General features: G+C 53.8%; 3 protein-coding genes across 3 annotated transcripts; 2 read left to right on the top strand and 1 right to left on the bottom strand.

Annotated features, from left to right (window-relative positions):
• The first annotated feature begins 86,934 nt into the window (after positions 1-86,934).
• FOXQ1 (forkhead box Q1) lies at positions 86,935-89,439 on the top strand. The gene has a single exon (XM_043908681.1). The coding sequence runs from the start codon at positions 87,506-87,508 to the stop codon at positions 88,640-88,642; it is 1,137 nt and encodes a 378-aa protein (XP_043764616.1). The 5' UTR covers positions 86,935-87,505; the 3' UTR covers positions 88,643-89,439.
• A 6,087-nt stretch (positions 89,440-95,526) lies between these two features.
• On the bottom strand, positions 95,527-135,373 carry LOC122696847 (protein transport protein sec31-like). The gene is made up of 5 exons (XM_043906966.1): positions 135,350-135,373; positions 134,982-135,248; positions 105,873-106,020; positions 104,598-104,689; positions 95,527-96,883 (listed from the first exon to the last, which is right to left on the bottom strand). The coding sequence occupies exons 1-5, from the start codon at positions 135,371-135,373 to the stop codon at positions 96,740-96,742; spliced, it is 675 nt and encodes a 224-aa protein (XP_043762901.1). The 3' UTR covers positions 95,527-96,739.
• Positions 135,160-140,637, top strand: FOXF2 (forkhead box F2). The gene is made up of 2 exons (XM_043908680.1): positions 135,160-137,068; positions 139,807-140,637. Exons 1-2 carry the CDS (start codon positions 135,916-135,918, stop codon positions 139,971-139,973), a joined length of 1,320 nt encoding a protein of 439 aa, XP_043764615.1. The 5' UTR covers positions 135,160-135,915; the 3' UTR covers positions 139,974-140,637.
• The last annotated feature ends 1,863 nt before the right edge of the window (positions 140,638-142,500 follow it).

Raw genomic sequence — 142,500 nt, 5'->3', positions numbered from 1 at the left:
CTACCCACCAAGGAAACCCCCTGAACCCCAAATATATACCTGCTTTAGCAGTTAGACATTCACCCCTCAGGTTTAAACATTAAAGTCCCATCACATCATGGCAAATAGATGGGGAAACAGTGAGAGACTTTATTTTTGGCGGCTCCAGAATCACTGCAGATGGTGACTACAGCCATGAAATTAAAACACGCTTGCTCCTTGGAAGAAAAGTCATGACAAACCTAGACAGCTTATTAAAAAGCAGAGGCATTATTTTGCCAACAAAGGTCCATTTAGTCAAAGCTATGGTTTTTCCAGTAGTCATGTATGGATGTGAGAGTTGGACTATAAAAAAAGCTGAGCACCAAAGAATTGATGGTTTTGAACTGTGGTGTTGGAGAAGACTCTTGAGAGTCCCTTGGACTGCAAGGAGATCCAACCAGTCCATCCTAAAGGAAATCAGTTCTGCATGTTCATTGGAAGGACTGATGCTGAAGCTGAAACTCCAGTACTTAGGGCACCTGATTTGAAGAACTGGCTCTTTGGAAAAGACCCTGATGCTGGGAAAGATTGAAGGAGGGAGGAGAAGGGGACGACAGAGGATGAGGTGGTTGGATGGCATCGCTGACTCAGTGGACATGAGTTTGGATTAACTCTGGGAGTTGGTGATGGACAGGGAGGCCTGGCGTGCTGCAGTCCATGGGGTCTCAAAGAGTTGGACACAACTGAGCAACTGAACTGAACTGAAGGTGAGTAGTGTGAGGGGAGATGACTTCTATTAAATGTGAATATTCTTGTCTGTTTAATCAGTTTCTTTTTCAGGATACAAGTGGCCCGTTGATATTCCATGGAGAAATTCAGACGGTCCAGCCGTACCTGTGAGTGAGGAAGCTGATCCCTGAAGGGTGTGAGTGTCTGCGGTCGGCACATTTGGAGGGAAGCAGCTCCCTGGCACCAAGCTGGTGTTTGCCATCCAACCTGGGCATCTGCTCGTTAGGGCACATTTATTGGAGTGTAGTTGCTTTGCACTGTTGTGTTGGTCTCTGCTATGCAGCAGAGTATATGCTTACATATACCCTCAGATCCCAGCTTCCAGTGTGTGTGTACATACACCCCTCAGATCCCAGCTTCCAGTGTGTGTACATACACCCCTCAGATCCCAGCTTACACTGTGTGCACATACACCCCTCAGATCCCAGCTTACACTGTGTGTACATACACCCCTCAGATCCCAGCTTCCAGTGTGTGTACATACCCCCCTCAGATCCCAGCTTCCAGTGTGTGTACATACACCCCTCAGATCCCAGCTTACACTGTGTGTACATACACCTCAGATCCCAGCTTACACTGTGTGTACATACACCCCTCAGATCCCAGCTTACACTGTGTGTACATACACCCCTCAGATCCCAGCTTCCAGTGTGTGTACATACCCCCTCAGATCCCAGCTTCCAGTGTGTGTACATACACCCCTCAGATCCCAGCTTCCAGTGTGTGTACATACACCCCTCAGATCCCAGCTTCCAGTGTGTGTACATACACCCCTCAGATCCCAGCTTCCAGTGTGTGTACATACCCCCCTCAGATCCCAGCTTACACTGTGTGCACATACACCCCTCAGATCCCAGCTTACACTGTGTGTACATACCCCCCTCAGATCCCAGCTTACACTGTGTGTACATACCCCCCTCAGATCCCAGCTTACACTGTGTGTACATACACACCTCAGATCCCAGCTTACACTGTGTGTACATACCCCCCTCAGATCCCAGCTTACACTGTGTGTACATACACCCCTCAGATCCCAGCTTCCAGTGTGTGTACATACACCCCTCAGATCCCAGCTTACAGTGTGTGTACATACACCCCTCAGATCCCAGCTTCCAGTGTGTGTACATACCCCCCTCAGATCCCAGCTTACACTGTGTGCACATACACCCCTCAGATCCCAGCTTCCAGTGTGTGTACATACACCCCTCAGATCCCAGCTTACACTGTGTGTACATACACCCCTCAGATCCCAGCTTACACTGTGTGTACATACACCCCTCAGATCCCAGCTTCCAGTGTGTGTACATACCCCCTCAGATCCCAGCTTACACTGTGTGCACATACCCCCCTCAGATCCCAGCTTCCAGTGTGTGTACATATACACCTCAGATCCCAGCTTCCAGTGTGTGTACATACCCCCTCAGATCCCAGCTTACACTGTGTGTACATACCCCCTCAGATCCCAGCTTACACTGTGTGTGTACATACACCCCTCAGATCCCAGCTTACACTGTGTGTACATACACCCCTCAGATCCCAGCTTACACTGTGTGTACATACCCCCTCAGATCCCAGCTTACACTGTGTGTGTACATACACCCCTCAGATCCCAGCTTACACTGTGTGTACATACACCCCTCAGATCCCAGCTTACACTGTGTGTACATACACCCCTCAGATCCCAGCTTCCAGTGTGTGTACATATACCCCCCTCAGATCCCAGCTTACACTGTGTGCACATACACCCCTCAGATCCCAGCTTCCAGTGTGTGTACATATACCCCCCTCAGATCCCAGGTTGCAGTGTGTGTACATACCCCCTCAGATCCCAGCTTACACTGTGTGCACATACACCCCTCAGATCCCAGCTTCCACTGTGTGTACATATACCCCCCTCAGATCCCAGGTTGCAGTGTGTGTGTACATACCCCCCTCAGATCCCAGCTTACACTGTGTGTACATACACCCCTCAGATCCCAGCTTCCAGTGTGTGTACATACACCCCTCAGATCCCAGCTTACACTGTGTGCACATACACCCCTCAGATCCCAGCTTACACTGTGTGTACATACACCCCTCAGATCCCAGCTTCCAGTGTGTGCACATACACCCCTCAGATCCCAGCTTACACTGTGTGTACATACACCCCTCAGATCCCAGCTTCTAGTGTGTGTACATACCCCCTCAGATCCCAGCTTACACTGTGTGTACATACCCCCCTCAGATCCCAGGTTGCAGTGTGTGTACATACACCCCTCAGATCCCAGCTTACACTGTGTGTACATACACCCCTCAGATCCCAGCTTCCAGTGTGTGTACATACACCCCTCAGATCCCAGCTTACACTGTGTGCACATACACCCCTCAGATCCCAGCTTACACTGTGTGTACATACACCCCTCAGATCACAGCTTCCAGTGTGTGCACATACACCCCTCAGATCCCAGCTTACACTGTGTGTACATACCCCCTCAGATCCCAGCTTACACTGTGTGTACATACACCCCTCAGATCCCAGCTTCCAGTGTGTGTACATACCCCCCTCAGATCCCAGCTTCCAGTGTGTGCACATACACCCCTCAGATCCCAGCTTACACTGTGTGTACATACACCTCAGATCCCAGCTTACACTGTGTGTACATACCCCCCTCAGATCCCAGCTTACACTGTGTGTACATACACCCCTCAGATCCCAGCTTACACTGTGTGTACATACCCCCCTCAGATCCCAGCTTCCAGTGTGTGTACATACACCCCTCAGATCCCAGCTTCCAGTGTGTGTACATACACCTCAGATCCCAGCTTACACTGTGTGTACATATACCCCCCTCAGATCCCAGCTTACACTGTGTGTACATACACCCCTCAGATCCCAGCTTACACTGTGTGTACATACCCCCCTCAGATCCCAGCTTACACTGTGTGTACATACACCCCTCAGATCCCAGCTTCCAGTGTGTGTACATATACACCTCAGATCCCAGCTTCCAGTGTGTGTACATACACCTCAGATCCCAGCTTACACTGTGTGTACATACCCCCTCAGATCCCAGCTTCCAGTGTGTGTACATACACCCCCTCAGATCCCAGCTTCCAGTGTGTGTGTACATACACCCCTCAGATCCCAGCTTACACTGTGTGTACATACACCCCTCAGATCCCAGCTTCCAGTGTGTGTACATACACCTCAGATCCCAGCTTCCAGTGTGTGTACATACCCCCCTCAGATCCCAGCTTCCAGTGTGTGTACATACACACCTCAGATCCCAGCTTACAGTGTGTGTACATACACCCCTCAGATCCCAGCTTACACTGTGTGTACATACACCCCTCAGATCCCAGCTTACACTGTGTGTACATACCCCCCTCAGATCCCAGCTTACACTGTGTGTACATACCCCCCTCAGATCCCAGCTTCCAGTGTGTGTACATACACCCCTCAGATCCCAGCTTACACTGTGTGTACATACACCCCTCAGATCCCAGCTTACACTGTGTGTACATATACACCTCAGATCCCAGCTTCCAGTGTGTGTACATACCCCCCTCAGATCCCAGGTTGCAGTGTGTGTACATACCCCCTCAGATCCCAGCTTACACTGTGTGCACATACACCCCTCAGATCCCAGCTTCCAGTGTGTGTACATACACCCCTCAGATCCCAGCTTACACTGTGTGTACATATACACCTCAGATCCCAGCTTACACTGTGTGTACATACCCCCCTCAGATCCCAGCTTACACTGTGTGTACATACCCCCTCAGATCCCAGCTTACACTGTGTGTACATATACACCTCAGATCCCAGCTTACACTGTGTGTACATACCCCCCTCAGATCCCAGCTTCCAGTGTGTGTACATACACCCCTCAGATCCCAGCTTACACTGTGTGTACATACCCCCCTCAGATCCCGGCTTCCAGTGTGTGTACATATACCCCCCTCAGATCCCAGCTTACACTGTGTGTACATACACCCCTCAGATCCCAGCTTCCAGTGTGTGTACATATACCCCCCTCAGATCCCAGGTTGCAGTGTGTGTACATACCCCCTCAGATCCCAGCTTACACTGTGTGCACATACACCCCTCAGATCCCAGCTTCCAGTGTGTGTACATACACCCCTCAGATCCCAGCTTACACTGTGTGTACATATACACCTCAGATCCCAGCTTACACTGTGTGTACACCCCCCTCAGATCCCAGCTTACACTGTGTGTACATACCCCCTCAGATCCCAGCTTACACTGTGTGTACATACACCCCTCAGATCCCAGCTTCTAGTGTGTGTACATACACCCCTCAGATCCCAGCTTCCAGTGTGTGTACATACACCCCCCTCAGATCCCAGCTTACACTGTGTGTACATACACCCCTCAGATCCCAGCTTCTAGTGTGTGTACATACACCCCTCAGATCCCAGCTTACACTGTGTGTACATACACCCCTCAGATCCCAGCTTACACTGTGTGTACATACCCCCCTCAGATCCCAGCTTACACTGTGTGTACATACCCCCCTCAGATCCCAGCTTCCAGTGTGTGTACATACACCCCTCAGATCCCAGCTTACACTGTGTGTACATACCCCCCTCAGATCCCAGCTTACACTGTGTGTACATATACACCTCAGATCCCAGCTTCCAGTGTGTGTACATACCCCCCTCAGATCCCAGCTTACACTGTGTGTACATACCCCCCTCAGATCCCAGCTTCCAGTGTGTGTACATACACCCCTCAGATCCCAGCTTACACTGTGTGTACATACACCCCTCAGATCCCAGCTTCCAGTGTGTGTACATACACCCCTCAGATCCCAGCTTACACTGTGTGTACATACACCCCCCTCAGATCCCAGCTTCCAGTGTGTGTACATACACCCCTCAGATCCCAGCTTACACTGTGTGTACATACCCCCCTCAGATCCCAGCTTCCAGTGTGTGTACATACACACCTCAGATCCCAGCTTACACTGTGTGTGTACATACACCCCTCAGATCCCAGCTTACACTGTGTGTACATACACCCCCCTCAGATCCCAGCTTCCAGTGTGTGTACATACACCCCTCAGATCCCAGCTTACACTGTGTGTACATACACCCCCCTCAGATCCCAGCTTCCAGTGTGTGTACATACACCCCTCAGATCCCAGCTTACACTGTGTGTACATACCCCCCTCAGATCCCAGCTTACACTGTGTGTACATACCCCCCTCAGATCCCAGCTTCCAGTGTGTGTACATATACACCTCAGATCCCAGCTTACACTGTGTGTACATACACCCCTCAGATCCCAGCTTACACTGTGTGTACATATACACCTCAGATCCCAGCTTCCAGTGTGTGTACATACCCCCCTCAGATCCCAGCTTACACTGTGTGTACATACACCCCTCAGATCCCAGCTTACACTGTGTGTACATACACCCCTCAGATCCCAGCTTCTAGTGTGTGTACATACACCCCTCAGATCCCAGCTTACACTGTGTGTACATACCCCCTCAGATCCCAGCTTACACTGTGTGTACATATACACCTCAGATCCCAGCTTCCAGTGTGTGTACATACACCCCTCAGATCCCAGCTTACACTGTGTGTACATATACACCTCAGATCCCAGCTTACACTGTGTGTACATACACCCCTCAGATCCCAGCTTCCAGTGTGTGTACATACACCCCTCAGATCCCAGCTTACACTGTGTGTACATACCCCCCTCAGATCCCAGCTTCCAGTGTGTGTACATACACACCTCAGATCCCAGCTTACACTGTGTGTGTACATACACCCCTCAGATCCCAGCTTACACTGTGTGTACATACACCCCCCTCAGATCCCAGCTTCCAGTGTGTGTACATACACCCCTCAGATCCCAGCTTACACTGTGTGTACATACCCCCCTCAGATCCCAGCTTCCAGTGTGTGTACATACACCCCTCAGATCCCAGCTTACACTGTGTGTACATACACCCCCCTCAGATCCCAGCTTCCAGTGTGTGTACATACACCCCTCAGATCCCAGCTTACACTGTGTGTACATACCCCCCTCAGATCCCAGCTTCCAGTGTGTGTACATACACCCCTCAGATCCCAGCTTACACTGTGTGTACATACACCCCTCAGATCCCAGCTTCCAGTGTGTGTACATACACCCCTCAGATCCCAGCTTACACTGTGTGTACATACACCCCTCAGATCCCAGCTTCCAGTGTGTGTACATACACCCCTCAGATCCCAGCTTACACTGTGTGTACATATACCCCCCTCAGATCCCAGCTTACACTGTGTGTACATACACCCCTCAGATCCCAGCTTACACTGTGTGTACATACACCCCTCAGATCCCAGCTTACACTGTGTGTACATACACCCTTCAGATCCCAGCTTCCAGTGTGTGTACATACCCCCCTCAGATCCCAGCTTACACTGTGTGTACATACACCCCTCAGATCCCAGCTTACACTGTGTGCACATACACCCCTCAGATCCCAGCTTACACTGTGTGTACATACACCCCTCAGATCCCAGCTTACACTGTGTGTACATACACACCTCAGATCCCAGCTTCCAGTGTGTGTACATACCCCCTCAGATCCCAGCTTACACTGTGTGTACATACACACCTCAGATCCCAGCTTACACTGTGTGTACATACACCCCTCAGATCCCAGCTTCCAGTGTGTGTACATACACCCCTCAGATCCCAGCTTCCAGTGTGTGTACATACACCCCTCAGATCCCAGCTTACACTGTGTGTACATACCCCCCTCAGATCCCAGCTTCCAGTGTGTGTACATACACCCCTCAGATCCCAGCTTACACTGTGTGTACATACACCCCTCAGATCCCAGCTTCCAGTGTGTGTACATACACCCCTCAGATCCCAGCTTACACTGTGTGCACATACACCCCTCAGATCCCAGCTTACACTGTGTGTACATACACCCCTCAGATCCCAGCTTACACTGTGTGTACATACACACCTCAGATCCCAGCTTCCAGTGTGTGTACATACACCCCTCAGATCCCAGCTTACACTGTGTGTACATACACCCCTCAGATCCCAGCTTACACTGTGTGTACATACACACCTCAGATCCCAGCTTCCAGTGTGTGTACATACCCCCTCAGATCCCAGCTTACACTGTGTGTACATACACCCCTCAGATCCCAGCTTCCAGTGTGTGTACATACACCCCTCAGATCCCAGCTTACACTGTGTGTACATACACCCCTCAGATCCCAGCTTCCAGTGTGTGTACATATACCCCCCTCAGATCCCAGGTTGCAGTGTGTGTACATACCCCCTCAGATCCCAGCTTACACTGTGTGTACATACACCCCTCAGATCCCAGCTTACACTGTGTGTACATACACACCTCAGATCCCAGCTTCCAGTGTGTGTACATACACCCCTCAGATCCCAGCTTCCAGTGTGTGTACATACCCCCCTCAGATCCCAGCTTACACTGTGTGTACATACCCCCCTCAGATCCCAGCTTCCAGTGTGTGTACATACACCCCTCAGATCCCAGCTTCCAGTGTGTGTACATACACCCCTCAGATCCCAGCTTACACTGTGTGTACATACACCCCTCAGATCCCAGCTTACACTGTGTGTACATACACCCCTCAGATCCCAGCTTCCAGTGTGTGTACATATACCCCCCTCAGATCCCAGGTTGCAGTGTGTGTACATACCCCCTCAGATCCCAGCTTCCAGTGTGTGTACATACCCCCCTCAGATCCCAGGTTGCAGTGTGTGTACATACACACCTCAGATCCCAGATTGCAGTGTGTGTGTACATACCCCCCTCAGATCCCAGCTTACACTGTGTGTACATACCCCCTCAGATCCCAGCTTCCACTGTGTGTACATACCCGCCTCAGATCCCAGCTTCCAGTGTGTGTACATACAACCCCCTCAGATCCCAGGTTGCAGTGTGTGTGTACATATACCCCCCTCAGATCCCAGCTTCCAGTGTGTGTACATACACCCCTCAGATCCCATCTTACAGTATGTGAGAAGCACACTTCTGTTTCCTTCAAGAGCAGGCAGACCTATTCCTGTCCCTTCATCTACTCCTGTAGCAACCTGCGCCATCACCTGATGGGAACCCCAGGTTTCTTCCCTCCTCAAACACCATGACCATGAGTTCCTCCCGTGACCCGTCTGAGGCCCACTTGACAGGAGCACATGGCCTTCACTCCCACGCCCGCTGCCAGTTCCGCCGCGCGCGACACACAGGGAGGAAATGTCAGTGGAGGCCTCCAAAGTGCCCTTTGAGTGCTTCTAACTTTTCCATTTTGTGGCATTTACCCAGAATTCTTTGAGCCCAACAGCCAAAGGCATCTTTACTTACGTTGAATATTATTGTACCCTCACCAAGTCCATTAGGAAACTTCTGAGGAAAGAAAAGAAAAACTCTTGCCAACTGCAAAAACCAGTACCTGAGGGCACTAGAGAGACACCAAAGGCAGCTGAGGTGTGGAGGAGCCCAGTCTGGGGAAAGGAAGTGCTCTAGGGGACTGTGTCTAGAGTTTCAGTCAGCCCAACTCTGTGTTCAAATAAAAACCCACCAGTCTCAAGAGGAACACACTGCAGTTCAGAGCCTTTGCAGCAAATCAACCGCGATTCCCAAAAAAGGATAAAAAAATCAGGCATTTGGAGAAACTCAAGAGTTTCACAGGAGGTGGACCCAGGACGACCCGGCTGCTGCAATTAGCAGGTAAAAAGCTCTTACATTTTGCTCTAGGACATAAAGGAAATCACTAGCAAAGCTCATTAGAGAAACAGACATTTGTTAAAAATCAAATAGACATTCTGGAGTTAAAAAATAGAATATCAAAAAGGAAAAACCTACTAGGCAAGGGTAACAGGACAGTGGAGATGACAAAAGGTTCAGTAAATGTAAACACTGACCTAAAGAAATCAATGCACATGAAGAACAGAGAACAAAAAGATGGGGAAAAGTGAGCAAGGTCTAAGAGGAACTGAAATACACGCAGTTAGCATAATTAGGGGGCTTCCCTGGTGGCTCAGATGGTAAGGGGTCTGCCTGCAATGCAGGAGACCTGGGTTCAATCCCTGAGTTGGGAAGATCCCCTGGAGAAGGGAATGGCAACCCACTCCAGTATTCTCGCTTGGGAAATCCCATGGATAGAGGGGTCTGGCGGGCTCCAGTCCATGGGGTTGCAAAGAGTTGGCTGTGACTGAAGTCACACCCACGCACACACACACAGTGTAATTAGAGCCTAGAAGGAAAAGACAGAGGGGGGATGGCACAGAATGTTTGCCAAAAATGTTTCCAAATTTGATGAAAGACATAAATGTACATATTCGAGAAGTTCAGGGATTTCTTTGGTGGTCCAGTGGCTAAGACATCACACTCCTGATGCAGGAGGCCCAGGTTCTATCCCTGGTCAGGGAACTAAATCCCTCATGCCACAACTAAGACCCAATGCAGCCAAATGAATAAATAAATATTAAACAAAAAAACAAAGATCAAAAGAGTCCAAAGACTTTAGAGTGATAGATAGTATATAGAACATCTCTACTCAAATACTTAGCAACACTCTCTCTTGCTTTGTGTATCATTAGAACAGACCACCCTGTGACTGGTGAAATGTCTTTTTGCTTCTGATGACCTTGAGATTGTCCTGGAAACTTTCTCTTACATCTTCATCCTTGTTTTGATAGAATATGATCAGAATACTTCCTCCTTTTAGGATTTAGCTGTTCCTAAATTATTTTAATATAACATATAAGAATTTTTTCACTCTAAAATAAACAGTTGAATTTGAAATACAACTGAAATTAAGAAACACAGCTTCGAAGGAAATAGGGGTTTTAGACGGTATCACAGCCATCTCTTGCTCTCTTAGTTTTCAGTTTATCCTGAAAGGTAACAGAATGAACCTGAAACGTTGGCGGATCCTCCTTCCAGAAGAAGGCTTTCATTTCGCAGCAGCTGGAGTGGGATCGTTGCATATTTGTGGGCTGTTTCTCCATGGCCCTAACGTAACAGGAAGGGGTGATCTGTGCTGTCTCCACCCTACCCTCCTCGCTCTGCTGGGAGCACATGTCCCCTGGATCAGCTGACCAGGCCCAGGGCATGTCCCGGTCGGTCACCAGAGGCTGTGCAATTGCACAATCAGGTAAGTGCTCTGCACAGTATTCCTTGGAAGAAGTCAGGCAAGGTACTAAACAAACAGAAACAGAACCAGCTCTCCAGACACTTCTCCAGAACAAAGAGACTCCATTCCCACTGCTCAGTCCCTCCCAACAGACCAGAAATCAGCCTTGCAGCTCAGACCAGCGCCTGGAGGTGGACTGTGGCCCCGTGTGGAGTCTGTCCACACTGACGGAGACCCTCAGCATCTGGCGCCCACGCTGTCTCCTCCTCCCCCAGCAGGCTCCATAAGAGCCCGTGGAGGCAGTCTCCCCCTCTCACTGGGTCTCTGCACTACTATCCTCACTACGTGGGGGCATCTGGATGGCAGGCTGTGCTCTGCAGAGAGGGCCGCTCACGCGGGGCTGCGTGCAGCCTGGAGGTGACTCAGCGGCTCCGGCTGCTCCCTGGCTGGCGTTGGCGGCGGGTCTGTTTCTGCAGGCAACCTGGACATGTGATCCTTCCTAGCATCACTGCTCCTGCCAACGCCTCGTAAGTCGGCCGTCTGACTTATTAATAGTGATGAATCCATTAGCGCTGACAGGCACCTGGATCAGCTGCGAGCAGCCTCGGTCCTGTTGGTGACCAGGCGCACATGGGGTGGTGGGACTTCCTCCGGCCCCCGGCTGTCACTCAAAGGACTCCAGGAACCAGACCAAGACACACACGGTGATGGGGGGCAAGGATCTCAGCTAAAATTAGAAATATTTACGGCTTGGCTCAAAACCTTAAATTGCTGTAAAAACAGGACATTAAACACACACACACCTCTCAGCGGCATAACTGGACTCTCCCTCCTTGCTTCAACCTCTCTTCCTTAATGGCACGTAACAATCCAGAAGCAATGCCAGAATCCCACCCAGGGCTCCTGTTGGCAGAGTGCCCACCTGCCTTGACATCTAGGTTGCTGAAATCATTGCACAAATTCTTGAAGGATTTGGAAAAGTGATTAATGTGTTTCAACCCACATGCGTGCACTGAAGGAAGACAGTGCCTGCCACATCCATGGGGGGGAAACGCGCCTCGCGGTGGGCGTGAGCGGGTCTGTGCAGACATGTACAAGTGAGCGTCTGGGCAGAGGCTCCAAAGGCACTTCTGTGGGGTAAACACAGAGTGGCTAGAACCGGGCTGAGCTGGACAGAAGTTCTGATTATCTTAAATAATGTGGCTTGCTTTATATACAGTGGATGGAATGTTCTAAAATAGCCTCCTGCTTTGTAAGATCAAGTGAATTGCAAAAATCCCTCTGAGAGATGTTACCCCATTGTGGCTTCAAGAATTCCACGGATGCCTGGCTGGTCTATTTTAAATCCTGGTATCACTTGCCCTGGGTATACTCAGAAATTTGTAACACAGGAGAGCAATTCATTGCAAATAATCCTAAGCTGGAAATTTTAGCAGTTTTACCTTGTGGGGCTGTGTGTGAACTTCAGATAACTTTAGTGAGTCAAGTGTGCTATTGATATTTCAGTTCCATACTATGGAGTGACAGAGACATCTGGTAGAGGAGGCCGTGTGAGGGAGCAAGTGTGAGGGATGCCAGACGTCCTGTGACCAGGGACTCAGTCTGTTCCCAGACTTGAAGAAATCAGTAAAGGGCTGTTTAGAGTCAGGAAAGATGTTTGCCAAAGCACTAAACAGCTATGATCCATTGAGTTGAGCTATAAAACCCAACACTGCTACACCAACCTTGTAATACCAGAGAGAGGGTCGTAGCCTAAAGACCAAATTTGATTGGTTCACTTCCATGGCTCGAATACACACCTTGTCGTTGTTGCTCAGCTGCTCAGTCATGTCTAACTCTTTGCAACCCCATGGACTGCAGCATGCCAGGCCTCCCTGTCTGTCACTATGGCCTGGAGTTTGCTCAAGCTCATGTCCATTGAGTTGATGATGCCATGCAAATACCGCATCCTCTGTTGCCCCCTTCTCCTCCCGCTCTCAACCTTTCCCAGCATCAGGCTCTTGTCCATTGAGTCAGTTCTTCACATCAGGTGTCCAAAGGATTGGAGCTTCAGCTTCAGCAACAGTCCTTCCAATGAATATTCAGGACTGATTTCCTTTCAATATTCAGGATTGACTGGTTTGATCTCTTTGCAGTCCAAGGGACTCAAGTGTCTTCTCCAACACCACAGTTTGAAAGCATTAATTCTTCAGCACCCAGCCTTCTTTATGGTCCAACTCTCACATCCATACATGACTAGTGGAAAAATCATAGCTTTGACCAGACGGACCTTTGCCAGCAAAGAGACGTCCCTGCTTTTTAATACGCTGTCTAGGTTGGTCATAGCTTTTCCTCCAAGAAACAAGCATCTTTAAATTTCACACGCCTCCCCGTGCTGCCAACCTGTTGCCTCCTGACCCAGGGTCTCGCTCTGCCCGCTGGTGCCCACTGTGCTCTGCCTTCCCGGGGCTCCTCTTGGGCAGGCATGCATGTGCAGTGTCGACTGGCTTGTGAGGAGGTGAATGGAGTCTCCTAAAGACAGGAGCCGGCAGAGTTTAATAGATACTTTCAGCTCCAGTTTGGGCTGGTGAGTCCTGAGGCTTATGAATGAGCCATATTCCTTTTTCCCGTTTTCTGAGTTTCTGACCCCAACTCCAGCTTGCTCTAAGCTATATGACTTCTAATAGAAACAAAATCCTCCTGGGACTGATAAGGGTCAAACTGATTTTTGATGTATAAATACAGTCAACCTAGATCCTAAAATTTGAAAATAAAGCAAACTACCAATTTCTGGATATGATCTGTGCTGTGTGTAGAGTTTCTGATAATTTTAAATGAATTAATTTTCCTTCTTGACAAACTGATTTAACTCTCTGATTATTGACAGATTATATGAATGAGCCAAACACCAGCCTCTGTGGATCACCCCCTGTATTATTTCTTCACTGTACAATAAGACGCATTAACTCAAAAGCCTGCTTACACCAAACTCAACTTTTTGCATATCCAGTTATTTTAAAAATATCCCAAACAAGCAGATTTTTGGCCATTTAGAGTCTGTTTTCTTCACATCCATAGGAAGTATCACCTGATGGTAAGAAGAGAAAGGATGGAAACAGATATACTAATGTCTGTCAAGAGAAGCTGTGATGATGACTTCAATATCAAACAAGAACAATTTCAAAACAAAGGATGTTCCCAGAGCAGGCAGGTCATTGTGCAGTGATACAGGAGTGGATGTAGCAATCCTGCAGTGCGTTCCCTCAATAACAGGGCTCCAGCAGCAAAAAATAATAAAACTCCCAAGGCTGGGGATACCAGAAACTTCTTCTCTGAAGTGGTTAAACAAATAGATGGAAATCAGCAAAAATATAGAAGACTTGAGCAAAAATATCAACCAACCTGACTTAGTTGACACTGACAGAACATTCGTCCCGTCCAAGTACACTTACCGAGACTATTTTCTGGGCCACAGAACATGTATATGTTTCTATATGAACACAGATGCAAATATTCTAAACAAAGTGTCAGCAAATCAAATACTACACACACACACACACACACAAGACTAAGTGAGGCTTAACCCAGGGATGCAAGGTTGGTTTAACATTCAAACATCAATCAACATGTTATACCATATTAAGAAACTAAAAGAGAAAAAAATCGCCTGATGATCTCAATGGACACAGGAGTATTTGACAAAATCCGGCTTCACAGTAAGCTGGAAATAGGAGGGAAATTTCCTTACTGTATAAGGTGCACCTGAGGGTGAAATGCTGATGGCTTTGCTCCTAAGATCAAGAACAAGACAAGGTTGTGGCTTTCACTGCTTCTACTCACTGTTGTGCCAGGCAGCTGAGAGTCCATTCAGGCAAGGAAAGGAAATCAAATGCACCCAGATAAGGAAGGAAGAACTAAACCTGTTTTATTTACAGACCACATAATCAGCTATGCAGAAAATCTAATGGACTCTACCTAAAATGATGCAAGAATTAACAAGTTAGAGTATCAAGAGTGCAGGGCACAAAATCAATATGAAAAATCGAATGCATTTCTTTACAGAGTCAGCCCTTTGTATCCGTATGTTCTGCATCCTCAGATTCAACCACAGATCAAAAATATTTTTTTAATTCCAAAAATTTTCAAAAAGCAAAACTTGAATTTCCCATGTGCTGGGAACTATATGTATAGCATTGCATTTACCAAAATCTGTATAACATGTACTCTGTATCCAGTATTGCAGCAATCCAGAGATGACTTCAAGCTTATGGGAGAATGTGTGTAGGTTATTTTATAGAGGAACTTGAGTCTCCTTGGATTTGGGCACCTCAGGGGCCCTGGAACCCATCCTCCGTGAACACAAGGAAATGAGTACAAGGCAGTGAATGAGGAACAACTGGGGATTTTAACTAAAAACAGACCACCGTCTGCTATGGCATCAAACATGTGACTAACTCCGACACAGGAGCGTAAGACCCGTGCAACTCTGCAACGAGGACTCACATCCTGAGCTAGTGGAGAGACACAACTTGTCCCTTGGAAGATGCAACATTGTCCAGATGTCAGTTCTCCTCAGTTGATCTGCAGATTTCAAGTGACCCCGGTTGAAATCTCAGCCAGCCTTGTACAGCCTCAGTTCACAAGCAGGTTCCATCCAGCCTTCACCAGCATCAAAGTGAAACCCAAACCCCAAACCCCAAACCCCAAAGCAAGCAAGCTTGATCATGGACATGAGACTCAGTCAGTCCTATCTTTGGTCAGACTTTCTTCTTTCTTGTGTGATGGATTAGATTTGTGGGTTTTTTTTTAAATTTGTATTTTGATGAATCTATTTGTGGGAGACAGAAAGGAAAAGATGTTTGTTACAGGAAGACGCTGAACCTCTCTAGAGGAAGAAGGGAAGCCAAACTTGAGACCGGCCAGGTGGGGATGGACTTGGTCTGTCAAGGGCCTGATACTTCAGCGGACAGCTCTGCAGAGCTCAGGCCGGGAGGGCAGCCTGGGGTGATGCCCGCGTCCTTGGCTTGGGAGCTGGCAGCCCTGGCGCCCCCGTCCCAACAGCAGCCACCTGTCTGCAAGGCCCCACGTCTCCCGCCTCCTGGGGGCAAGCGCATTTGTGGTGTCACGGGCCACGCTCTCCACGTGCGTCCACTGACACAGTGGCCACCAAACTTCTGCATTCTCTACCCCTCCTCCTGAAAAATCTTTGAATATCTCTACCCTGAAGGTGTATAGTTACCTATTTATGAATTATGTATAAGCGTATATTCGATCGTATCAATACAGTACATGATTATAAAAAGCTGCAGAAACGACTCTAAAATGAGACAAAAACAAACACACATGCTCACTTTGGAGCAGGTTCCAGGTGGGGCCTCATGATCTACCATCTCTGTTGGAGAGGACAGAGGGACCGCTGAGCGGAGGCCCCTGAGGCCCGGCCGCCCGCAAGCCCCCCTGCTAGGGTCTGCCTCACTTCAGAGGACCAGTGCAGCAGGAAGCTGAAAACCATCAACGAGACATTCTCTCCACCCTCCTTGTCACCGGAGCAGTGGTCTTCCTCCTTCCTCCCCACCGCATAGAGTACGATCACCCTCCCTGACCGGAGATGCCTACTAACCTTCCAGGACCTTTGTTATTTATCCACAGGACCAGCCTGGGTCTTCACACCCAGAGTGGGTCACAGAGGAGCCAGGCAGAGGACCGTTCCCATGAAAGAGATCAGAGAGAAGGTTTTTTTAAACAGCTAAATATAGCAGAGTAAGCGAGGGCCACTGTATAAACTGCTCCTTTTCATATCAGAATTATCTGAAGGAAAACACCCGAGGACACTCCCCGCTCAGATCTGACACTGCCCGTGTGCACGGCGCCCACGCACGGGTTCCTGGGACCCGGTCACCCCCACGGGGCCCCGGCCTCCCGCCATGGCCTTGTTACACAGCCCAGGCACAAGAGGAGGGATGCGCGTGTCCCCCCTCGAGGACGGGGTGGCCTGCACCCCCCACCAGAAGGCAGGGGTGTGGAGAGCACCTTCGGGGCTTCTGTTCCCAGCTCCCAGAGGAGAGTCAAGACGCACCAGGACACACTCCTGACTGTGACTCAGCCCCTGCCCTGAGCTCCCTCTGAGTCAGTCTTCCCTCCAGGCCGTCTGGGGAGAAGGCGAGAGCTTTTCTCCTGCACCGGGTGGCGGGCCTCCTCAGATCTGGCAAGGGCCCCACTCTCTCGGGGCTCCACTCTGCCCCTCACCCAGAGGCCGGGCTCCTCTACCCCCGGAGCCTTCCTGGAGCTTCTGCTGCCCACGAGGGCTGGGAGGTGGGTGAGTGGTGGTGTGGGCCGGGGCGCGTGAATCCCCGTCATAAAGCGCACCGACTGGGCACCAGCCCAGCATGCTCACCCCATCAGCGTGGTCAAGAATTGCAGGCTTTGTGCCAGGCCTCCTCATCCCTGCCTGCAAGCGCTGAGCTCCGGCAGCGGCCACAGGCCTAGGCCCTGCCGACGCGGGAACCAGGCCGCCAGCAGGTCAGTCCTATAAACCCGCAGCCCCGCCTTCTGGGAGCAGGGGGGCTCGACAGGCGAGAGCGCCTGCTGAAGACAGAGCCTCATCTTTCCCGCCAGGAACCCTCGGTCCACAGAGGACGGGGCGGGAATTCCCATAGACACGCGTGTGTGAAACGGCCCCTGGCAGCTCGCCAGGCCCAGGAACGAGCTCACCGGGCCCTGGAGTGGGACTCCTCCTCCAGCAAGTGTGGGATGTGCTGAGTCCTTTATGAGCGTCCAGCAGGCCGCCCTCACCCTAACCCTAACCCCAATGAGAGGAGGGCCCATTGGGCTCTGGGTCCAAGGCTGGATGCCCTTCCAGACACTCCCTCCCGCCCCTTGGGCCCCAGGGACCACAGCACAGCCTGGAACAGCAGACGGGTCCTCAGACTCACACTATGGCACATTTTACAAAACAAGCGTCTCTTTGGAAGACCGCCAACTGCACAGAAAATGGCAAGAGAACCTGGAAAATGGCTCAAGGTCAGGACGTGAGCATCGACAGTATCCAGTCTGCTTCTCATGCGAGGGGCCCAGTGACCCGGGCACCTCTCAGCACACCCCACATTCTTGTCTCTCTTGACCCTACAAAGTCCACTTGGGGGGCTGTTTGGACAATGAATAAGCATCAGCAGAGCCTGGAACATTAGGGGAGAAGCTGACAGCAGGTGTAAACTGTGGGGTGAGGCCCAGGCTTGCGGACCATGGCGGATGGCCTCTAAGCCCTCCAAACCTTTGCTAGTCCATGCAGATGGGAAAGCCGTCCACGGTGTGAATATCAACACTTGAAAACTCTAAATGAGGAGCTCATTTATGTCTCCGCTGTGAGAGAATCTGTCCCCAGGCAGCCTCCTCACCCCTCCCTGGTCCGCTCATGCACTTCTTTGGGGCCCCCGGAGGTGAAACAGCAGCCCCTTGTGAGGACCATGGGCTGGGGAAGGTGGTTTGAGGAATTCGGGACACACCATAAGGATTATTTTGGGGGCATAATGATTCATAACTTACGATCGCACATATATCAGGCTTATCTGTGAACAACAGATGCAGCACACGGGTGCGGATCGAGTGTGTGATGACAAGGCTGACCTCCTCGTGTCGCCCCTTCCAGCGGTGACCTCAGCTAACGGTGTGCAACAGGGTCCCCCAGGCGTCTTCTGGGCCAGACGGTACATGTGTGGTCTGTGTGGCCGCCCCCTCACCGCGGCGTGTCCGAGCCATGCCTTTCCAGCCCGAGAGCCTCTGTAAAGTGCAGACGGGAGCAGCAGGGACACGGCCATGCCTGGTGACCCATCTTCAGAAACTCCCCTCCTCAGTCACCCTGGCTGCTGAGCTAAGACCAGGAAATTAGATGAGAAAACGAAAGCCTCTGGGCATCAGAAGGTGTCTGCGGTGCGTGATCTCAGACTCCCCACTCGGCGACTCCAGCAGCCGCCCGCCCTGTGCTCCCCACTGACTTCTGTTTTCTAAAACATCTCATCGTCTCGTGGGTGGTCAGCTGGCTTCCGGAGCTTTCTAGGTGCACAGCCGCACCCCTGTCTATGCTGCCCCGGGCCAGCCTCCTCGGAACCAGCTTTATGAAGCCTGAAGTGGCTGCCATTGGCCTTTCAGAGGAAAGGTTTGCCAAACCCAGCTTTGCTCACACCCGAGGACCGGACTTGAGATCCAGGGCCTGGCATATGGCTGTTGGTCATTTCTGTCCCTCAACACAATAAAGGGCGGTTATCTGTGTTTGTAAGCACGAAGGCCCAGAAGGGAACAAACATGAGTGATAATTAAAATGCGGTTCATTAAGGCAGCTCAAGTAGGTGACATCAGTAGTTACATCTTACACAAATATTTGTGCGACATGTTGACCCTGAGTCTCCTCAAATGCCAATTCCAGCTTTATCACTAAGTAGGACAATTATTATATTTGCTTGGGTAATAGCTCCTCTTTATCTCCCCCCAAGTAAGTTAAATGCATATGCAAATACACATCAAATGCCAAGATGATTTTCACCCTCTGACCTTTGAAAACTTATCTGAGCCTTTGTAAGGGCGGGGGTCCTCGGGAGGAGCAGCAAAGGCCAGGTCACTGTGAACCGAACCCCCAAACCCCACAAGAGAGATGAGCAGATAACAGTTAAGGGGTCAGCCTCAGGCCGCCACATGAAGGCAGCAGCTGGAGGGTGGAATAAAATGCAGGTATAAGCAGGCATCGAGTGCAATCATAAAATGTGAGGACGTGTGGAAACCAAGAAGCAAATCCACTGGGTTCTGAGGCTGGGACGTAACAGCTCAGTGTTCACTGCACTGACACTCAGCCTGACCGGGGCTTCTTGCAGCCGCCATGGATAAAAGAGCTGAAAAGTGGCAAATTCTCAAAAGGTAGGAGTGGATCATTGTTCACAGAATTTCCAGGAGCATGAGTTTGGAGACCTCACAATGCGGTCCCTCCCCGGGCCCTCATCTCCTGCCCTGTCCTCCTCTCCTCTGTCCCCTCTCCTCGTCCTGCTTTCCTTCCTTTTCCTGTATCCTCTCGCACCTGCCGAACCGCGCCTTGCCTGTGGTTGGAGCAGGGAGCCGGCCCCTCAGGCACGAGTAGGATGGGGTGGGGTGGGGGACCAGCTCTCCCTTCACCAACATCATGGAGAAGATGCCGCCTCGATCATGAGCTTCCCCCAGGATCAGATGTGCCCTGGTTCCCAAAGAGTGTCCTTGCAGGCAACGAAACACACCCACTCTGCCTTTGGTGCTGTCGGGCTGATAGGGGCTCAGCTGTACTCTCTGTCTCTGGTCTCATCAGAGTCGTCTGCACCCTCATCTAAGTCCTCCTCCCCGTCCTCCCAGGAGCTCACAGTCTAACTGAAGAGACGAGATGAAGGCGCACACCTTAGGAGAGGGAGCCTTTCAGGAGCTCCTGTTAAGCATGAGCCCCTCTCAGGAGAAAATTCTGGAAAATCCTGGGCTGCCAGCCTGGAGTCCAGGTACCCTCAGCAGGACCCCCGCCCTCTGACTGTCTTACAGCATGTGTGCCCGGCGACCTCCAAGGAGTCCGGCTTCCCACCAGTTCCCGCAAGTGCTATGTCCGTGATCCTTGTGACAGGATCCCTATTTTTTGTGGAACATGACACAGTCCTGGGGAATGTCAAGATGCTCACCAGCAGCGTGAGCCCACGGTACCTTATTTCCAGATCCTTCTCTTGAACCTCTTCCACATGCTCAGTTCTAGCATCAGAGTCTAAGTGCTGGGAAGGAAGGGCAGTTACACTGGAGCGGTGACCATGGGGGCTGGCTGGGCTCCAGACGCCTGGCGGTTCGGCGCCCGGGAACACGGTGTGAATCGCAGTTGGGTGAGAACGAATGACGATTAAGGTCCGAGAGTCACAGCAGTCCCTGAAGTGATTTTAATATCAGAACCTCTACAGCTGGAGGAACACTTTCTTCTCTTGGATTAATTTAGTTAAAATTAAAGAAAATCATTTAATGCTTTGAAAAGTAGTTGCGTGTGTCTCTTTTCTGGTTCAAAGATAAGAAAGACCAGGACGGGGAAGAGAAGTTGCCGACATAATTCATCACCTTCTGTTTCCACGTCAACTGGGAAGGAAGCCCATTTGAGTTTTATTTTAAAGAGTCGCATGCAACATTTAGAAACGTGAAGCAGATTAAAAATCCATCTGCTGCTTTTACAAAAATAAACACGGGGAAAACACACAGAATACATGAGCCTGCTACTCTGAGTTGAGCAAAACAAGTTCAATGTGTCTGATTTAATGGTGACAGTGTCCGTTCTCCTAATAAGCACAGGGTGGAGAAATATCCCCCCCAAAACCATGATTAATACGTTTAATTAGAGATGTTTCATCTTGTAATGACTTGACAAGTATCCACTTCAATTAGTAATGGTTCACACACAACCAAACTAATATCGTGCTTTCTCATTTAATGGCAAAATTAACCTGGAAAAAGTAATTAAATAAGCACTATTTTTAAATGAACAGCATGCCTCATTTTTCTTTTCTCCCCCCTTGCCCAGCCTCCTCCTCCTCCTTCCTAAATGAAATTGGATTTACAGAATCAAAAGGCTTTAAATCAAATCTGCTTAAGATCACTCATGAGTAAAAATAAACTAGTTTCTAAACCTTGGCAATAAACCACTTAGAGAAACATTCACACTGGTTCCTAGGGGAGCCTGGGGGACGAGATGGGAGCTTTCATGCTCAGAGGCAGAATGGTGACCCAGATGAACCCCGGGTGTCCAGAGCGCATGCCTCTGGGCCCCCATCAGCAAGAGGATGTCCTCAGGTCTTTGGGTGAACTTGACGTGTGGACTCCAGAAGCACTCACTTTGAAACTAAAAACATAAGGAGGTTCTGTTCATTGTTTCAGTTCACTTCATTTCAGTCGCTCTGTCTTGTCTGATCCTTTGCAACCTCATGGACGGCAGCACGTCAGGCCTCCCTGTCCATCACCAACTCCCAGAGCTTGCTCAAACACATGTCCATTGAGTCAGTGATGCCATCCAACCATCTCATCCTCTGTTGTCCCATTCTCCCCCTGCCTTCAATCTTATCTAGCATCAGGGTCTTTTCCAGTGAGTCAGTTCTTTGCATCAGGTGGCCAAAGTATTGGAGTTTCAGCTTCAAGATCAGTCCTTCCAATGAATATTTAGGACTGATTTCCTTTAGGATGGACGGGTTGGATCTCCTTGCAGTCCAAGGGCCTCTCAAGAGTCTTCTCCAATACCACAGTTCAAAAGCATCAATTCTTTGGCACTCAGCTCCCTTTATGGTTCAACTCTCACATCCATACATGACTACTGGAAAAACCATAGTTTTGACTAGATGGAACTTTGTCGGCAAAGTAATGCCTCTGCTTTTAACTATGCTGTCTAGGTTTGTCATAGCTTTTCTTCCAAGGTGCAAGCATCTTTTAATTTCATGACTACAGTCACCATCTGCAGTGATTTTGGAGCCCAAAAAAATAAAGTCTCTCACTGTTTCCATTGTTTCCCCATCTATTTGCCATGAAGTGATGGACCAGATGCCATGATCTTCATTTTTTTGAATGTTAAATTTTAAGCCACTTTTTCACTCTCCTCTTTCACTTTCATCAAGAGCCTCTTTAGTTCTCCATTTTCTGCCTTAAGGGTGGTGTCATCTGCATATCTGAGGTTATTGATATTTCTCCTGGCAGTCTTAACTCCATCTTGTGCTTCATCCAGCCAAACATTTCTCAAGATGTACTCTGCATATAAGTTAAATAAGCAAGGTGACAATATACAGCCTTAACATACTCCTTTCCCAATTTAGAACCAGATCGTTGTTCCATGTCTAGTTCTAACTGTTGCTTCTTGACCTGCATACAGACTTCTCAGGAGGCAGGTAAGGTGGCCTGGTATTCCCATCTCTTTGAGAATTTTCCAGTTTGTTGTAATCCACACAAAGTCTATAGTGTAGTCAATGAAGCAGAAGTAGATTTTTTTTCTGAAATTCTCTCGCTTTTTCTATGATCCAACAGATGTTGGCAATTTGATCTCTGTTTCCTCTGCCTCTTCTAAATCCAGGTTGAACATCTGGAAGTTCTCGGTTCACACACCACATAGGCACAGTAACAACTGTTACCACTGGGCCCTTCAACCCAGGCGCTGTTGCTTTGCTTTGATTTCTCTGCAAGGTAAGAGGAGTAAGCAAAGATGTGCTGGTAAATATGTAATCACTGGTTCTATGGAAACACAAAATCCCTGATTCATAGCATCTGCCAGTTTCTCTGGCAGAAACGCTGCCAATTACGGCTGACTCCAAGCTGCTGCGTGACGTCACCAGACAGCGAGGGGACGAGCCTGGCGCTGGCTCTTGCTCTGTTTTGCTGATGGAGACACAGAGGCACTAAAAGTCCCAGACTTTCCAAACCAGTGTTCCTTGCCTGGAAAAGCCGAGCGGGCACCTTCCAACTGCAGCAGGTCCACTGTGGGTGTGAAGGTCCCCGGGAGAGGCAACTGCCCAGGACCGTAGGGGGTGAGGCCACTACATCAGCGGGGATGGAGGCTCCTGGGGCCCAGGTGTGTGTTCTCAGCTCAGCCAGTGTCAGTCACATGACAGGAGAGAATTCGAAGAAAGTGAAAGCTGTAATGCTGGGGCCTAAGGGAACATCAAACTCCACCAGATGGCAAAGTGCGTGTCACATTTTAGAGTCCAGCCTCCCATCTTCCAGCCACCAGAGGAAGAAAAAGAGCTAGGAACCTCATCCCATCCCTATCAAGACCTTTAAAACTTTCCTCAACAGTCATTCTAAGCTTACTGGCGTCAGGGCACCTTTACATGCTTACAATTTATGGAGGGGCCCCTGAAGGGCTTTCATAAATGTGTGTTCGCCACTCAGTCATGTCCGACTCTTTGCAACCACATGGACTGCAGCATGCCAGGCCTCCCTGTCCTTCACCACCTCCCAGAGCTTGCTCAAACTCATGTCCATCGAGTTGGTGATGCCATCCAACCATCTTATCCTCTGTCGTCCCCTTCTCCTCCTGCCTTCAATCTTTCCCAGCATCAGGGTCTTTTCCAATGAGTCGGTTCTTCCCATCAAGTGGCCAAAGAATTGGAGCTTCATCTTCAGCATCAGTCCTTCCAATGAATCTTCAGGACTGATTTCCTTTAGGATTGATTGATTTGATCACCTTGCTTATAGTGGTAGACAAAAGTTTTCCAAAATTCTAGTTTTCCCTTCAAAACTCAGTTTATTATTGGCTCATAAACACCATCAGCTCTCTTCCTTAAAGAAACAGCCTCTTTCCTGCATTCTGGAGACGGCGTCTGTCACTGCATCTAGAGGACCGCAGTTTTCTGTGCTCTGTTCCGGCAGGTGCGAGTGTTGTCTCCCAGAGCGTAGCCAGTCCAGCAGCCCCCAGCCCGGGCCTCCCCTGGGGGCGGCTGCACTCGGGCGAGCCTGGTGGGGCCCCACTCCCTCTCCCAGGCCAGCTCAGGACCTGTCCCCCAGGCCCCAGCCAGACGCCGGCACTCAGCTGCTTGCTCTTCACAGGGGGCTGGGGCGGGGTGTGCAGACACACCAGTGGCCAGTGTCAGCGCCCCACCCGCTGCAGCATTGGCTCCCTCACAGCGACAGGGAAAGGGGCCCGTTGCCCAGGACCCTGTGAGGGCCTTGGCCACCGGGACCAGGAGTGGTTTTGGGGGGAAAGCTCAGTCCCTAGGACCACCTGCGCTGAGAGGAGTCAGGGGGTGGGCACTGAGCGTGGTGGCTTCTTACCCCAAACAGGCCTCCTCTGGCTCAGGGCTCCGTCTCCTCCTTCAAGTGGAGGAGATCGGGAAAAGGAGTTCCGCAGGTCGTGACCTTTTGTTCCACCTTTCCGAAGTCGAGTCCCTCCATCACTGACGCGTGTTCACGCCCTGAGACAAAGCCCCTCGAAAACCCAGAAGGGTGAGATCTGGACCTTGGTCCTTGTCTCCCTGGAGACGTTGCAGCCCAGGACACAGACCTGGCACTCCAACACCTCAGAGCCTCTTTCTTCTCATCTGTCAGTGGAGAAAATAACAGTACCACTCCCTGCCCCTGCCCCAGGGGTTCTTAGGACGATTGAAAGGGTGATGCGTGGAGGAGGCTGGCCCCTGGCCGCCCCCTTTTACAGCCAGGGGCAGCTGCTTGCTGTCCAAAGCGTTTCGAACAGAAGGAAAATTCCCCTGGAGGACGTGAGCAGCGTAATTGGGCTGGTGGCGCCCAGTGCAAACTGCCGACTGCGGGTTATGTAAACTCTGCTAATTTATTAGCGAGGGAGTGGCAGGCGGAGGATCAGGGTTGATTTGTTCACGTCTGGGACAAGGAAAAGTCATGATTTTCAAGTCTGACCATGTCAGTCTGACAGGTAAATGGGCAGCCCTCACGCTAATCCCTCTGAGAGCAGGCAGGCGGGGGAGGGCGCGGCCCAGAGGGAAGTGGACTGGAGGTGAGCCCCCTGGAGGTGAGCCCCCTGGAGGTGAGCCCCCCTGGAGGTGAGCCTGTCCTGGAAGTGAGTCCCCTGGAGGTGAGCCTCTCCTGGAGGTGAGTCCCCCTGGAGGTGAGCCCCCCCCGGAGGTGAGTCCCCCTGGAGGTGAGCCTGTCCTGGAGGTGAGTCCCCCCCTGGAGGTGAGTCCCCCTGGAGGTGAGCCCCCTGGAGGTGAGCCTGTCCTGGAGGTGAGCCCCCTGGAGGTGAGTGCCCCTGAAGGTGAGTCCCCTGGAGGTGAGCCTGTCCTGGAGGTGAGTCCCCCCCTGGAGGTGAGTCCCCCTGGAGGTGAGCCCCCTGGAGGTGAGCCTGTCCTGGAGGTGAGCCCCCTGGAGGTGAGTGCCCCTGAAGGTGAGTCCCCTGGAGGTGAGCCTGTCCTGGAGGTGAGTCCCCCTGGAGGTGAGTCCCCTTGGAGGTGAGCCCCCCCGGAGGTGAGTCCCCCTGGAGGTGAGTCCTCCTGGAGGTGAGCCCCCTGGAGGTGAGTCCCCCCCGCGGAGGTGAGTCCCCCTGGAAGTGAGTCCCCCCCCCCCCGGAGGTGAGTCCCCCTGGAGGTGAGTCCCCCCGGAGGTGAGCCCCCTGGAGGTGAGCCCCCTGGAGGTGAGTCCCCCTGGAGGTGAGTCCTCTTGGAGGTGAGCCCCCTGGAGGTGAGTCCCCCCAGAGGTGAGTCCTCTTGGAGGTGAGCCCCCCCGGAGGTGAGTCCTCTTGGAGGTGAGCCCCCTGGAGGTGAGCCCTCGTGGAGGTGAGTCCCCCTGGAGGTGAGCCCCCTGGAGGTGAGTCCCCCCCCTTGGAGGTGAGTCCCCCTGGAGGTGAGCCTCTCCTGGAGGTGAGCACCCCCTGTGGGCCACACCCCCCATCCCCCGCGGGTCTGGACCCCCTGTAGGCTTGAGCGCAGAGACCCCTCCAATCCTCCAGCCAAGCTCTGTCCAGTCCGTGTGAACCTGGGCAGCGTTGAACACACACAGCTTTCCAGAAACCCTGTTTTGGACAAATGGACACACGTGTGTGCTTGTGTCTGCGACGAGAGGAAGAACAGGAAGAACATGGACATCAATTCACTTCTAATAAAATACTGAGAGCTTTTCAGTTAGGAAAGCACTTAGCTGGAAGTAACAGAAGATTGAACTACAGTGGCTTTAAAAGAAGAGTTCGGGGCTTCTCTGCTGGCTCAGTGGTAAAGAACCCACCTGCCAATGCAGGAGACTCAGGTTCAATCCCCGATCCGAGAAGATCCCACAAACCATGAAGCAGCTAAGCCCGAGTGACTTAGCTGTTGAGTCTTTTCTCAAGGGCCCTGGAGCCAAGGCTGCTGAGCCCATGAACTGCAATCACTGAAGCCTGCTCACCCAAAGCCCGTGCTCTGCACAAGAGCAGACACTGCAGTGAGAAGCCTGAGCAGTGCACCTAGAGAGCGGCCCCCTGCTCCCTGCAACTGGAGAGAGGCCACGCGCAGCAATGAAAGAATTATCCCCAGCACAGCTCAAAATAAGCCACTTAATGAAAAAGAAAGGTTCCATTTTCAACATAAGTCTTCACGCAAGCACCTGCTAGTGTTGGTTCAGTCACTGAGTGTGGCCGGGACTCACATCTCTGCATCTGTTATCTATTTTCCTTCAGGGTTGCAATACTGTAGCTGCAGTTCCAGCCATCACACTCCCATTCAAGGTGTGAAGAAGACCCAGACACACCAGCCCCGTCTGTCCTTTTTCATCGGGAAAGAAGCAGCATCCCCAGAGACCCATGGCAGCCTTGGCTTCACGACCAGTCGCTGACACCACTGTGTCGCCCCTGGTTACGGTCAAGGCTAGAGAAGCCCGATCTGGGTTTTTTCCTTCCCTGCACTCTGTCATTCCTCCAGCGAGTGGGGAGGACAGCAGCGTAGGTAACAGGTTCCGGGTAGAGCCAGTGTCACACTCCTCACCTGGCACACCTGCTCTCCTGTTCTCAGCAGGAGGAGTCAACGTGGACCCCACAGCGACGGGGCTGCCAGCTTTCCCCTTGCTGTTCTGCAGACCCCAGGATCATCATGACCCTCTGCTTGAGGATAGTTGTTGCCAAAGGCCCTTGAATATTAACAAGGAATGGCCAAGAGCATAGGAAAAGTGAAGCAGGTCAGTCACAGGCCCTTCACACTGGAATCGCTGAGCTTCGGTGAAAAAAGCAAAATAAATGGCTAAAATGAGGAGGTGTCATCATTCCAGGCTTCCCAGATGGCTCAGTGCTAAAGAACCTGCCTGCCAATGCAGGAGATGTGGGTTCGATCCTGGGGTTGGGAAGATTCCCCTGGAGAAGAAAATGGAAACCTACTCCAGTGTTCTTGCCTGGGAAATCCCATGGACAGAGGAACCTGACAGGCTACAGTCCACGAGGTTGCAAAGAGTCAGACACAACTGAGTGACTAAACTAAAACAGTAGGAACAATGAGTGGAGTCAGAACAAGGCTGAGCCCAGAGCAAAGCCAGGCCCTTGGAGACGGGGTGGACCCGCCACAGACGCGGGGTGGACCAGCGGCTGGTGCGGGCTGGTGTCCTGGACCCAACAGCAGCGACAAGCTGAGCCGGGGTGGGGTCCTGTGAGACCGAGTGCCCAGCCCTCCTGAGGTTGGTGGGATCTGAACACATGAAACCAGGAGGCCCCGGGTGTCCAGCATTCCTACGTGCACCGAGGCGGTGATGAGAGGGAGGGACAGGCCGCCAGCGGGACGGTCTCACTCAGGGACAGCGCCGGTCCAGCTGGCAGGGCAGGAGGAACTGCGTCAGAGACGCGTGCAGGGCCGGGAGGACGGCCGGCCTGGTGCAGGCCCGGGGCTCCCACATTCTCCATCTGGGCTGAAAGCCTGACACCTCAGAGGTCTGGGTGAGACATGGGTGCAGACCCGTGCCTGAGGATAAGGAGGAACATTCCGGAATATTCCACGCCATCCCCTGGCAGGAGTGGTGCAGCCTGGCCCCCGCTGAGAGCTCTGGGGTCCTGGCTCCTGGAGCCCAAGGACTGCATCTCCCCCTGTGTCTCCAGCCTCGGGGGTTTTGCTCTTCCCGCTGACCCGTCCTGAGCATAGAGCCACAGTGGGCAGCACAGCCCTGCCTCCGTGTCCCGGGTCTGCATTTACGGCCCACCCCTGCCACCTTGGATCCCCCGTCCTGCTTCCTGAGGGGGGACGTCCCAAGACGAAGCCTGTGCCCAGCGATCGGCCTGCTGAGCCACCGGTCATCATCTGACATTTCCTCCTGCCTCCATCCGTGTGTCTGAGCATCACCTTAAGGAGAGAAAGAAGGCTGTGGACCTCAGACAGGTGCCTTATGTCATGAGAAGGCGTGGATTCTAAACCACATTGAATATGAGGGTAGGGGAGACATGGATACACTTCGGAAATACACACACACGCATGCACACACACACACACACACACACACACACATTGCCATACACAAATGTTTCACAGGTGTTTTGCTATATGTGAGACTGGGATTTATGAGAGATACACACTTGTTTTATCCTGATTCTGCCACAGAGCTCCTAAACACTTAGAAAGTCCTGAGTGCTGAGATGGTGAGGCTGCCTTTTGTCTTGTTGATTAGGCTTTGGAAGCACCCGAGGAGGGGGCTGGCAGCCTGCAGAACCCACTGAGATAAGAGGGTTAGAAGCGTCAGTCGCCCCTCCTGACCCCTGAGGTTGGAGGCTGGATTGATTGCCAAAGGCCAGTGATCTGATCAGTCAAGCAAAGCCTCCAAAACCCCCAGAAAACAGGCCTGCAGAACTCCGGGGCTGGGGAGCGTGAGGCCTTTTGGGGACAGACCACCTGGGGAGACAGGGAGGCTTGGCCCTCCCAGTTCTCCTGCACCCTGAGCTTCATTCTTCATAATTCACGGGATCTCATTAGTAATACGCTTCTCTGAGTTCCCTGAGCTGCTCCAGCAAATCGGTTGAGCCTGAGGAGGGGGTCCTGAGAGCCTCACATCTATAGCTGGTTGGTCAGAAGCACCAGGGACTTGCAATTGGGTCTCAAGTGGGGGCGTCTTGTGGAGCTGAGCACCTACCTGCAGGGTCTGAGGCTGTCACTGGGCAGCCGGTGTTAGAGTTGTGAGAAGGCAGTGGACCGGGGAGGCTCTCACACTAGGTCTAGGTCTGAAGGCACCCAGGGATCCACCCACAGGCTTGAAATCCAGGGCATCTGCAAGCAAACACCCCCAGCTCAGGAATCCTGTACCATCTGCCACACGGTCTGGGCCTCTTCTTGTCTGAGAAGTCTGTATCCCTGATCTGATTCTCAAAGGGGGTCACATCCTCAGACATTTACGGGTAGTTCTCTTCTATCAGCCAATTCAAGACCTTTATCTGAGCATTTTGTTAATATTATTACACAATAAAAATGTTAAAATGACCCTAACTTACGCTATTTGATGTGATTTAGGAAAAATCTAGTTTATATATTTTAAAAAGTAAGCTCAACTTGCAATTTTAACAACGGAACTAGATGTTGATGTTTATGTCTAGTCCTTTAGGAAAACGTATGAAATAATATTTTTTTTCTTTTGAAGGTAAATGGATACATAAGGGAGCCTTAAGACGATTGATTCTCTTTAAAGGTTGTAATCACATCCCCGTAGTTTTCCTTAATTCTTAATTTAATTACCAAATCCTTTCTTTTGCTGGTAGTTCAAGGTGAATCCATCCAACTTCTGTCTAAATTCCTACACATGTCAACAGTAAGACCTCAAGCCAATTCCTTTATTGCACAAATGCAGAATTAGCCAGACCCCAGGTACCAAACCAGGTAGCAGCTAGTGTTGAAGTCAGTTGACATCAATATTGGATAATCTCATCATCAAGAATAAAAGGAGAAAGAGGCGCCCTGTAGGCTAGATGAACGCAGTGCCGGGGCCTGGAGGAGGAGGTGCCCAGGGACCCGGAGCTGGGACAGACAGCCTGCTCACGCCCTTCTGGCCCGAGAGGCCCTCCTCAAGGCTCCGCTTATGCACCAGGGTGTAACTCACAGCCCAGCCCATCCCAGTCCCCTCAGGGACGTTCTGTAATTACCGCCTGCTCCTTTCCAAGCCTGGCTGCAAGTGTCTGCTTGGAGGGTTCTGAGAGGGTCTGACCCAGGCTCGGGGCTTGGGACGCCGTTGCCCGGAGGAAAGGAGGGTTCCTTGGTAAATCAGGTATGAAAACACAGGGACCTGAACCCGCACCCGAGTCCCACCTCAGCTTTCTCTTAAAAGCACAGTTCGAGGACTTCTGGGTGCTTCCCGTGGACACAGCAGAGGTGCCTGAGCCCCATCCACGCCCGCTAGCCACCAGACGCCCGCCACTCACCCCCACTGGCCCGGCCCCGGGGACAGACGTGTCCCTGCAGGCCCACGTTGCACAAGCCTGCAGCTCCTCCGCTCTCATCGACAGGGAGCCTCGCCCGGAAAGTGACTCGTGCACTGTCCGTCTTCCTGGACAGCTCAAGCTGCCATCTCGGGGAAAGGTTTCAGCCCTGGTCAGTCACCCTCGAAGCATCACCAGCTAACTAGCTGGCAGCGCTTCCACACAGCCTTTGATTAAAGCCTCTGAGGCTGCGGCAGTAAGAACAACAAGCTTCATCAAACAAAGCACATGCCACCCAGGGCAGTCCCCCTGGGTGTCCCCACTGGAAAGTGACCTCCTAGAGGGAGAGGGGCCACTGCTCCAGGTGACCTGAGGGTGACGTGGAAACGCATCCGGACCTGGGGATGGAGAGACGCCCGCTGAGCCAAACACAGAGGCGCAGAGTTTCCAGCGAGCCCACGAGGTGCCCTGGGGCGGTGCAAGGCCCACTCCCCGTGTCCACCCCCGAGGCCAGCCCTGGAGGTGGTGCAAGGCCTCCCCATGTCCACCCCCGACACCGGCCCTGGTGGCGGTGCAAAGCCTCCCTGTGTCTCCCCCTCCCCACCCCGACGCCAGCCCTGGGGGTGGTGCAAGGCCCACTCCCCGTGTCCGCCCCAGATGCAGGCCCTGGAGGTGGTGCAAGGCCTCCCCATGTCCACCCCCGATGCAGGCCTGCGTGCTGGGGGGCAGCCTGGCCTCCCCGCTCCCCCACCCCGACCCTACCTGTTCTCGGTCTCGGCCCTGCGCCCTCCTCTCTCCTCTCGCATGTCTGTGAGATCAAAGGCTGCTCTGAGGTCGATAAATCAGGTCTAATGAGAACACTGGTCAGTCGTGCTCCTGCTCTGCCTGCACGGCGGGGAGGCAGCCACAGGGGAGGTTGTGTCCGGGCGAGGGGGAGGCCCTGATGGAGCCACCCACTTCTTCCAGAACCTGTCCTGGGCATCTTGGTTCAGCCCAGCAGAGCCGCTGTCCACCTCCCCGTGTCGGCCCCATGAGGCCCCGAGGACCAGGAGGGGTGGCTCACAGCTGCCCTCCACTCTCTGGGGCCCCGCTGGGTCTCCCTGTGTGAATTTAGGGCCATGGTCAGGGACGCCAATCCTGGTCCTCCCCGCTGGAAGGGACGCACTGTGGGGACCTGTCCAGGCTCCGCTGTCCACCCCCACCACACCGGGGCCGGCTCGGGGGCCTCCCTCCCCCAGCCCAGGGCCCCGCCTCACTCAGCCCTCCTGCCCAGCCAGGAGCCCAGAGCCTACATTCTGGGGTTCACCTCCTGCTCGGGTCGGGGGCCCAAAAGGTCACCATGTCTCTTCATTTCAGATCGGTCACGGCAGCTTCCTTGAGCCGCATTGAATCCTCCTGCCAGGCTTTCCTCCATATTTTGCTCAGTATAGCGGTATGAATAGCTGCACATTATGCTGAACTCACCTTAACCAGAGATCCCAAACACACCGGATAATACTGTCGGGCTTAGGGGTCGCCGCCACTGGTGACCAGGTGTACACAGTTTACTGGCAAACACGTGACATCTGCTGAATGAGATCAAGCAAGCTAAAACAAGACAACGAACAGAACCACAGTGGGAGACGGACCGCGGGAGCAGCTGAGCAGGTGCCCAACCCTCCTGAGGTGATGACGTTTACTCAGACCACCGGGAGCATCTCAGTGGACGCGACCTGGGTGGAGTGAAACCTCTGCCCCCGGACGAGGCTTTTCCGCTGTCCTTTTGTTTGTTTGCCGAGTGTGTGCAAGAGTCTGGGCTTGGTGGATGGCAGTTGAAAAGCACAGGATTCTCGGCTCTCCGGTCCGGACAGCTTCCCTCATAGCAGGAACGCTCGACCGAGAGTGACCATGGCCTCAGAGGACAGTTCTTGTCTTCACAGCTGGGCTGGGGTTTCCCATGTCTGTCAGGCAGATGCTGGGGGGTCCTCGACGCCCCCCCCAAGGAAGGGCCCTGGGCCCCTGCGGCCACCGGGCACAGCCTGCCCCAACCTGCGTGTGATCACCCTGCATCCCGCTGGGCCTGACCCACAACCTGCTTACTTCCATGTCACCAAACACGGTCACCTGTCGCTCAGGCAGTGGCCCATGGGGGGCTGTCCTGCCTTCTGTCCCCCCAACACCCCCCTGAAGGGCACCTGTGCCTGCCACGCTCAGGCCTCCTGGCGACGGTCACCCCCTCGGGCTCTCTGCTCCCGGAGGCTGTGCCAGGCGTCTGCAGACACTGCTTGCTGCTCTTCCTTCCTCCCCTCTGCCATCTCAGAATAAAAAGCCTGGGTCCTCTGAGAGTCTCCTGCAGTGCAAAACAAAACAAGCAAACAAACAAGGCCCAGGAGACTTTGTCAAAGAGAGAAGAGCCTGATCCCAACCCAGAAATTTGACGGTGAAAGGAGGCCATGGTGCCCGGCCACTCCAGTCAACCTCCAGGGTGACCTGGCTTCCCTTGACTGGGATTAACGACGAGATTCAATCTCCTAGTGCGACTAGCAGAAAGAAAAAATACTTTTAGACACTTTTTCCCTCCCCTGCTCCAACCACAGGGCTCCCCTTGCCAGATGGAATGCAAGACTTTGTGTAGCTCTGCGTTCATGGCACAGACAGGCCTGGGGGCTTGCCGAGCCCCGTCCTGGCCGAGGCCCTGGACAGGCCTCAGCTCTGTGCCAGGCCCATCCCTGGGCCAGAGGAGTGAGTCAGACACCTGGAACCATGCTACCATCAAAGCATGACTTATTCTGGGGCCCTGAACCCACAGAAAAACACTAGATAATGACCAGCCTAATAATGACATGAAAGTGTTATTTTTAGATTAGGCTAGCCTAGAGAAGGCGTCCCTGGTGGCTCAGAGGTTAAAGCATCTGCCTGCAATGCGGGAGACCTGGGTTCGATCCCTGGGTTGGGAAGATCCCCTGGAGAAGGAAATGGCAACCCACTCCAGTATTCTTGCCTGGAGAATCCCATGGATGGAGGAGCCTGGTGGGCTACAGTCCACTGGGTCACAAAGAGTCAGACACGACTGAGCGACTTCACTTTCACTTGGCTCAGCCTTGGCTTCCTGAGATGGCAAGGACTGTACACACCAGCAGCTCACCTGCGTGCGCTTAGCTGGGCTGCAAGCAGCCAGCCTGCTCAGACCCTCTCCCCTCCCTCCAGCTGGAGGAGCGGACATGCACAATCTAGGTCAGCATCACCTCTGGGAACAAAAGGCATTTCTCTTGAAAACATTTTGAAATCAACTCCAAATGCTGCGCAAACCAAGGCCCATAAAGATGCTGCAGGACAGAAACAGATTGGGCTCCAATGGCAGCTTCACATGGAGTCAATGTTTGCTCACGCTCTCCCATTTTCCTTGACAGAGTGTGCGGGGGGAACAGGTGGCAAAGGTGGGCATGACATGGGGCAGGAAGGGTTGCTGTTGGCTGCTGTAGCAAGATTTTATGTGGGAATTCACTTTTCCGTTCCTATGTGGAACTAACTTAGAATGAGGAAGAAAAACAAGAAAAATCTCCCTTTTCCAAAAAATGTCTCTCTACTTGATTTAACTAATTTCGATAGCCCTAGCAATTAAATAGTCAAGCTAGTATGTGCATAGTTCAGACAGGACAGTGGACCAGAAGACCTACCATTACAGAACACTTTCCTATGGATTCTGGAAAGAAACCCAGTTTTCCTCATTTTGATTTCAGTGCTACAACCCAGGTAATTCTTTTTCATTATCCAAGTGGATTAAATGAGACCAGAGAAGAGAAGTAAAGCTTGTAACTCAGAGTTGTTGCTCTAGGACTTTCCTCTCTGGCTCCAGGGAAAAAGCCTGTGTCAATCGGACCATCCTGCCGAGGATGAGCATAAAATCTGGACAAAATGCAAAACGAGCTGTTGAAAGATAGTAGACCACATCCTTGTCAGCAGGACTCGAGGGACTAGGCTCTCGGAGAAGTAGGAATCACAACTGAGCATCATGTTCCTCCTGGCTTTTCCACCAGAGCATCTGCTATGTCCTAAGTGGAGAAAGCAGGAACTCAGCGCGTTCACTGGGGATCAGGTCAGAGTCCCCGCACCAAGGCAGCAGCACCAGAGAAGCTGAGAATCTGGAGAAACAGAAGCTACAGAGGAGTGAGCCTGGCTCCGTGCTGTGTCCACCCTGAGGCATCTGCCAGTTCCTACCTTGCATGCAGTCAGCGTCCAAGCAGCCAAGGAGAGAATGTTGCCTAAGAGGCCACAAAGTTGAGCAGAGCTGTCAGGAAACTCAGGGTGCCAGAGAGAAAGGAGGGGCCCTTGAGAGGGAGCCCTGGGAGGTGGGCCTGCAGGTGAGGGGTGACTAGGAACTGTCCTGTCCATGAGGACATGGACGGTCAAAGCATCTAATGGAACCAGGCAAGCTGACCCCGTAGACCGCCTGTGAGAAGAGGAACTTCCATGAAAGATAAAGATAACATCACTAAGACAATATACAACTTTTATACACAATATCCAGCATCTAACCATAAATTGCCAGGAGTCCTAGTAAATAGGACCAAAGGAATGAAAACCAGGGAGAAAATTGAAGACAATAGTAATAGCCCCTCAGGTGATCTGGGTTTTGCTGTTATCAGACAGACTATTCAAATAGCTGTGATTAATATCTAAGAGATGGCAAAGATAGATAACTGATATTTTTTTAAAGCTATAAAAAGAAAAAAGCTAGAAATGAAATATAGAATTATCACAATGAAGAATGCAGAGTCAGGCTCAACAGTGAACACAGCAGAGCTGGGGAGAGAATGAGGGAAACAGGCTTGTAGGAAGATTGACCAAAGAGAAGAAAATATTGAGAAAATATATATAAGAGTGTGAGAAACGCATCACACGGTGGAAAGGTGTAACATCCATGGAAATGGAGTTCCAGAGGAAGAGAGGCAGAAAAGGGTCAGAAGCAAAATTTGAGGAGGCATTGGCCAAGAAATTTTACCAGACAGTAAAAACACAAATCCATAGATGCAAGAAGCTCTAAGAAATTGAAACTAGATAAAGGCAGTGCCGGAGAAACACACTTAGATCCATCTGAGTTACACTAGGCTGTAAACATCACAGGTCAACACACCGAAAATCAAAGCAAAAGGAACCTTCAGCAAGCCAGGAGTGAGAGCTGTGGGCAATGAAGCAGGAAGGGGACGTTCCTTCAAGGAAGCAGAGTCATACCCACAGCTGACTTCAAAAACAACAGTGGAATGCAGGAGACGAGGCACGGCATCTGTAAACAGGGAAAGAAAATGCTGCCAAACCAGACACAGAAAAACATCCTTTAAGTGAAGCTGCACAAGATGTAGGTCAAGTCTATTCATGGTTGTCCAGCACAGCGGATGGAGCTGTGAACACACGTTCAAAGCAGTATATGCCACTCACCCCTCTGCTCACGTCTTGCTCGTCCCCACCAGCTACCACCCCAAGGAAGCAGATGTGATGGGAAAGCACACGTGGCTGGTGAGAGCAGCCCATCAACCCCCTCCCCTGTTCTCTCTCCAGTTTACAACTGCCAGCCAAACTTCACCTTGGTCTTCAAGTATATAAAATGTGCCTAAGAAGCTCTGTCTCTACCAAGTAAACTTCTGTGGTGATTCAGAAACGTGAGGAAGATGAACCCCAGAGTTTCACCTGCTCCAACCGGCCGCTGATGACCTTCCTGGTGCTCCTGCTGTGGATGGAGGTTCGGGGCGAGACGTGGCCCTGAGTCAAGGCAGACGTCGTTTCTGGAGATGGGCTGCCCCAGGAGGGGCTGTTGAGACCATCTGAAAACCTTCTTAGCAGAGTCCCCGGGGCACAAAGGAAAGTTCACAGGCTTTAGCAATGACGCTCCACACTGACCACCTCCTGGCTGAATGACCACAACGCGGAAACTCCTTGGGCCTTGTTTTCTCCAACTGCTAAATGGGCACACAAATACCCTCCTCAGAGGCTTGTGAAATTTAATTAGATCAAGAGTCTGAGGCTCCGGTGACAGTGCATGAGGCATACTCAGCCCCCAAATGGTAGCAATTGTTTCTGTCATGCAGGCATGTCGGTGCATCCACTGGGAGGGAAGCACTGAAAGACTAAGTGCAGATTGGGAAAAACGACAGATAGTCTCACCTCACTGCTGGCCGGTGAGGAGAGGGGCTGGGCGCTAACAAGCAGTGTGGCATTTCTACACCCTGGTTTCTTCTCTGTGAGCTGAGAAGTTGGATTGCCTTAGAGATGGCACAGTCATTAGCCACCAGCAAAAATAAGCACACTGCTGAGAATTTATCGGAAAATGCATTTAATTAAGTGCCATCTGAGCCACCCACACTGAGAACAAGGATTCTGGCAACAAGGGGGCTATTGTTGCCAAGTTCCTGCCAAGCGTTGTTTTTTGGGTTCCTGTGCTGTTTTTTTCTGACTGAGACCTGAACGAAGAGCTCCAGACCACAGAGTGCAGAGAGGAAGCTGGTCCCCCCAGGACAAGAGTCTCCCAGAGCCCCAGGAAGATTGGGAAAGACTTTAAAACATTTCCCTAGATGAAGGAAGGGCGTGGGCACCGCCCGCTGCAAATGAGAAGTGGGGAATGGCAGTGTCTAAGCATCAGGGCGAATTCTCACCTCTGATGCACCCCCAGCCCACAGGCCCCGGCAGAGCACAAGCTCTCGCCTCGTGCCAGGTCCCTCGGAGGCTCGGTGCACACGCGGAGCGTGAAGCCCGAGGACCGGGCACAGCCTCCTCACGGGCGCGGTCACCTTCAGTCCTCACCACAGCCCCTGACCAGGTCGCTTCACCCTCGGCTTCTGGACGTGGACACCCAGCCTCAGAGACGTGTGAGAGCTCGCCTGTGAGCACAGAGCTGCAAGCCGGTCACAGAGCTGGGCTCCGCTCAGGGCCGGCCTGCAGTCAAAGGCCACGGTCTACCGTTGCACTGAGACCTGGGCAAAGTCCTGGAAAGTCCACATTGACATGAACAGGTAATGAAAAAAATCAATGCGCAAGATTAAGCTCAGCCAATCGGAAAAGATAGGCAATCCGACAATACAGGACAAGGAACACAGACGACACTTCCCGTGTTGGGAAATTGTAGGACATTCTGTGCAACGAAGAAGTGTGGTGTCCCAGGGTCAAAGGGACACTGCAGGCCATCCCCAAGGGCCCCGTGTTTGACGCAGCCCCGTCCTTCAGGGGCAAGCGTCCCCGCACACACCTCTAAAGCCTCTCACAGTCTCGTGCAGCGCTGTGGTTGGTGCATGCCTCTTTCTCCTTAGCTGGTGGGAAATGTGGGTGTGCAAGTTGCAAGTGTAAATGTGAAATCCATTTAATCCCCTGATCCCCTGGAGAAGGGAATGGCAACCCACTCCAGTGTTCTTGCCTGGTGAATCCATGGACAGAGGAGCCTGGCGGGCCTCAGTCCAGGGAGTCACAAAGAGCTGGACATGACTGAACACAAGCACGGATAACTTCCTCCTAGTTGTCAGGTGGGACACTGAGGAGAGGCAGCGACCGAGGTCTTGTTTTGATGAGCCACTGAGATAGAAGACACTGGCGTGCAGATGCGGCAAGTGCATCAGAGGGGGCTGCCCGTGCGATGCAGCCCCACTGGCGTGGCCAGCTCCACGCAGGGTCCCACCCCATCTAGACCTGTTGTCCTGAACTGAAGGCTCCTACTTCAATCCCAAATGTCTCTATGGTGCTGGGAAGACTATGTTTAGCTTAGTTTCTAGTGTCTTCAGTTTTTTACACTGTCTACCTTTGCATTTAAAACGACCACGTCTGGGGAACTTAAGGGCAACTGGGGCAGACTGGACCCTCACCCAGGCCCCCTTCACTCTGCAGTCCAGAGTCAGATCTGCTTCAAGACTCAAACAATCAAACAGTTAGCTTCCAAACAGTTCAAGTTCAATAGATCCAAATGTCCAAAAATGCTTTCACCTGGGTGCCCCCCACCCATTTCAGTGACACCCCAGGGCGTCCCGCAGCCGTGATGGCTGGAGACAAAGGTCATCTCCCGTACGTCCTTCTGGGTCTCTCTCCACCTCCATCAGCCCCGAGGTTCTGCCAGGCCTGTCTTCGGATGTTTCCAGCTTCCTCTCCATCTCCAGGACTGCTCTGAGCTCACCTCTGCCTCATTCCTGTGAATAATGAGGTTGTCACAGGTCCAGACGTCATGTTATGGCCTGATGAAAATCCAGGCCCGAACCCTTCCTGCGGCACGTGACGAGCCCAAGGGGCCAGGGAACTGCTGCTCCCACCTCTTCAAACACAAGCGTCTTAATTTAACAATTGTAAGCTACCTTTTTGCCAGAGACTTAGATAAACATCCAGGACGGGGGCCGGGGGCAGTGTTGCCGTGTTAGTTAGAGGGCAAGTTCATGCTTAGGGGATGGCACAGAGTCCCCGGAGGAAGCTCCCGACCCCCAGGAGGAGGACTGACCAGGGGAAGCGCCCTGTGGGACAGACGGCCCTGCACCGGGGGCCACGTGTCAGACAAACTCCTTCCCTCCTCCTGCAACTGGTCTCTGAGAACAGGCCTGTCCTGGCATGTGGGGAAAGCACACTACGCCTGCTGAGCTCAGATACGAATCGGAATGCATGGAAAACAGCCAACGAGTGGCATCTCCTCAACCCCCGTGATCTTAGCTGTTCTGCTCCCTGTGGTCAGTGAGAGCCAGGCAGCCGGGCTCCCAGCGGAGGACCGCCGAGTGCAGGGAGCACCTGGCAACAGGCTGGGGGAGTCCGGCTTGCTCCTGCTAGACGTGCTCTTGGGAGGACAAACCTGGTCAAGAGGAAACACTCCTTCTCCAGTCCCACATGGACAGTGAGCTGATGGTCAGTAAGCATGTGGGCATTTGCATAAGCAGGCTTTTGTAAAATGCCCAATGAACAGCTCAGGATTTTCAGTGAAGAGGCTGGTACTCTGAAAAGACAACTGGCTGGGTTTAGTTTCCCGTGAGTGTCTTCAGTTTTTTTACACCATCTGCCTTTGCATTTAGAACGACCACGTCCGGGGAACTTAATGGCAACTGGGGCAGATTGGACCCTCACCCAGGCCCCCTTCACTCTGCAGCCCAGAGTCAGGTCTGGTCAGAGACTCAATCAGGAGACTTTGGGGGCCTCTGCCCAGCTCTGCCACCTGCCAGCGCCGCCTTCCCAGGCCAGGCTGGATGTCTGGTCCCTGAGGCTGCAGGTGAACCATGCGGCCTAGAGAGCACGTGCCTGCTTCATGAATCTTCTGCTTCGAGAATCGCCAAGGCACCCCTGAGGAGCAAGGCCATTAGCCGTGCCCAGTGTGGGGAGAGGACTGTGCCCACCCACACGGGTGGGGCTCGTCGCCCACCACGAGGCTCCCGGCCGTGGGCTGGCGAGGTCTCAGAGGCGCTGGCGTCACAGACCCTGGGCGCCCACAGGCCACTGCACTAGACCCCTGACAGTGCAGAGCGGACGGTGAGGTCCAGGCTGACGGCTCCTCCCCAGGTCTCCGGGGCCAGAAGGCAGCAGGACCCACAGCCCCATGGGTGAGATGGTCTCTCGGCACCAGCCACTGGCCATGCAGGACTCAGGTCTGCCCAGGAGCCCTTGACGCCTCCTGAACACACTTGGTCCCCGGGCCCCGCTGGTCCACCTGGAACCATGCTGTGACCCTGGAGCCAGGGTGGGGGAGGGTGCCTCTTACTTATGCCTCCCTCCCGTCTTGTCTAGCCTCTCCCGTTACTTCCTGTCTTGGTTTCTGTCCAAAATGCATTTCTCGGGCTATAAATTGAGAAGGAACAAATGGCATCATGAATGATGAGAAGTCACCGTGCAAATCCTCCGTCTGACTCTGGGTGGAGACTGAGCCTCTTTCACCGTTGCACACAAAGGGCCAGTGTCCCCAGCCTCCCCGTCACCTGCCGTAAGCGGCGAGCACACAGCTTCCCTCTGCTGACCACCAGTGGGGCCTGGGGGCCCTGCGGCCGGGATGTCTGCCAGCCCTTCCACTGCTCGCGTCCTCAACTCTACCTGGGGGATGGGAGGCTCACCATCAGGAGCTCACCTCCTCAGAGAACAGGACTCTGAGTGGCAACCAAGCAGTTCAACACCACTGAACTGTTGATCAGCCAGGAGAGTCCAGGCAGACTGCCAGAGCCGGGGAGGAACGCTCTCTCCCTGATTACAGAATAGCCAGGGGCACGTGGGCCCAGGAGGAGAGAGAGGATTTGCTCCCCAGACGCCAGCACAACGTGAAGGGGCCGTGATCAAGACAGCAGGATGTGGGGGGAGAAGAGCTGACAAATCCACGGAACAGAATAAAGCACCAGTCAGACTCCCGCAGACGTGTGACAGGGTCACACCTGATAAAAGCTGGATTTTAAAATTAGAAGGGACGATGGATTACTTAGTAAAGAACTTCATTCCCAATTCACATCTTACAGCAAAATAAATTTCGAGTGGAATACAGAGAATTACATACAGAAAGTTACCAACAAAAAGACTAGAAAGCAATAAAGCTAAATGCTGATCTGATCCCTAGTAGGGACAGTGCCCCTAAGCATAGTCACAAAAAAATACAGTAATGAAAGATCAATGTGCAGGACTATATGAACATTTGAAATTTTCTACATAAGAAGAGCATTGGTTAAAGTGAAAGATGAACAATAAACCAGAAGGCAAGAACTTAATATGACAAGCAAGTGGTTAAAATTCCAAGTCAAGCTCTTAATAAACCAGACTGTATCACTAGCTGTGTGAGTTTGTGTGGCTGATTTAACCTTCATAAGCTTGTATCATTTTAATGGGGATAATGATTGATTATAGCTCACCAGACAGTGAGGATTATAGGAGATAAAACATGACAGCATTAGCGTGGTGGAAGGCACTTAGGGAAGGCCTCCTAAATGTCTATTCTCACTATTACCACTACTGTCAAATTGTTTACTATAATAATAAATGAAGTTACATATTTACACTCATAAGTAATGGATTTTATTATTAAACACTTCAACAGAAGTGTGAGTGAACGCTTGAGAAGGTAGTTCAGACCAGAACAATACAAATGGGAGACCCCTCACCAGCCTCAGTAAGCCATGAGAACATCGGGGCATCTGTTCTGGGGTCACTGGGGGTGGGGGGGTGGGGCTGGCCTGAATATGCGCCGTTTTTGAGACTCACAGTGAGTCTCCAGGAGTGTTTTGGTGGCAAGGTCTGCAGGGTGACTGCGTTTTCATGACCTGCTGTGGCGAGCTGGTTACTGCCCACTGCCGCAGGCTAACAGCGTCAGACATCTGAGCACAGAGCCCGGGCCACACTGGTCCTGAGCGGGCCATGCAGCCAAGCCCTCGGGAGCGAGAGGCAAACAGCGTGAGGCACAAACAGAATCAAAGACCATGTAAACAACCACGCAAAACTCACAGGGCCTTAGAGATCCTTGCAAAGACAACAGGAGCTACAATTACGACTGTGGAGCAGTAATTACGGTAATTAACCTTAATGGAGGTGATTAAGCCGCTGAAGCATGGAGCCTTCCCCAGATGTCCTTGGGGTTCGGGGAGCAAAGTACACGAACAGCCACATGTCTTCCTCCCAGATTTAGGGAGAAACCCCCAAAGATGACCCCGGACTCCTGTTTGAGGGGCTTGCGCTCAGGGTGCAGAGGGTTAGGAACCAGGCCCTGGCGGGTCAATGGCCGTGGGCATCACTGCTTTCCTGCCAGGGGCCAGCAGGGTGGTGGAGACCACGGCCAAGAGCAGACTGGAGTTCGGGGGACCCTGGCTGGTGGGGTCCCGGGGCAGATTCCTGTGTGGAGGAGGACTCTGACTGTCTCTGTGCATGATACTGGTACAAAGCATGCTCCTGCCTCCAGAACACCCATCCATACGGTCGTCATGGAAACACGCTGAGGTTCACTTTCAGGACGGCTGCGGTCATTCCCGCAGGTGACGATGCTAAATCCCCCTTACAGCTCCACACGAAGGAGGGGCCACACCTTGCCTTCTCCTGCCTCCCGCTGATGGCCTCGGGGCCCAGGGTGAAGTTGTGAGGGTCGTGTCGTGGGAAACCTCGAGGGCCAGGCCCATGTGAGGAAAGGTGGATGCCCCCCGACCGCTGCCAGGTTTGGGGGTAGCCTGTGCCCTCCCAGGGGCCCGACCCACGCTCACCCCCACGTCCTGCCTGGAGGAGGCGGCTGCTTGGCATGGGGACGGGCATCGCGCCCAGAGCAGCCTCGGCTCCCGCCCAGTTTCAGTGGTTTGGGGACCCACACCACTGCCTCGGGCTCCAGAGGAACAAGACGACAAACAAGCCCTTGTTTTCTAAACCGCATGGCTTCCCCTGACTGTGATCTGTTCCCAGACAGCCAGGGTGCAGGTGCGGTGCAGCCAGGCCTTGGGTCGGCTCCGAGGCTGGCCGGCCGCGCCCCAGGGGGCCCTCCCCAGGGCTGAGCGTTGTTGCCCCGCATCCGCCCCAGGCCTTAGGCCCTCTGCTCTAGAACCTCAGCGGGGAGCTTCTGTGCATCTCTCTGGAGTTCTGGGCACAGCTTTACTCTGACATGCCAACCGTGGTCTGAAGGGCCAGGAAGGGGGCTTTGGGGCCAGGCTGGATTTCAGCACCCTGAGACCTCAGAGGTTCTGTGTGGTTTTCTCTGCTTTTAATATGAAGTTCCAAAAAAATTCCGTCAGTGCCAACTAGTAACAAAAGGTACAATCCATGGAGTGTCCATGAAGCCCAGGTAACGCACAGTCACCCCTTGGTGTCTGATGGGGAGGTGGGTTCCAGGACCTCCATGAGATCTAAACTCTGGGGATGCTCAAGACCCTTGCGTATCACATGCACACTTCTGTATACATCTTCCCGTGCACGTCAAATCACCCTAGATGGTGTGTAACGTCTGATGCAGTGTAAATGCTGTGTAGACTGTTGTAAATGCAATGTAAATGCCTGTAAATACTTGCCAGTGTGTAGGAAATTCAAGTTGTGCTCTTTGGAACTTTCTGGAATTTGTTTTCAAATATTTTCCGTCGAGAGTTGGTTAGGTCTGTGAGTACAGAACCCATGGATATAGGGGATACATGTCTATGTATCACTCATTTGACCCTCACAAAGGGAGGCAAAGAAACTGCAGTTCCGAGAAGCTACGTGATTTGATCCAACCCTCTGGAGAGCAGAGCCGAGGGAGGTGATCACCCAGGTGTGGAGACTATGCTGGTCGGTGTGAGCAGGGAGGGTGTGCGGGGATGGAGGGGTGGGGGGTGGCAGGTGCCCCTGACAGAGGGGCGGAGCGCTGGCCAGCCCACCCTTCCAGTGCATGGAGCAGGTATCGCGGGCCCAGGGGTGGGCGGCAGACTGTGTGGCCACGTCCAGGGCAGGCACCGTGGACCCAACCACGGTCTTCCCAGGAAGCAGTGAAGACCCCGGTTGATGGACCTGCTCCCAGCACATCAGACAGGCCCTCTGCTCCCCAACCCGCATCCCAGGTCCTTAGGGAAACCGGGCAGCCTGTGGACCTCTCCCTCCCATCTGGCCTTGGGAGCAGACCCGAGCCTACAACAAAAGGGACCTTCCCCAAGCAGGACTTTCGGAATAAGGGGGAGAAACGGTAGGTCACGTGTTGAAGGGAACGAAACCCTTCCTTCCTAACAACATTAACAGCCCATGCAGCGCCCACTTAGGTCAGCCTTCAGCCCCTCCGACCTCTGATCTCCCAACACCCCTTCGCCCGCGGGGCTGGCCGCTCCTTCCGGATGCATCTTACACAGCATCTCTCTCTGTGGGTGTTCGGCAGCCACACCAAGTGGTGAAGGCTGCAGCTGTCAGCCATGTCTAGCTGGCCGCCTCCCGGCTGGAGACACCCCCCCAGGTCTCTGCCCCCCCACCGATCTCCACCCCCTGGGTTTCCACCCCACCCCACCCCACCCCCACTGCCTTCTCCACCTACGGCTTCTCCCCACACCCGGACACGGGGCTGCCGGCCCCTGTAGACTCGGCTCCATCCCGAGCGGCCACAGCCCAGCAGGGTCCTCACCTGGAGTTCTGACCCCTGACACCAAGGGCTCCGCACTCATGGTGGCAGACGCCTTGCGGGGCCCCGTCCCCAGCTCCAGGCTCAGCTGCCCCTGCCTCCCTGCCTTGACCCCCATGAGGAGGAGACGGGGTGAACGACCAGCCCTAAAACGCTCTGCCTGTGACAGAGAACCCCCCCCACCAGCACACTCAGCACCTTGAATCCTCTGCACCTGGCAGAGCAGTCCTGGGGCCCCAGTCACGGCTGGTAATGCCCCATGAAGCTGTCCTCGCATAGGGGTTCCAGGGAACACGGAGTCCGGTGTGGCCACCTGACCCCTGACCTGGGCAGCGGGTTCACAGGTGCCTCTCACCCAGTGAGACGGGATCAAGGTAGTCGGGAGGGCTCCGTGAGGACAGGCGACGGGTGGGCGCCCAGCAGAGGAGGCACGTACTCAGGGTCCCTCATTGTTGTGTCCATCACTGTTGTCTAGAATACTCTCATTCAAACCCTGGATTCCTTACTTTGTAATTCAGACTGCACAGGAAGACGTTTAGAGCTATACTCCCTAGTTGGATGATGGCAGCTTTTCCCAGAACAAGATAACAGCCTCACGGGCCTTGTAGCCACATAAATTAACTCCTATTAAAATCTGGTAAATACAGTGAACCAAACAGACTCAGAAGGCTCTAACCCAGCTAACAGCCAGCCGTCCCCCTCAGGCCTCTAGCGTCCCTCCCTCGGATGAGGCTTACAGACGAGGAAGGGGTTTAACCAGCCTCGCTGAGCCTCGCAGCCTTGAAACCCGAGTTCTCTGAGAATCAGGGTGTGTAGACCATTTGGCGCTGGGTCTGTCAAGAAGGGGCGGTTGATAAAGCAGTGGATGTGCACTGCAGGGACTGCCTGCGTCAAGGCTACACTGTTTTTAAAAATAAAAACAAAACCCTGTAATTAGACACCTGAAGTCGTGACTAAATCACTAAAGACAGCCAGCAGACCACAGGAATGCGTCTGGGGAACTCGTCCGTTGAGTCCTTCGTGCGACTCTCGTGGCCACATCCAGCGGTGCCCGTGCCCGGCGAGACTCTGCGTGCCCATGGGGTCCGGCTGCTCCTCGAAACTCGTGGGAACAAAACGCACGGAGCCCTGGGATGCAGCCTGTGCCCCCTGCTCCCCGGGCAGGCTCGCCACGTTCGCAGCCTGAAGCTGAACCGCAGAAATCACAGATGAGAGACGTCATCAGAGAGGCGAATCAGAGTCTGTTAGCTCCACGCACCGCCACCCCTCACCCCAACTCAGTGGTTAAACACTTAACAGCATTCCTTACAGATGTTTAATTTGGTCCATCTAACCCAGGAAGCTTCAAGTCTAAAATTAGAACTACCTTGAATCAGTCTTCTTATTAATGCGGTTCTTTACAGGGACAGACCATTAAAGTGAAGCAGAATTTATTCCACTTTTTATTTTCTCATTTTTAATATCTATATGTTTGTGTCCATTTGAAGTTAATAAATATTTTTATGGGAGCAGAGAGGCCTGGTCCAAAATGAGAAGAACCAGGATCAAGAAGGGACGCTGACTTCAGAGCGCACTGTGTCAGCTTCCTTACCGTGTGCCCTGCCCGGCTCACGCTGAAGTCTCCAAATTTCTGTTATTTCGTGATTGATTTGTTTTCTTTTTTCTCTCCCTTCTTTCTTTCTCACGTGTTCTCCGCCTTGCTCTGGGAAGGATCTATGATGATACCTGTATGTTGTGTGCTTCTGTGTTGAGTCACTCAGTCGTGTCTGACTCTCTGTGACCACATGGACTGTAGCCTGCCAGGCTCCTCTGTCCATGGGATGCTCCAGGCAAGAATACTGGAGTGAGTGGGTTGCCATTTCCCTCCAGGGGATCTTCCCAACTCAGGGATCAAACACAGGTCTCCTGCTTTGCAGGCAGGTTCTTTACCCTCTGAGCCCCCAGGGAATGTTAGTTTGTTGCAAACTGATGTATAAGGCTAGCCTTTGTCCAAAGGTGGACAAAATACAGGAGTGAAGAGACAGTGGATGAAGACAGAGACACGAGGCAAAGGTAATGAAAGCAGGAGCTACAATATTCACACGAAAAATGTGATTTAAAGGTATTTAATTGAGAAAAATATATGATGGTCACAAATATTAGTAGTTACCCCCCCCAAAAAAAGAATTACAGCAGAATTTGTTAGTATGTTTCTTTCAGAATTAGACAGACCTAACAGAAAAATATGTTAGGATATTCTGATTATAATCCAATAAAATTAGAAGAATATGATTTTAAAAAAGCTTTGTTAGAAACTAAAATATATCTTTGTAAATAATCCATTTAAAAATATTGAAAATCAAATTTTAAATTAACTCTATCTCCAAAACAATTAAAAAAATATTTTATACTAAAACAGATGCAGCTAAAGCAGCTATCTATCTTAAGACACTAGGGAGAAAAAGTGTGAGAAAAATTAGTAGGAAGAATCAATAAAGATATAAGCTGAAATTAAGAAAAATGAGAAAAAATAGTAGAAAAGACAAATAAATCCGAGAACTGATTACTTGGAAAGACCATTAAAATAGTCTCTCCAAGGACCAGATTAAGAAAAAGAAATGTAAAAGAAATACACGAAACTCTGGAAGAATGTATACAGGTACAAAAAATATAGGAATAATATGTAAATAGCATTCATAACTCTGGGGCAATGAAGTTAAAACCCAGAAAAAATGTAGTGATTTTTCTAACAAATACAAAATTTCCCCTTAAGAAGAAAAAAAAAATGTGAGTTACTATATGAGAGACTCAGAGTGATTAAACATGTACCATTGAAAAAGATCCCAGGCCAACTGGCTTCAGAGCTGAGTCCAGTCTCATATTTATGTACAGTGCCTATTAATGTAACATATATTCACATATGGCACATAAAAAGATGCAAATTTCCTTAATTCACCCTCTAAAGCTATTCTATATTTAATAACAATCTTTATAAGATTAACACAGTACCCAAAAAACCCTGTAGACAAATAATATTTATGAATTAAAAAATTTTAAAGTACTGAATAAAATGAACTCCTAAATGTCTCAAAAGGATAACAGAATAGGGTCAAACTAGTTTTAACCCAACAATGAATGTGCATTTACTATTTGGAGACAAGGCAACATGGCTTGTTAAACCCACGAGGAGAATCTCACAAGCACACAGCTGATGCTCTGAAGGCATTTTGTAAAAGCTCAAGGGCTGTTCTGCAAAGTTCAGTTAAATGGGAACGGAAACTGCATGCATGCAACGTAATAGAGGACAAAAAAATAACAGGCTTCCTCGTAAATGAAAAAGTCCAAGCCACCTGCATTAAAGGCAGGGAGAAGTACAGTGTCCACTCTCACCGGGACAACTCAATACAGGTAACCAGTGATCTGACAAATGAAAAGGAAACAGCCCATATAAGTGTTGCGGGGGGTGGGGTGGGGCAAAGGCAAATCATTCCTTGCTGGTGATGTGATTCTATAAAATTCAAGAGGACTCTGGAGGGGAAAAAAAATTAGAACTTGGAGGAAAAAAATTAGAAATAATCAAAGAAGTTAATGAAGTATCCATATACAAGATAAACATACAAAAATCTGTAACTTTTTTTTTCTATACTGGTATTAAATAGCTAAAAATAGATATTTGGGGAAATGTTTAATTCTTAATAGAGAGGTCTATAGAATAGGAAAACATTCCATAAGAAATATTGTTCAGGTGATGTGAAAAATACCATAAAATCTTACCAAAAGACATAAAACAAGTTCTGAAGAATGCAGACAATCTATTATGCTCTTGAATGAGAAGATTCAATCTGATAAATTTTCAATCATCCAAAAATTAACAAATAATCTAAAAACTGAAATTTTAATCCTATTGGATGTGGTAGAAATGTAGGCTTAAGTTATCTTAATGTTCCTATGGAAAAATAAATGATCAAAGATAGCAAAGAAAAAAGTTTCCTGGTGTGTGGGGGATGCCGTGGGCAGGGGGACTTGTCTCACCAGCTGCCAACACACACTATACAACATGGTAACATGATAAACAAGATGAAATGGCTTTGGCATGAAGACAAACAGATTAATGAAAGAAAACAGAATTCTAGAAACAGCTTAATTCATGTAAGAATATAATCAATGCCACACCTGGTATTTCGGTTTAGTGGGTGGAGGTGGGTTTATTAAATAAATGAGACCGGCCACATGGAGATCCATCTGGAGGAACAGAGACTCACAGCACATGCAAAACGAACACTGGTGAAAAAAGGACCTAAATGCACAAAGGAAACCAGTAATAATTTACCGTAAATTTTAGCACAATACACTAAGGAGCTAGAGCATAGAAAGATCTTCTGACAAATATGGAAACAAAGGAGAAAGAAGAAGGGGTTCAGAATATATGCCCACACACCACACACACACACACAGACACCCACACACACACAGACACCCACACCACGCACACACAGACACACACGGCACACACGCAGACACACACACACACAGACACACACACATAGATACACAGACACACACAGACACACACACACAGACACACACAGACACACACGCACACAGACACACACAGACGCACATGGCACACATGACACACACACACAGACACACACACACAGACACACACAGACACACACGCACACAGACACACACAGATGCACACACACCACACACACAGACACACAGACACACACACACAGACACACACAGACACACACACACAGACACACACACACACCACACACACAGGCACACACAGACACACAGACACACACGCACAGATACACAGACACACACAAACATGCAGACACACATGCAGACACACACACACAGACGCGCACACACACACACACAGAAAAACACCACACACACAGACACACACAGACACAGAGACACACACAGACACACACACACAGACACACACCCCCCCACAGAGACATACACTTGTAAATACGCACATACCTAATCAACTATAGAAGAAACTTGAACGCAGAAGCCAGAAGTAGAGTAGATAAAATCAGCAGGCAGAGGGCACAGTGGGGCACACACGTGGAGGCATCTTCTGGAAGGAGCAGTCTGTAGACAAGCCAGCGCCCCACCACGACACAGGCACAAGCTTCCGCAAGTTGTGAAGATGAGGAGAGACCTGCAACCCAGGGGGACGTTGCCCAGGGTGTCAGGTGGCTCAGAGGCACACATGAGGGGCAGCTGCGTGCGAGGAGAAGGTCAGCCCCACGGGGCGAGGGCGGACAGAGAGCCCGCGTGCTGGCAGGGGGATGGCCCCTCGGACACGTGACATCACCACACGGATGCGCAAGGAGAAGGTCAGCCCCACGGGGCGGGGGGATGGCCCCTCGGACACGTGACATCACCGCATGGGTGCGCGGGGAGAAGGTCAGCCCCCCGGGGCGGGGGCGGACAGAGAGCCCACATGCTTGCGGCGGGACGCGAGGGCCTGCAACTGACCCTCTGTAACAGGGGGGAGATGTGCACATCCTCAGCCAGGCCGCCTGCTGCCAGGGGTCCCGCTGGCCGAGTGAAAGCACTGGTGGATGGAAGACTTCTGCAGGCCGGGCGCTGCTGTGTTCATGGAGGTGGACGGTCAAGGAGAGAGCCAGACAGCTCCTCACAGAGCCATGTGAGCCGTGAGAGCCGTGTGTGATCCGTGTGAGCCACGTGAGCCGTGTGAGCCATGTGAGCCGTGTGAGAGCCGTGTGAGAGCCATGTGAGCCGTGTGTGAGCCATGTGTGAGCCATGTGAGCCGTGTGAGAGCCATGTGAGAGCCGTGTGAGCCGTGTGTGAGCCATGTGTGAGCCATGTGAGCCATGTGAGCCGTGTGAGAGCCGTGTGTGATCCGTGAGAGCCATGTGAGCCACGTGAGCCATGAGAGCTGTGTGAGCCGTGTGAGCCGTGTGTGAGCCGTGTGAGCCACCTGAGCCGTGTGAGAGCCGTGTGTGAGCCATGTGTGAGCCATGTGAGCCGTGTGAGCCGTGTGAGCCATGTGAGAGCTGTGTGTGAGCTGTGTGAGCCGTGTGAGAGCCATGTGAGAGCCGTGTGAGCCGTGTGAGTCGTGTGAGCCGTATGAGAGCTGTGTGAGAGCCATGTGAGCCGTGTGAGCCGTGTGAGCCGTGTGAGCCATGTGAGAGCTGTGTGTGAGCCGTGTGAGAGCTGTGTGAGCCGTGTGAGAGCCGTGTGAGCCATATGAGTGCCGTGTGAGCTGTGTGTGAGCCGTGTGAGAGCCATGTGAGCCGTGTGAGCTGTGTGAGAGCCGTGTGAGAGCCGTGTGAGCCGTGTGAGCCGTGTGAGAGCCGTGTGAGCCGTGTGAGCCATGTGAGAGCCGTGTGAGCCGTGTGAGAGCCGTGTGAGTTGTGTGAGAGCCGTGTGAGCCGTGTGAGAGCCGTGTGAGTCGTGTGAGCCGTATGAGAGCTGTGTGAGAGCCATGTGAGCCGTGTGTGAGCCATGTGTGAGCCATGTGAGCCGTGTGTGAGCCATGTGTGAGCCGTGTGAGCCATGTGAGAGCTGTGTGTGAGCCGCGTGAGAGCCGTGTGAGCCGTGTGAGAGCTGTGTGAGCCATATGAGTGCCGTGTGAGCTGTGTGTGAGCCGTGTGAGAACCATGTGAGCCGTGTGAGCTGTGTGAGAGCCGTGTGAGAGCCGTGTGAGCCGTGTGAGCCGTGTGAGAACCGTGTGAGCCGTGTGAGCCGTGTGAGCCGTGTGAGCCATGTGAGAGCCGTGTGAGCCGTGTGAGAGCCGTGTGAGTCGTGTGAGAGCCGTGTGAGCCGTGTGAGAGCCGTGTGAGTCGTGTGAGCCGTATGAGAGCCGTGTGAGCCGTGTGAGCCATGTGAGAGCCGTGTGTGAGCCGTGTGAGAGCCGTGTGAGCTGTGTGAGAGCCGTGTGAGAGCCGTGTGAGCCTTGTGAGCCGTGTGAGAGCCGTGTGAGTCGTGTGAGCCGTATGAGAGCCGTGTGAGCCGTGTGAGCCATGTGAGAGCTGTGTGTGAGCCGTGTGAGAGCCGTGTGAGCCGTGTGAGCCGTGTGAGAGCCGTGTGAGAGCCGTGTGAGCCGTGTGTGAGCCATGTGTGAGCCGTGTGAGCCATGTGTGAGCCGTGTGAGCCGTGTGAGCCGTGTGAGAGCCGTGTGAGCCGTATGAGAGCCGTGTGAGCCATGTGTGAGCTGTGTGAGCCGTGTGAGCCGTGTGAGAGCTGTGTGAGCCGTGTGAGAGCCATGTGAGCCGTGTGAGCATGCAGCGCAGCTCCGCAGCCTCTCCGAGGAGGGCCGCCTGGCAGTGGCCGGGCAGTAGGATGACCCAGCTGCGGGGCACGGAGGGCAGTCCTGCTGGGACGCGGGCAGGGTCAGGACTCGGTCCTGCTGCTGCTGTGACCCAGGTGACCTCTCCTCCAAGGACGCCACCGGGGAGCAGGTCCAGGTGAGAGGCTCTAAAGGAGGCGGGATGAACCCACAGTGGGTCAGAAGGGCCGTCTGGGGATTGGCCAGAAGGGATTGAGTAATAAGACGTCTTCCAATTTCCACTGGGCAAAGCTCTTTCTTTGGTGTCTCCTAAGTCCTGACCATGCTGAGTCCTCTAACCAGAAGCCAGATAAGGGTGTGTCCAATTTCTTCAACTAGTCTTTTAAAAAAAGAAAAAAAAATACAGGTAGATAATGTACGCTGAATATTGTAACATGACTTATAGAACACTGAATTATTTGTAAAGACATTCTCAGTGGTGCCAATGCTGAGAAATTCTGGAAGAGAGACAGAAATGTAGGCAAGTCAGTTCATAGGTAAGTAGGTAGGTGGGTAGGTGGGTGGATGGGTGGATGGGTGGGATGATGGATGGATAAGACTAGGCCCCAGAAGCTACTCTGACTCAAAAGATTGACTCAAAGCCTCATGATTATCCTTCTAGTTTCAGTGTGATCTTGTCCTGTAGGTCCTGGTCAGATCACTCAAATATAAGGTGTCTTTCTAAGCAGGTAATAATGCTGTCAGGCATACTAAGGAATAACCTAGTAATACTTCGGGGTGACGTGGAAGCTTGTAGAAATGGCAACACCTGTCACGATCTACAGTGTAGCTATGTGAGAAGAGAAAGAAGCAAACATGAGAAATTATTTTAAGATTCTGAGGCTGATTAGAAGAGTAATGACACCGTTCATGGAAATAAAGGACTTGGGAAGGGAAGCCGGTCATGCAGCTGCTTCAGATCCACTGAGGGAGAGACGGCCCCGACACGTCCAAGCAAAGGTGCTTGAAGACACTCGGAGATCAGGACAGCAGAACGCAGAGAGGAGTGTCTCCAATCCGAAGTCACGAGACAGAGATGCTCCAGGAACAAGAAAGCGGGAACACTGATGGGAGCATGGACCCTGGAGAGCGGCCCCGGGAGGAGGGGTCCGTTGGGAGACAGAGGACAGGAAACCTGGAAGTCACAGAGAACTCGCAGCTTGGAGCGCGGCCTTCAGCGGCAAGTGCCACAGGAGACGGAGAGCAAGGAAGGGGGAGGAAGGACCAGACACTGAGACAGACCTGGCTGCCCCAGAGGAGCGACTGAGCAGGTGATTAAGCGGTCATTCATTGTCAGAATGTCTGCCCTGGTGGGTCGGCAGTGAAGAATCCGCCTGCCAATGCAGGGGACACAGGTTCAACCCCTGGGTTGGGAAGATTCCCCGAAGGAGGAAATGGCAGCCCACTCCAGTATTCTTGCCTGGAGAATCCCATGGACAGAGGAGCCTGGCCGGCTACAGTCCACGGGGTCGCAAAGAGTTGGACATGACTGAGTGACTAAAGCAACAACAACAATTCTTAAACAGAAACATTCTAAGGAGACCGACTGAGGAGCGGACCGTAGCGTGATTCTCAGACAGGGGCTGGGTGAGCAAAATAAGAGCTATTTAAATATGCTCTTTAAAGTATGTGGGAGGGGAATAGTTGATTAAAAAGTGATCTCAATTGAATGAATTGCTCTTCTAAGAACAGAAGGGGAAAACAAGGAATGAGTGTGACTATTTGAAATGTGAAAGCAACAATCAATACACATCATCCAAGAGGGATCAAGTACTTGAACTTATTTTCCTTATCTGCCTGAAACAAAAACTTTAGGGACTATTTCCAATTAAAAAAAAAAAAGCTACAAAAATCACTGGATAGCAACAAAGAAAATGCTCTCAGTGTGTGTTATACTAACATCTGTAGAAGTTGTTCCTACTTTCCTTTTCAGATTAGATTTTACAGCTTCCAGGAGAAACTTACGCAAGATGTTTGGCGTAAACTTGCCAATCAATGCTTACATTTCAAAAGCAAGAGTAATGAGTTAGCTCAGTAAACTTGCTTTGATGCCAAGGGGGGGAATGGTAACAGTGACCTGAGGAGGTTCCAGTGACTGATAATCTATATAAAAGAAACGTGATGCAACACAGGCTATATTGAGTGTTGGCGATCAGAACAGCAGAGCAACTTGTTCGCTGCCTTGGCAAGGCTCGCCCCAAGTTCACTTACGTAAACATCCTTTGTCAAACTCATTACCGAGTCAGGAAGCCCAAATCCAACCCCTGTAATTGCAAAAGTATTTTCCACACTCTTAGTAAAACCTAGAAACTGGGTCAAGGATAATCATCACTCAGCTTTACTCTGCCTACTTGACATAAAAGTTTGTAGCTGTCCACTTTTTTCAAGCACAACGTATTCCCAGAAGTATTTATCATTGAATTTATTTTCTTTATAGATGTGTAGCCTGTCTTAAAATTCATGGTAGAAAATGACCGGAACACGAGTACATGTGGCACAAATAAAGACTACAAGAGGCTCCCAGGCACAGCTCCTGGGCAAGAACACGTGTGGATGATGATCCACGTTGGAGGGTGGGGGGTGGGGAGACCTGGAGCTCCTTCAGCCCAGCATCCCCGAAAGAGTGCATGAGCTTAGCAAACCCACCAACGTCAGCAAAGTGACTCCCTGAAACATTCCTTTAACTCTGATCATAGAGGAGCTAGGACAGAGTCCTGGTGATTTTGTCTTCAGTAGAATTTTGGAGTCATCCCGAAGGTTGGCATGGATTTTGTTAATAATAATAATCAATAAACAATAAGAGCAATAATCATAACAAACTGTGGGTTTGCCCTTGTTTGCCTCAAATCACTTTTGGAGAAAATAGAGATAATTTTCAAACTTCTCAATTTCTGGTGTGAGTCTATCAGAGTAAGAGTGGTCTCACTTCCCTTGAGACCTTGAGAGAGAAAAGAGCCCCCTGATGCCTGTCTAAGAGAACTGCTACATCTCTCAGAGGTGTCTGCACTCCACAGAGGGAGCGAGTCAACCCCGAGTGAGGGGTGAGGAAACTGAAGATGCAGCCCCTGGCCCAGGACTGCAGGACCCGCAGAGATGGCGGCCGACGAGTGATCCCCAACCTTGAGGCCGGCTTGCTGCACTCCTGGCTCCCCTCCTCCTGAGGATTTCAGGAAAGAGGACTTCCTGAGTGGACGGCTCCACCTGCTTATACGATCACTGGGGAAAGACCCCAGCCAGGCTGCCCCCAGGACCGCGGGAGCCGAAGCCTCTGGCTGGTCTCTCTTCGTCCGTCCAAGGGGAGGGGGCCTCACGGGCATCCAAGCAGTGCCCACGCTGTTCCCCTTGCTGTTCAAGGCACCCGGGAGGTGTTGTGACTAATAGAGACGAAGTCCCTGCCCTGCAGACCTGGCGATCTAACAGGCCGACAGAGGAAGCCGGCGAGCACACCTAGAAAGTGCGGTGTCGGCCGATCGAGGCCAGGCAGAGAGCAAGGCACGAGCCGGGCAGGGTGGAGGCTGGCATCCTGGGCCGAGGAAGGAGGCTGAACAAGCCGCAGGTGACACGAGCAGCAGTGGAAAGCCCCGGGGGAGGAGATCCCAGGCAGGAACACGGGCGGTAAAAGTCCAAGGCCCGGCCCCGAGGGGCGGGAGCAGGAGGCCCGGTCCGCAGAGGACCAGGAGGCCTGGGGCCCCAGGGTTGGGGCCAGGGCGGGGACTCGACTGGGTCCCAGGGACAACGGGGGCCCTGGTCAGGAGGGGGCCTGACTTGAACGCAAATGGCAAAGGGCACGCTGGCTGTAGCTGAACAAACCAGACTGGGGGTGGGGCTCGGGACGCTGCAGGGTCCTTGCAGGGGACCAGCCCCAGGGACCTTAGGTGACCTTGGCGGCAATGGCCACAGCAGCAAGGTTGGGTCCCTGGGACCCGGGCCCAGAGCCATGTGGGGGGAAGGAGGCGGGGACAGGCACCATGGTGGGCTTGCAGTCACCGAGCTGATGATGGCAGGAGACTGGGGGCCCCCAGGGTCTACGGGGCCAGGCTCAGTGGAAAGTGCCAGAGGAACGCGGGCAAGGGCACTGCCTGCGGGTGTGGGACCCCAAGGAGCGGGGTGCTCCCAGATGGGAGCCACCACACGGCAAGATGAGCTCTGACTCCCCCCGACCAGCCGTGCTGTGGATCCGGGACAGACGCTGCTGCTGCTGCAGACCGTGGGTTAGTGCTGCGCCCAGGGAGGGGAAAGCGGGGCAGGAGAGTGGCTGGGGCTTCACAGGCCAGCACCTCACGGCCACAGCCTGGGCTCTCAGCTGCGTCCCACACGCACGGGGCTGCAACCTGGCATGGAGGGGCCCTGCACTCGGGGGACATGCAGCCCAGTGGCCCACGAGGAGCCAACGGCACAGACCCCCAGGACTCACTACCAGACATAAACGTCTCCAAATGTTGCTGGGCAGGTCAGCCCAGCCGGGAGTCTCTGCCCTCCCCAGCCCCTGGGGCCCATGCCCCTTCCCCTATTTGGCACACACCGCAGCCCTGGGAGAGATGAGAGTGACCCCACGCAGGATCAGCATCCCCAGGGCCAGTGGGACCCCCGCTCCAGAAGCCCCCACAGGGACTCACAACTGCCCCAGGGTCCACAGGCTCACCACGCAACTTCCAGGATGAAGGCACAAGCCATGGAATGTGATACCCAGGCCTCCACCATGTCAGATGACTGCCCGCCACAGGGTTCCCAGAAAGGACTAATGTGTCCCCCTAACAGCCTCACAGATTCTGCATGGAGCAGGGCGCTCAACACCACCCGGCCGTGACGGGGGACAAACACACAGACCTGGGCAAACAGCCCGCCTGGGCCGCGAGCTGGCGGGGAGTCTGCCACCCCCGCGGGCCCAAGCCCCTACTGCAGGCGCCCCGGCCCCAGGCAGACTCACTGATCCCCACACGACAATGTAATCACCCTGAAATCTGTGTGTTTAGAAAGGAGAAGCCACACACACATACAAACATAATCACACACCACTTCCTTGAAGCAACCAGAAGGGCCGGGTTTTGAGCAAACAGTGTCTGTTGGGAAGCCCACTGGCAAGGTTAACCATTGATGGGCCAGCGGGCCTCGTCCAACCCGGGGCAACTCTCAGAGCCAAGAGCAAAGGCCCCACTGAGGCCATGTCTAGGAGGTGGTGCCCTGGGCCTGCTCTGAAAAAGCAGCTTTCCAGGAGGGCTTTGTCAGGAGATGGGGCCTGGGGGCGGGGAACCCCTGCTCCGGCCTTCTCTGACCAGGGTCCAGCCCATCCTCGAGTTTCGTCTGAAATCACACTTCAGACGCGGCAGATCAATACCCACAAAGGCCTTTATCAAGCGGACTTGGACACACGGAGCACCCTGCCCGCCGCCCTGTCTCACACCTTTATCGGCTGGACAGCCATCGCGGCCAGCTCTTTCAAAGGTCGGGCGAGAGAAACAGAGGCTGTGAGACCAGAGGTCGATGAAACATCCTCCAAAGGGGCGCGTGGTGGGGGACATTCGGCTGAAGCCATGCTGCAGTGACCTGTGGTCCTCCTGGAGCTGGGCCCCAGCCTCCAGCCCGGCGCCCACCTAATGGGCTCCTGAAAGACTCCAGCCTGGAGTCGCCTGGCTCTTGGCAGAGGGAGCTGAGCCCCCAGGCGACAGTTGTGGGCACCGCGCAGGGTGTTTTGCATCATCTCCCTTTCAAGATGCATACTTTCCAGATGAGCCCAGAGCCACGCTTCTCCAAACACTTCATCCCCCGGGGCCGAGGGGTGGCCCCTCCTTCTCTCTGCTTAGCAGCTCTGTACCCGGTCCTTTCCTGCTTCCGTCCCCGTGTGTGAACCGTGGAGCTGGAAAGGAGAACATGTTTTCTAGGCAAAACAGTTCTGGGCAAAAAAAAGAATGTTTTCATCTGCAGCTGGGGCTGCCCTGAAGGATGCTAGGCAGGGGACCAGAGAAGGTTCAGGGCTCTCTGGGGATGCAGGGCCCCTGGTGGGGAGCGAGGGCGTGTCTTCCACCCACCTCTGCAGGTAAACAGTTTCCACGCCTACCATGAACCCAGCTCCAGCTGTGGACTTGGGAGAGGAGACAGAATCAACGGTGGACACTCATTCCTCTGAAAAGATCTGCATGCCTCCAGTGTGTCAAGCCCCCCGTCTAACAGGAAAGGCCCCCGTTTCCAGGCTTCAGCCTCAGCATCGCTGGCCTTTGGGGCAGATGAGCCTCTATCCAGGGGCTTGCCTGTGTCCCAGGTGTTCTGCAGCACCCCAACCTCTACCCCTGCACCCCAAGTCGTGACAGCAAAGAATGTCTCCAGATATTCACCAGTGTTTTCTGGAGAGCAAACTCATGGCCCCCTGACCCGCCTTCCCAACCGTGACCAAGGACATAAACAAATAGTTGTAACATTGTATAAAGAATTTAGAGGTAACGTTACATAAAAAGAGGGTGTTACACAAAAGAAAGTCCCAGCGTCTTTGCCTGGGTGAGAAACTGCAGAAAGGCCATGAGGCACCTGTGGGCACAGAGGAGAGACAGCCGGAGAGCCCCAGAGCGAAGCAAGGCCACACCCTCAAGGTTCAAGACCCTCGCGGCCTCTGCAAAGGATGGATATACATGCACTGGTGTTATTAAACTCAATAAAGTTTTTTTAAAAATTTTAAACCATCGCAGAGTCTCATTACATTCAAGGAGACTGTCTCATGTAAAGGATGCAGGAAATGCCAAGCTCTACTGTGCACTCTTGACAGGAAACCTGAAATGGGTGTGATGAAGGCTGTGACCCTAATGTGAGTGATTCACTCCTTAAGAGGCAGGAAGGCTGCTCTTCAGAGGACATTTATTCATTGCCCACTGACTTCATAAAGTTCACGGCAGTATTCCTTGTACTTCTACAATTAACCTTTAGTCATGCTGCTTTCTTACAGAAGAATCACTTAGATGGAACATAAAACTCGTGTGTGGAGGCTCAGCCTTTGATCTGGCTGGTGCGCTGTCCACACAGGACTGACGAGGTGCCGTTGTGAAATTCTGAGAGCGCTGAAATTCTCTGTGATGTTGGAGACAGAAAAATCATTAAGGCTTGCCATCTGAGCTGTGGTGCCTTCAGCTTAATTATTGGTGGTAAATCCCTTCGCTGAGTGAGTCCTTTAAGGACGACTGTTATATTAGGACAAATGGAGGTATTCCGAGGCCTGGAGAGTGCGGTACAGGGTGTAAGGGGCCTGAATATTTGATCAAATCGTAGGCTTAATCCCCTAATTGCCCACTGAGAAACGGCTTCGGGAATAATTACAGAACCTAGTCCTATTCACCGGCACAGCTAATCCTTTCTAAAATCTCACGGAGCTCTTTGGCTCAACAATGTCCTAAGGCTGAGGTTGCCACAGGATTGATAGATACTTACTTTAAAATACAGCCCTGGACACACACACACACACACACACACACACACACACACACACACCCCAAACATATTTGCTTTCAAAGCACTCATTGCATTTAAAGTAAGCATTGACTCAGGAATTTTTGCCTGACTCCTTGGGTAACCGAGCCCTTTCTTCTTGGGGGTGAGGGGCGAACTCGTGTGAAGGTCAGACAGACTGGTGTACCTTAGACGTCAACGCCTCCGAGAAGTCGTTGCTGAAGACCGAACTGAGGTCAGACAGCCTCGCTGCTGCACCCCGTGGGTCCTGGGCCTCCTTCCTCCAGGCAGGTGCTGGATGTTGGCGTTTTAGAGCCGAGAATAGGCTCCAGCAGGGAAATCCCTGGAAAACAGTGAGGTCTCTGCTGACCTTGACACAGCATGGCCAGAGGACTCTGGGTGGGCTTCATGGAAACGGTGAGCTAAAGCAGGAATGTCTTAGGCCACTTTCCAAAGAGTCTCCATGGACTGTCTCCTGGACCGGGCGAACCTGGAGCTGCACACAGTGGGGACGGTGCTCAGCCGGCAGATGGAGCCCCAGAATGAGCAAGCCCAGAGGGAAGATTACATGATTGCATCTTTAACACAAAAATGTCAGCCAGGTCAGCTCTGGTAAAAACTTGCAGTGTTTTCTTCGGAACCCCACGACCCCTGATTTCTCTGTTTTGGTACTTTCCATCAAAGGTTGCTTCTCCAAAACCATCCAGTTGGATGGGTGATGACAGCGAAGGTCATTCTGGGGCGAAACTAAGCCGAAGAGGTAAAATGGCAATGGGTGTGTGAGAGTTCCTGGAAGGAGACTCGTGGGAAGAGAGCAGGCTGGGGCTGCAGGCTGGGGCTGCAGGCGGGGCCGCCCACAGTCTCATCGTTACTCAGCTTAGGTTGTGCTGTTCACGAAGGGCGCAAGACTGCCACTCCGGGAAGCTGACCCTTGCCTCCTGGGCTCCCTCCAGCTGGCGCAGGCCGGGGATGGCAGCTCAGGAGCCGGTGTGCCAAGCACAGGGCGGCAGGAGCTGCCCCTGGTCTGCAGCGGTGGCCTCTAGTGTCCCCTTGGAGGGTGGCCTTGGTCACGTAGTGACTTTGCTCCTAGTCCGTGACGTCACTATAGGAATTTCCCGGCTCTGCAAGATGGGAAGGCGGACTGTTCAGGCTGCCTGGAAGGTCAGCACATTTTAATGCCTTATTTTTCTTCCAAAATTGGCCCGAGTCAGTTTCTGCTGCAGCTGAGAACGTCACCTGGAAGGGGGATGGCTCGAGAATGGCTCCCCCAGGTGACCTCAAGGATGGGGCCCCAGGATGTGACAGAGGCTGATGCAGTGAAGGTCACCATCTCCTACCTCACAGCTCAATCTTCTGTTTGACCATCATGTGTCCCTGCAGTCCAGGGTGTCGGGGGCCGGGGTGAGGGTGAGCGGGGAAGGCGGGGTCCGGTCTTCTGGGCTCGTGCGGCACCTCCTGCCTCTGGCTCTCAGTTCACATGCTCTCTGTCCCCTGCACAACCCAAGGTCCTACGTCCAAGTGCCAGCCCAGTGCAGGAGCCCCAGCGGGTTGGAGTGTCCAACAGGGACGAGGGTCCTGCTTGTCCTGAGACATGGGTCAGACATGAGGCAGCAGTCCATCCTGCACATGCATGAGCTCGTCACGTCATGAAGACCTGACCCCACCCCAGACACCTCCCCGAGACAACCGCAGTGAGGTCCTGACCCCACCCCAGACACCCCCCAGAGGACTGCAGTGAGGGCCTGACCCCATCCCAGATGCCCCCAGAGGACCCCAGTGAGGGCCTGACACCACCCCAGATGCCCCCTCAGAGGACCACAGTGAGGGCCTGACCCCACCCCAGATGACCCCCAGAGGACCACAGTGAGGGCCTGACCCCACCCCAGATGACCCCCAGAGGACCACAGTGAGGGCCTGACCCCACCCCAGACACCCCCCAGAGGACCACAGTGAGGGCCTGACCCCACCCCAGATGACCCCCAGAGGACCGCAGTGAGGGCCTGACCCCATCCCAGACGCCCCCCAGAGGACCGCAGTGAGGACAGGGTCCTGGGCTCTGTGGGGACAGCAATGGGGTGGACGGCCGTGGCTCCAGCCTGAGGTCCTGCACTGAATCTCAGCCCCACATGTGACCTCCCACGCTGTGACCTCCAAGGCTACACCTGGCCACCTTACTCAGCCTCACCTGCTCACTGCCGAGTAGGCAGCATCTCGGCATCCCTCCCGAGAAGGCTCCCGTGAGGGACCCCATCTCAGGGCCATGGGGGATGGCCGCTTCCTCCCTCCCCCAGACACGGACGTGACATCCAGGCCAGTCGCTCGGCCACTGCAGCTCCTCTTGTTTTTAAAATGAGGGTCAATAACAACTGCTGTGTTCTACTCGGAGCTTTGAAGACCCACTGGATGGTCGTTTCTGTGATCCATAAATGTTTATCTTCTCAGAGTGAAGAGTTATATAGAAAAGGAGGTTTTTTCCAAAAAAATAATAAGGCCTTATTATTCTACCTGTAATGATTCAGTTTCGATGATGTTGCATTATGGATGTCCTACTGGATAGAAACTTGATACTGAAAGCGAATGAAGCAGAGAAACATCTGTGTATCAGGCACAGTCAGCAACATGCCCAGGTCTGCAGGAGGGACTCCCCTTGGGTACCACCCCCAGGCTGCACCAGGCGGGCCGTGCTGCTGTCAAACACGGCGGCAGTGACGGAGGAGCTCTGGGCCTTCACGCTGAATCACCAGCTCCGGGGAAGCTGCAGCCATCCTGGGGTTTCTCAGGCAACCTCTAGACAAAGCACTGAGATTCCATCCAACAGGTACCAAGGACACATGTCCACTCACGACCACGTGAGGCAGCCACGCCCTCCGCTAACAGAGGTCATCCTCTGGACGACCACAGCACTGGCAATGATGGAGCCTGAGCTGGAACCAACTGGTGAGTGCTCCCAGGCCCAGCCCACAGAAACTGTGATATAATAACTGTTTGTTGTCTTAGGGTGCTATGTTTGGGGTGATTTGTTATTCAGCAGCTGGTAGCTAATATATTACCTAATTGATCCAGACAATCACACACACACGTGCACACACACATTCATGACAAGTCCTTGGCCCACGATTTCAACCTGATAATTCTACTGCATCTGAGAGTCCTGGCCCCAAGTTGTTCACACGAAGGGCCCATCCCAACCTGATGTCCTTCAGTTCTTCAATGAAGACACTTTAGTCCCCACTGCCCAAGATCCACTCACCTCATGTCAACTTTCATTATATACCCAAGAACGTATTCAAGTTTGAAGGAAAGAGACGCTTGTGGTCTCCATGTCTCTATCAAGGAGAGGCAAATACAAATGAAAGTACCTGCCCTACTAACGAGAAAAGCCCTCCCTAGGATCTCCTAAGAGAATGAAAGGAGATTCCAAATGTTCTGACCTGTGGAAAGCCTGCTAGGCAGGGTAAGGGTAATGGATGTGCGGTGCTTTGTCTGTTGGTTAAAGAGATTCTTCTGAATAATTTATAGCATGGGCTATTATCAAAAACAAATCAAAGAACTGAAATGAGTGAACGATAATGCATATTATGAATTCTTACTCTTTGAGATATATGGGAGATTTTATAAGAGTCCAAAGATACTGACTATTTAGTATTTAAGTAAAACACAGTATATAAACATATTCATAAAGATTTAAAAGATTATGCCTCGATCTGTCACGACCTATTAAATTCTACATCCATCATTTAGTTAATCCCCAAATTCCTTGCCATCATCATGAGATGAAACACCCTTGCTCAACAAAATGATTTGCTTACTTACATAAAATGAGTCATGAAATAAAACTTTATTTCTGGTTTAGACTATAAAAATCCAAACGCTGAGTAATGCTGTCATGAAACAAAGTGCTCTACATAATAATAGTAATGATACCAGCTAAAAATATTGAAGGTGACTTAAGAAAAATCAGCAGGCAGAAACCAGACTATGTAGGTGTGCCGCAACGTTTAATTTGGGGTGGTGGTCTGTGATTCGAGCTACTGCAATGCTTTTCAAACAAGCTTGGCATGCTGCATTCTGGACCTCAGTCTATTACATAATGAAAATCTTCCTCATAACACCATTCAGAAACTAGAAGCGTGGCCTGTGGATGTCTGAGGAAGGCAAGCAGACGTGGAAAATGTGGCCTTCTTTTCAGATTCTGTAGAAAAACAGATCAAACAAAAGGTACATTGGTGCAGGAAAAATACACTTTGATCCTTATTTCACACCACCCACCAGAATTAATTTGAGATGAGTCATAAACTAAAATGTAAAAGCTAAAACCATGAAGCTTTTCAAGCAGAGCACAGGGATATCTTTGTGACTTCAGCTAAGCAAGGGTTTTTCAGACAAGATATGGAAAACAATCATCACAAAATAAAAATGACTAGTCTTCATCAAAATTTTAAACTGGTGGTCATTAAAAAATACCATTAAGATAATAATTAGGCAAGAAACAGACTGGAAGAAATTATTTGCAAAACAAATATTCACATTCTATAAAGAGCTCCTAAAACTCAATAAAAATAAAAGCACGTGAGAGATTTCAACACTTTACAAAAGAAGGGAAACGTGTGAAAAATGTTCAACATTAGCACCGAGGAGGGAATTGAAAGTGGAAACTGCCGTGAGGTCCCACTGCACAGCAAGTGGAGGGTCTCACACCGAGATTCTCTTTTTTCGGCCACGCTGTGTGGCTCACGGGACCTTACTTCCCCAGCCAGAGATTGAACCTGGACCCTCAGCAATGGAAGCACAGAGTCCTAACTGCTGGACCACTAGATGAGGGAATTCCCTAAGACAAAGAAATATTGACAAGACTTAACATTGGTGATTGATGTAAAGCAATCAGATGGAGGTATAAAATGGCACAATTACTTGGAGAAAACATCTCCCAGTTTCTTAAAAACCAACATACCGCTACATGTGACCCAGCCACCAGGTATTTGCCCAAGAGAAATGAAAATGCATTTCTACAAAGATCTCCATAAGAATGTTTGTAATGGCTTTAATTACAGTAGCCAAAAGGTGAAAACCGCCCACGTGTCCATCCGTTGGAGCACGTTTAAGTTACCTGCAGTGGACTCCTCCAAGGGACTACAGTTCAGACATAGAAAGCAGTGAACTGGTCACGTGTCCAACAACACACATGGACCCTGAGAGGAATTTGCTAAATAAAAGAAGGCTTTGCACAAAGAGTGCACGCCCTGTGCGTCAGGCTGTCTCAAGTTCTATAGGACAAGTTCACCTGAGGATGGGGGGTGGGGCTGGATAGGCATCATACAGCTTTAGGGGTCAGTGGTCACATTCGACATCTTGATATGTGTTCGGGTCATATTAACACCTTGGTCAAAACTCAGAGGATGTGACCCTTGAGGTTTGCATTTCACTTTGAGTAACTAAGATGAACCCGCTTGCAATACGGGAGACCTGGGTTCAATCCCTGGGTTGGGAAGATCCCCTGGAGGAGGGCTGGCAACCCACTGCAGTATTCTTCCCTGGAGAACCCACGGACAGAGGAGCCTGGTGGGCTACAATCCACGGGGTCACAAAGGGTCAGACACGACTGAGCGGCTAAGCACACAAAGTTTACCTCAAAAGAGAAAAACCTTAAACGAATATAGAACTCTCTCAAGACTAAGTATTTACGGAGAAGAGGGCATTCTTGTAATTAAAAATAAGATGCTCTGATAGCCAGCTGGAGGAACGGGCAGAGGGCGGGCAGGCTGCATGGCAGGTGTGGCGAGTTCGCCCAGCTGGAGAGGCAACTCTGGTGCACACACCAGGCTTCGCTGTGAAACGTGTTGGGACAGAATTTCTCCACGGCCATGTGTCTGAAAAACTATACTTTTTAGCATCAAATTCTCATACAGAGTTGCTTTCTTCCTTCTTCTGCCTGCAATGGTCTAGACAGGACGACAGCCAGGAAGGCCTGGCCCTGTGCATCTGGCCAGCCAGCAAGCCCACATGGCCTGCAGGCCCAGGCCTCATGAAACGCCTAGACACTCTCCAGCACTCTGCTCACCAGGCCACCTGCAGTTTGTGGGTGGGGACACAAGGCAGCCCGTGCAGTTTATAGCTTACAGTTCAAACACAATCAGAAAACAGTGGAGGTAAAACTGAGTATTTGCGGCAACCAACAAAACCTTGTTATCACAAACATGAGTAAGTTAGCAAATATATTTACAAGACTTCAGAGTGTGCTAGTGACGAAAGGAGGCAGAGGCCAAAAGTCTGATCTGCTTTGCAAAGACTATGATTTGACAATAGAAATAGAGCAAAGGCATAGGAAGCAAGCAGGGGCCGCTGAAACGCTGACCGTGAGACGGACTCAGAGCCTGTGAGACGGGAGCCTCAGTGTGGACCGGGGCTGAGGCCTGCAGGAAGGAGGCTCGGCGCAGTGACCGACGTCTACCACACAGACCGCAGTTTTCTGGGCCCTCAGACAGTCCTTCCTCCTGACGGCACTGGGGCGGAATGAAGCGGGCTGACTATGGTCTCGATTGGTGGGGACGCCTGAGACCACGGAGCTGGAAAGCAGTGGGCCGAGGCCGCTGGCCCTGTAGCCCAGCTTCCAGACGGGAGGGGAGCATTGCACAAGCAGACCGTGGGGAGCGGGGATGGGCCGGTGGCTCCACAGGGCTCAGCCAGGAAGTCACGCTGGGTGAGTCAGGAGGAGCTGCTCGGAGCGAACTCTGGAACGGTCCCGTGGGGAAGAGCCCAAGCCTGGGCGCCGGGCTCGGCTCGAGTCCTACCTCACCTCTGGAGCTGCCCTGTGACCTGGGGCAGCTGCAGAGCCTCGTCCAGAGAACCCAAGAGATGTTCAGCATGGCAGCCTCACACCCTTTCCTTCAAGAGGTGCCCCGAGTTGTCTGAGCCTCAAGCTCCCGGGGTTTGGCGTCCTCCTCTGTGACGTTAGCTTCTGTTGTGATTTCACAGGACAGATCACGGGGTCTTGTCACTCTGGGTGGGTTACCAGGGAGACAGGCTGGGCGGGGGGCTTCCTAGGTGACGGGTAGGTGGCAGGCAGCAGGACTGGATTCAAGGCTGGAGTCCAGAGCCTCCTGGCAGCCTGACATTCTGAAATACCCCGAAACATCCTGAAACACCCAGAAACATCCCGAAACATCCTGAAACATCCCGAAGCATCCCCAAACACCCTGAAACATCCCCAAACACACGGAAACATCCTGAAACACCCTGAAACATCTCCAAACAGCCTGAAACAGTCTGAAACATCTCGAAACAGCATGAAACACCCTGAAACATCCCCAAACACCCTGAAACAGCCTGAAACATCCCGAAACATCCTGAAACACCTGGAAACTCCTGGAAACATCCTGAAACACCTGGAAACTCCTGGAAACAGCCTGAAACATTCTGAAACATCCCTAAACACCCTGAAACAGCCTGAAACATTCTGAAACATCCCTAAACACCTGAAACAGCCTGAAACACCCTGAAACATCCTGAAACACCCAGAAACACCCAGAAACACCCTGAAATACCCTGCCCTGTGATGGCCCCACACCAAGAGTGTCAGCTGGTGCTAACAGCTGTAATAAATCCCCGTGGATGCCTGCAGACCCCACCAGGGTTTCTCAGAACTCAGCTGCACAGCCCTCAGAGTCTCTTCAAGGGAGAAATGTTCTGAAGCTGTGGGTGCCAGGTTTCCCCTGAACTGAAATAAAAGTCGCCATGAGGCTCGGAGAGGTTGAGAATCTCAGACAGGTCACACACTGTCTGGGTGCCAGAATGGGATGTGAATGCCAGCGTCCAGCCTGTGGTCATCACCCGGAGCTCCACTTGCTCTGCCATCTAAGCAGAATAAGTCTGCAGACCAGACATGATGGTGAATGCCCACCAAACCCAGGCCTAGAGCAGATGGTGGCAGAACCAGGGCTTCCCAGGTGAAGGAAAGCCCCACCCCAGCTCACAGACAAAAGGGGCTTTGAGATCCGCCCCTCTACCCTCCACCACTGGCCAGGAGAAGCTGGAGCCAGGCGCCAGCAGGTCATGCCGTGGGGCAGGCCTGCACTGTCCCCAGCCCAGGCTGACTGCAGAGCCCCAGGCTCCTGAAGGCGAAGCTGAGCTGGGCTGGAAAGGGCTGTTTGTGCAGATGTCGGTTTGGAACAACAGTCACCGCGGGTGAGGAAGCTCAGAACCAGACCAGATGCCCCGTGTCCGAGCCCCGGGCAGATGCTTAGGGACTCCGTGGGCTCTGGCCCCTGCACCCTGGCACCTCCGGCTCCCAGCTCTGGGCGAGGCCTAAGGACCGGCCCCTGGAGATGGTCTCTGCGTGGACGCCAGCCCCCAGCCTGGAGGATGGGCGACCGGGAGGCAGAGGTCCCAGAACGGTGTGGGATTCACGGGGACCTAGGCTTGGGGTGACAGCGCTTCTCTTCTTTGCCCATAAAATGACACTTTCTTTTATTTTCTTTCTAAACAGAAATGATTTCTTCTGTGTTACTTGGTCACTCAACCAGGAAAGAGGAACTCTTTCTACTCTTTATCATCTGCTATTTACTCAGTGCAAGAGGCAGTGCCCAGCGCCTGGAAAGTCCCGCGAGCAAACTGGAAATTCTGGCTCCTGGGGGGATCTGGTCACAGAATTTTATTTTCACTGGTTGTCGAGAGAATCGTTAAGACTGCCTAGTTTCGGGTTTCCATTTTTGTGTGTTTTATACAGTTTTTTGGTATTAAAAGAACTGCAAATTTGTGTTAGTGCAGTGAGATTAAGATCATCTTTTTCTTTTTCTCTTTTTCTCTTTCTTATTTTGGAAAACAAAACATGCTAAGGGAAAACTGAATACCAGAATAAAATATCCATAAAATAAACTTTTTTTTTAAATAAAAAATGTGTCAGTGGGGCCGAGTGTTTTGGGGTGAACTTGTCAGGCGTGTCAGTGAAAGAAAAATGAAGCACAAAGAAACAGTCCTTCTAACCTGCACAGCTTGTCCCAGAATTGTTACTGTACATTCTCTAGAAGGCTCCCCACGTGCATGGGTGACCCTGGCAGTGACCTTTGCAAGACAGCTGGTCAGGGCGAGTTTCCCGCCCCAAGCCCCCCACTGGGGGGCTCCTGCCCACCGGCAGTGTGGGTCCCTTCATAGTGTGGGCGCTGGTCGGTCAGTCACTCACTCCCCCGGGACAGGTGCTCTGTGAAGGCGGGACCCCTGGGCACCTGGGTCCAAGTCAAGCCAGAGGGCTGTGGCAGGATGGCAGGTGAGCTGAGAGTGGCCGGACGTGGGGCAGACAGGCTGACAGCCTGAGCCGTGCGGGTACCACGTGGCTGCCCCACCAGAGCCTGCGACCCTGGAGAGTCCCCTGGACACCCTGCCTCCGTTTTCTCTGTCAAACAGGAGGATAACAGTGACTCAAATCACGTCCTGCCCCTTCTCAGTCTGAGAACCCCTACAGTGAGCTGCCCTGCTTGCAGAAAGAGCAGTCGAGAGACGGAACAGCCCCCTCAAGAGCGGGAGCGGGGTGCTGTTCTCAGCTGCTCAGGACAAACTCTCAGGAAACAGCCGCCCCGCATCTCCGCAGGTTCCATTTTGCACTTTTGGAAAATCCGCCCCTGGATACGAAGAGTCCCTTGAGCTGGTCACACCACACTCGGCTCACTGGGGGTGAGGAGCCAGCCACGCTCACAGGCGCCGGCCTTGGAATCCCTGACTGGGCACAGGGATTGTTCTCAGATGGCACTGAGAGCTTTCCAAGGCATTTACAAGTGTCATTCTCCCCAGGAGTTTCGCACACCACACCCATTTATGATGGAGGGCAGAGGGACAGGGCCAGAGCAGAGGCGCCCCACCAGCACCCCTTCAAACCCGCAAACCGCACGGGTCACTCCTGGCCACCCCCAGAGTCCAGCAGACTCAGGCCTGGCCTCCGGGGCCCAGCCACACCCTGCTCACCCTCCTGGATGCTCCCCAGCCTCTGGCTCCACCCCACGCATGGCTCCTGCTCCTCACCTCAAACTGAGCCTGCCTGGCAGCCCCTGAGTAGCCTCCGTCCACTCCCGGGCATGGGGGTCACTGCAATGCGGGCCTGGAGGCAGAACGGCCTCCTGCACCCCAGAGCCAGGCCCCGCACCTGTCTCGCGCTAGACGAATTCCCCCAGCAGGAACGGGTGCTCCCGCGCCTCCACTCTGGCCCCGCCCTGGGACCCAGGTGTGCCTGACAGAGAGCGGGGTGAACACCTGGAGCCCCTGCCCACAGAAGCACTGCTATGGGTGCGTCAGGGCTCAGGCCTCAGGCAGGTCTGATAGGGGTGCGGACCCCCTGCAGGCTGTCCACTTTGGGCCGATGCACCCACTACTGGCCTGGTTGTTCAGCCATCGTGGACCTCCAGGCATGAAACCCAGTCATCACCCCGGATTCCCTCCTCCGTGTCCCCCTCTTCCTCACTCCCCTGGTCACCGCCACCGTCTCAGCCTGCCTCCCAGGCACCACCCCTAGCTCCCTGCTCTTAATCCAAAGCCTCCGCTGTCTGCCCGTTCTGTGCAAAACAAGGCCCAGGTCCCTGGCCTGGTGCTGAAAGACTCCACGGGCTGACCTCTGTCTGCATCTGCTGGGTCCCGGAGGGTCCGGACCAGACCTGCGGCTGTCCAGATGCGCATGTGCGGGGACAGGAAATGAACACTCGGCCCGCGCTCCCCGCCCAGAAGCCATCTGAGGCTTGCGGCTACTCCCTGGGCAGTGTGGTCCCAGGACCTCCCGCCGAGCAGGCCTGGCAGGAAAGAACAGGGAGCCGCTCTGGGCTGCCCGCCACCCACGAGGAGAAGCAGGCCTCAGCCCCCTCAGGTTCATGCATTCTTCAAAACGAGAGCTCCGGAACATCCCTCTTCTGGGGACAAAGCAGCTCTGCTTGAGAAACCCTGGGAGAAGCTCCATCATGCAGGGCACCCAGGAACCCTGGGGACCAGATCTGCCCTGGGGTGGCGTGGGGTGCCGGGGGCGGGGGAGCTCAGCCACGACCCTCAGCAGCACCAGGGAAGGGAGGCGGTGACGCGGCGTTTTAACCTCGTGTTCCCCGAGCCGGCATTGCGTGGAGGTTTGGGTGGGGGCTAGGCCCTGGAGGTAGGTGGACCGCCCCATGTCAACAGCTGGCAGAGCCTCCCAAGGCTCCAAGGAGTGCCCGGGGCTGAGAACTAGACGGTCCCCTCCCTGGCACGCTCCCCCACGCTCAGCATCGAGGCCGTAGGGGCAGAGCGTCGGATGCGCTTCTCCTGACACGACTCCAGCTCAGCTGGGGACACTGATGCAAGACTGGGGCTGGGCGTCACGATTAAATGGCTCTTGTGGATATTTCTGCAGCAACTTTCCCCTGAAAGTCCTGGTGTCCAGGTGAAGCCAGACTCGGCCCCCGCCCCGTCCCGACCACCCCCCTCTGGACACTCGTGTGGCTTGTCATCCAGCTCAAGTGCGCTGCGTGCCTACGATGCGTGGTCGCCCAGGTGACTGGTTCCAACACGGAAACTTACCTGCGAGTGTTTGTCAGTATTTACTCACGCCTGAAAAGCAGGTAGAAAGCCATTTGCTTTCTCTGTTTATGGAAACAGTTTTAAAAATAAATGAATTGTGTCAGCATTAAAAAAAAAAGAAAGAGAAAATGGCCTAATGCAACAGCGCTGGACTGACTGGCCCTGAATGAGGAGTCCGAAGAGTTGGGGGCTTGAAGGGACCTTGAAAACCATGAGCCAATGCCTGCCTTCTTTCCAGGTGAGGCCAGGTTCAGAGGGGCCTCCTGTTAGCAGGGGACGCAAGCAGGAGCCAAGACAAGTCAGGTGTCCAGGGGACAAGGCCGCAGAAGCTTCCAGAGACCAAACGCCTTTCCCAAGGTTACACAGCAGCTCTGCCATTTGAGTCCAAGTTCAAAATCACGCCAGAGCCTTCACTGATCTCCTGAAGATGTCTCCCCAGACGCTGTCTGCCTGAAGTCCTGTTCCTCCCACCTTCCAGATCGATTCCAGTGCCCAGGGACCCAGCCCACCAGCCAGGCAACTTGGTTTTCTGCTCCGCAAAGCAGAGTCCAAGTTACTAAAATCTACCACCGAGGGTTTCACGTGGGACCCTCCCAGCCCCCTCCGGCTAAGACATCGACTCCCTGGAGCCCCGTAGCAGGAGCTGATGCTGGCCCCTGCACAGGTGCCCCGTCCCTCAATGCCCAACTGTCTCGAGTGAGGACTACACTTCCCATCTCCTGTATCTGGGTGTGGCCACAACAGTGCATTCTGGTCAAGGAGATTCAAGCAGAGTTGCACATGTACCTCTCGGGAAATGTTGCATACAGAGAAGAGAGGCCTCCTTCCTTGCCTCTTTCTCCTTCCTGCTGGCTGAGAGGTGGATGTGATGGCAGGAGCACCAGCCTCCACTGTGGATGATGCAGTCTAGGGAGTGGCAAAACAGACAGTGGGACGGAGCCTGGGCCTGAGGACCCAGTGGAATAGCCATGCCAGCCTGGACTGACCCCAGTCCATCTTCCAACTTTTCGGGGCACTTCAAGCATTTTGTTTGAGTCATCATTAATTTGAATTTTCTATCACTGGTAACTTGTCTCATTCCTAATGGATACAGGCAGCAATGGATGTGAGAGCTGGACCATAAAGCAAACTGAGCACTGAAGAACTGATGCTTTCAAGCTGTGGTATTGGAGAAGACTCTTGAGAGTCCCTTGGACTGCAAGGAGATCAAACCAGTCCATCCTAAAGGAAATCAACCCTGAATATTCACTGGAAGGACTGATGCTGAAGCTCCAATACTTTAGCCACCTAATTCGAAGAGCCGACTCATTGGAAAAGACCCTGATGCTGGAAAAGATTGAGGGCAGGAAGAGATGGGGACAACAGAGGATGAGATGGTTGGATGGCATCACCGACTCAATGGACATGAGTTTTAGCAAATTCTGGGAGACAGTGAAGGACAGGGAAGCCTGGTGTGCTGCGGTCCATGGGGTCGCAAAGAGTCAAACATGACTGGAGAGAATTAGCATATCCGCATGCACAAAGAAGAGGAGAGGGCTGATTCTGTGAGGTCAGACACCAGTAGACACTGCGGTTCACCGGAACTGATTCTGTGAGGTCAGACACAGCAGACTCTGCAGTTCACCGGGTCGTCTACAGAAGAGTGGGCCTCAAGGAAGCACTTCCCCTGTGAATTCCCTCCCCAGCACCGTCTTCTTTGACTTCAGCCTTTAGGATCCTCGGGGCCCACAGCCCTTTCCAGGCCTTGGACGGACACTGACCTCTGCGTCTGTGCAATGTGAGGCAACAATCTCCCACCCATGAAGGTGAAGAGCCGGGTGCAGGCTGCCCCCGGAGGAGCCATCGGGCCACTCGCTGGGACCCCAGCCTGAGGTCTGCTGAAAGTCCCCTGCGGCCCCAGGGAGCCCCTACCCAGTCACCTGGGGACCCTCAGCGACTGGTGGCGTGGTCATGATGCCCTGACCAGGGGTGAGGGGGGAGAGCTGAGTGTCCTCCCCAAGAGACCGCCTGACCCCGAACGGGGAAGGAGACAGAACCTCAGGGCCCCCAAGCCACTGGGCCCATCCCCCACCGAAGAAAGACAAGAGGTGGAGGACGAGGCTGCCCTTTCAGCCCTCGAGCCGAAATGCCCTTGAACTGGCCCCTCGCTCCATTTGCAGAGATGGGCGCTCAGCTCCTCCCCTCTGGACCCCCGCCTGGGAGCCCACCCTCCGGAGGACCAGAAGACAGTGAGAGGACCACCAGCCAGGGGACCGTCCCCGAGGGTCATGAAGTCAAATCACCACGTCAGGGGCAAACTTTCCCTTCCTTTTTCTTTTGGAGAATGAGTAGAATGGAATGAAAAGACTAGAAAACATCTGAGTCATCGTGTACACAGGGTAGAAAGGTTAAGTTTCGCTTCTTAAAACTTTTGTTTCAGTGTGTGTGTGTGTGTGTGTGTGTGCGTGTGTGTGTGTGTGTCTGTGTGTGTGTGTGTGTGTGTGTGTGTCTGTGTGTGTCTGTGTGTGTGTGTGTGTGTCTGTGTGTGTGTGTCTGTGTGTGTGTGTCTGTGTGTGTGTGTGTGTGTGTGTGTCTGTGTGTGTGTGTGTGTGTGTGTCTGTGTGTGTCTGTGTGTGTGTGTGTGTGTGTGTGTGTGCGTGCGTGCACACCCACGTGTGCAACCGTGCAGGCCCACAGTTTAAACCCTGCGTCTCAGTTAGAAAACTGAAGGTCAGCCCTCGGGTGGTCCACAGAGGGTAACGGCAATGACTTTCTGCAGAGCTGGAAGGCACAGCAGAGAAACCAAACCGGGGGGACAGAGGACCCAGAATCGGGCCCTGGCTGTGCTGCGAGTGCCCAGCCAAGCCTCAGAAGCCTTTGAGCTCCCTCCTCATTTGCAAAATGATGATGGTGATTCCCGCTCTGCCTGCTCCCCGGGATTCTGGGCAGCTTGGATGGAGCAACAGTTGCTAACACTGTACATGGCCCAGAACGAGGCTGACCGGGGCATTGTGAAAGTCTGTGAAAGTCCAGTTGATGGTAGGAAGCTCAAGCCAAGAGGGAAAGCGACGGGTACCAGAGTGGTTTGGGAATCACCGGGGCGCATCCCCCCAGTTCCCTAGCGAACAGCTGGGCGACCCAGTCCGGTGGACGCCCCAGGGACCCTTCGCTGCAGTGAGTCTCAGCAATGCAAGCAGAGGAGGCCTGTGTGTCGCGGTGCTGCCCAAGGCCCCAGCCGGAGAGGGACAGCGGCCGGGCATCCGATGCTGACCGGTTGGCTCTGGCTCGCCCCACCCCGCGGGGCTGCATCCTCCCTGGGCGGGCGGGCGGGCGGCGACGCTCCATGCCTGTCTGGCTCTGGCGCCAGGGCCAGGGTGCCTGCCACTGCACAGAGAGTCTTGCAAAACACTGGCTCTCATGTCTCGCTGCTGAGTCACAGACTAAAGAATGAAGAAACGCTCCTGGATGGCAAACAAGGAAAAAAGAAAAGGAAGAAAGTGAGGATGATGTGTTCTTGGACCACAGCTCCAAGTCAGTTTACGCTTGGAGCAAAATCAACACACAGATCTCTGCCTATAGAGTAAGCTGTTAAAGGAACAACAACAAAAAAAAATGCATTCCCTTTCTTTTTTCTGATTAAAAGATAATAGACACACAAAAATCAAATCATAAACGTAGTTCCCAAGAAGGGAATGTGGGTATTTAAAAGTGAGTGCATCTTTCCAAACTTTTTCCTTAAATTGAACTAATATATGGATGCACACAAACGGAGACACTGGACAGACGTGTCTTTCTTCACCCGTCAGCGTCAGAGAGCTCCACCCAGGACAGCTGCTGGAGGCCAGGACACCACGCCGTGCTGTTCTGTGGCCATGAAGGACACCCTTGTATGGACGAAGTGCAATTTACTGATCAATCTCACTGAGGGGTGTTTAAAAGGCTCCTGAGTCTTTTTTTTTATTGAGGTACAGTTTACACAGGTGTACACATTGTGGACATCTAAGGTATAAAACACGCTGATTTGGTCCAACTATGATCCATCCCTAATTGCTTCTGAATTGTTGCTCCTACAAACAATGGCAGGATAGGCGTCCAGACACATTCTTCACTGTGCCCTCATCCCAGAACTTCCCCAGGTTAATTTCTAGGAGAAGACTGAGTCAGGGCCTGTCTGCGTTTCCAGCGTGAGGGCAAACGGCCAAATCGCCGGGCGGAGGTGGGGTGCTGGGTCCCACCGCCCCAGCACTGGTTTCCCACACCTCACCCACAGAGGTGGTTAGCAACGCTTCCCCCTTTGCTCCGCTCTGATAGGCAACAAATAGCATTTCCCTGCTGTTTCCAGCACGTGTGTGATAGCGGCGAGGTGTGAACTTGTGAACGTGGCCCGTTATCAGCAGCGCTGCACCACTGGCAGAGACGTCAGAGCGTGTGTGCCAGGCGCTGGCTCAGCTCATGGAATCAACTCTTCCAACCTCAGTTCGGCCCTGCAGGCGGGTACCACAGCTGCCCCTGTTTCACAAAGAACCAGGGCTCAGCAAGTCTCATGTGCCGAAGATGGTGGGGCCAATAAGCCGTGAGCCCAGGACTCAGGCCAGTGGGCCCGTCCCCCACTGTGTCCTCCAGCCAGGCTGTGCTTCCATTTACCTCCGGGTGTGAGCAGGCTATGGATGCTGTTATCCGGGGTGCCGTGTCTGCGCTTTGCCCATTTCACAGTTGGAGTGTTCGTCTTTTTCTTACTAATTAGCCAAGACACATTACATGTTAAGAATAGTAAACTCTGTCTTTTTTGGCTACTGACTTTTTCTCTGTGGAGAGTATTTACCCCCACCTTGCAGCCTTTATTTCTGCTTATACTCGGTGCGGGCACCTGGGTGAGGGGTGGGGCGCCCCCTGCATCACCGCACCACTGCTTCCCCCGAGCCCACCCCCGCATCACCATACCACCGCTTCCCCCGAGCCTGCCCCCCGCATCACCACACCACCGCGCCCGAGCCCACCCCCGCATCACCACGCCACCACTTCCCCCCCGAGCCCGCCCCCCGCATCACCATACCACCGCGCCCGAGCCCACCCCCACATCACCGCACCACCACTTCCCCCGAGCCCGCCCGCAGCATCACCACACCACCGCGCCCGAGCCCACCCCCGCATCACCGTGCCACCTCTTCCCCAGAGCCCACCGCACCGGAGCCCACTGCGCCCGCCATGCCCGAGCCCCACACCTGTCGACGTCCTCGGTGCCCCCCAAACCCACCGAGAGCACAGTCCTGTCCAGGTTTCCCCCGAAGGGAGCCCGGATGAGGCTGCAGACATCTGCAACCCCACCACCCAGAAGGTGGAACCAGAGCTCGTCTGTCGGCTTGCCCCACAGACGGCCTGCACCAGTGCCCCCCGCTCACGAGAAGCCCTCAGTCGACGGAGGACGGCGTCCCATCTCGGCAGATGGGCACTCAGTCAGGGCTGAGTGCGCAGCAGGCAGCCGGGGGGCCTGGGCTCCGGGCACTGCCCTCCCCTCCCCTCCCCCTGCTCCTGGAACCCTCCCTCCCACCGCTCAGCTCCCCTGCTCTTGATGACACCGCAGCCCTCGGGCCACACAACAGGAAGTAAAACCCATCCCACTTTAGGAGGAAGCCAGGAAATGCAGTCCAAACCAGTGTCACCTGGACGCAGGATCAGAGCAAACCTACAAGACGGGTTGGAGTATGAACAGCATGCACTTGCGTTCAAGGGCACAGACGCCAAGGTCGGCTCGTCCGCTCTCCACCAGGGGTTGTAAAGGCTTCAGGGCATTCATGACGGAAACACAGACTTTTCAGGCTGAAAATTCTCTTTGGGATAATGCAGTCCAATTCCTGCGCTTAACTGCTGTCAGAACTAATGTCCAAGTCATAGGTTAAGTGACTTGATGGGCGGGTCAATGCAAAAAATGGCCAGAAATCAGATGCCTCCAATCACACCGCACACACGCACTTCCACTTCTTCTTCATGTACATACACCCACCCACATGCACACCCGCACACACACACATGTGCATACTCAGGCATGTTCACACATGTGCAGGGCACTTGCAGGCACACGTGCTCAGGCATACACACAGACACGTATTTGTGCTCATACACCACATGCACACGTGCACACACATGCACACCTCTCCTCTTCAGGCAGGAAACTCACGCCAGTGACACCCAGACCAGGAAGCTCACAGAGGCGACCCTGTGCATGGGGGTGCCTCGTTTATTCTCAGCTTTGCATTTGCAGCTGGACGTCAGTGGACACTCAGACCAACAGCAGTGTAGAGACGTTAAGTGACTGTGGGTAAAATGTTCAGAAAAGGCCAGTCCTAGCGCCCGGTGCATAGACCCGGCGTGTCCAGGGGATGTCGGGCAGGAGACGTTGGTGTAGAGTGAGGGGTCTGTGGTCAGCCTGGGGCCGAGACCCGCACCACTCTTGACTTGGGGCAGCGGGCCGGCCATCCTCACCACACCGCGTCCAGGTTCACAGGGTGAATAAGGTGCTGACGCTTTGCTGTTGCCTCTGGGCCCCAAACACTCAGGTGAGAACAGACAGAGGGGCAGCAGCTGTCACCACACTGGTGGAGGAGAGCTCCGATCTGCCCACTCCTTCCCCGAACGCCGGGTCTGCAGCTTCCCCTGAGGGCGGCAGCAGCCCCCAGCCGGAGGGGAGCCGCGCACAGGACGAAGCTGCTGAAAGCCTCTCAGAGCTCGCCTGACACAAGGTCCTTCCCTGGAGGACACTCATCCAGGCTCCAGATGGGTCCTCTGCTGCAGAGCAGCGGTGAGGAGCCACCAGTCTCACCCTCTCCCTGGGGCTCAGCGCCCAGAGGGCAACGATGACCCCAATCGGATGAGGGCTTGACCTGGGAGCGCCCAGCCCGGAGCGCTCTCCTCCCACCTGGCAGCACCCGGCGAGGCCCCGGCAGCCGTGTGAGAGGCTGCGCAATAGCTGCCCCCAGGGGCTCGATCCAGCACACAGACAGCGGTCAGAAGCCTGCCCCCCACGCCTCTGACCTGTAGCCTCGCAGCATCACAGGGCACATCTCAGGACCCGCTCAGACACTCGGGGCCCGCAGGGTCAGCGCCCTCGGCTTACACACGTCCTGGGCTCTCGAGGACCCTCGGGCCCCTTGGCCCCGCCCGAGCCCCGCCAAGCTCCCTGTAAATGTTCTGGCAGCGAGCTGAGCTCCCTCAAGGCTGCTGCTGTGGGCAGGTCAAGTTCCCTCACTCACAAGCTCCTCGGGGAAGATACAGGAACGGGCCGGGAGCAGGCGGCCACTGCCCGCTGAGCCCCACAGTCCTCGCCACCCACGGAGCATCGATCTAAGCTGACATCTCAGAGCACGCTCAGGCTTAATTTAATCCTCACTCCGACTCTTTCTTATTCCCCCAGTGAGGCAACAGCTGCTGAGAGATAAGAAACTGGACAAGACTGTGGGACTTGAAAGGGTGGGGGCCCCAGCCAGACCCACCCCTGGGTCCCCAGGCTCAAGGCAGAGCCCTAACACCACAGCAGAGCCCTAAACAGCACCCGAGCTCACTTCCCTCACTGTCACCCACTCCGTCCTCACAGGACTAGGATGAGGATCGGGCATATTAAAGTGCACAGAGAGCATCCCACACCCACAGGCACATCTATGTAGATGGTGGAAGGGCCTTCTGGATGCCCTACCCGCAGAGCGGAGGCAGCATCCATGGACACACACCCCAAGGACACAGCCCCCGTGGACTCAGCCTCTGTGGACACAGCCCCCGTGGACTCAGCCTCTGTGGACACACCCCAAGGACACAGCCTCCGTGGAAGCAGCCCCCGTGGATGCAGCCCCTGTGGACACACCCTCTGTGGATGCAGCCCCCGTGGACACCTCTGTGGACGCAGCCCCCGTGCCTGCCCCCAGACAGGGACAATGGGCACCACGGGAGCATCCTTGTCGAGGATTAATCTGAAAAGCTGTTCTTGCCTCACGTTAAGGAGGGTGGGTGCCTTCCCTCCTGGCAGCACCGCTTGAGCCCAGCTTTATCTAGAGCACAGCTTTGAAAGGAACAGGTATGGATGGATGTAATTCAGCGTGGCCTCCTTCCAGTGTGTACAAATGGGTCAACTTTGCCTTGAGCAAGTTTAAAAACACTCCACGTTTTACTGGAGCTCCAAGTTGTCATCATAATTGGTATTTTTGAAGACAAGTACATGGCTAGATATAATGGTCCCATTTGCTCAGTCTAGAAATTCATCCTTGCTGAGACCCAGGCTCTGTGATAACTCAGCAAATTAAATGAAAGGCTTTGGTCTAGTTACTGAGCATCAGTGACTGCGAACACAACAAAAAGCCATGTGCCTTGTGATGGAAAAGCAACCAACATCTTTAAAATTGTCTTGAAAAAACCTAATCTGAATCTGATCGAGTCTCTCAATCCAATGACCAGCTACCAGGGAACATGTACAGAGGAACAGGTTAAAACACCCTGGGAACACAGTCAAGGAAATCCAAAATGATGTGTGAAACTCAGCATACAAACTGCCAGTGTTTTAACAAAAGAAAGTGGCAGGAAAAAGAGACATCAAGGAAAGGTGAAGGATGGACTTAATCATTGAAAAAGGTTAAAAGACACATGAGCCAATCAAACTGTGTGAACTTTATTTGAATACCAATTCAAGTACATAAACTGTGTCTTAACGTCATGGCTTATATTCCTGGCTATGAAGGAGAAACCAGAATAGATTATTTTTCTCTGCTGAACAAATAGAAAATTGGGAAAAATACAAATAAAAACATATTTAGACATAAGATATCAAACAGTATGATGCTGATCACAGAGATTACAGTCATCCTTGATTTTTGCCTTAAAGTAAATTTAAAACAACAGTAAAAGGACAGGAGCAGCGGAGGAAGTCCCCGTCTGAGCTGAGGGACACGTCTGCTGGGGTGTGAGGGGCCAAGTGCCAGAGAGAACTGTGCACAGAAGCGTCCAAAAGTCTGCAGGGGCCCTCAAGCCTGGGCAAATTCAGACCATTCACGGGGTGGGGGTGGGGGGGCATCTGCAAGGCTGGACAGAGAACTGAAGAACTGCAATTGTGACGGTTCCTAGACTTTGCAGGGCTGGGAGAGCTACGGCTTCCAACCAGCTGCAGTGGACATGCCTGCCCAAACACCCAGGGCGGTAGGTGGAGATGCCAGAAGTGGCGCACTGTAGTGACGGGACTGACTGCAGACTAGTCTAGAGCTACCCTAAAAAGGGCTGAAGAACAAAGCTGGCACGGACTTAGAGACACGGGGATGGGACACAGAGCGGGGCAGATCGAGAGCGTGGCGCTGACGCTCATACGCTGCCACGCGCAGACAGACAGCCGGGGGCCGCTGCAGGACAGCGCCCAGAGCTCAGCCTGGTGCTCTGCGATGACGCGGAGGACTGGGTGGGGTGGGGGGTGGCAGAGTGGGAGGCTCGAGAGGGGGCGGATATATGTGTACACATGTCTGATTCATGCTGTTGTACAGAAGAAATGACCACGACGTTGTAAAGCAATATACTCCAATTTAAATAAATAAATAAATTTGGTAAGGGTTAATCAGAAACATGTAACTTAATTTTCAAGCAAAACAAATTCAAAAACTCTTTTAAAAAAAATCCAAACATTCAGTGACCTAAAGTTCATGTCCTGCATCCAATTAAAAATCACTAGACATGCAAAAAAAAATCAGCAAATTTTTACCCATAACAAGAAGGAAAATCAGTCAAAAGAAACAAATCTACAAATGATAGAGAGGCTGGAAACAGCGGACAAGGACACCTAAAAATCTATTATACGTATATTTAAAATCTAAAAGGAAAACATGCACATGATGAAGAGAAAGATGAAAAATATTTTTTTAAAAAAGAATCAAATGGGACTTCTAGAGAAGAAAAGTATAGTATCTGTTGAAAAAATTTAACTGTAACATTAGATCAGATATTCCAAAAGAAAGATCAGTGAATATGAAGACACTGCAATGGAAAATGTTCAAATAGAGAGGAAAAAAGACAAAACACAGACACACAAGCTCAGCAACCTGTAGGTTAATTACCAAGTAGTCAGATGTGTGCAGTCAGAGTCCAGGAAGAAGACAGGGAGTAGGCGGCAAAGACAAACCGCAGTGAGGGGCATCAGTCAAACTGCTGAGAACCAGTAGTTGGCAGGAAATGTTTTAAGTGGCCAGAAAAAAAAAAAAAGATACATAAACATATATCCTATAATTCCTACATTCACATAAACGTTTTGTTGTTGTTCAGTCGCTAAGTCGTGTCCATCTCTCTGAGACCCCATGGACCGCAGCACGCCAGGCCTCCCTGTCCATCACCAACTCCTGGAGCTTACTCAGACTCATGTCCACTGAGTCTGTGATGCCATCCAACCATCTCATCCTCTGTCGTCCCCTTCTCCTCCCGCCTTCAATCTTTCCCAGCATCAGGGTTTTTTTCCAATGAGTCAGTTCTTCGCATCAAGCGGCCAAAGTATTAGAGTTTCACCGTCAGCATCAGTCCTTGCAATGAATATTCGGGACTGATTTCCTTTAGGATGAACTGGTTGGATCTTCTCGCAGTACATAAATTTTAAAAAAAAGCCAAGTAGCCTGGGGCTGAGGATAGAAAAGGAGGTGAAGTTGACAGCAAGTGTAGGAAGCAGCTTACTGTGGTGGCAAAAATATTCTATATCTTGATATGATGGTGGTTACAGGAGTGTATAGATTTGTCAGTTTACCTGCACCCTTAATATAGGTACATTTTATTATACAAAAAATGCACCTCAGTAAAAATGACTTTAAAATAACCTTACATTTTAAGATAATTGAAAATTCGAATACTGAGTATTTAATGTTAAAATTACTATTAATTTTGTAGGTATGATAATGGAATTTGCTTATTTTTTAATGAGTTCTTATCTTTAGAATAACATAGTGAAATATAGATAAAATTATATGATGTCTGTGGTTTGTTTTTTTAAAAATGTAGGTGACAGAGGAATGGAAAGGAATAAGGATAAAATAATATTGGCCATCGGTTGGGAGTGGCTGAAGTGGAATCTTGGGTATGTGGGAGTTCATTATCCTATTTTCTCTACCTTTTACAATAACTGTGTGGAACTTTCCAAAACAAGAAGCTTTCTGAAATGCTCTAAACACATGAATGATGTCATAAGCTATTCATTTAAAAATATAAACTATTTTGAGTGGCCAATACTTTGGGGCATAAAATTGTAGAACAGTGCTGTCATAGTATTTTTTTTTTTAATTAAAAAAAATGTTGGTCGTGCCATGGATCTTAGTTCCGCAGGGTCTTAGCTGTCCCACCAGGTGTGGAACGCGCAGTCCTGCAGAGGAAACGCAGAGTCTGGCCACTGGACCCCCAGGGAAGCCCCCGTCATATTTCTAACTGGTTCACAGTCAGTGCTTAGTTTAATTTAGCCAAGATTAAGGAGTTTGATGGGGGCCCTGTGGGATTTTGAAGGGAGTTTTTGAACATTTGCAAAGACGTCCGGTCTCCATAGGTCCAACTGCCCATGGTAAGTTGTAGCCGCAGGATCTGGGGCTCCCAGTGGAGGCGGGGAGGGCTGGGTGGGCCCTGTACACACCGTCTCGTTCCAAGGACACAGCGGTCCCGTCTGCCATCTCCCCTTCTCACCGGATCCTCATGACAGCAGGCCGAAGGGGCAGTTCCGGGGGCTGAGGGGAGGCTCAGACGCACCCCCTTCCTGGACAAACACGGGCGTGTGTCTGATCGTTAGTCTACCTCAAAGGGAAGCGCAAGTTTTCTTGCTCTGCTTTTAAAACTCACAAGTTAAAGAACTTCAAGTGAAAGGGAAGCTGGACTAGCACTGGACCAGGAGGGTTCCCCTGAGGACGGCTCCATGACCTCAGGATCAAGCCGTCACCACACCGTGATAAGTCCCCCAGGCTTCCTCTCCTTCAGCAGCACCTCCCACAGGGAGCAGGCAGCTCCCCTGGCCTCCATCCCCCGCCCCCGCTTTCCCCTGCCCCCAGCTGGGGCGGACCCCCATCCTCACCCCCTTCCCTCACGAGACCCACACCCCTCTCTCCTCCCCAGGTCATTGGGCCGCCTCCCCATCCCCATCCTCCCCACGCCCAGGACCCACTGCCCAGGAGGGGCACCTGCAACGCAGGGACACCCACCAGGCTTCTTGTGGTCAGGACCCCTGCGGTCTCCAGAGAAACCCAAGCGCAGCCCTTGGGTTTGTACCTGGTGAACAAGGCCGGACAGTGCTGGGTCCTTGCTTAAACCGAGTCCCCAGCCGAGTAGCAGCAGGAAGAGAAGTGACCAAGTGCAGGCCAGCGAGGCGGGCTCTGTGTCAGGGACGTGTGCCCCACCCTGCAGGCTCCCCCCTGAGGGCCCCGCGTCATCACGAGCCAGCCAGACCAGCGAGGAGGCCTAGCCAGAGCCAAGGCTCCCCGCTTCCCGCCCTTTCACCATGAGCAAGGCGTGCCCAGGGAGCTGGGCCTGGGCCCTGAAGAGGCCGTCAGGCCCCAGCTTTCAGTCCAACCCCGCCCCACAAGTGATGGAGCTTGGATCTGAGCCACGCCTGTGGACTGGGGCCCCAACACGGCCGCTCTCACAGAGTCAGAGGCCTGGGACCCCAGGGCAGGCAACCGAAGTTCACCTTCTCTTCAGACCCAGAGGCCAAAGGTGGCTCCTGCTGAGGGAACCCAGCAAGAAGCTCGGGTGTCCGGGGGGCAGGGGACAGTGAGAGAGGCGATTCCCTGGCTCCTTTGGGGCCAGGAGGCCGTGTGCACCTGGGCCAGCTCCGACGTCTCCAATGGAGTCAGGTCCGCCGAGTCCCTTCCATTTCAGGAATTGCACACTGTGGTTTAGGCATGGAGCAGTGAACATCAGGTTACAGTGAGTTCAAACCCCACCGAGGTTTTCCAGCTAAGTTAGTCCTTGTCTGGAGATGGACGCACATCCGTCCTTTGCCTAAAACCACTTCCAGGAGCCCCAGAAGAAAGAAAGTGAAGAAAGGGTTAGTCGCCGAGTTGTATCCGACTCTTTGCAACCCCATGGACTACAGCCTGCCAGACTCCTCTGTCCGTGGAATTCTCCAGGCAAGAATCCTGGAGCGGGTTGCCGTGCCCTCTTCCAGGTTCAAGGAACCCTGGCGATCACTGAGACGTGAGGTCACACTTGGCCAGGTTTACTTCCTCATCTCCACACAAGTTCAAGGGCCAGGGAATAAACGAAAAAATAGATGGGTCTTTCAAACCTACAAGTGTTTGGTCAGGTTCCACGTCCGGGCATTTACCATTAACCCATCAGTGCTGATCCCCGAGGGGTTGAAAGTTAGGGAGCAGATGTCTCCAAGCCTTTGTAGGGAACCTTCAAACAGCACACCGTGAAATGCCTGCAGGGTCTGCACTGGCTTGGAGGGCGCCATGCGCACGATGCAGAGGGAAGGGCAACCTCCATCCATCGCCGTCCTCCTGTACCTGCAGAAGGGGAGGACTTTTCGGAGTATGAGGGCGGTAAAGGCAACAAGGGAGAATGAAGAGCAGCGCAGCACGGCCTCAGGGGTGGCACAGTGAGACAGTGCTTGCGGCAAGGACTGGGGGGCGCAGCGGGATGGAGAAGGAACTTCTGGCTTCCTGGGGCCTGCATTCCAGCACCTGGGGGTCTTTCCAACCTTCCGAGTGGCCTTCTGTCCACCACAGTCAGCGGGGTCTTCCTTTAGAAAGCTCACTCCGCATCTCCCAAAGCTCTCACCCTGAAAATAAAAAAGGTTTTCTCGGTGAGGGTCCCCCCACTTCCGTGCCCTTCTCTCCTCCCTCCCTTCCTCCCAAACCTGCAGCCCGCCCAGCGGCCCAGCCCTGAGGCAGGGAGAGCCTGCCCCACAGGATGGCTGGTCCTTCCCCCGCAGAATGGCGATGGTGGAGGAGACCCTGCTGCAGGGGGCAGGGTGGGGGGCTGCATCCCTGGCAGAACCAACACTCCTCTGGCCTGAAGGGGGGAGCTGGGGCGGGGGAGAGCAGCCACATGTCAATACACCCCCTCCTACCAGGCCAGGTTGGAGCAGGGGTGAGAGGCAGGATCTCAGGGCTCTGGGAGTTCACCCAAAGGCCCAAGCACCCAGAGGTGGAAATGCAACGCCGTATATTCACCCCAGGAAAGGAGCGGTGCCAAAGGCAATGGGCACAGCAGTCCAGCTGGGCATCATTTTACACGTGCAGTGGGGGGGGGACAGAGCCCAAGATGGCTGCTGTGAGTGTTGTGAGTGGCAACAGGGCCCAGTGTGGGGATCTCTTCTCTCCCCTCTGAACAAACCTCCATCGACAGGCCCAGCTCACTAGCACTTCCCAGACTAACCTTCCGGCTGGAGAACCGCTGGGGGCTGAGGGGGAAGCAGAGACAGAGACAGGAGGGGTTGGGGGGCGGTAGGTGGGGAGCCTAGGAGGGGAACTGCTGGGAATCCATGCTCTGGGTGGCTTGAGGGCAGGGCTGCGGTGGTGGTCAGGTGAATGGGCCCGCAGGACTGCCTCCTAGGCGTCTCCAAGGTGGAACTGGGTCCCCGCGCACCTGGCCCTGGAGTGTCTCTTAGACTCCAGGCCTCCCTTAGACTCTGCAGCAGACGACTGGCCCACACCTCAAGCTCTGGCTTATCTGCCCCATAAAACGCCTTCGTCCCACATCCAGAGTTCACACCAGGATGGCATTCGATGAGCGCGCTGTCACCTGCTGCTCTCCTGTTCCAGCCCATCCCACCTCCAGGTCCTGGGGACCACAGACTCCTGGCCTGGAGCCGGGACCCCTCGGGCAGCTGCCTTCAGAAAAAAAAGCCATTCCTGCCAGCTCCCAGCTCTCGGCAGGCACACAATCCAGTCTAATCTCCAAAGCAGATCTTTTCCCCAAACACCAAAAACAACAGAGCTCTCCATGGCCCGTCATTTTTCAGACCCCATGCTGAATGCCTTTAAAACTGCATGAAAAAAGATGAGAGGGTTGTGTACATTTTCTGCACAAATGGTGGAAAGTAATAAAATAAACATCGACGGGGGTCCCACCTACTCGCAGCTCCGTCGCTTATTTGCAACAAAGGCCGGAAAAGGACGAAGCCTCAGCTTGGAAGGGCAGCTGGTTAGACGTGCGCCCTCGGGGATCATCCACGCCGCCGGGCGTCCCGCCGAGGTGAGAGGGCCCCCTTTTCCGACCGTCAGACGCCGGTACCGCGGAAACCACAGCGAACGTCCTGGAGCAGGAGGGCTGCCGGGCCGCCCGGGGGCGGGAGCCGCGCAGAGCCGGCAGGAGCCCCGCGGCTCCTCGCAAGAGCCCCCGCCCAGGTGAGGGAAGAGGCCACGGAAGACAAAGAAAGTCAGGCCAGTATGAGAGCGAGTCAAGGTCATCTCAGGTGTAGTCAATCTCAGAGTCCAGACTTTTATTCATTAGAGAAGAGAGAGACGGTCCTCAAGATGAGGTCCCGAGAAGGACACGCCGCGCGGCCCCGGTGGGAGGCCACCGCAGTGTGTCCTGCGCGTGCTCCGCTGCTCGTCCCTCGGCCGGGACGACGGGGGTCTGCGTGGGGGAGCAGCGCCGTTTTCCCTCGCAGAGAACCGCACACCAAGTGTGGGTTAGGGAGGCCGCGGGCCCCAGACGCGCCAGGCGTCGCGACAGGTGCCCCTGCCGCGCTCTCGTAACGCTTCCATGAGCTCCGGGGCGCAGGGGTCCCTCCCGAGCGACCGCGCGCGGCCCCCGAACCGAGGCGCTCAGGCACGCGCGCAGCCGCGCGGACCTCAGCCGCGCGCACGCCTCCCATTGGCGGGAGGAGGAGGGCGGGGCCGGGCGGACCCAAAACAAACAACCTGCGGCCGCGCCGCCGCGTGGCCTCCGCCTAGCGCGCGCCCGCTCCGGAGCCGCGGCCACCTGGGCCACCTCGCTCCCCACCCCTCGTCGGCGCCCAGGCCCCGCCCTCGCGGGGCGCCGCGGGGTTATATTGGGCCGGGTCGAAGGTGGAGACGAGACGGGGCCGCGGCGGCAAGCGTGGAGATGCTGCTCCGGATGCCGGGGGCGGGAAGGCGGTTGCGGGCGCCACGGCCTCGGGGACTCGGCTCCGTGGGCGCTCGAGGGTGAAGGCTGGACCCTCGCCCCGGGGCGGCAGGCACGGCAGCCGGCACTGACTCGACCCGCGAGGACGCCTGAACGGGACCTGCGACTGCGGGAGAAGAAACCCCATCTTTGGAACGGGAAGCAGATGCGCACGCTTCCTCCTCCGGCAGGAACTCCAAGCCCCGCGCGCCCCGGCACCCGAGGCTGGAACCGCGGCTCTGCACGCCTTCTCCCAAGTCTCCGCTCAGCATCCTGAAGCCAGTACGCCCCCAGCTCCTCCCTCTTCGCCCCTGTCGGTTCACCCAATAAGCACAAGCACTCCAAAGAAGAACTCCAGCGGAAGGGGACTCCAATCCGGAAAGCGACTGTCTCACCCAGAGGAAGGCGAGCTCCGGGAGAGGCCAGGACCCCGGCCCCGATCGCCACCCCGCCCCGGGCGCCCGCTGTCCAGGACTGCGCGGAGGCAAAGGGTACGCGCCGGGCGGGGACGGGCGCGGGCATGAAGCTGGAGGTGTTCGGGCCCCGCGCGGGTCTCGGGGACAAGCCGGGGAGTGATCTGGAGGGTGCGGGCGGCAGCGACGCGCCGTCTCCGCTATCGGCCGCGGGCGACGACTCCCTGGGCTCGGATGGGGACTGCGCGGCCAACAGCCCGGCGGCAGGCGGCGGCGAGCGGAGCGCGGGCGGCGGGCCGGGCGCTGAGGCGGCGGGCGCGGCTGGCGCTGCGGGGGCGGCGGCGGCGGCGGCGGGGCCCGGAGCCGGGGACGCAGGTTCGGGGGGCGCGGGCGGCGGCGAGGGCGCGCGCGGCAAGCCGTACACGCGGCGGCCCAAGCCCCCGTATTCGTACATCGCGCTCATCGCCATGGCCATCCGCGACTCGGCGGGCGGGCGCCTGACGCTGGCCGAGATCAACGAGTACCTCATGGGCAGGTTCCCGTTCTTCCGCGGCAGCTACACGGGCTGGCGCAACTCGGTGCGTCACAACCTCTCGCTCAACGACTGCTTCGTCAAGGTGCTGCGCGACCCCTCGCGGCCCTGGGGCAAGGACAACTACTGGACGCTGAACCCCAACAGCGAGTACACCTTCGCCGACGGCGTCTTCCGCCGCCGCCGCAAGCGCCTCGGCCACCGCGCAGCGGCCCCGCCGCCCGCGCCCGCCGCCCCGGCCCCGGCTTCGCCCCGCGCGCGCTCGCCCGCCCGCCCGGAGGGGCGCGCCAGCCCGGCGGGCAGATTCTCCGGCCCCTTCGCCATCGACAGCATCCTCAGCAAACCCTTCCGCAGCCGCCGCGCCGGGGACGCGGGCCCCGGGGCGCGCCCTCCGTGGGGCGCGGCGCCTTGCCCGCCGCCGCCGCCGCCGCCCGCCTACCCGCCGCTGCTCCAGGCCGCGCCCGCCGGGGCCCTGCTGCCGCTCTGCGCGTTTGGAGCGGCCGAGCCGCCGGGGCTGCTAGCGCGCGGGGCCGAGGCGCCGCCCCTCCTCCTAGCGCCCCTGGCCTCCCCGGCCCCGGCCAAGCCGCTCCGAGGCCCGGCCGCCGGTGCGCACCTGTACTGCCCCGTGCGGCTACCCGACGCCCTGCTGGCGGCCTCGGCCCGCGCGCCCGGCCCGCACCTGCCTGGTCGGCCTGAGACGCTCCTGGCATGAGCGCGGCGGGGGACGCGGGCTCGGGGCCGGGCGCTTTCCGCCCGAGGACAGAGACGGTCACAGAACCATCACCCGACGTGCCTTACAGCGAACACCGGACAGAAGGGTCTCAACTGCATCCCGAACGTTTCCCTTCGTCCTTAATAACTCACGTTGCAGAGGAGCAAAGCAGGGCCTCCGACAGTTTCCATTCCTGAACCAAGCCTGTGCCCGTCCCTTCACAGAAACTTCTCGCGGCCCAGGCTCTGCCTTCTTCCTGCTGTTTTCGTTGCACCTTCCGGTGCTTTGTCCCTTACAAAGCGAAACAAAGCCTAAACAGCACATCGGGGAACCATTCCAGGTGATCCATGACGCGACTACTGCGGGGGGGTCCCGGGCCCCCTCCCTTTGTGCCTGTGGTGTTTACAGGTGCGGCTGAGCGGGAGGGGCCAGAGGCGCTTCAGTCATCTCTGCTATTGACCAGTTCCACTGTGCCAAAAGATGAAAAATATATATATTGTTGGGTTTTGTAATTAAATTATTTATATATTTTTGAAACCCGAATGGAAAATGTTGCAGGCAACGGTTGTGGCTTTACTGTCTGTTGGGTCATTTCTTAAGTGTGGTCTCTTTAGGCCAGGTGGCTTCTTCCAAGGAAAAGCTAACCGTTATGTTTGTGGGGTGCCAGGGTCACTGCCACTTGAAAGCAAGTGTGATTTTTATTTTTAATATTATTTGTCTATGTACATATTCATGTATAAATTTTATGAAACCCAGGCATAGTGCTTATTTTTTAATAAAACTGACAATTGACTTTAGCACTTCGTGGTGATGGGTTGAAGACAGAGTTTTGTACCCCCTTCCCAAATGATCTCAGGTTTGACTCTTAAGAAACTCCTTGTGTTGTTCAAACTGTTTTCCTGAATAATTCACCTTGTGGAGTTCAAACCGTTTTCCTGAATAATTCAGTAAAGGTAGATGCTGTGGATTTCATTACCTGACACATCGCTGTGAGATTCTGCAGGATCCAACTTCCATCAGTGGGGTTTCTTAAACGTCAAAGCAATGACCTCTAAGAATTCACTTAAGTTACCAGAACATGTGGGCCCCGCTTCCCCAAGAACCTCTGGGGACAAGTTCAGCTGTTAGCCATCAGACATTATCAGGTAAACTGGTTCTGATCACACTCAAAAATGTGATCTTGGCAAGGGACGGTCTTAACACTGAAGATTTCCGCAGGGAAATTTTTTTCTTAATTATTTATTTGATTGTGTCTTAGTTGTGGCATGTAGCATCTAGTCCCCTGACCAGGGGTTGAACCTGGGCCCCCTGCATTGGGAGCTTGAAGTCCTAGCCATGGACCCCCAGGGAAGTGCTTCAGGGCAGTTTTAAGAACATTTTGAAAGTCAGTGTTTTCTGTATCTAAACAAAACCACGCACCTATTTAGGAATGCAGAGGAGGTTTTGTCTGCTGGAGTCCCGGTGGCCTGGCTCCTTCTGACCTGCAGGGAAGAGCCACTGGTGACGTAGGAGGGAGGGTCCATCAGAGGACGAACCGGAAGTCAGCGTTCACGTCGGCTTCTTCAAAATCTCAGAGGCAGCCGAGCTCTAACAGTCCCTGGGCTGCAGTCTTGGAAAAGGAATGTAAAGAGTGAAGACTCAGAGGCTGTAAATTCAGGCCCCGATGCTGTTCCGGGGGTTGGGCAGGTGTCATCGTAACCAAGACAAGAGGGTGACGTGGGGGCTGGGTACGGTGAGTGGGGTTTACTTCAGGATGCTGTGTTTTGGCAAAAATAGGAGGGAAAAGCCCATCCCTAAGTCTAGTTAACGGGAAGCAAGTCCTGACTGATTCTGATTTGATCTACTTAGTGGTCATGAGGAAGGATAATAACAGGGTTGAATTAGGACAAAAGGCACCCATTTACATGGAGATTGCACCCACATGGCCAATAATTAGATGAGAAAATAAAACTGAAATGGGGGAGCCCAGGTTCACGGGGTAGAAGAGGGGACCATCGCTCAGTTCCTTGGGACCCTAAAGGCACCCGGGAAGCCAGGGGAGCGCCCTCCCGACCCCATCGCTGACTGCAGCCGACCAAGCCCTCCTCTCCGACTCTGCCGCCTTCAGAGGCCGGGTCCTAATACCGCCCCCTCGGGTTGGTAAAGCCAGTGTTTTCATGTCCAGTGGATACTCGAGGACGACTCTGCGAGTGGACAGAAACAGCGAGGGGAAAGGAGATGTCTTCTCAGTCTCAGCGCTTCCCGCTCCCCTCCAAGGTCAGTCCTCCCCGAGACACACTCCGGACGGACCCCGGTGAGTGAGGGGCCACCTTCGCCTCGCCGCCAGCGACCACCAGGTTCTCTACAGAAAGGCCAGAGTCAGGGGACCTGACAGACTCCCGCTGGCGCGAACCCTGCGCATCGCCCCGCTGGGCCGGACTGGAGGCGGCGGAGGGCGGAGGTCCCGCCGCGGCTGCAACCCACTCAGCCCTGGGAGCTTGGCATCCGTACGGCAGTTTCCCTGGGAGACTCCACCGATTCCCTGAGAGACTCCACCGAGGTCCAACCTTCCCGAGTCCGCCCAGAAAACCCCGTTCCTCCTGCGCTCCAGCGGGCAAAGGGCCGGGCCCGAGGGAGCCCCGCCCCGCCCCGCCCCGCCACTCCCTGCCCCTCCCTGCCCGTGACCCTCCCCAGCCCACCCCGGGGACCGACCCCAGCCCTAACCTGCCTCAGCCCTCCCCCAGCCCAAGCCACGGGGCCAAGGCCCACCTGTGCAAACAGCAGGCGAGGGCAGCTGACCCTTGCCCGATGCCGGAGCTCAGGACGGTGGGGTGGGGTTGGGGGTCTGTTTGGTTTGGGAAACGCCCTTTGATACCTGAGCGCCAGGGACTTGGGCTCGCTCCGCGTGCTTTGTGGTCCCCTCACCTGCCCACCCCCACCCAGAAGAACCCCCCAGGCCCAGGGCGCTGGATAGGGGGAGAGAAACCCATGACCCACGCCCTGTGCCTGGTCTCAGCCTGCAAGGCCAGCACTGCCCCAGTGCCCCAGGCCAGGCCCCTACAACCTGAGGTCAATCTGCTGATTTTGGTGGCAGAAAACCTGAACAGCCCAGCTGCTTCCTAAGACAGAGGATTCTCCCAAACACCAGAGGCTGAAGCAGGGCACTGTGCCCTGCCCCAACCCCACCAACCCCTGGCACGACCACCCCACGCCCTGGGCTCCCTCCAGAACTGACTCAACTTCTTAGTCCCTTGGACTCTCAAGAAAAGACGAAACAAAACGTTTCCCCCACCCCACGGGGGAAGAGGGGCTCATGGGGGCCCCCCAGGCCCACTCTGTCCCTGCCACTGTGTTACAAAGCAACATTGCCCTTTCTCAGGAAAATCACACACAAATAAAAGATAACTCCTTGACTCTCTTGGACAGACCCTAATCTTATGTCACCCTGCTTATTTAACTTATATGCAGAGTATCTCACGCAAAATGCTGGGCTGGATGAAGCACAAGCTGGAATCAAGATTGCTGGGAGAAATATCAATATACTCAGATACACAGATGACACCACTCTTATGGCAGAAAATGGAGAATTAAAGAGCCTTTTGATGAAAGTGAAAGAGGAGAGTGAAAATGTTGGATTAAAACTCAACATTCAACAAACAAAGATTGTGGCATCCAGTCCCATCACTTCATGACAAATAGATGGGGAAACAATGGAAACAGTGACACTTTATTTTGGGAGACTCCAAAATCACTGCAGATGGTGACTGCAGTCATGAAATTAAAAGGCAGGTGGGCTCCCTCCCACAGGCTCCTCCTTGCTCCTTGGAAGAAAAGCTATGACCAAAGTAGACAGCATATTGAAAAGCAGAGACATTACTTTGCCAAAAAACGTCCGTCTAGTCAAAGCTATGGTTTTTCCAGTAGTCATGTATGGATGTGAGTGTTGGACTATAAAGAAAACTGAAAGCCGAACAATTGATGCTTTTAAACTGTGGTGTTGGAGAAGACTGTTGAGAGTCCTTGGACTGCAAGGAGATCCAACCAGTCCATCCTAAAGGAAATCAGTCCTGAATATTCATTGGAAGGACTGATGCTGAAGCTGAAACTCCAATACTTTGGCCACCTGATGCCAAGAGCTGACTCATTCGAAAAGACCCTGATGCTGGGAAAGATTGAGGGCAGAAGGAGAAGGGGATGACAGAGGATGAAATGGTTGGATGGCATCACCAACTCGATGGACATGAGTTTGAGCAAACTCTGGGAGTTGATGATGGACAGGGAAACCTGGCGTGCTGCAGTCCATGGGGTTGCAAAGATCCGGACTCGACTGAGCGACTGAACTGAACTGGATCTTATAGATGAGAAAACAGGCCAGAGGGTAGCTGAAACACTCCTCTCTGACCCAAGAGGAAACCAGGATTCACCTCTAGTTCAGAATTCTTCCCATTGTAACACAATTATTGGGATAATTCAGACCAAAACATACTGTGGCCTACACTTAGTTGAACTATTCAGACAACTGTCTCAGTTCACTCATTCACTGGTAGGCGAGCCTCCCAAACTGGGACGTGGTTTCTTTCCTTAGTGAGAGCTGGTGTCTGCCCAGGGGCAGCCTGGGCGTGGGGGTCGCAGCCTCACCGTCGAGGTTAGGTGGTGCCCCTGATGCTCTTTCTGTGCCTGCAGAGCCCCCTCCCTCCTGAGGGTGCAGCGGGATTCCGTGCCCAGAGGACCCCAGAAACCCTCTCCAGCCCTGCTCTCTGGTGACAGGGATGGGTGGACGCCCTCCCACAGGCCTCTCCTGCTCCCCCAAAACAACGGAAATGGCCTCTCGCCAGAAAGAAAGAACTTCCAGTAACCCACCTTCCATTTCCACCTCTAAAAAATGCCAACACAATGCAGTCACATGATCCACAACTTTCTTAGGTGTCAAGAGCTTTGTTGGCATCACATGTCCAAAAACATTGCCCCTCTGTTTTACTGTTCTTTCTTTCTCTACTCTGGGCTTCCCGGGAGGCTCAGCAGTGAAAGATCTGCCTGCAGTGTGAGAGATGTGGGTTTGATCCCTGGGTCAGGAAGATCCCCTGGAGGAGGGCATGGCAGCCTACTCCAGTATTCTTGCCTGGGGAATTCCATGGACAGAGGAACCTGGTGGGCTACAGTCCACAGGGTCGCAAAGAGTCAGACACAACTTAGCAACTAAACAACCACAAATTCTTTATATCATAACAGCTAAGTTTTGCCCGGTTCTAGAAGTTAGACCCCAAAGAGTCCAGTAAATATTTCCTGCTTTCTAACACCACAATAGTTCTAAGTAATAGACTTTACAGTTCCCTCATGAAACCATTAAAATCTTGTTATGCTTTGATGACATAACTTGTTAATTCTTAATGTTGTCAGCAAACGGCTCTAATAAGTGTCTTCTAAGATTGTGATCAAAAACATGAAAATACATCTTCCCCCTATTCCAGGTCCTTTTCAAACTGGCAGAGGCTCTGACGTCACACAGCGCTAGTGCGGACCTCTGTGTTCGGCTTTCAGACGGACGGCAGGTTAGAAGCAAGCGCCGTCCTGCCCTTCTCCAGCTTGCACACGGGCCTTACAGCTCCCTCCCGGGGCACTGCGGGCAAACACAGACGCTGCTACAGCGACACCGCCCTCAGCACCCCCGGAGCCTCTCTGCCACTCTTCTCAGGGAAAGTTTAGCCCAGAGGGTTTGCCACAACTTGGCCTTTCTATCACACCTGGAATCTGAGACAGCAAACGTATTCAACAGCCTTGACACGGATTTGCTGTTTCTGATCACCAAGGTCTAATGGTTAAGGGAAAAGGCAGAAAGGTTTGGCAACGTCTGGCTAGCTGTGCTCACTGCCATCAGAAGTCTGTAAGGCTCAGAACCACGGAGCCGGCCCATCCACAGGAGCGCTCAGGATGGGGCTCCAGGAAGATGAGCCAGAGCGACCCGGGCTCCAGGGCCCCTCAGAGGCCTGCCCTGTCAGCGGGGGCACCTCCGACCTCCTCAGGCTCTGCTCCCATGGTGGGGGCGCGGTGGGGCCCGTCCGTCTCCCCAGGGCTCCGGAGCTGGGGTGGGAGGGACTCCGTCCCAGACAGAGGGAGCTGACTTGTCCCTGGGCCCGGGAGGTGGCCCCTCAGTCTCGGCTGCGGGAGGCCTGGCTGCCTCCTCGAGGGAGGCCTCCCGAGCAGCCCTGTCTTGATCCCGTTGGTTCACCCACGTGTCGGTTGCCAGCGCCTCTGGTGCCAGGCTGTGGGCCAGCCCGGCACAGAGCCAGGCCTCTCCTGGGTGACCACTCACGCTGGCCGGCTGGGGACCCCACGGGGCCTGGCGGGAGGACGTGGGGACACGGGGCCGCGCCTCGCATGGTGGGCCTCAGGCCGGCAGTGCGGGCAGCTCTGCCTTCTCCTGCCCCGGCCCCGGAGACGAGAATGGGCACCGGGGGCCTGGCCCAGCCGACAGCCGCCCAGCAAGAGGGCTGACCTCTGGCCAAGTCCACGCACAGCACGGGCTGACTGTTCCCTTGGTCTGGCCACCTGGCCGAGGATGGACAAGGACCAAGTGCCCAAGTGGAAGAGAAACAGCCCTGCTGCGGTCCCACCTGACGCCCGGGCAGCCCCAGAGCAGCTCCGGGGCTGCCGTCTGTCCAGCGTCCACAGCAAGACCCAGCACCCCTACAAGGAAAGGACGCCCCAAGGACCGGTGACAGAGCCGCATCCTGTCCACCACGCTCAGACCCGGCGGGAGGGACATCCTGTTCCCTGACCCCTGACCTCAGCCTGCACCCTGGCTCCGTAACCACAGGTGTCGAGGTGCCGGGGGGGTTGAGCAAACGGACATTCTTGACCCCGATGACAGTTACACAAGTCAGCACTCTGAACCGAGGTAATTATTAGTTATGTATTTATTAGCTGAACCCCTTTTGAGTAATAGCCTCTGGGGACATTTATAAATGCAATAAAAGGTGCATCATTGTTTACTGCAAAATGACGGGGCTCTTTCTGGATTCTGGCTGAAGCAAGCCCTCAGGCGGGCAGCCTGTCTGCCCAGATCCAGGAAAGGTTGAGGGCAGCCTCTGCCTCTGCTTCCTAGGACATCGAGTCACTCTAAGTCACGCGGCAGACACAGGACATTCTCCAGGGGGAAGATAGAGAAGATGGGCACAGGAAGACCACGCTGCGTCACAGACACCCCCTCCTCGTGCCATGACCGCGGGGCTGTGGACGGGCTCGCCGGCCTCAAGCGCTCACTGTCCACACCCAGAGACACCCGTCCACAGACCAACACGAACAGCAGAGTCTTCGGGAATATTCCTCAAGCTTTTATCTGTCACACGGCACTAGTGGAGATGCTCGGTATGAAAGAAACACCTCTGGAAAGTGGCTGCCAGTCCAGGGAACCCCCAGCCAGGTCCAGCAACCGGCAGCAAGTCCAGTCTGCAGATGAAGACGTCCCGCTGCCCGCAGGACACAGGGCTTTCCCCACGGGGCTGCCGCCTCCTTCGTGCAGGGATGTGAGTGATATGCTCAGCTGCATTATTCAAGCACACTGGAACAAATATGCTCTTGAATTCCTTCCACTATGAACTGTCCAAGTTAGAAAGCAAATGCAGGACCTAAAGCACATGCCCACAGTCAGCAGCCAGGCTCTGGGGGAGTGACTGGGCACCAGGGCCCGCTAGGAGCCCACGGCCCTGCTATCCCTCCGACCTGGCCCTCAGTCCAGATGCTGCCCGGAGGCCGTGGCCCCCCAACGGCCCCCTGAGCAGCGCCACTTTGCCCTTTGGGAGGAGGAGGCTGTGTTGAAGGCTCTGAGCATGCCCAGGGCAGAGGCTCTGGTCCTGGGGAGACAATTGCCTGAAGGATGTGCGGGTCACGTGACCACACATGGCCACCCCACCAGACCAGGGGACACACTAGTTCCAAGAGACCACTTGCCCACACGTCCTGCCCATGGTGTCTTATGCTGTCTCCCTGGGCAGCTGGTGAAGTGCTGAATTCCTCCTGGACCAAAAGCCAGGCTGCATGCACTCTGAGCCTGGCAGGCACATCTCTCTGCTCACCCATGAGGTAACAGCAAGCCACATCACTCCTTCCATCGAGGGGAAGTCAGCTGGACGTCTCTCGTCCTCCTGGAGAGGCAGACACTTCCTGGGCAGCGGGGGGGCAGGCAGGCAGCCGTGCACCCTCAGCCCCAGGGCCCCAGCGGAAGGGGGGCCACCGGGAAGCCGGCAACCAGCAGCAACAAAGTCTCTGAAACACAGGACAAAGGGCCGTGTGACTGTGGTTGTCCCCTCCCTAATACAGGTGAAGGGTGCCATTCTCAGCAGTCTTGGTAATTCCAACAACTTTTGCCCAATGGAAGTAAGTGTTTTGAGGAAAGAACACTTTTCGAATGTGCTCAAAGGCACCATCTGAGCCACTCCAACTGCACAGGGGCGGGGCAGACTCAGTAGGCAGCGGAGTCTGGTTCCCTGAGGGGCACCCCTTGTCTGAAATCCACGACAGACGGGGCTCGGGCGTGGTTGGGAACGGGCCACACAATTCCCACCACCGGAGGCATGAAGGCCTCATCCAGGGCATGCGAGATGACTTGGGTGGAAATCAGTTGAAAGACACAAAGTCAGCAAATTAAGCTCAAGTTAAAGATGGGGTGAGTGTCCTGAGCTGAGGGAGGGCCAGGGGAGCTGAGGTATGAGACGCACAAGGAGAAGCTGACGCAGGAGCCTAAGAAGGAGGGAAGGGGGAGAGAACGACTCACAAAAACCAGAAAAGCCGCGTTTCAGGAGGGGACGGGGCAGGTGCAGCAGAGGCGGCTTGGTGGACCAGGACCAACAGCAGTGATACTCCTTAGCCCCGAACGATGAACCCAAATCCTCATCAATCACCTTAGATCATCGTACAAATTACACAGTTTACCGTGAGGTGGGTACTTGGGGCGGCGGGGGGGAGAAGGAGTGCTTCAGTACCTTTTAACTAAATCACCTGGAGTCTGATCTACAGGATTATATGAATTATGCTGCAAATCAGAGTATGTAGGTCTTTGCCAACATGCATATCACATCACTCATGCCAACAAGTTGAAATTGCTGATGCTACTGATTGTGCAATTAACTTATTTGGTCTTTAAAGAGAAAATACCCCACCTACTTAGGAACTATGGGAGGAATCCTGAAAACCCAGGCTATAAATGTGACCTCTTGAGCTTCCCACAAGATTTTTGATCTGTTCAACTAAGAAAACTCACTGCAGAGATACTGTTAAAATGAGAGTTGTATATCCCTTCTCTCTTTCTTGAGCAGAGTTGGGCAAACAAACGGCAAACAGAATTCATCTGCTTAGCTGTTTTTTTAGCCCAGGGATTCTGTTTATTGCTGTTGTTGTTCAGTCATTAAGTCACGTCCAACTCTTTGTGACCCCATGCACTGCAGCACGCCAGGCTCCTCTGTCCTCTACTATCTCCTGCAGTTTGCTCAAACTCATGTCCATCAAGTTGGTGATGCCATCCTACCATCTCTGTCATCCCCTTCTCCTCCTGCCCTCAATCTTTCTCATCATCAGGGTCTTTTCCAACGAGCTGGCTCTTCACATCAGGTGACCAAAGTACTGGCACTTCAGCTTCAGCATCAGCTCTGCCAATGAATATTCCGGGTTGATTTCCTTTAGGACTGACTGGTTTGATCTCCTTGCTGTCCAAGGGACTCTGCACTTGGTTAAAGTGAAATCTTAAGTGGCTTACGCACATAAGTGATTTAACCCTGTTAAGTTGGTGTTTTTCTTTTCCTACCAGAAGCCTCCATTTTCTGCTTTCCTCTCAATCATTCTTTTTTGCATTTACTCCTTGACGCTTCCTTCAAAAAAGGCCAGGGTTCCGGGAAGGGGCCAGATCTATCTAAGAAGAAGGGAAGGAGGCGCGTTCCTGTCTGGATCCACTGACCTCACAGGGAGCAGAAAGCCCCCTCCAGCCAGCAAGCTGATGAGCAAACTCCAAATAACTGACTGAATCCCTACCTCACCCCGCACACCAGAACACAGGCCAGAGTGTGCGGAAAGCAAGCCCAGGGCAGAGCGACAGGGGAGAGGGAGAGGTTAAGTCTTCTCTGTGCAGGCAGGGCTCCCTTGAGCCCGGCGGAAACTCTCAGTGCAGATCAATTCTCTCTGTAAATATTGTAAACTCCTCTGTGCCTAAATAGCAGGCACACGGGAAGATATTTGTGACCTAGCTGGCTAATGATAAATGAAAGCTGTTAGAAAGCCATTTTTAAAACAACTAAAAATAGAAATGAACCGTGGTCAAGGCTAGCATATTTCCACCCCAAACAGCAAAGGCAAATAGTCCATAAACACTCTTCATAATACAAATGCAAATTTAAGAAAAGAAACACTTGCTGCTTTCTGTCTATAGCAGAGACCTGCAAGTCTGACAGTATGCGGCTTGGCGAGGCTGTGAGGAGATGGCTGTGCACACAGTGTTATAATGGGGCTGTAAACTGGTGCACCTTTTCTGCGGGGCAGTTGAGCAATGCCTATTAAAATGTAAAATGCACGTAACTTTTGACCCAGCAAAACCACTGCTAGGAACTTATCCCAAGGGTGCACTATTTCAGCTGAGCACAAGGGCACATGTTGGGGTGTGTAGGGCAGCCCTGCCTGTGGTCCCCCAAACTGGGGAGGATGTACATACACCAGCTCATGGGTCCAGTTTAAGTCGGCCGGGGCATAGCCTCACAGCGGACCGCCGGGCAGTCAGGACGGGAGTGTGGTGGAAAGCCGTGTGTTCCGCACGCTGACCGTGGTCCTGTGCTCAGGACAGGACTTCGTGTGCATCTTCGTCCACAGACGTGCTCACAGAGGAAATGGTCAGGAGGATTTTACCAAACACTCACGCTGTAGAGTTACCTGGGGGTAGCTGACGGGGCTGCAGAGATGCGGGCGTGGGGAAAGCCATTTATCTTTCATCTGATGCACTTTTATTCTGATTGGAAGAACTATTTTTTTTTTTTTACTATTATTGTTCATTGCTTCACAATTTAAACAAGCCCAGTTCACTGAGAGGGAAGGAAAGCAAAGGAGGGAGGAAGGTGAGGTGGCAGGTGAGCCGGGGCAGGGACCTCATTCTTCTGAGAGGAGCCCTGGGCCGGTGAGGACAGAAGCCAGTGCATCGCAAACCTGAGCGATGTCCCCAGACTGCGCAGACGGACAACTTCGGGTTCTTCCACGAGTGAGGCAGGGAGTGCCGGATGCTGGCCTGGGCCCTGTCCCTGGTCCCGGCAAAGCCCCTGGGATGAAGTCCTTGGGGACTGAGACCCACAAGTCCTTCCAGGATGCAAAAACGGGAGGGTGTCCTGACGTCCGGCGCCAAGGCCCTGGAGCACAGAGTGGGGAGCTCGCGGGCTTCTGCAGAGAGGAGTCCACAGACGGGGGTCTCCAGGCCGGCTTGCTTTCTAAGGCCATGCCCTCCTGGAGGCAGAGGGGGCGGCTTCCTGGCAGCAGCGTCCTCTGCCACACGTGCCCTCAAGCTTTCACCAGATGAAATAGCTCTCTGTCTCCCCCTGAGATTCTGGTAGCAGACAGGAAGCTAGACTAGTTTTTTTTTCACTTATTTCTCAAGGTTAAAGTTATACTTGAGGTCTCTTTTTAGAAGATAATGGATTGGTGGAGAAAATTATTTATTTTTAAAGAACTTTTTAAAAAAACTCAAAGATTTTTAGAGAGCTTTAAAAATGACTTTTCTATGGAAAAGGGGGGGGCAGGAGGAACAGCATGTGGGCCCCCCCACCCCCGCCCCAGCCCCGCGCTGAGCCCTCTGCGGTGACGAAACAGCCTCCCACACCCGGAGGTTTAAACATTAATGAGCCTGTCGGGTGCTGGGCCCGGGAGCCCGGCCTGACGAGGAGCCAGCAAGCCTCGGCTGGACCCCTAATTACTTCTTGCGCAACTGCGGGCCGGGTGCCCAGATCACAGGCTCCGGGTCGGGGCGAGGGCCCAGCTCTGCCAGGTTGCATAAGCCTCCGCATAGCAGCATCGTTAGTCACAGTCTCAGAACAAAGGGCCATTCTGACCAGGGCGGGGTCTGCTCTCCTGGCTCTGGAACCGAGACCCACCTTCTCACTGTCAGGGGTCCCCTGCTTCCGGAGCAGGGGGGCTGGAGGGCTCTGTGGGGAGGGTCTGGTTCTTGCAGCTGTTGCCGCTGTTTAATCTCTCACCAGATCAAGACGCTTTGGTCCTGGGCCCTCCGCCTTGCTCACCAGCTGGGGCCGCACCCCCGAGGGGCTCCGAGCCTCCCCGGGTCCCAGCTCCTCCTGGCAGGCACCAGGCTGTCCTCAGGCCCCAGGGCCTTCATCCATCAGGACCAGCTCCTGTGAAACCAGGTTCCAAAGCGTAGCTGCCCTGGTGGCCACTCAGAGCACACACACAGAACCTGAAGCTCAGGGGCAGAGCACTGGCTTCAGCAACGACCCGGTCCAGTCCACTGGCGTCACAGACGGAGCGGCCGGGGCCAGGGCAGCCGGCAGACAGCCGGCTCTGCGCACGGCCGGGCTGATGAGGCCCCGCTGTTACCTGGGTTCCTGGGCTGCACGGGAACCTCACGAGCTCCCTCCTCCCTGTGACTTCAGTGTCTGCCTGCGCCTCCTCCGCCCTCTGCTCACCTGGAAAGCCCGCCCCAGAGCTGAGGATAGTCATGGCAACACTGCAGCCTGCAGGTGAGTCTGAAGAAGACAGCTCTTCACTGGATGGAGCCCCCTGGGCAGCAGCGTGGGGCCGGGCCATTGGCCGCCTCCACCCTGCAGGGACACTGACCGTGGGCCGCTTGGGGTTTGGCTGGAGACGGTGGAGAACCAGGCATGCCTCCTATTCAGAAGCACCTTTGCCAAAGTTTCCTGGGGAAAAATCTTGAATTTCCTATGATTTTGCCAAGAGACTCTGGTCTTTCCACCTGTGATTTTTCACTGAGGCCATGAGGATGGTCAATGCCAAGCTGCCCCTTCTCTCTCTCCACTCACAGCTCACTATGGCATCACGGCAACAAGGGGAAAACCTCCTTCACATTAAACTCACTTCTCTGATGTGAGAGTGGGACCAGCCGGGATCAGGGAAGAGCCACAGATGCTGAGAAATGCAGTCTAGATATTTCATCACAGAGCATGCCCGTAGATTCATCAGCTGTAACCCAAAGGTGCCAGCTCATGGATTAACATCAGCCCATAGGGAGGCTTCTGGTGACAGATCAAAGAATTCTTTTTCAGCCCGTTGCCCAGTGAATTTGACTGAAACATCTTCTGCTCAGATGTCGCGTTCTGTGAGGTTTTTCTCTGGCCACCCTTTACCTGTCTCTCGTCCTTGCTTTATTTTCCTCCCTGGCACTCAGCATCACCATAACATCCATGTAACTTATTTGTCCTTGTTTAGTGTCTGTCTTCCCCACTGGAATGACAGTCCAGGAGAACACAGATTCCTTTCTGTTTGGCTCACCATGGTGAACACCCCAGAGATGAGCGCACAGCCTTCAGAACACGGGGCTCTCAGGAGACAGCCACCAGGTGGAGGGAGGGAGGGACGGATAGGGGGATGGAGGGAAGAATCAATTGTGAAGATGAAATAACCCAGGAGAGTGAGGGAAAATGTTAGATGACAAAGTCAATAACCACAATTATCTCAGCAGGTGAGATGACAGTCTGAAGCCAGCAAATGGAACTTAACAGGCTGTGTAAGTCAATCCCACACTTAGACTCCAGGAAAAGAATTGCACAAGCATGAGATGGAAAGATAACGGGGCCGAAAAATAGCACGTGCAAGACTGACAGCATCGTGGAAGATGGCCAGCTTGACCTGAGTCCAGAGGACACCAGCCTGTCGGAACGCCTGGTCCCTGGGGTCCTCGACAGAATAATCACAGTTTCCGGTGTACAAGCATCCCATATGCTTCCCTTCATTCGAATTCACACCTTTTCAAACACACTTGCGATATTCATGTGAGCAAGTCTGCTCCTTGCATTTTGGCTTTAAGAACAAAGATTACAAAGAATCTAAAAAAGAATGAATATATGTAAATGCATAACTGTGTCACATGGCTGTACACTCGAAATTAACACAACATTGTAAATCAACTACACGCTAATAAAATTTAAATTATTTCTTAAAAGAACAAAGATGAGAAGCCACCTAAATGTCCACCACTAGGAACTGACATGCCATGGATACAAAACAGTCTTTCAATAAGAATGAAGACTCAAAATGTACTTATTTGGAGCATTATCTCAGGTAGGCAGGTTAAGTGGGGTGTGTGTGTGTGCGCGCGTGCTCAGTCGTGTCTGACTCTATGCGACCCCGTGGACTGTAGCCCACCAGGTTCCTCTCTCCATGGGATTCTCCAGGCAAAAATACTGGGGTGGGTTGCCATTTCCTTCTCCAGGGGATCTTTCTGACCCAGGGATCGAACCCAGTTCTCCTGGATTGCAGGAAGATTCTTCACTATCTGAGCCACCAGAGAAGCCCTAAGTGGGGAGAGGGATCTAAGAAAAAAGAAAATAAATGCCAATTTTGCTTAGATTTCAGTAGAGCCTTGCTTTTTGGGTGACCTTTGGCCATTCACTTGGGCTTCATCCAAGTGCTCATTAGAAATGCAGAGCAGCCAGCCTGGCCCCAGACCCACTGACACACAGTCTGCACTGTCACAGATGCCCAAACGATTTCCACACTCAGCTGGTAATGAGTCTGCCTGCAATAAAGGAGACCCAGGTTCAATCCCTGGGTCAGGAAGATCCCCTGGAGAAAGAAATGGCAACCCACTCTGGTATTCTTGCCTGAAGAATCCCATGAACAGAGGAACCTGGTGGGCTACAGTCCACAGGACTGCAAAGAGTCAGACACAACTGGTGACTAACACACACTAACCTCTAAGCAGTTCCATTTTAGAGAAGAGTTTCATCAGTCTTTCCACCTCATCCGCAGCCCAGGAGGGAGGCCTCCATTTCAGCCAACCTCCCTTCCCCAGCTGTTGTCCTGGGCGCCAGGGAGCCATGCATCCCGGTGGCCTTGGGTCCCCACCTGAAGGCTTGCAGGACCACCTATCAGCTCCGAGTTGCAGGCGGCTGAGCTGACACGAGAGGCTGGTGGCTCTGCCTCCCCGGGCGCTGGTAGGCAGACGTGACTGGCTCTGGTTGGGCGCCCTGCTCAGGTCAGGGCGCTGGCTGGTGGTCATATTCTGCTGTCACCCCCTAAGTTCAGCCTGGCTGCTGCAGTCCCAGCCTCAGCTGTGTGTTCTCCTCCAAGGATACACCACAGGCAAGGCTAACCTAAAGTCACCCAGGGGTTCCCTCCAAATCCAAGGTCACAGAGCCCAGCAGGACCGCCCCTTCACTGCCAGCACGAGGGAAGCATCAAGGCTTTGAGTGGGACTGACGTCACAGCAACCGTCTGTCCTGAGCCATCCATCCCCGAGGTCCTGCTCCTCTTCCCAGAACCCACGGCGTCATCGGGTGACTTCCTCCTCCGCCAGCCAGGCGGCCAGGCTCACCTGTCCTCCTTCTCGGCAGTGACGGGTGGCCCATGGCCCTCACCCCATCAGGATCTCAGAGCCAGAAGCAAAGTGCAGGCTGGCATCGTGCAGCCTGGAGCAGGGTGGGCTGGGTCCCTGCATCACCATCACGTTGAGAAGCAGGGTCCCATAACCGGGCAGCATCCTACACAATGTGTACCCCGCTGACCACAAACTGCGCGTTCCGGAAGTCAGACCAGTCCAGGAAGAAACATAAAGGCTTTTCTGATGCATTTCAGAAAGAATCCAGGTCTGTGAGACTGAGCTATGGGAAGAGCGCTGGCCTCGGGGCGGGGTCAGATCACCGGCTCGCACAACGCGGGGAGCCATGGGCAGACACCCCATCAGGAAGACGAGCAGCCTCACCGTCCAGCCCAAAGGGGGCTTCTCAAGCTCCTCTTCTCCCCCTGCTGCACGGAGGAGACTCACCTGCTGCAACACGGGGGAAACCCGAAGACTGTGTTTAGTGACGTCAGTCAGCCACACGGAAAGGTGCTGTGTATCTCCACCGTATGAAGGCCCTAGAGTCATCAAATTCAAAGGAACAGATTAGGAGGGTGGGTGTCAGGGGCTGAGGGAAAGAGCTGAGTCGGTTTTGTTGTTTAATGGGGACAGGGTTCCAGTTTTGTAAGACGAAGAAGTTCTGGAGATCGGGCGTACGACTAGCCTGTGGACGTAACAATGATTAAGGTGGTAAATTTTGTCCTGTGTGTGTCTTACCACAATTTAATATAATAAAGAAATAGGTAAATATTTGGCCTAAATTTGCTCACACACAGATTATTCCTAGGAGAAAACACAAAACTTGACAAGGTGGTCCCTTCATGGCAGCAGGACCCAGGCACTGAACCAGGAAGATTTTTCATACGTTTTGAACTTTTAGCATTTTTTTTTTTTTTTACCATATACATTTCTCAACTTGTCAGTTTGAGAGAAAAAAGTCTGGCCAACAGCCCTCAGGCCCCTTTCTATGGAACCTGGTAGCTCAGGTTTGGGTTTTTCCCCCACATACAGCTGCAGGTTGTAAACGGAGGCTCTACATTTGCAGCTTCATTCTCTTAGTACTCACATCTCTGTAAGTGAAGGTTTCTCAAAGATCTGGGAAGGTTTTATTCACAGGACCCCAGATCTGCAGTCTCCGGCACCTAAAAGAACAAAATACGCGGAGGGACCTCATCGCTCCTGCTGCTTTCACAGCAGGGGTGGGTCTCGGACTTCACCCCCAGCCTGTCCAGCACCCCACGTTAGCGGGCAAGCTGGGCGTCAGCACAGGGCTGTTCTCACAGGCGTCCTCACTCAGGAGCCTGCGATCCTGGACTCGGCACCGCCCGCCTCCCCCTGGTACACGTAAGGGGCCTGCACAATACACGGCCGGTCACTTGTCCATGGTCTTGCAGCGGCTTGAGGAATTGATTTGGCACCAGCTCTGCCCTGTGGGTCCAAAGCCTGGGTGTTGGACCCCAGGCTGCCCGCCCCAGTCCGCCAGCCCCTTCCCTCGTGTGGCTTCTTGAACCTACATGGTACTGGGTGGGAGGGGCCCCTGCATTGGGCGGGGGGGCGGGCAGCGAGGACTTGGGGCATCTCAAGAGTGAAGAGCGGCTGTCCCGGGTCTTGGCGACTACAGATTCTGGAGCGGACACTTGGGGGCTGGGAACAGAACAAGGCTCCGAAAGACGGCCACGCCCATTGGACACGCCCCCTCACCTTTCACCGTGTCCCGAAGGTTCCAAGTGTCTGGCCGCTGGCACCGGCTCTGGGGGCCCTTTGCAGCAGTCTCGGGGGTAACCCTGAGTCGCTGGAAGCAAAGCTGGGAATTGGCTGGAGCATTAAGTGAATGGCTCCTCACCTGAGTCTAGAAAGCAAACATGGGGAGTCAGGGCAAAAGTAAAAAGTATTTACTGTTCTGAATGAGGCAGTTTTTTGTGTACATGAACAAGAACAATACACGTTTATCGATGCTATGACCCTAGAAATGTACTGTTGTGGATATAGAAAGTGGAGGAAAAAAGAGAGAACTTTACATGTAAAACCCTTCAGGACTGTAGAATGATGCATAGTTTTGTCCTCACAAATACTTCTTGAGATAACATCTTCAGAAATGGCAAATGTGAGACATGCCCCCCACAGTCTCTGAAGAACGCAAAGACGATAGACTGCGGAGCAGCCGCCACACGCCCCAGTCTCACTGCAGCCAGTCCTGACCCCCGTGTTACCCTGACACACCTGTCCCCCGAACAAAGAAAAACAGACACACACACAGGGACTCGGGTGGTCGTGCTTTCAGAAAAGTGGGAGATGAATGGACACACTCCCCCCTCCAGCGTTTCTGATCTCACACATCATGAGACACGGTTCCTCCTCCCGAGTGGTTTCACAGCACCACACGATCCAGACGTTCCACGACACAGTGAACTCCGGCTGATGACCTGTCAGCTTGGTTTCGGGGGTTTGCTGTGGAGGCAGGGTAGGCGTCACTGTGAATGGCAAGGACAGACCTCCAGAAACCCTCTCCTCCTTAAAGCAGCATCAGCACCGGCAGGAACGGTCGCCATCAACGCTCCTTGGCCGCTGGCAGTTCCGCAAGGCCGCAGGAACCCGTGAGCCTGCCCTCAGGAAAAACAACCTCCTCTCAGCAAGAACCTTGACGCCCGAGACCCCTCTCCTCCGCCCTGTCTGCTCGGAATCTTGAAAGCAGGAGCCTGGGGGCCTCAGAAGGAGAGACCGGACTGGAACCTCCCCAGAGCATGCTCCTCCGTGGCTTCTAGGTGGTTCTATGAGAGACCCCACTGTATCTGACCCAACTCACATGAAAGGCAAAAAACCTTTCCCCCAGGACGCTTGTGAAAAACAGATCAGGGGCAGTTGTGTAACGTCATGATTGCCTGAAACAGTGGTAAAAGCAGAGCAAAAATGGGGCTGAGTGGTGAGATGTCCACAGACGGCTTTGAGGAGCTCTGACGTGTCTGCAGGGCTCCAGGAGGCTGCACGAGTGTGCAAGGCTGTCACGTCCTGGGGAAGACCTGAGCTCACATGTCTCACCTCTGGCTGACCCGGAAGCTCTATGCCAGCAAGTGATGCCAAAGCAGTAAGGCCATCCTGCCCCACCAGGAGCTGAAGGCATCGCCCCGCATACACGAGGACCTCGGCAACATGGAAGACCTCCCGGCTGCAGACACTGAGGAAATGATTGAGCGGAGACTTCAGTGACCACACGTGACCAAGAATCCAGACTTTACAGAATTAGTTCCATTTAAGAAAAGCCAGTAAACAAACAACAAAAGCAACAACGACAGACCCTGGGTGGAGGGAGAATTTAACAGAGTTGCCATGTTATATTATTTAAAACATGCAATTTTCAAAACAATATTGCAAGACCCGCAAAGAAACAAGAAATTATGGCCGCCACACAGGTATGTTGTTTAGTTGCTCAGTCGTGTCTGACTCTTTGTGACCCCATGGACTGTAGCCTGCCAGGCTCCTCTGTCCATGGAACTTCCCAGGCAAGAATACTGGAGTGGGTTGCTATTTCCTTTCCCAGGGGATCTTCCTGACCCAGGGATCGAACCCCTGTCTCCTGCATTGTAGGCAGATTCTTTAGGGATCAAACCCGCGTCTCCTGCATCTCTTCTATTGGCAGGAGGATTCTTTACCAATCGTGCCACCTGGAAAACCCCACACACAGGCTGGACTAAGGCTTTAAATTGGCAATCTTGAACGTGTCCAAAGAACTAAAGGCGACAGTATCTAAATAGCTAAAGGAAGTGTGAGAAATGTTTCACCAAATACAGAATATCCATACAAGGATTTTTACTTCTCCAAAGACCAAATCACAAATCTAGAAAACAGTATTATGGGAGTTCCCTGGTGGTCCAGTAGTTTAAACCCCATGCTTCCAATGGAGAGGGCGCAGGTTCCATCCTTGGTCTGGGAAGCTCCATATGCCACAGGGTGTAGCAAACAAAAAATTACAAAAACTGAAATGAAACTTCACTAGAGCTCCACATCAGATCAGAGCAGGGAGAGGAAGAACTCTGAACTCTGTAAGACAGGTGAATAGAGGCGTCCAGTATGAGGGACAGAAAGAGACAAGAAGGAAGAACAGTGCCTCAGAGACCCCTGGAATCTGCTCAAGCAATTACACTTCCTCTGGACGTTCTTAGGGAACGGTGGGCTCTTCCCCGTGGGTGCAGCCATGGAGATGCGGTGACCCTGGTGCAGGTCAGCCCCCGTCCGTCCCTGTTTGTGATGAGACACCAGCAGTGCAGACGTCAGCACGGCTGTTCCAGGACAGACCGTGAGTCTCAGGAAAGGGGTTCATCACTTGGACTACATCACCCCACCTGTGCTCGTTACCCCGGGTCCCTGATCGACCCCGGATGGATACAGGCAAGGCAGGCCGAGCATCCTTTGTAGGTACAGGTGCAGGTCTGCAGACGAGATCTTCCTGCTTGCAGCTACAGCTGTTCCACAGCGGGTGACTGACGTGCTGCGAAGCGGCCGCACCACGACTCCTGACCTGGCTGGCCAGCCGGCAGACGTCCAACAAGGCCAGCGCCTGGCTCCACGTGTGCCCATGTGCTGGGTGCCCTTCTCCAGCAAGACCATCCTCGATCCGTAAGATGCTCCTGTGGCTTTTTTTTTTTTTTAATTTCTCATTTGAAAAGTAGTAACAAGCAATTTTTTGTTTTTAACAGAAAATTTAATGTCTAAAATGTCTAAAAAGAACTCATCGTGTTTCAAATATTATATTCCTTTTCCTTTAAATTCTGAATAAGTCCAAAGTTGATGGTCACAATTCAACTGGCACCTTAGTGTAATCTGATTCTTTTTCTGTTGCATTAAACACAAGAAGGTAAACTATTAATCTATAGAGCTAATCATCATATTTCTATGCTTTTACTTACAGCTCATCCAGTTTCCTTGGATTAGATGGCTCCTTTCGGGAGCAAGAGAATACCCTGCTGCATCCATTTAGCCTTCACAGCATCTTTCTACCCAGACAGTGCAGCTGTGGATGGAGAAAGCAAACTTTCTAATCTCCCATTTGAAAGCTAATGACTCATCCTTAAATATGAGAAAATATGCCACAAATAAGTTTCATTCTATTTTAGAGTAAGCACTCAATTCTAAAAGAGTAACAGTTTTAGACAGAGTTATAAAATTTATAAAAGTTAAATTATAAAATGTTTTTCCATAAAGTTGAAATATTAACTGAAATAAGTCAAAAAAGCATGCTTACTTTTTGTTGTGTTTCTGCATAAGAAACTTGAAATTACTTTTTTTTTTTTTTTTGCCAAATGTTACATTGTGTATTTGGAGAAGGAAATGGCAACCCACTCCAGTATTCTTGCCTAGAGAATCCCATGGATGGAGGAGCCTGGTGGGCTACAGTCCGCGGGGTTGCCAAAGTGACACTGAACACGTGTATGCATAGTTTTTCATATTTTCTCTTCAGTGATCTGCTTATTTACATAATTTGTTCCTTTAAAAAATAGGTTTTCTTTCTCTTAATAACATATAGAATTTTACCCTATTAAAATTAATACTGGACTTCCCAGGTGGCTCAGACAATAAAGAATCTGTTTGCAATGCAGGAGACAGGGATTTGATCTCTGAGTCAGGAAGATCCTCTGGAGAAGGAAACAGCTACCCACTCCAGTATTCTTGCTGGGAAATCTCATGAACAGAGGAGCCTGGTGGGCTACAGTCCATGGGGTCACAAAGAGTAAGACATGACTTAGTGACTAAAGAACAACAACATAATTTTTTAAAAAATTTTGTTCAGGTTTTTTCCCTTCAAAGATGAAGCTTGTTAACATGTATATAATCAAATTAATGCATTTGTCCATCTTATGCTCATTCCACACTGTAGTGTCACAGTAAGTTCTAAGAATATGTACACATATAGTCCTGGTCACTAATTTTCATTATCAAAAATATCTTGTCAGATCTCATGCCTTCACTTTTCCATACAAATGTTAGACACATTTTGTCTAGTTGAAAAGAGCTAATGAGATTTTGCTTAAAACTGCATTAAAAGTATGTACTGATGTGGGAGGAATTACCACTTTCTTTATTCATTATTGTCTCATTAATCATTTTTACATTTTGGTTTTACATTCTGTTCTTTGATAAACTATTATTTTTTAAATATAGTTTACCTTGATTTGCTTATCCATAGGTATATTATAATGTTTGTTGCTGTAAATAAAAATTTCCCCTTATTTTTATACTAAAAGCCCTGCTGTTTAATGTTGAATCTTTTGGATTTTCTATGTACAGAAGCATTTCATTTGTAAATAAATAATTTTACTTTCTTTTTCCTTAGGACATGTTGCAAAATGCTGAACAGTAGAAATTACAAAAGTTAACTACTCAGTTGTGTCCAACTCTTTGCAACCCCATGGACTGTAGCCCATCAGGCTCCTCTGTCTGTGGAATTTTCCAGGCAAGAACACTGGAGTGGATTGCCATGCCCTTCTCCAGGGGATCTTCCCGACCCAGGGATCAAACTCAGGTCTCCCACACTGCAGGCAGACTCTTTACCATCTGAGCTACCCTGGAAGCTCTAGAAATTACAAAAGCCATCCCTAATCCCTGACTCTGGGGAGACAGTCTTAGCATCTCATAACTGTGTGCTCAGCTGCTTCAGCTGTGCCCAGCTCTTTGTGACCCTCCAGACTAGCTCACCAGGCTCCTCTGTCCACGGGACTTTCCCGGCAAGAATACCAGAGTGGGTTGCCATGCCCTCCTCCAGGGAATCTTCCCGGTCCAGGGATGGAACTCAGGTCTCCTGCATCTCCTGCATTGCAAGCGGATTCTTTACCTCTGAGCTACCTGGGGAAGCCCACTTCATAACATAAATAAGTCTAATGATGGCCAAGGGAACTTAAGATTTGAAAAAAGTTTTATAGTGGGTATAACCGAAGATAACTAGTAGGGACACAGAAATATTTAAAGCTGTTAATCTCAGAAAATGCACACATATGCACCTCGACCCTCCTTATTAAGAACACTGGAGGGAACACAGAGATAGTGAGCTCGACTTCAACGGCAATGCCCTCTCCACGTGCCTCAGAGCCTCTGGAAAACCCTACTGCCTGAGTGCTGGAGAGGAAATGAAGAATATTATTATTATTAGGAAAGCAGTTTGGACCTCGAAGACCCTGAAAGAGTTCCAGTGACCCCAGGGGGCCACAGACCACAGTTTGAGAACTCCGCTATAGATGACTCCCTTCAGAAACTTCAGAGATGCTCGTCCTAAAGGCGGAGTCCAGGGCGAAGACCTCAAAGGCCACTGGGGCTTTCCCACAGCCTTTGGGGCTTCCAGCCCCAGCTTAGGAGGCTTCGTGCCTTGAAGAGGAAGAGCTTCATCAAGCTCCAGGCCTTCTCCGCAGCTGCAGGCTCCGACACAGAAAAGAGGCCGCGGGCAGCCCTGGCCAGTCCTGCTTCTCGGCACTCCTCCTCGGTTCCCAGGGATGTGCTGAACTGCATCATCAGTCTCACACACGTGCAGACCATTCTGGAGACGGTCGCAAACATGTGGACTACACTGACTCAGTAACGGGGACATTTTGGCTCCAGGCTGTGCTGAACTTTGCCCATTCCAGAAATATCCTGTAACACATTCCCAAGGTTCTGAGTGATGCAAACCACATTTATCTACTTAACAGAGACAAAAATGAGGCCAAAGCAGGATGTCAGCTTCTTCCCGAGAAGAGAGATGCATGAACAGCAACCCTCCTAAGAAGCCGCCTCCCCCCAGCGCTCAGCACTCCCTCTCGGGCCTCGGACGCTTTGCAGTAACAACGCTAGGAGAGTGCTGGGGAGACAGCAGTGGGGCGTCCCCGCGTTGTCCTGGGCCTGCGGGCAGGCCGAGCCCTTCCTCAGCTCTTGCTGGGGGAACATCGCCACGTTCGCCCCAAAGGAGAGGAGCTGACGTGAGACCACTGTCCTGAAGCACCATCTGCCTCTCTGGCTCACGAGGGAGCTTCCTGGCTGTGTGGTCAGCTCTGGCAGCCCTGACCAAGGACCACAGACGGGACAGCTTAAGCCACACACGTTCATCCCTCATGGTCTGGAGGCCGGACATCCAGGAGCAAGGTGTTGCCAGGGCCTGGTTCCTCCTGAGGCTTCTCTCCTGGGCTTGGAGGCGCCGCCTTCTCCGTGTGACCTCCTGCGGGCCTCCCCTGTGTGTGTCTGTGACCTCACTCCTCACAAGGACGCTGGTCCTGTGGGATCAGAGCCCACCCTACTGACCGCCTTTTAACTTCACCATATCTGTAAAGGCCCCACCTCCAAACACAGTCACAGGATCCTGGGTGCCGAGATCCAGATGTGATTTTGGAAGTGTGTGATTCGGGCCCGAACACTGTCTCTTCTGTGACCCCCTTACACTCCCCCCAGCGTTTTCCATGTGGGTCAGGCAGCAAACACTCCGGCCCATTCACCTCTGACTCGACAGCACTTAGAAAGTTTCCTGGCCCGTGATGAGGGTTCCATATGCACTTGTTGAAAATATGAAAGTTCTGCAATATCCATCAGCATCACAAAGATGAAAAATAGTAAAACAGAATCCTGCTTCGCAGTGGCTCAGTAATAAAATTTCATAGCAGCAAATGACCATTTATTCTCACACAAAGTACCGCAAAGCATTAGATAGAAACGATTGTTACATGCTGGAATTATTACGCCTTAAATTATTTTCTTGGTGGTAACAAAATAATTCTGTGGATTTACTTAGTGTCTTTTCCTTATTTTAGAGATAAAGGAACTAAACAAACTTTTATAGCATCCTTTTCTGAACCAGATTTAGGGCCCGTTTACAAAGTTGCTCACTGAGTGGAGTGTGTTTTAAACTGTGCCCTCCTTGGAGGATTTTAAACCTGTCCCCTCAGAAGTGACAGCACTTACAGGATCCACAGCACATGCAGACCAAATGAAATGGGTTTCAGCCAAAATTTCCCCACACATGCTGTCACATGATTCAATTTCATAGGTAAATGAACGCTAAAGTACGAGTGTTTAAAGCAGGAAATTAGGCAACTCTGGTGGATTTTTCCTCTCTCTGAAGAGCAAAACAACAACAGGGCACCCAGCAAAGCCAGCACGCTTCTATCTCCTCCCCACGAACCGCAGACATCTGGACCTGTATCTGGAGGTACCAGGCTGCATCTCTGACTGCAAGTCAGTGCACCCTGGGTCTGGAAAATGATTCCTCCTGGAAAGCCAGGGGGAAAATGATCTCGAAAAACAAGGCAGTTCTGAACTCCACAAAACCGACCGGGAGCTTCGGAAGTCCAGGAGTTCTTGCTGCGGATTTGAGGGCTCTGGACACCACGGATCCGCGAGACCCCTGGGAGCAGCGGAAACAGAAGGGGCGGCTGTGCTGCTGCCTCCCGGCCGTCCTGTTTCACAGCCGCGGCAGACAATCTCTCTGCCACATTCAGGGCAAAGCACAATTTTAGGAAATGCAAACAACCCGGGTCCCACTGCCCTGCAGATAACCTGGTCTACAACAATGCAACCTGGAAAAAGACGTCACTCCGAGAAAGGGCACGGGAAAGGGAACTGTGAAAATAAAATGCTCCCCATTTCAGGAACCAAGTCAATGCAATCTGGAAGATCCCTGTCCAGGCGGTCCCCCCACCCCCCTCACCCCCACCCCCAGGAGCAGGAGCTCAGCTTCAGCTCGGAGGCCCCTCATCACCATCATCTGCTGAGTGGCCCTCACTGGAAAGGACACCAGGAAACCTGAGACACAGCTTCAGAGAAAGAGGACAGCACCACCCCCCAGGTTGGGGCCACGCCAGGCTGGGAGGCAGGCAGAGGGGCGGGCACTTCACAGGCCTTGCGTGAGTTCTCTTGGGGCCCCCTCCCCCACACCGGGGCAGGCCCATGGCCAGAGGACCATTTGTCGGAGTTTCATTCAAAACAGAAAGTATTTGAAAATCTTATTTTCAGGTTCAAATGGTGATAACCCAGAAAAGCAGGAAACCTTTGATTTTTTTGTTTGTTTGGATTTTCTTTTCTTTGTCCCCAGACAAAGGGAATTCTTTTAAGTGTAAGGAGTTTAGCAAACTTTCATCAAGCTATTAAAAACAAAACAAGGAGGGCAGTTCTGGGCCTCGGAATAACAGCCTTGAAGACCTGGTGTTCACTCAAAATCAAAATCAAAAAAAATACACAAGCATGCTGAAATTAGGTGCTTCTGCCTGGGGGGATGCAAAGTAAAAACGAGGCCAGGAGAACACAGATCGTGCTGGACAAACGTCACAGCCATGTCATCAGCGGCCAGACAGGGCGGACAGAACTGGAGTGCTCCAGCTGGGGTGTCCCTCCTGCCTGACCCTCACCCCCACCGGGGGTCCGCCGCTAGAGGAGCAAAGTGGGGGCTGGGACCCTGCTCAGCAGCATTGAGCCCAGCGCTGGGGGGACCCCTCTACCCCCAGACTCTGAACCAGCCTCTGCCACCCACGCCTCTTTGAGCATACATTTTCCTATCTCAAAATGAAGACAAAAGACCATATTATAACCTAGGAATTGCAAAGCAGAGACTTTGGATAACATTTGAAATGAGAAAAGTCCCAAGTAGGATGGAGAAGAAAGGAGAATTTATGCCGATTCCTCAGTAAACCAAATCTACTTATATCCTACCTGGTTTCTAAGTACTAGCTGGATAAGTTGTGATCAGTACTTCATAAGACTCACTTTTATAAACTCCAACCATCATTCCAGCTCTTCACCGTGAGCTTGAGGTCCAGGGACGGGGAAGCCAGGCTGATGGCGGAAATAGATCACTTTGGCCCTCTCACTACCATCGGCTCTGAAATGAGGGCTTCTCCACTCACAGGAAAATTCTTAGTTTTCAATCCTCACCTCTTTGAAAATGTTTTGACTTCACCAAAAAAAGACCCATGAAGACTAAGAATTAATACTTCATCCCTAACTACCAGCCCTTCCTCCTTCACCTAGCTTTCAACTTACTCAAACACAAAACTCCAAAGTTTCACAGGTCCCAGGTTAGGACAAAGAGCAAGAGGAAAGGTAGAAGACATCCAGCTTTGTCACAGACCCGAGGAGCTGTCACCCTCTTAGATCAGGACGACACTGGGTTTCTAGAAAACTGAATGTTCATTGGAAAGACTTATTCTGAAGCTGAAACTCCAATACTTTGGCCACCTGATTCGAAGAGCTGACTCATTGGAAAAGACCCTGATGCTGGGAAAGACTGAAGGCGGGAGAAGGGGATGACAGAGGATGAGATGGTTGGATGGCATCACCGACTCAATGGACATGAGTCTGAGCAAGCTCCCAGAGTTGGTGATGGACAGGGAGGCCTGGTGTGCTACAGTCCATGGGGTCGCAAAGAGTTGGACACGACTGAGCTGAACTGTCCTAATCACAGCCAAGGTGGAAGACTCATGTCCACATCGCTGCATCAGGGCTATGTGACGGGACTGCATCTCACCCCGCGGTCCAGGGGGAAGGGGACGCGGGGGATGGTGTGGGCCCTGATGAAGCAGCCCCATGAGACACTGCAGTTCCAGACAGAATGTTGGGCTGGAAGGGCTGGCTATGCAGCCTCGGGGCAAGTCTCTAATAAAAGTGCTCGTGAGCTGATGCTTTCCGTGCCCAGACCTATGATGTCAGCATTCATTATGCACACTGGGGCTGCTTACCACCCCATAAGCTGGAAGATGGGGAGATTAGGGGTGAAAAAACAGTTTCCAGAGCTAAAATACAATTACTCACTTGCCAGCACCCTGAGGACTCCGTCTCCAAGTCCTCTCCAGGCGAAAGCACAGTCTTGTGTCCTAAGTGGCCGAAACCTCCCTGATTCCATCCTCGATTCTTATGCCCATCTGAGCCAGGGTTGGGCAGCCTGGGGATCTCTAGGGAACAGCTGCTCATCCATGTCCCAGTGCCCGGAGCCAAGGTGAGGAAAGAGCTGGGGGGGTGAGGGGAGGAGAGGAAGATGCCCACAGCTTCGAGACCCTCGGCAGGGGCATGCAGAGCCCACGTCAGAGCCAGCTCTTCACACCCCACCTCACACGAGCAGTATTAATCTGTCCCCATCCCCACCCCACCCCACCCCACCCCTGGGCTACATTTAGAGATGGGGAGCCCAGCTGCGCCCAACCTTTAAGGGGCACACTCAGAAAATGTGTGCTGACTCAGCAAGGCAGGTGCTCCCCACCCCACGCCCCTGCTTTTGCAGCCCACGGTAAAGGTGACAAACCCACGTGCTGCCCCGGGCAGAAAATGCGTGTGTCTTCCCCCAGCCCAGGCAGGGGCTGTCTTATTACTCCAGGAACTCCAGGAAGGGAGCCCTGTCCATCAGACGCCTGATAAGCAGACACTGAACAGCCGCCTTTGTATGAGTCCCTCGTACTCAACATCCATCTCTGACTCTTTACCTTGGAATAAAGGTAATGAAGATGCTCTCTGTCTTAAACTCATTGGCAACACAATACTCAGTGATGAAATTCTGGAAACATTCTCATTAAATCAAAGGGAAAGGGCTGGGAATAGAATACCCACTCCCACCAATATCATTTACCGTTGTCTAGACGTTGCAGCCAATGCAATAAAACATAACACAGAAATACGAGGTACAGTGTTTGGCTGCATTTCCCAAACACGTTCCTTGGAACTCTACTCCTCTGAAACGTTAAACAAAGTTAAACAGTCTCTTTGCTTCAAGACTTCTGAGAGCCTTAAAAATCCTGACATTCACTATGAGTCTCCAAGAGGGGACCCATTATCCAGCATTTCCCAAAATTTTAAATACTGAGTTGTTTTTTCCTCTGAGAACTTGAGAAGTCTTGTGTTCTTTGGGACATTCTTTGGGAAGTTCTGACTACATTTGTTTCTAGTCCTCAGATATTTTAATTTATATATTTAGTCAAATATATCCATTTCTATGAACTAAAATGGCAGTTTAAAATAAGAGCTTTAGAGTAAGTAATAAGTAAAACCCTTTTTAGGTTTGAACCCTACAGCCTAGACTGACTGAGGAACTGAGGGAATGAATCTTCACCTCCCTGGAGCTTGTTTTCTCCTCTGTGAAGCAAAGATCAAGACATCTCCCTTACAAAACACTGTACCTATTAGATAATGTATGTAAAGTTGCTTACCCTCAGATATATTTTAAAATTCCAGTAAAAACAACCACAAGTTATCATCCTTGTTAAAATAATCAAAACTAGGAAACATGCAATGAGGTAGATCCTCTTTCATCATAGCAGGTGAGGCTATAAATTGTTGTAACTGTTAGAGAAAGAAATTAGCTTAATCAAGAGCCATAAAATTATTCATATATTTTAATTTAGTCACTTCATTTCTGGGATAAAAATTACAACGAAGATGTTTGTTGAAGCTTTTTTATAGTGATGACATTTTGTAAGGAATGTTGACGTCCATCAGTCGTGTCCAGCTTTTTGTGAGCCCATGGACTGTAGCCTACCAGGCTCCTCTGTCCACAGCATTTTCCAGGCAGGAATCTTGGAATGGGTTGCCATGTCCTCTAGCCATCAATACAGAACCAACAAAATAACTTGCACTGCAGGCACCACATGTTCCGCATTTGCTGGCTGCCCCTCTGCGATGCTTCTTACTCTGCACAGTCCTGTTGGGAGGAAATACTCGCCACCTGGAAATCCAGGAGCCAGAGATGCCTTTCTTCCCACACGCGGAGGGCCAGCATCTGAGTCAGACTCACACAGAGATCACCTCTCTCAGGACGCTGAATCCCAAGCCGATGAAGAATCATTCATTTATGAATGATAAATCCTCTAACTTCACTCTTTCCTGATATATTTTTGTGTATGTGGAACATTGATGTTTTTCTAAGTCTCATCAGAGATTTGTCCACATTATTATTCTTTTCCAAGAAACATCTTTTGGTCTGTAAATTATCTCAATACTGCAGAAGCAGGTTGTCCATTTTATCGATATTTGTCTGCCATGATCTTTACAATTTCCCTCCTTCTTGAATTCAGAAGGTATTGCCTTGCACCCTCCGACCCCATGTCTTTTGAATTTCCTCCATAATGAGTTCTGTCTCCCAAGGCGGAAGCCAGAAAGAAACTCGTCTTCCCAGCCCCCTGCACTGGGTTCACCCTGGGATTTACTCTGCCAGCCAGACCCCTCTGAGACAGAGCAGGTGGGGAAATGGGCACCAGGCCTGAGATGGAGACACCCCTCCCTGGCCAGGTCCCTCAGAGGCACTAGTCCGTCCAGGAGGCCCTGACGTCTGTGGTCAGTGTCCGGGGCGCTGAGCGCGGCAGCCACGGTCGGGCGCCCTTCCTCAGCTGTCTGTGCTGCGATCTGGTGTCCTTCTGGTGATGCCGCTTCTGAAACAGACTCTGCAGCCCTCCCAAACCAGAGCCTCTAAGGATCCTCCACTAAATGCCCCTGAGTGGGCACTGTCGTTTCTCAGTAAAAATTCAGACTAATGAGTTGTTTCTTTGGATGGTTCTACCAGCCTCAATCTGGTTTCTTGGACTTGGCCATTAGCCTCTTTGCTCTTCGTCTTTTTTACGTGCATGTGCAAGCTCAGTCACATTCAACTCTTTGTGACCACATGGACTGTAGCCCACCAGGCTCCTCTGTCCTTGGGATTCTCCAGGCAAGAATAACGGATTGGGTTGCCTTTCCTACTCCGGGGCATCTTCCCAATCCAGGGATGGAACACATGTCTCTTGCATCTCCTGTATTGGCAGGTGGAGTCCTTACCACTACCACCACCTGGGAAACCCTCCTCTTTCTTAATTTCTGATAAATGGTTCCAAAGCTATAAATTTCTCTTTGAGTACTGCCTTAGCTGCACTTTCACATGGAGTGTCTTCTCTGTTGTCAGCTCTCAGCATTTCACAATTTCTCTTATGACAAGATTTGCAACTCAACCATTATTTCATAATTTGGGGGGATGCTCCCAAATACATTTTTAAGCTCTCTTTCTTATGTTCTTGTAAGATATATCTGAATCTGTTGCATTGTGGTGAGTGAACGTGATTCATATGATGTAAATTCTTTGAAATTTATTGAGACTTGCTTTGTGGCCCAGGACATGGTCAGCTTTTGTGAATGTTCCATATGTGCTCAAAAAAATGTGTATTCTGTACCCATTACCAGTGGTTTCCAAATGGAGTTCAGCTGACAAGCTGCATTAGATGCATATGAATCACTGTTTTAAAATGGAGTACCGCAGACCTCATCCTTAAATACTACATCTAAATCTCTTGAATCTGTGTGTTCACCAGCACCTTAGCTAATGTTGGTGATAGTTTTAGGGAGCACTGTCTTTTTCTCCTACCCCACTCTGCCCCCACATTCAGACAGGAACAGAGATTCAATTTCAGACAAATAGAATCTTACAATTTTGAAAAAAAAAAACAGATCCCATATCCTCCCACACTACGTTTTCTTTGGCAGTCAAATCATCTACTTCAGGTTCTTCTTCCCTGGCAGCTCAGATGGTAAAGAATCTGCCTGCAATGCAGGAGACAGGGTTCGATCCCTGGGTCAGGAAGATCCCCTGGAAAAGGGAATGGCAGGCAACCCACTCCAGTCTTCTTGCCTGGAGAATTCCACAGACAGAGGAGCCTCATGGGCTGCAGTCCATGGGGTCGCAAAGAGTCAGACATGACTGAGTGACTAACAGGTTCACTTTTCACCCTAAAAGCCTCCTACATACTTTCCATCCTGCATGCATTTCCCCTCCTACCTTCTTACAGGACCTGGATTTCATTTCTTAATCCAATGAATTTAATCTTAATCCAATGAATCCATGTGATTTAGGGAAGACTGACCCCATTTCAGACCCCAGAGAAGGAGTCTTAGTAGACCAGTCCACTGCATTTGCCCATGACTGGCTGGATCATCCATGAAAGATCTTCCATGGAGACTGCTGCCAGCACAAAGGGAAGTATAGGACCTAAACTAGCTCCAGAAGGGAGGAGAAGCTAACTTTCCTTCCACTGCTAGAGACTCTCCCCTTACAAGTCTTTCTGAATGTGAAGCATGGAGATCCAGACACAGCTCTCTTGTAGCCATGACATAAATGAGTTCTAGGACGCAGTGGATTCTGTGGCCAGCAGAGCAGAGAGACAGAACATCTGGGGTCTTGTTGACATCACTAAGCTGTTAACAGCGCCAGTTTCAAAGCCTGTCCTACACAAGATTCTTGAGTTAGTGTATGAGGAAGGGTTTCTGCCACAGCCTGGGTCATCCTTAGGGGTTTCTGGTTCCCTTTCACTGTAGGTTAAAAACTCAACAAACCACTTTTGATTTCCAAGCATGACTCTCCCACCTACTTAACAACCATAAAAAAGCTCCCTCGTCAGCTTCCTTAAGACCCTGTGCTCAACTCTCAGCTTCACACGACGGCGGTTGCCTCCATCCCTTAAAAGCAGAGTGGCCCCCTCTGCTCCTCCCCAGCAGCCTGAGTTCCAGATCTGCACATGCACCCACCACAGTCAGGAGAGCACTGAACTAAATGGGGTCTCCTCCAATCCCTCACTGACCCAGCTCAGTCGCAGGGCCAGACCTCAGTGTCTGCAGAGTTCAGGAATAATGTGCCTCTGTGACCAAAATGAGAAAAAAATCAGCGTATCTGCAAAACATACACCAGTAAAATATGAGTGCCTCGTGGAAAATGGGGAAAGATGACAGTCAAAAGTTCTGTAACCAGGGCTTCCCTGCTGGTCCAGTGGCCAAGACTCCATGCTCCCAACGCAGGGGGCCTGGGTCCTGTCTCTGGTCAGGAAATTAGATCCCATGTGCTGCAACTAAGAAAGAGCTCACATGCCATCAGTAAAAAATCTCACATGTCACAAGAAAAGTCAAAGATCCCACATGTCACAACTAAGATCCAGCACTGCCAAATAAATAATTAACTAAACATTTAAAATAAAGCTTTGTGACCCATTGAGCTATACTATAAAAAGTCTGGGGAATTCCCAGTGGTTAAGAATCCATGCTTCCACCACTGAGGGCTCGGGTTTAATCACTGCTCAGGGAGCTCAGATCCTGCAAGACGCAAGACGTGTGGCCAGAAAGGGAAGTTTGGTGACGTCATGTGACCTAGGAGAATAGTGAGCATTTGTGGGGGGAGGGCTGACAGCCTGAACAAAGAAGAGCCCAGAAGGCAGACGCGATGACCGCCCACCAGTGACGCCTCACTCATCACAAACGCCTGCCCCTGGTGGGGGCTCGTCAACCCAGGCACCCAGATCCTGGGTACCCTCAACACCCCGAGATCACACCTCAGGGCCTTGTCTCTGCCGCTCCATCTGCCCTATCTCCCCAGAGCTGTGTCTCTGGACCATCACATCCAGGTCAATGACACCCCCAGGTCCTCCATGGCTGACCCGTACCCAGCGTCCATTTCTGCACTGCGTCAGCCTGCTCTGTTATCACCTCCAGTACAGAATATGCTACCCCCCAGAATGATTTAGATTATCTGAGGAAAGGCAGACACAGGAGAAGCTCTGAAACCCTAGAAGCCCTCCGGAAGGATGCCCATATTTATGAGGGAAGCCTCTCTTTGTCCTGTACCCCTCTGCACCGGGCAGCCAACGGGGACTCACAGTCACAGGAGACACTCATCACCTGAGAAGGTGGGGACCAGCTCTGCATTGGGGACCACTTCCTTGTCCCTGAGCTCTTTCTGGGGACCCCCACCTCAACATCTTTCATTTTTAGCTGAAGATGGTGTCAAAGCAGAAGGCTTGGCCATTTCAGGGAGTGACTCTGTTTTCCTGGGTCTCTCCTGTGGACACAGACAGGTTGTTGAATTTATGTTTGCTTTTCTCTTCTTTTTTTTCTTTTTCCCTTGTTCAGTTGCTCAGTCGTGTCCGACTCTTTGCGACCCCATGGACTGCAGCACACCAGGCCTCCCTGTCTATCACCAACTCCCGGAACTTGCTCAAACTCATGTCCATTGAGTCAGTGATGCCATCCATCCATCTCATCCTCTGTCGTCCCCTTCTCCCACCTTCAGTCTTTCCCAGCATCAGGGTCTTTCCAATGAGTCAGTTCTTCGCATCAGGTGGCCAAAGTATTGGAGTTTCAGCTTTCTGTTGTTAATTTACCCTTTATTACAGGGGGTTTCAGCCACAGAACCTGGAAAGGGAAAGCCATTGCTCCTCTCCCACATTACATCAGAAAGTGTTCACGGTCTGTCTTCACTTTTCTCTTGTCTGAAAGGTTGTCTTGTACATAATTGTTTGTTGTCTGTTTCCTTGAACTTAAATTTTAAAAGCGGAGACCTTGGCTGTCCCCTCCCTGAATGTCCCCCAGCACAGCACCTAGAACCGTGCCTTGCACAGAGTGGTACTCGAAAATGGTCTGAGAACCAAGGAATGAAATGAGAGCTCCAGGGTGTGGCCAGTCCTCCAACAGTGTGGTCAGCACACCACTATCCTGCTCCTCTGCTTCCTCCTGGAGCCCGTGTCTACTGTGAGTGGGCTTCTGTCAAGCAGCTGGGGAGGTGACCAGATGGTCACGGAGCTCCAAGTGGCATCTCTGTTTATTACCTTTACTGAGCATCCCTGGAAGGGCTCCAGGTCCTGGAGGTTGACCCCACACCTGCACAGGGCCAACCACAGACGATGAGTGACTGCCCCAGGCTAGCCCCCAGTGTGAGGGACGTGAGATGCTGTCACTAGCAGGGAGGAGGGGGGACAAGATGCTGGGCAAACAGAGAAATATATCTAGAAATCTCTAGATAACACAAACATTTTAAAGCACATTTTTTCCCACTGTTCAACGTCCTGCTCTCTTGAACCTCCCTGTTATCAATGAAGGTGTCGATCTGTTTGACCTCAGGGCTTACTCTCCTTGCAATGACTCCACTTTCCTTGTTTCAAGGGGTGAAGACAAGTTTACCTCTCTCCCTCTCTAAAGGATTAATGGGAGGTTAACAGACACGTGCTAAGTTGTTTTCTCTAGAAAAGACAAAATGAGTCACAAGGAAACACAATGCAAGCTATCACACAAAAGGAAAATTTAGAATCTCTTAAAGTCATTTAAATTTTCAAAATTTAAACCTTTTCTTTAAGGTTTTAACTTTTTCATGAAGGTGACTTTGATGATGCGACTGAGTTTCTCAAAATCATAAGTTAGAGAACTGACACCTCATCTGAGAATGAGAACCATAAAACTACAAATATTTTAGGCCAGGAACCTTCTGAAGGATGCTATCTACAATTACCAGTTCTGACCCTCACCTAGTAGAGATAGCCAAGCTTCAGACATCAACTGAACTGTGGCCTCCAAAACAATTTCCTGGTTAGAAAGGGATTGGGAATGCATTATAATGAAATCAAGAAACCTCAAATTACCTACCATTTTCACATTACTACAGACACACGTTTGCTAACATTGAAAAAACAAAAAACCCCTTATTTTCCAGTCATACTTACCTGCTAGACGCATCTACATTCTTTTCTTTTCCTTTTTCTTAAATCCCTATGTCCATAAAATACACAGCAAAGCTTTCCTGGTAAGCAACTCACAAACGCAAAGGTCTCCAGGCTCAGCCCTTTCCAGGAGCCCCCCCCACCCCCGCCGTGTTCACAGGTAGAAACCACAGGAGGGAAAGGCTGCTGTCCCATCCCCTCCACCGAGCTCAGAAGGGCCCTTCCCTCTGCCCGCCGCCAGGGCACACCCTCCACCAGACCAGCGGCTGCGGGGACCTCGGGCTGAGCCGCTTCCCCTGGAAAGGGCTCCCCAGGGAGGCCGCCAGCCCCGCCCCCTCCACATCGCCGCCCCGGACACCGGCCAGACCCCCAGCGCGGTCAGGCCGTGACTCAGAGGGGCTCCCTGTCCACCAGACCTGCAGAGGCCCCGCCTCCAGCCTCTACCCCAAACCCTGTCTGCCCAGGGTCCCTCTATCCGCCCAGACCCCAGCGCTGGCGGATTAGCTGTGAGTTTTCGGATCCCAAACGGTTTCCTTTCAGTGGGGGTGGGGCCGGCACTCAGAGCCCCTTTTGCTGAATGGAAAGTTGATGAAAGGAAACCGCTCACAGTTTAAGATTCTCAGCATATTTTAACTCCAGAGACTTGAAGAAGGAATAAGTGACTCTGACTCGTCCAGCGCGTCCCACTTTCAAAGCCAATCTCCTTGGTCTTCTCTGCCCGGGGCCTCCAGCCGGCGCCCCACTCACACTCAGCTAAACACCAAACAAGAAGGGCATTTGCTTTTTCCAAAAATGCACTACCCTTCCAAAGGGAAAACAAAATTCTGAATGTATCCCGGGTCTGCATTAATGGGGAAAGTTTGGACTTCCGTGATGGCTCAAACGGTAAAGTGTCTGCCTACAATGCCAGAGAGGAAGGTTCGATCCCTGGGTCAGGAAGATCTAGAGAAGGAAATGGCAACCAGCTCCATTACTCTTGCCTGGAGAATCCCATGGATGGAGGGGTCTGGTGGGCTCCAGTCCATGGGGTCGCAGAGTCGGACAGGACTGAGCGACTTCACTCTCATGAGTTGTTCACACATGGCCAAGCGGTGTGAAACTGCAAAGCCTCCAACCTGGAGACGGAACAAGCAACGCAGAGGAGCCAAATGACGCCAGTGAAGAAAAGCGGCTCTGTGCCAGACTGCTTTAGGAGTCTACCTACGTGGTTTATTTCAGTGGCCCTTAAGCTGCGAAGGTGTTTCTACAGGTAAAACGCACTCTCCGACGAGGTGCCTTCGGTCGCCCGCAGAGAAGCCAGACACACCAGAGGCCAGAGTCTGAAAAGGCCTTTGACGCCTCAGGTGAATCCGCTGTCTCTCCACTTCCCCATCCTTCCGCTTTTCTTAAGACAAGAGAATCTGCATTTGATGTGGTTCAACAGGAGACTTCCTCTCCTCCCTTCTGCGCCGCCGGGCCCGAGGTTCCGCGCGGACCCGCCGTGCCGCCCTCGCGGCGGAGGGGCCACGGCGGCCCCGAGCGCAGCCGACAGCCGAAGAGCGGCCGCGTCCGGTCGGCCTTTCCGGGCAGTATCCGGCGACGGCGCAGCGAAGCACCCGAGGCGGACACTCGGAAGGCGCGAAAACGAAATCTCTCCATCCCCGGCTGCCACACTCGCCGCCCTCTTTGCCCTGTGAGCGTGTGGCGCCCCCACCCAGGGGGGCACCTCGCCTTGGAGCCGCCGAGCGCTCTGGCTGCCCGGAGCGGCGGGTGTCGAAGCCGAGGCGGGGACAGGCTGTGCCCCGAGAGCCCGACGCGCCAGCAGCCCCGGATCGGCCGTGGAGCTGGGCCCGCCGCACCTGCTCCGCGCGCCGGGCTCCGGCCTGGCGCCCGCAGGTCCCGCGCCAGCCTCTACGTCCTCCGGGCTGCGTTTCTAAGTCTTCATTCTGACTAAATGCGAAAACTAACAGGAAGCACCGAGCTTGAGGTGGCGCTGGGATAGGCGCGGGGGCCCAGTCGTCCCTAGCCGCCCCCCGGGCCCCGGCTCCGGGCCTCGACGGAGGCCGCCGGGAAAGCAGCCGGCCCGCGCCCACCCCGGCCCGAGGGCAGCGGGTCCGCGCCGCCCACCCCACCCCAAGGTTTGCGGCGCGCCCTCCGCGAGGCACGCTGTTGGTTCTAGGAGCTCGACTGTCTGAACTCGTTGCTGTTATTACGATCCCGGTGAGAGAAGTGACAAAGCGAAGTCCATAAACAGCAACTTGCTCGTGGTCCCACAACTACTAATGGCACGGCGCACGGTCGGGGACACAGAAATAAATGAACTATATAGCGTGTGCGACCCTAGTGTATATTCAATGTTAGCTTCTCAAACTGCACGTTACATTTTCCGATCAGAGCTTCGGGAGCCCAGCGGGGTGGCCTGGCGCTGGGCTAGACCGGAGGAGGGTTCTCCGCCTGCCTCGCCGCCCGCGCGGCACCGCCCAGAGCCTGCGCCTCTCGCAAAGGAGAGACGAGGCGGGATGGAGGAAAGTCCACTGTGAGACCGCGAACGCGAACGTGGGCCGCCGCTTGGTGGGAGACCACCGCCGGCGAGGACCCCTTGTCGCCCCGGCACAGCCCGCAGCTTCGCTTTCTGTCCGCACTTGGCGGGCTTCCCCCGGGGCTCGCGGTGCAGAGCCGCTGTCGGAGGTTCCACCGGCCCCTGGGGAGCGAGCCCACGCGCCACACCCGGGCCTCCGGCGCGCCGGGCATCGTACGCGGGCGTTTCGCTTTTCTGCGGGCACACTATCAGGACGACTGGCGCTCTGCTCTCCTCGATCTAGTGGGTCCTCAGCCAGAGCGCGCGCGCGCGCGCGCACACACACACACACACACACACACACACACACACACGCACGCACGCACGCACGCACGCCGCGCCCAGCTGTCCGCCTGCGCCAGCCCCCGGGCTGCAAGCGTGCCGCCATCCCGGGTGCTGCGAAAGAGTCTGCTCACTCCAGGAGCAGCGAGATCTGGTGCAGGGAAGCCTCCTGCCACCGGGGAGCCCTCGGCGGTGGAGCTACGGAGCCCGCACACACCCTAAGAGCCGAGACCCCAGCCCGCAAAGGCGGGCTTAAACTTGCAGACAAAGGGCCCATCTTTTCCTTATTAAGAATCCAACCAAAAGTGCACGAAAGAGATTGATGAGAGAAGGGGCGCTCCCAGGGACGTGAGGCTTCAGAGAACCTTATAACCAAACAGCACTTTTCTGGGTGGGGACAAAAATAACTATACATGGATACATTTCAAAATGTTAATTTTTTCACAATGTTTATTTCATCTTTATAGTCACTGTGGGAGGCGGCACTTAAATTTTTTATTCCCATTTTACACACATGGAGAAAAAGAAATTGAAGCTCACAGACTTAACCAAGAGCTCACCGTCACCAGGAGCAGGTGCAATTGTCAAAGGCCACCTACGACGTCACATCTGTCCCCACCTGCTCTGGCTGCTTTAAGTGGGAGGCTGAGAACAAAGATACCAGGTATGGCTAGGCGGACTGGGAGAAAATCAGACAAATCGACCAACATCAGAGTCCTGATACACGCTGGGCTTTGGGGATATGGGTCAACCAGGGCCTTCTGGTCTACCCCCTGCCCCTCATGGCCCCCTCACCCCAGCTTCCACAGGTGCTTCTGAACAATATGGAAAGAAAAAAATTTTCCAGCTGGCCACTGTAAACAATTGGAAAGCACTGTATGGTCCACACACACATACATTGCACCCTTATAAAGTGAAAGGACACTTTATACGTCTTTATACATACGTGATCTTGCAAGAGAGTGAATTCTGTATGTATGATCTGGTGCATGTGTGTAGAGGCAGTGTGGGGTAACTCTGGGGACTGCACAAATGAGTGCCCCTGAAGCTTACTGCTAAGGCACCCACCAGTGATGGGAAGGGCTGTCACCCCTCACCAGCTCAGCAGGCTGGGAAAGCCCAGAAACTTCGGGCTGGAAGTCACTGGGGGAGAGGGCAGCAGGAGAGAGAGTTCTGCTTTTAAAACGCACATCTCAGCCTGTCTCCAAGTCCCCAAAGGAAGGTGCCTGTCTGCCCCAAAATGCAATTTTAGGTACAAGAGAGCCAGAGCTGGAGGGCATGGAGAGGACTAATAAGGGGGATTTTAAAAATATGGTGTCTGTATTTGCCCTGAAATATCTTCGCAAGAAATGAAAATCAAGATGATGGGTGTTGAGGGATAGCTCCACTTCTGAAACTTTTAGTAAGAAAAAATATAATAAAACACAACCTCTTCATTTAAACGGGTGTGTTTTATTTTGTGCATGAAAGTCGCTCAGTAGTGTCCGACTCTTTGTGACCCCATGGGCATACAGTCCATGGGATTCTCTAGACTAGAACACTGGAGTGGGTAGCCTTTCCCTTCTCCAGGGGATCTTCCCAACCCAGGGATCCGAACCCAGGTCTCCCGCATTGCAGGCGGATTCTTTACACGCTGAGCCACAAGGGAAGCCCTTATTTTGTGTAAGGTATACCTGAATAAAGTTAACTTTGAGGAGTTTGAAAATAAAAGTCAGACTAGATGGAGAAAGCCTTCTTATCTCCTAAAATGTGAAGCTCGGCCGCCGCCGCCCCACCCCCCACGCGGTGTCACAGAGGCCGGCCGGTGGTGACAGCGTGGAGCAGCAGTCCTGGCCTTTTGACTCCCAGGCCCACCACTGCCCTGCCTGTTACCTCCCACCCCACGTATGCAGCCTGCCCCGAAGGACCCGCAAAACTCCCTTCTGCGTTTTGCCAAGACAAATGTGGGGTGCTTTCCTTTGTAAAAAGAAATAATAAAAGCAAACTTCTCTTCCTGTCACTTAGACCCAGACGACAAGAGACGGTCTTGCAGTCTCTCGCCGCTGTCGAGTGCTCAAAGCGCTTTCCCGGGCGCGGGGACTAAGCGACTGGCTTGTCCAGTGTCCGGCCGGCGGTCGGTCTGTCGCTTGTTTTGTGCTAGACCTCTGTGGCCGGAGCTCCAGGCGGGCCGTCCCGGCCCCTTCCTGGCGGCGGGAAAGCAGAGAGGCCAAACCGAAGCCTGACTTTCTTCTGCAGACCAACTGGTTCGCAAGGCAGAGCGCGTTTCCATGGAGGGTCCCGAGCATCTGACGGGCCGTCTTCTGCCTTAACGCCTGAGGGGTCTGGACCTAAAGTGGCCACCGAGTCCGAGGGGGCGAGCGCCGGACTCAGTCGCCTGGGCCCGGCGGGTCCAGGGTGGCGGGTCGTGGGCGTCGGAGGTGGCCAGCCGGGGGCGGCGGGAGCGGCGGGGGCGGCCGCCCGGCCGGGCGGGGTCGGGGCGCAGCGGGCCCCGCGATTCCCGAGGGCCTGGCGCCACCCGGCGGGAGCGAGAGGAACTTGCGCTCACCTGGGGGAGGGGCGGCAGCCCGCGACCCCGAGACACCCGGGGCCCCTCTCTCTCGGGGGATGGCACTCAGTGACGGCTCCAGAAAACCGTGCCTGCCCTCTGCCGCCCACCTTTCTCATCAGCAAGGACACCGTGACAGACAGGCCGGGCTCTCCTTTTGCCCTGAACCCCGAGATGGAAAGCGTTTCCCCTAATTTTCGAACCGCCCCGCGGAGACGCGCGCGCGTGGACGCGCCGCGCGCTGGCCTCGCGCTGCCCGCACAAGGAGGGTCCACGGTCTGGGGCTGGGACCACCGGGCCGCGTAAATCATCCGGAGGGATGTTTGGCCCAAGTCCCTGTTTCCGAAAGGCTGTGGGAGGGTTTGGACGTTGATTTTCTAGCTGTCCTTTTTCAAGTCCGCGCCCCGCCCCATCGCAGCCCGTCTGGTGTGCGAGGATTGTTTGAAAGGGAGGAAGCATTCTTGAAGTGGCGGGTGATGGATCGTCTAAACCCTTCTGGGGCGTTTCGGGCGGGAGTTTCGAGGCAGCTCATCAATAAAGACCCCCCTGGAGAAGGGGGGCTGGAGAACAGCTCCCATCACGCAGCCCGGAGGCCTCCCGGCCAAGGCGGAGGCGGGGAGGGCCCAGGCAGGTGGAGACTCCTTGCCTGGACCAGCGCCTTCAGGCTGTACCTTGTGGGCACTGCAGGGTGATTTACTGGGGGGGGGGGGGGGGGGGGGGGCAGCAGAAAGGTTGGTGGGCTCCCAGCACCAGGGTGTCAGGGACACAGGCCAACCTGGGATGTCCTGTTACTTCTCGGGGCACCTACCCAGCGCCCTGCTGTCCTATGCTTTCCTCGGTATAGATTTCTTTTGGAAGCCCTAACCAAGAATCTGACACCTCTCCTAAATCGGGAAGGGGGAAGGTGAGGTTGACGCGGGTCCAACCATTCGAGGTTGGACGGGCTGGGAACCCCTGGGACCAAGCCGCGGAGAGGCCGCAGTTCTCGGAGATGTCGGTCTCCAGGCCCTCTGGGCCTGCCTGGAAGAGGCGGCGGCCCTCTGGTGGGAACCGCGCTGGGGAGCCAGTGGCCGCTCCCTTCTAGGAAGACTCCCCGAAGGCCAGGTGGGCCTGGGGAGGCGGCCTTGGGGCTTGTCTAGCACTCAAGGCCTCGGGTGCGTTCCCAGGCCCCTGTCCCAGCACCAGCGAGCACTCCCTTCCCCTCCAGCAGGCTTCCCGAGTCACCGAGGTCAGGCCGCCTCTGGAAGGGGACCCTCTGCCAGGCTGGGGCGGGGGAGGGCGGGAATGGGGGGAACGTCGGAGGGAAGGCTCCTGAAAGGCAGCTCCTAGGACCTAGACGGCGTCTGGGCGCCCAGAGGTCCCGAGTCTGCGCTGGGCGCCGAGCACGCTTTATTTATCCGTGCAGAGGATGCTGGAGGACAAAAGAAATATTTGGACGTCAGAGCTGATTTATATTTTTGGAAGAGCTACGTTTCCTTTTTTGAAGAGAAGTGAGCGCGCCCCATATCCTGAGCGCAGCGGGGAGACAGAAGGGCGGTTTTGATGCTCCAGGAAGTTGATCCATCGCGAAGCAGCACGGGGGGTTCGCTGCCCGGGGAGATATTTATTTACTGGGGGAAAGGAGGGCAGGAGGGGAGGGCACGAGCCAGACGAGAGAAGAAACCCTGATTCGAGCGGGGCTGGGACCTCCACGGCGCCCCCAGGCCCGCGGCCTCTCCGCGGACCGGCCGGCCTCTCCCGAGCGGTCTTGCGACCTCCCAGCGCGAACGCCTTTGCTCCTGCCTCCGCAGCCCTGGGCGCACACCCTCCTTCCTTCTGGGCCCGCCCCGCCCGCCAGCCCGCGCCTCCCAGCTTGCCTGCTGCCTCCCCTTCTCCAACCCCCCCCCCACCCCCGAGCCTGGGGACGCAGAAGCAGGGTGCGAGGGGCCCAGCAGGGTGGGTTCGGGAAAAGATGCAGGGCGTTCATGGCGCCCTCTGCCCGCTCCCCAGACACAGCCCGGCTCCAGGTCTTCATCTCATCAGCGGGGCTCCCTCCCAGCCCCCAAGCCGACCCTCAAGGATCTCGCTCAAGGGCTCCAGCACCCACACTGGTTCTGCCTGTTTTCTCCCAAGACTGGAAATGCCTGGGACAAGTTTCTCTAATGTTCCTTCACCACTGTAAGCGTACTGGTTCCTGCCCCCTTAGGAGACAGACACCTAGTATCTGTTCCAGCATTGCCCTTCCTCTCCTTTGAGGGCGTCAGAGCTCCCATCCCTGGGAGGGATGACCACCCCTGCCAGGGGAACACTGCTCAAGTCCTGCCCGACCCCCAGTGAACACAGCAGGCCGTTGGGGAGAGACCCAAGGCTGGTTCACCGTGGAGCTGCAGCAAGCTGGGGCTGGTGGGCAGCCAGCCGGGCCAGCTCCCGGAAGCACCCCAGAGATGCGCTTCCCAGCGTAGGGGGGCCTAGAAGCACAAGCATTGCAGGGATGTAAGATGCGGGACCCCTGCCCTCCTCCCAGGCACCACTTATCCACTAACAGGGTGACCAAGTCTGCCCCCCACCCACTGCCAGGCCCGGGGATCTGGCGCCCACCCGTGGATTCAGGAAGGTGGCTGTAAAAGAGTCCTGCCCGCCGGGACATGAGCTTTGGAGAGCGGAAGAATATCTAAATAAACATTGGGAATTGGGTGACTGGCTTTCAAGCCCGGAGGTCTGGCGCTCTGGGCCGGGGAAGGCCAGCAGACAGGGGCGTAAAGTTCCCACTGTTGCCGCTCAGACCCAGGTGCCTCTCCAAGCCCAGCCGGCGCCTCCTCCTGGCCTCAGGGCCAGACTTTCTATTGTAAATCAGAGCTTTTAGATGGGCCTCTGGGACGCTCCCTCACACAGGCTCATCCCCTGGGCCGACCTGCCCTCTGGAGCGGCCACCTTAGCTGTGCACCAAAGCACAGGCTGGGCGGGGTGGTCGCTTTCTGTTGGAATCAGGCAGTGGTGACTCCCTAGGCGGGGAAGGGAGGGCAGGCCTAGGGCCAGGGTGCTGGTGATGGAGGTCTCAGAGGGCCGCTAGCAGGGCGGTACCTGTGAGTCTCCGGTGGGTAGCTGGTTTAGTCTAAGCCATCTCATGTAAAACCCACGCAGCTGAGAAGCATGCTAAGAACATAAAACTTAAACCGCAATAATGAAGAGATTTCCTAGAATAAAATGCCGATTATAGAACAGAATCAGAGAAACACAGGCTTCCCGAAGTTTACATTCCCCTGCGCTGGGGCAGGGGGCGGGACCTTGGGGTTTGCAGCAGAAAGGAACCCACAGCCCAGATGGAGACAGTCAACCGGAGAGGGGTCAGCTCCGGGGATGCGGAGGGGACCCAGGGCACCCCGCTATTTCTGGTTAACTGAGGAGTGCCTGATCGGATCTGTACTCATTTTAAGGAACCATACCTTTCCTTCCCCTAAGAAAGAAGTCGACTTTTGCTGTTTATGAGACGGTGAAAGGCTATCAGGAAGAGCTCGGAAGCATGGAAGCCTCCTGAGCAAGGCTATTTCAGAAACAAGCACAGCTTTCCTTTTCAACCACCTGCCACACAGAAATTCAGGTAGTCCTATGGGGACAGAGAGTTTGACATAATTGGTATTGCATGCATGCCCACCCAGGAGACGTGTACGAAACAGTAATTCAAACAAAGTTCCCGGAGGCTTTGCTGCCCAGCAGCGGTAGCGGCAGCAGCGCTGGGCTGAGACCCCGGACCTGAGCTCCGCCGGGTCTGTCACTTGTCCACGTGTGACTGATTATCTGACCTCTGGGCCCGCAGTTTCCTTATCTCTAAAGGGGAAGGTAGGGGACCACCTGGCGGTCACATGAGATGAATGCAGTGAAACCTACAAGGAACACAGGGACCTGCTTCCAAAGGCAGAAGGGAGGTCTCTAGGAAAGAGGTTGGACAAGGAGCCCCTTGCTGCTCAGATAACTACCAGCGGCCCCAACCTCCGGAAGATCCTGGAGCACAGAGCGCTGAGACCCTGGGGAGGGGGCCCCAGGTCTGCAGACCTGCTGCCCAAAGCCTCCTGCCTCCCCAGCATCTGCCTGGCCTTCTAGGACTCTCCCCAGACAGCAGGTGGGCGTATCTCGCAAGTTCAGAGGGTTTAGGTAAAATGGGAAGCACCATCACTTGGATGGTAAAGGAGTTTTTTAAAATTGTTGATGACTTACAGCAGGTAAGTTGGTAGAAGCCAAAAAATGTATATATATATATATATTTTTTTTTTTTGAGTATCCGTGGACCCTCTAAAATCCTAGGCAAATTGAGTATTTTTTCTGGAAGAAGTCTCCATAGCTTCCATCATATTCTCAAAAAAGACTCCCAAACTGGGAACTACTGGTGTGCTAGGTTAACACTAACTTCGTCCTGGTTTTAGGGTTGGTGCTTTTTTTTTTTTTTTCTTTATTCTCTGGATCCTAAAAGCTTTTAGGACCTGAGATCCAAGGTGCCCAGAATTCCAGGTGCAGAAATCAGAGAGGGTTGAGAGCCAGTGACACGTCTGCTTGCTGAATTTTCCCCAAATCCACTGCCTACCACTCCCAGCTCCAAAGGAGATGACTGCCTTCCTTGTCCTTGTGCTTCTCAGCTGTGCCAGTTGCCACACACACAGGGGAGCGCCTTTCAGATATTCTTTTCTCACTCCAGTTTCTACTGTATTTCATTATTTTTCAGACATTTAAAGCACTGATTTAGTAAACACACTATTTATTGAATACCTCCACTTTTAGTTATAATTATTCCCTGTAAAATGACAAAAGGGGTAAAAGAAAAAATACCGTGAAATTAATGGGCCCCTATCAAAAAAAAAAAAGAGAAGCTCACCAGTCACTCAGAAAGGAATTCTTAGAAGTGGAAACAACTGCAAAGCCCCTTCCCCATCTCAACCAAAACATCCCATCCGGAAAGGAGCGGCTTGTTTCTTTTTTCTGTTGGAAATGAGCGGTAAACTGAGTTCATTTGGGCCGTGTTTTCTTAGCTGACTCTCGGCTACAATCAAGCCCTTTTCGGACACATTCCCATGTAGGTACCAGGGGTGCTCTGGAGGAAGCTGTCGACGCCTGTTCAGCTAATTTAGGTTTTCTTTGTCTAATTACAGTGGAGCTTAGGGAAAAGGAGCCGGGCTCAGGGCAGTAAACTGACACTCGGCCTCTGTGTGTGGTATCCAGGCAGGGTTTGATGGAAAAAGCCTGCTTCCACTCAACTTCAGGTCACTGTCTGGGGCCAGCCCAGCCCAGCCCCCAGCCTCCCCTCCCGCCCTCCGTCTCCCCCCTCCAGCCCCACCGGCGCGCTCAGCCGGGAGCAGCCCGGGGCTCAGGGCCGCCCGCGGACCAGGGGCAGCCCCAGGGCCTGCCTCGGGCCTGTTCCAGCCGGGCGGCTCTGGCCGCCACGTTCTCGGGACCCTGCACCACCTCTTTCTCCCCGCCCCGCTGAGCCGTCCCTTCTGAGCAGCCCTGCCTCCCCTGCGGTCCGCGGTCTGCAGCACCCGCTCCGGGCGCCCCCATCAGCCCTCTGCGGCCCCAGCGGCTCCCAGGCCTCCGTTCCCCGCCACCCTGTTCCAGCCCAGACCCTGCACGTGTAATCCAGAAACTAACGGTGCAGTCTCACTGGGAGTGAGTCCCGGCCTGCCTCTTGCTTAGCTGGAGAGGACCGGCCACGCTGGGTGGAGCTCTGTCCCTGGAGGGCAGCTTCGAGGGGCCTCTCGGACCGGCGGGGGCGGCGCGGGTGCCGGGGGTGTCAGGCCGGTGACAGCAGCCACCCCGCTTCAACACAGAGAACAAACCCGGCCACCTCACTCCTCACTACGCGGGGCCTTCTTTCCTGCATTTTGTACAAACTCTCAAGTGGGAACGAAAGGAAGTGGAGACAGATGCAAACAGGCGTCCTCTCCGACCTGAAAGGAGAGTCTCCACGGGGCCCAGCCTCGGCCTCTGCCGCCGCTGCGGGGGCTGCTAGCCGGGCCGGAGCGGGGACGGCGCGTTACCTCTGGGCGTCGGGCGCCCGGCGCGCGGCGGGGGCTCAGCAGCGTCTGATCGCGGCGGGCGGACGGCGTCGGCGCGGGCGCGGGGGCAGCGGCTACGGAGGTCCGGCGGCCGCACACTCGGTCGAGGACCGGCCCGGGGAGGGGGGAAGTGGGGGGAGGGGGAGGGAAGGGGAGGAGCCGGGTGGGCCGCGCCGCCGGGGGCGCTTGGCTCCTGGATGGGCGACAGGGGTGCAATCGGGGGCAGAGAGGAAGGAGGTTCCCTAAAGTCTAGGTGGTCGGGCTCTGTGGGGCGGGGGCGGCGGTGTCTTCCGAGGCAAATGTGAGCTGGGCTGCGATCCCTAGGCTTGCAAGCCGGTGGGTGGGGGGACAGGGAGAGAGCCCCGGAGAGGCATTAAAAGGCCAAGGGGGACCCCTGAGAGCCAGGAGCGAGATAAGCGAGGGAGCAGCGGCGGCGGCGGCGGCGGCGGGGGGAGGAGGAGTGAGCGCCGGCCCCGCGCGCCCTCCGGGGGGGCGGGGAGGAGGGGGCGGGCGGTGGGGGGACGGGGGAGGCGCGGGAGGAGGAAGTCCGAGAGACAGAGCGAGCCGCGCTCCTGAGGGGAGACGTCGGGCTCGTCCCCGGGGTCCCGGCCGCGGTCCCCGCTCGCGCGCGCAGCCGCCCAGCCACTCCGGCTCCGCGGCCCGGAGGCCGCTGCGCAGGCCGGGCCCGAGGCCCGGGGAGGGATGTGCCGGGTGCCGCTGGCGGCCCGCGGCTTCGGCCAGAAGCGCCGGCAGGGCTGAGGGAGGCGACGGCGAGGCACTGGCTCGCAGCGGCCGCGGCTGCAGCCCGGGCGGAGGGCTAGGGCGCTCGCCGGGCCTCTGGGCCGCCCGCGCTCCCGCGCCCCCGCGCCCGGCCCCGGGCCCGCCCCCGCCGCCCGGCCCCGCTCCCGGGCGCCCGATGACCTCCGAGGGCGGGCCGCCGCCGCCCCCGCCGCGCCCGCCGCCGGCCCCGCTCCGCCGCGCCCGCAGCCCGGGCCCCGGCGCGCTGCAGGCCGCCCTGATGAGCCCGCCGCCGGCCGCCGCCGCCGCCCTGGAGGCCGCCTCGTCGTCCTCGTCCTCATCCTCGGCCGCCTCCTCGGCCGGCGCGGCCCCGAACGCCTGCAAGAGCGCGGGCGCGGGCGGCGGCGGCGCCAAGAGGGCGAGCGCGGGGCTGCGGCGGCCGGAGAAGCCGCCCTTCTCCTACATCGCGCTCATCGTCATGGCCATCCAGAGCTCGCCCGCCAAGCGCCTGACGCTCAGCGAGATCTACCAGTTCCTGCAGGCGCGCTTCCCCTTCTTCCGCGGCGCCTACCAGGGCTGGAAGAACTCGGTGCGCCATAACCTCTCGCTCAACGAGTGCTTCATCAAGCTGCCCAAGGGCCTCGGGCGGCCGGGCAAGGGCCACTACTGGACCATCGACCCGGCCAGCGAGTTCATGTTCGAGGAGGGCTCCTTCCGCCGCCGGCCGCGCGGCTTCAGGCGGAAGTGCCAGGCGCTCAAGCCCATGTACCACCGCGTGGTGAGCGGCCTGGGCTTCGGGGCCTCGCTGCTGCCGCAGGGCTTCGACTTCCAGGCGCCCCCGTCGGCGCCGCTCGCCTGCCACGGGCAGGGCGGCTACGGCGGCCTCGACATGATGCCGGCGGGCTACGACGCGGGCGCCGGCGCCCCGGGCCACGCGCACCCGCACCACCACCATCACCACCACGTCCCGCACATGTCGCCCAACCCGGGCTCCACCTACATGGCCAGCTGCCCGGTGCCCGCCGGGCCCGGGGCCGTCGGCGCGGCCGGGGGCGGCGGCGGCGGCGGCGGCGGCGGGGACTACGGCCCGGACAGCAGCAGCAGCCCCGTGCCCTCGTCCCCGGCCGTGGCGAGCGCCATCGAGTGCCACTCGCCCTACACCAGCCCCGCGGCGCACTGGAGCTCGCCCGGCGCCTCGCCTTACCTCAAGCAGCCGCCCGCCCTGACGCCAGGCAGCACAGCCGCGGCCCCCGCCGGCCTGCATAACAGCATGCCCTCCTACTCGCTGGAGCAGAGCTACCTGCACCAAAACGCCCGCGAGGACCTCCCAGGTAACGTGCGGCCCGGCCGCGGGCCGTCGCCTCTGGCCTCCCTGCTCGGGCGGCCGAGGCCTAGGCGACGCTGGAGCCCTTTTGGAGAGGGTGGGGTGACAGGGCCTCCTCCGCACCCTTGGCCCCCGCAGGGCCTCCGGAATTTCCACCCCTCGAGGAGGGCGGGAAGCGCCCGGGTCCAGCGTCTCCGCGGGCTGCAGGGCTCAGAGCTCAGGCCTGGCTTAGCTGAGGGAGAAGGCTCGCTCCTTAGGGGACCTTGGAAGGGGACCTTGGCTGCTTTCGTCTTTTAAAGTTGGTTTTGCTCTGTCCCCTGGAGTGCACGGGGTGGGCTGCACTGGGCCGTTGCTGAGAGGCGTTGGGAGCAGGGAGACAGGGCCTCCAGGAACAGAGGGGTCGGAGGACCCTCACAGGAAGGACGTGTGGCCAGGGAGGAGGGGTGCCCCGGCCTTCCCTCAGTGGGACCAAGTCGATGGCACCCGGGTGCCACCTAGGCCCGCAGGCCCCAAGTCCGAGGGGGCTCCCCTGAGAAAGGCCTGCCCTTGGGCCCGGCTTGCAGTGTTGCTGGTGTAAACTGTGTTGGTTGCAGATTATGAAAATTTATTGACTTGCCTAAGGCGGTGAGAGGTGGGAGGGATCAGACCGGGGTGGAGGAAGGAATTTGAATATTTAGCCAGGTTTATGGGGACGATGGAGATAAACATATTAACCCCTCTGCGGTGGGCTGGTGTGCTGGGCAAGCGGGGCTGGAGCGGACCCTCACCCACCCCAAGTGGAAGAGGGTTTCCAGGCTGATACGCCTGCATTGTACGTTCGCGCATCGGCGTGGGAGCAGAGCGTCAGGGAGAGAGGAAGCCCAGAAATGGGCAAAAGATGTTGGTTCCCTGGACGGTGAAGTTTCCCGAATAGGCCTTTTAACTGCGGGTCTCAGAGGTTAACTAAACAAAGACCGTCTGGGCGGACCACACCGGAGAGGATTCCAGCCTGACTCAACCCACTGAGAGCCGAGTCTTGTTCAGTTTTATGGGAATTTCAACAAGTAACCAACACAGCCGACCCTCCGCTCTTATTTTCTTTAACCCCCTCGGACTGGCTGTCAATCAGCGCCGGCGCGCGGCGCGCTCTGCGCTCTCCCGCCCAGCGGTTCTCTTGGCGGGCGCTGCGGCCTCTCCTCCCGGCTCCCTGCTCTGGCTGCCCGCTCGGCCACCACCTGGACCCCGAGGTTTCATGGTTGCTGTGAAACACTTCCCTAGACTTTCAAAATCGCGCAGGAAGAGCTTTCTGGTCATTCTGAGAGGCCACCCTCGCCCCGCCCTGCACACCAGGCGCGCCCAGGTCCCAGAAGCGCGGAGACCGGCGGCACGGCTCGTCTAGGGGAGAAGGGACACCGCCTCCCAAACCGCGGGGACTCGCGCGGCCTCCGGGCCTAGTCTGCGGCCTGAGGAGGCCCTGGCCCGCCTGGACGCTGTGCTTCTCCCTCCTCACCCCCACCGCCCCTCCAGTGCTCTGACCCCCGCCTCCGCCAACGCTCTTCCCCGCGGCCTGGCAGGCGTCTCCCGGGCCAGGCCCCTCAGCAACCCGGGGCTGCGAGTGGACCGGAGAGGCCGAGAAAGGGTCCGGAGCGCGCACCCAGCTCGACCCCGGGAGGCCCAGGCCCGCGTGCTCGCGGAGGCCTCTGGCCTCTTCAAAGCGCCACACGGGGCCGCGGACTAGAGCCGCGAGTAGCGGCGCCGCCTGCTGCTTTAGCTCCCGGCGGGCACACCTGCGCGGCGCAGGGACTGGCGTCGGGGCGCGCGGTGGGCCGCAGGCGGCGCCGCCCAACGCCGAACGCGCGCCGAGCTCCTGGCTAACGGGGCTGCCGGGCGGCTCCGCAAGCGCAGGGCGACCGGGCGAGGCGCCGGGCCGCGGGGTAGGGTGTGCGGGCGGAGAACCGCCCGCCGGATACCGGCGAGGGCTGCCGATTCCCCAGCGCGGGAGGCTGGAGAGGCCTCGGGGAGCAGGCCTAGCCCAGCGGGGCCTGAGAGGCCTGAGCCGCTGGACCCCCAGCCAACTGCGGCCCCCGGGCTGGAGGCGCCGAGAAAGCAAAAGCAAAACTTGGCGACAGGAGGCCGGCCTCAGGCCTGGGGAGAGGCTGCGGGCCGGCCCGGAGTTCCAGGGGCTCCCGGCGCGGCGGAGGAGCCGTGGCCGAGCCCTCGTCCAAGGGCAGGCCCTGTTCTCGGGGTCTCCCTTGTCTAGAGGCGCGACCCCCGGAGACGGGCGCCTTCTCCCCGGCCCCCTCCAGCCGCCAGTGTTTTCCGCCCCCGCCCTCCTCCCGCTGCTGCCAGGCGATCGGTTAGTTGGATCCAGGGTGGGGGGCTGGAACCAGAGGCGAGGGAGCCCGAGGTGGCGGTTCTGGGGCGCCCAGGGCCTGGGCCGGAGCCGTTAGAGCCCCTCCGGCCCCCAGGAGTAACAGGAACGCAGGAAGCGAGAGCCTGGCTTCTGGGTGAGCGGCCTGCGCTCCGTGCTTGTGGGCCGCTCAGAACCAAACACCAAAGCAGAATCCCAGAGTCATCCGGGGCCAAAGCTGGCGGCTCTGGGACACTTCTGGGGCTGGGTTTCCCCTCCCAGGTTTTCAGCAATAGAAAGGCCCACCCTCTTGGAGTCAAAATGAGATGCATGTTAAAGGACAACTTTAAGCGTCACAGGCCGTGCCCTGAGTGGGACAAACGTTTCTGAAGGGCGTTTCTCTTCTCTCCCTCCAGTGGGGCTCCCTCGATACCAGCACCACCCCACGCCCGTGTGCGACAGGAAGGACTTCGTCCTCAACTTCAGCGGCGTCTCCTCCTTCCACCCCTCCGCCAGCGGCCCTTACTACCACCACCACCACCACCAGAGCGTCTGCCAGGACATTAAGCCGTGTGTCATGTGAGCGCAGGGCAGGGGCGATGGCCGAGGTGGACTCCCAGTGTGGCCACGCCAGTCACTTGGAGACCCCAGGTGAGCGTCAGGCACTGATGTTTGTCACCGTTGGTCAGAGGACAACCCCTGGCGAGGTGACGCCCCAAACACACGCAGGCTCCCAGTGACGGGAGGTGGTGAAACTTACCACGCAGAAAACACAAACGTGGAACTCTGGGATCTTCATTGCCGTCAGTAATCAGGGTCCGAAACACGCAGACGGGCTGTGTGTGTGTGTGTTTCTTTGTCTATGGAAAATGTGTGTGCTTTTTTAAAAAAAAAGGCAGTGCCCGGCACAAGATTCCAAGAGAGCCTCATCTTGTTGCCTGGCTCAGTGGGAGAGCTGTGTTTTGCCAAACGCTACCTTTGGATACAGGTGCCAAAGAACATTATCAAGAAAGTATTTAGCAACGATGTGTCTAGTTTAAGAAACGTGGTCTCCAGTATTGTGACAATACAACGTTTTTACAAGGTTGTTTTCTACCACCATAGTTTAAAGATATTTTTATGATCTTCGTGTATACTCACACTTTGCTTGTATTTTAAAAGGAGGATATATTTGCACTTATGTATACTTTTACAGTTTGCCAAACTATTTTGATGTACAATTTTTTCAATAAAATGTATATAACAAATAGTTGCCAGGGGGACCTCTCTCCTCCACGGGCATCTGATCGCTAGGACGATGCAACTCTACACTGGGCAGGATTTTTTTTTCTAAGCTGTGTAATTGGCATGGTGTGGGGTCTGAGCCTTGAGTAACGCAGGCCAGGTTCTGATTGTGGGTCTTCTCGGGAGAGAAAGGGAAGGAGAAACGTTTTCTGTTATTTCTTTGCTTCACCCTCCCTCTTTCTGGCTAAACCGAAACCAGAAGGCGAAAGGAGCTTAAAGGAAAACCAGGCGAGATAAGGCCTGAGGAGCCTCTGCCCTTCGCTGTCCTTCTCGAGTGCACCGGGCCTCTGCATCTGGAGCTTTCCTTTCCCCACCGGCAGAGTAGAGGGCAGGCACCCAGGACATAGGCCCTGGTTCCTTGGATGGCCGTCAGATCCCCGTGCCCAGAGGGGAAGGTGAGGAGGGTGTGGGCAGTCCCGGCATCGGAGACAGAAGCAGGACCAGGCATGTGTCCACCCCCAATTCGGGGCACAGAGGTCGACCCCCACGTGCCTCCCCGGTCTGCCTCTCTGCTCCCATCCGTCCTTCTCCAGGGAGCTGTGGTTTCCCTTGAGAGTCCCTCTTGGCCATTTCCTTTCTTGCTTGGTTTCCAAGCCTTCCCAGTCACAGATGCTGAAGGCCGGGCTGAGAACTTCTGGACCAGCCTGGGCAGAGGGCCTGGTGCCGTCCTGCCCGAGGTCCGGGCAGCCTGCAGACCCCTGAGCGAGGCAGAGCTTCTCCAGGTGCTGAGTCTGAGTTGAGGGCTCGTCTTGCATTCCCACTTCCTGCAAGCTGTCCCCAGTCGGTCACCAGGCCCCAGATACCCCCAAGGGGACATCTCCCACCCAGGGACGTTTGCATGCCGAGCGAGTTTTCAATCCAAAGACGACCTCAGTTAAACATCTTGTTTTATAAAGTCCTAACTGTCTGCCTAATCCTGAGGCTTCCTTTCTATATTTTCCAAAATTTCGCTGTGATTTACACTTTTTTTTTTCTGTCTGCTTTATCATATGTGTAGTTAAATAGGGATTTTTCCCCCCTTTTATTCTGAGCTACTCGGGGGCCTGCTATAAATTATGAAGTCAGTTTCAGAGTCTGCTCCGACCACAGTGCTGTGTTTACATTCCTTCCGAGGCAGCCGGCATGGTCGTAATTTATCTCCTAAACACTCGCACGTAACTTGTTTATACAGAGAATGACAGGACCTGCTAGGAGGGCTGCGGCCGGCCGGCGAGCCCAGCGCGCCCCCTAGTGGTGAGAGCTGGCGGGAGCCCGGGGTGCCCCAAGAGGCCTGCTCGGGTGCTTTTCCTGGACTCCTCCGACGTGAGGACGCCGGTCCTGTCGCAGATCCGCACAAGCAGACCTCGGAGATACAGTGGGCTCGGCTTAATAAAGTGAATCTTGCAATACAGTGAGTCACGTAAACGTTTAGTTTCCCAGGGCAGGTAAAAGTATGTGTACACTCTGCTGGAGCCTGTCAAGAGGGCAATAGCATTGTGTCCGAAAAGCAGTGTGCAGACCTCAATTTTTAAACAGCTTATCACTAAAAATGCTCCACCCCGGCTCTTCCCTTTGGCCCAGTGGTTGAGAATCTGCCTGCGGATGCAGAGGACGGGAGTTTGATCCCTGGTCCGGGAGGATCCCACGGGCCGTGGGGCAGTGCGATCATGTGCGGCAACCACTGAAGCCACATGCAGCAAGGAAGACGCAGCACAGTCCAAAACAAGTGCAAGTGAATAATTGTTAAAAACGCTAAACCTCCTCTGAGCCTTCAGTGAGCCATAGTGTTATAGGGACATCAAAGACCACTCATCACAGACCACCATAATACACATAAGAATAATAAA

This window comes from Cervus elaphus, chromosome 7 (genome assembly GCF_910594005.1).
Source record: "Cervus elaphus chromosome 7, mCerEla1.1, whole genome shotgun sequence".
In the NCBI taxonomy this organism is placed as follows: domain Eukaryota; kingdom Metazoa; phylum Chordata; class Mammalia; order Artiodactyla; family Cervidae; genus Cervus; species Cervus elaphus.
This window is presented reverse-complemented; position numbering and strand designations above follow the sequence as displayed.

Coding starts and splice junctions, on each gene's coding strand:
- LOC122696847 (XM_043906966.1), bottom strand. CDS start 135,373: ATGCCTCTCCGGGGCTCTCTCCCT. Junction 135,249..135,349: donor CTCTCCGGGGCTCTCTCCCT/GTCCCCCCACCC, acceptor CCGACCACCTAG/ACTTTAGGGAACCTCCTTCC. Junction 104,690..105,872: donor CCTTCGGGACACGGTGAAAG/GTGAGGGGGCGT, acceptor TGATGACTCTAG/GGCCTTCATACGGTGGAGAT.
- FOXF2 (XM_043908680.1), top strand. CDS start 135,916: ATGACCTCCGAGGGCGGGCCGCCGCCGCCCCCGCCGCGCCCGCCGCCG. Junction 137,069..139,806: donor CGCCCGCGAGGACCTCCCAG/GTAACGTGCGGC, acceptor CTCTCCCTCCAG/TGGGGCTCCCTCGATACCAG.
- FOXQ1 (XM_043908681.1), top strand. CDS start 87,506: ATGAAGCTGGAGGTGTTCGGGCCCCGCGCGGGTCTCGGGGACAAGCCG.